The following is a 125,954-nucleotide window of genomic DNA, read 5'->3' as shown; positions in this document are numbered from 1 at the left end:
GACTCGGTTGCCAGGCAACCAAGTGCCTCAGGGCACAGGCGTCCCAGCTCCCTCAAACCCGGAAGTGCCCGAGCAGAGAACGGGAGCAGAGACAGCTGCCAGCTCCTGCTCCATTCCCACCCTTGCCCCTGTTACCTTCCGCAATGCCCGCGGTGGTAACAACAGGGCAGAGTACCACCCATTTCCCCGAGCCACCATCAAAGAGATCTGCAAAGCTCACAGGATATATGGCCGTGATGGACCATATTTCAGAGGGCTTCTCAGAGCAGATCTCTCTGCAGAGGAGGTGGTGCCTGCTGATTTAAAGTACCTGTTTACTTGCTTGCTGAACTCAACAGAGTACATCCTATGGGTCACAGCTTGGAAAAGGCTGCTCCAGGAGGCCTTACCAGGGCTCCTCAACCATGTTAACACCAGAGTTGATGCTCAGGGAAACCCTCTCACTCTCGACCACCTGGCTGGGGAGGGGCAGTGGGCAGAAGCCACTGACCAAGTGGTCATTCCTGTCCAGTGCCTCCACGTAGTGAGAGAGACAGCCCTGACTGCATTCTTCAGCATGCAAACACAAGGTCCTGCGATTTCTTATTCGAAAATCAGGCAGGACCAAAGTGAGTCTTTCACAGATTTTGTGGAAAGGCTGTCCCGAGCTATTGAAGCTCAGGTCAAAAATGAAATGGCTCGGGAACACATTTTATCGGAGATCGCGTTTTCAAATGCAAATGATTTATGTCGTGCTGCAATTTTAAGTTTACCCCTACACCCCAAACCAACCTTACCAGACATGCTTCAGGTATGTCACATAAAGCTGCCTTTTATGAGCTCCTCTACAGGTCCACGGCCCAAACCGCATCAAGTTGCAGCCATAGAAACTGAAGATTCCCGAAAAACACCGAACACCGGGAAGAAGCATTCTGCGCAAAGCTCCCAGAAGTGTTTTTTGTGCGGGAATTTGGGGCATTGGGTTTCCAAATGCCCCCTCAAGAAAGAAGTAGAGGACCTCAAAAACAAAAAAGGGGGAGGGGAAGGGGAAAAAGGGAGAGGGTTTAAACCCTCACAAAAAAAATGGTGAAAGAGCGCAGGTCCGCCCTGCGTGAGGAAAAAAATGGGGTGGACCGGGCAGGAGGGGAGGGGAAAGGGAGCCAAGGGAAAAAGAAGGAGAAGCTGCAATGCCCCATTCAGGGTGGCAGCAAACATAACACACTGGAAATGACTTACACGGACCATGACATGGCACAACCAATTTTGACAACCAATTCTAAATATACCCCCTACAGGTTGCAGCTCACGGAGGGTTTGCACCTGAAAGACGACAACTGGAATTTTGTGTCAGTTGACAACAGTGAGCAGGGTACCTGGCCAAGGGTCAAAGGTAAGCTCATCGTTGTGGGAGACTGCAAACACACCCCAAAAGAGATCGAAATTCTTCCAGGAACACTTGATAACAATCCTGGAAAATTCGTTCTCTGGCTACGCTGCACTCACCCACCAACATTCCTACCTAAAGGGCAGACAGTTGCCCAGATCATACCCACCTGGGAACACCTGGAAGAAGACAACATACCAACAGCTTGTCCCGTGCACAACATCACAGAAGTGAAACCCCAGGTGGGATGTGAGTTACAAGTGGGTGATGAGGCCATTAACATCACAGGCCTGCTCGACACAGGCGCAGACGTGACTGTAATCCCAGCCAAGCACTGGCCGTCATGTTGGGCCTTGGAAAACGTGGCAGGACACGTGCAAGGAATAGGGGGAATGCAATTGGCCAAACAATCAAAGAGTGTGGTGCAAATTAAGGGGCCAAAAGGGCAGTTGGCCAGTTTACGCCCTTTTGTTTTGGATTATAGGGAACCCTTGTTGGGGAGAGACCTGATGGCCCAGTGGGGAGTCACGATTGACATCCCAGACCCCCCACAGGATTTTTTGGGCGGCGGTCGCTGAGGAGTGCCCTACCCACAAGCTGAATTGGAAAACAGATGCACCAGTGTGGGTTGAACAGTGGCCGCTTTCAAAACAGAAATTGAAGGCGCTCGAAGAGCTCGTGGAGGAGCAGTTAGCTAAGGGTCACATTGTAGAGACCACCAGCCCTTGGAATTCGCCGGTTTTTGTTATCCGGAAGCCGGGGAAGGACAAGTGGAGACTCCTCCAAGATCTCAGACAAATTAATAACGTGATAGAAGACATGGGCTCTCTTCAACCTGGGATGCCTACCCCGACCATGCTCCCACAAAATTGGAAATTGGCTGTTATTGATATAAAAGATTGTTTCTTCCATATTCCCCTACACCCTGACGATGCACCACGTTTTGCATTCTCGGTTCCCACTGTTAACCGAGAGGCCCCGAGGAAACGCTACCATTGGAGGGTTCTTCCCCAAGGGATGAAGGTGTCACCTATCATCTGCCAGTGGTATGTGGCTTCCTTGCTGTCCCCGGTCCGCGTAGCCGCAGGGAAAGCAATCATCCATCATTATATGGATGATGTGCTTGTGTGTGCTCCCACCGATGATGTCTTGTCCCACGCACTTGACCTGACAATTAATGCATTGGTTGTTGCAGGGTTCGAGCTGCAGGAAGACAAGGTTCAAAGGATGCCACCTTGGAGGTACCTGGGCCTGGAAATTGGCAAGCGGACCATTGTGCCGCAAAAATTGGAAATCAAGGCCAAAATTCAGACCCTTGCAGATGTCCATCAGCTGTGTGGGGCATTGAATTGGGTGAGACCCTGGCTGGGCCTCACAACTGAGGACCTAGCCCCTCTTTTCAATTTATTGAAAGGGGGAGAGGAGCTGAGTTCTCCCAGGGAACTAACCCCAGAAGCGAAGGAGGCGCTGGAAAGGGTACAGCATCTCATGTCCACTCGGCAGGCTCACAGGTGTGATCCAGACCTGCCTTTCAAATTTATAATAATGGGGAAATTGCCACACCTCCATGGAGTCATTTTCCAATGGAGAAATAACATCAAAAAGGACCAGGGCAGAGAGGACCCACTTCTAATCATAGAATGGGTCTTTCTCAGCCATCAAAGGTCCAAGAGAATGACACGTCCACAGGAACTGGTGGCTGAACTGATCCGAAAAGCCAGAGTTCGGATCAGGGAATTGGCAGGGTGTGATTTTGAATGCATTCACATTCCAATTGGATTAAGATCGGGCCAGATTACAAAGGCAATGTTAGAACACCTGCTTCAGGAAAATGAAGCACTGCAGTTTGCTCTAGATTCCTTCACTGGGCAAATCTCAATTCATCGGCCAGCCCACAAAATTTTTAATCAGGATGCCAAATTCACACTGAATTTGAAAAATGTTCGGAGCAGGAAGCCTTTAGAGGCCCTGACAGTTTTCACGGACGCGTCCGGAAAGTCCCACAAGTCAGTTATGACTTGGAAGGACCCTCAGACTCAGCAGTGGGAGGCAGATGTTGCCGAGGTGGAGGGATCACCTCAGGTTGCTGAGTTGGCCGCTGTTGTCAGGGCTTTCGAAAGGTTCCCCGAACCCTTCAATTTAGTAACGGACTCCGCTTATGTAGCGGGGGTGGCATCGAGGGCAGATCAGGCAATACTGCAGGAAGTGTCTAACACAGCACTGTTTGAGCTGCTTTCTAAGCTTGTCAAGCTTGTCTCCCACAGGGAGCAGCCATTTTTTGTGATGCATACAAGATCACACACCGATTTGACGGGGTTCATAGCTGAGGGGAACAGAAGGGCTGATGCTCTTGCTGCTCCTGCAGCGATGGCCCCATTGCCAAGCATTTTTGAGCAGGCAAAGCTCAGCCATCAGCTTCATCATCAGAACGCGCCTGGCCTTGTTCGCCGGTTTCACATCACCCGGGAACAGGCCAAGGCAATTGTGGCTACGTGTCCCTCATGTAACCAGCATGCACTCCCCACCTTGAGTGCAGGAGTAAACCCCAGAGGTCTGAACAGCTGTGAGCTGTGGCAGACTGACGTGACACATATCCCCCAATTCGGCCGATCTAAATATGTGCACGTGTCTGTGGACACTTTTTCCGGTGCAGTTTTTGCTTCTGCCCACGCAGGGGAGAAGACCTTGGATGCGATTAAACACCTCATCCAGGCTTTCTCCTTCATGGGCATCCCAAAAGAATTAAAAACTGATAATGGCCCAGCGTACCGTTCCAAGGAATTCTGCAGCTTCCTGCAACAATGGGGAGTGGGTCATAAAACCGGCATCCCTCATTCCCCAACAGGCCAAGCTGTAGTGGAGAGGACCCACAGAGAAATCAAAAGGGTCCTTAACCAACAACAACCGGTGTTGAAAACAGAAACACCACAGACCCGATTGGCCAGGGCTCTATTCACTTTGAATTTTTTAAACAGCACATTTGAGTTTTTAAACCCTCCCATTATTCATCATTTCGGGGCAAACCCTCAGCTAAACATCAAAGAGAGGCCGCCAGTCATGGTCCGGGACCCTGACACTGGAAGGACAGAGGGACCTCATGATTTGGTCACGTGGGGCCGTGGGTACGCTTGCGTGTCCACCCCCACGGGGCCAAGATGGTTACCATCAAAATGGGTGAGGCCCTATGTCCCGAAGGTCTCGGGGGAGAAAAAGAAACTGCCACAGGTTACTCAAGCAGCTTTTAGGAGGAAAAGGAGGGAAGATTTTTCCCCGGATGGTTTCGCTTTCCTGAATGACCCCTGCTCGAGTGCTGATTGTTTGTTTTAGTTCTTCTAGTCCTGATGGAACCTGTCCAGCGCCAATCCCCTGTGCTGAGGAAGTTTCACCTGCTCCTTGGTTGGGGACTGGGGAATTTCGGGCTGGGTGGGTTCAATTTTGAAATCAGTTTTGTTATTTTTGTTTGTTATTCTGTTAATTTTAATTGGATTTGGTATCATCAAAAAAATGTTAAGTAGATTAACTTCTAGCACCACACATGCCCCCTCTGTGAACCATGTTGCTGTATCATCCGTGCCTGGATGGGAGGAAGACGTGGAACTGGAAAAAGACCCAGAAGACAGAAGACACCCAGAGGATGAACCTCAGATGGAGTGGCCCACTCAGCCAGAGTGGCTCACCAAGAGTTACCCGGACTTCGAATATCATCCTCCTCCGTTCCAGCCCTCCTCCTGTCATTAAAACAAAAAAGGGGGAGATGTGGTGGTGCAGAACTGTTTTATTAGATTTTTGTAAGAAGTTTATGTTATGGTTCGTTTCACTGTATCCCCAATTCTGTATCCCTTTTGTGTTGTCTGTATAATAAGGTGTTTTGTGTCAATCATCCCATACCTCACATGACATGTAACATCCCCTCTGCCCCAACCCCCCTCTCTGGGGCAGCTTGTCAATCACTCCCGGGGTCCCTCCCGGATTGTGAAATCTCCGTGAGAGAGCTTCAGGTGATAGGTAGCCTGGGGGAAATTCCTTTAGCTCTGGATTTTAGTGGTCTGAAGCTTGGGGGTGGGCACACCTTGTTACCCCCTGAAATCCCTGATTTGTGGTCTTTTTGTATCCTCCCTGGGACCCTCCCCCGCTTATAGGGGGTGGGAGGGAGGAGCAAACTCTCTCAGCCGCGGGGTTCTCAGCCTGGAAGCTCTCAGCCACTGGGTTCTCAGCCGCTCGCCTCGGAGCTTGGAGATCTCTGCTAATAAACATCCTTTAACCTGCTAAGCTGAGAGCCAGCCTTTTCTCTTCTGCTGCTGTTGACTGTCACCTTTGGGTCCAGCTGCCAAGCCGAGAAGCCAAAACAAACTGGAAACTTTGTGTCTGTGTTGACCCGAGCTAGCTGGGGGTCAGCTCCCACCCGGAGCGGGGACTCAACTGGACGTACAGACCAAAGTATTTGTCACTTTGAAACACATCCAGGCAAACAGACAACTTCACTTGTGTATATAGGACAAGGTTGTGTCTGTCTTAGGACAGCATGCCCCATCATAAGGATAGACAACCAAATCGTGAATGAGACTCAATTCAATTTGTGTGTTTGCAATTTTGTTAGAATTAAGGGATGTGATTTTTCCTATCGAGTACCCGTAATATCACATCAATATATAAAGGCCAACCTAGCCACTGTGCAGAAGATACTGCCTGTGCCCATAGGAATGAATTTGACTTTAGTTGCTCAATTGCTGAAGCATCATGAATTGAGAGAAATCTTAAAAGAAATTAGAGATGAAGGGAAAAAGACATTAATTACCATACACCATGATACAGAGACCATCAAAGGGGTTTTTAAAAGGCTTGAGGAACATTTGTCTCATCATTGGTGGGATGTGCTTTTTGGGTGGTCACCAACAGCAACCGGAATATTGAATACCTTAATCCACCCTATAGTTGTGTTGCTTATTTTGGTCAGCATAAGTTTAGTGTTATCCATTGTAATACTTGTTTGGAACTGGAGGATGCTACGACGAGTGGCAGCTTTAACATCACTGTCAAAGGCGTATGGCTTGGTCTTGAGAGACACTAGCTGTACAGCTTGGATAGATGAGGAAGACTCTGTATACTGAGTAAAAGAATTTACTCATTTCAAAGAAGAAGTGGGGAATGAGACGTTAATTTTGAGGAACTAAGGATTTTTTTGGAAAGTTAAGATAATAAGTTGCTGAATTAGCTGAAGTAGATAGGTAATCTTTGTTCGCAGTTAACAGAAGCCGGATCTTAGATAAGCTACCCCGGATCTTGTAACTCATTTCTTGTCAGGTTTATGTTTATGTAGTTGTCCTTGTCATGAAAAACAGAATGTGGTAAATATGACATAAGATAGCTGCAGATTTCCTGCTTAAAGGACCCATTGAACACAGGAAACTGTAAGTTCTACCAAGGAATCATTTGTCACGAATGCATTGAAAAGGTAGAAAGGTCAGGACGAGGAAGACTCATCTTACTTCCTCATTTTAGGTGACCCCTCCCCAAAATAGACCCCCGACTCATTTTAAGAAACAAAGTACGCATGCTTAATAGCCTTTTTGCCAATTAGCATACGAAGCGAGGAATGGGAGGTGACAGGGGTATGAATATGCATTTGTATTTTGGATATTCAACACTTTTGTAAATAAAAGACTTTGTAATTACCTGTGAATTTCGCAGTTCGAATTAGGGAAATATCCCGCTGTGCTGCCCGGCCGTAATAAACATATACTTTCTAACTTTAAACTGTTAGAGAGTTTTTGTCCGTCACAGTTGGGTATCGATACTAGATCAATACCCATATTTCTTTAATAAATCAGGTGGAATTCAGCCCTTCCATCTTTAAGGGAGGCCCATCAAGATTCAGAGGACTCATATGCGTCCCCCTCCCAGGCAATAGAAGGGCAGCTGGTAGATGAAGGGGAGTGGAAATGGGTCCCTGCTCAGGGAGGTAATAATAAAAACTCCTCCTGACCCCCATCCCCTAGCCAGGTGCCACTTCAGAATAGGTATGAGGCCCTGGATCTAGAGAGCCAGCCAGATGATTTAGAGGGAAATTATCTGCCCAGTGAGCCTCCCAATTATGATTCTTCTGTAAGACGAATCTCCACCTCTAACATCAAGAAGAAAAGAAGGGTAATCGTGGTAGGTGACTCCCTTCTGAGAGGAACAGAAGGCCCCATATGTTGCCCGGACCCATCCACAGGGAAGTCTGCTGCCTCCCTGGGGCCTAGGTACAAAATATCACTGAGAGACTTGCTGCGCTGATTCAGCCCTCTGATTATTACCCACTGCTCATACTCCAGGCTGGCAGTGATGACATCGAAAAGAGCATCAAGGTGATTAAAAGAGACTTTAGGGCACTGGGTCAAGTTGTTGATAAGACAGGAGCCCAGGTAGTGTTCTGCTCAGTCCCTTTTGTGGCTGAGAAAAATGATGAAAGAAATAGGAGAACTCACATCATTAACAAGTGGCTTAAGGGTTGGTGTCATCGACAAAATTTTGGATTCTTTGATCATGGGACAACTTTTACAGCACATGCTCTGTTGGAACCAGATGGGATACATCTCTCTGTTAAGGGCAGAAGGTTCTTAGCTCATAAACTGGCAGAACTTGTTGAGAGGGCTTTAAACTAGGTTTGAAGGGGGAAAGGTATGCAGCTAGGCTGCCTAGAAGCAGGCCCAAAAGTGGTAAGCGTGAGTCAGGGGTGAAATCAGTAGCCCAGATGAAGTGCATGTATACCAATGCATGCAGCATGGGTAACAGGAAGAGCTGGAGGCCATGGTGCAAGAGCAAAGCTATGATGTAGTTGCCATCACGGAAATGTGGGGGGATGAGTCACATAGCTCGAGCACTGCACTCGATGGCTACAAGCTCTTCAGAAGAGACAGGAAAGGGAGAAGAGGTGGAGGGGTGGCCCTTTATATTAGGGAGGCTTTTGATGCCATGGGTATTGAAACTAATGAAGATGGAGTTAAATGCCTATGGGTAAGAATTAAGGGGAAAGCCAACAAGGCTGACATCCTACTGGGAGTCTGTTATCCTCAACCCAAATAGGACAAAGAGGTGGACAACTTATTCTATAAGCAGCTGAAGAATGTTTCAGGATCATCAGCCCTTGTTCTTGTAGGTGACTTCAACCTGCCAGACGTCTGCTGGGAACTTAATACAGCAGAAAAGAGGCAGTCCAGGAAATTCTTAGAGTGCATGGAGGACAACTTTTTGTTGCAGCTGGTGGGTGAGCCCACCAGGGGAGAGACTATGTTAGATCTGCTCTTTGCAAATAGAGATGGACTGGTGGGAGATGTGGTGGTTGGAGGTCACTTGGGGCAGAGTGATCATGAAATAATAGAGTTCTCAATATTTGGTGAAATCAGGAGGAACACCAATAAGACTCTTACATTGGATTTCTGGAGGGCAGACTTTGGCCTATTTAGGAGACTTATTCAGAGAGTTCCTTGGGAAGCAGCCCTTAAAAACAAAGGAGTTCAGGAAAGGTAGGAGTGCTTCAAAACAGAGATTTTGAGGGCACAGGAACAGACTGCCCCTGTGTGCCGAAAGACGAGTCAATGAGGTAAACGTCCAGCCTGGATCGGCAAGGAGGTTTTGGGGGAACTTAGGAATAAAAGGAGGATGTATCATTTTTGGAAGGAGGGTCAGGTCTCCCAGGAAGTATTTAAGGGGGCTGCTAGAGCATGTAGGAAAAAAATTAGGGAGGCCAAAGCTCAGTTTGAACTTAAAATGGAGACTTCTGTAAAGGATAATAAAAAATGTTTCTACAAATATATTAATGGTAAAAGGAAAGGTAAGGCCAACCTTTGTTCTCTATTGGATGAGGGAGGGAACTTAGTAACTGCAGATGAGGAGAAGGCAGATATGCTTAATGCTTTCTTTGCCTCAGTTTTCAGTGGGAAGACAACTTGCTTTCAAGAAAACTGTTCTCTTGGGTTGGTTGATGGTGCTAGGGAACAGAATGGTCCCCCCATTGTCCAAGAGGAGGCAGTCAGAGAACTGATGAGATGCTTGGATACCCATAAATATGTGGGCCCAGGTGGGATCCATCCCAGAGTGATGAGAGAGCTGGCAGATGAGTCCTGGCTCACTGGCGAGGTTCCAGATGACAGGCCAATGTGACACGGTTCACAAAAAGGGTAGGAGAATCCTAGTAACTATAGACCAGTCAGCCTGATCTCAGTACCTGGCAAGATAATGGAACAGTTTATACTGAGTGTCATCACACAGAATTTACAGGATGGCCAGGGCCTCAGGCCCAGCCAGCATGGGTTTAGGAGAGGTAGGTCATGTTGGACCAACCTGGTCTCCTTTTATGACCAGGTGACCCGCCTGGTGGATGCAGGAAGGGCTGTGGATGTTGTCTATTTGGACTTCAGCAAGGCTTTTGACACTGTCTCCCACAACATACTCTTGGAAAAGCTGGCAGCCCATGGCTTGGACAAGAGCACTCTTTGCTGGGTTAGGAATTGGCTGGATGGCCGGGCCCAGAGAGTGGTGGTGAACAGTGATGCATCCAGCTGGCGGCCAGTCACCAGTGGTGTCCCTCAGGGGTCTGTGCTGGGGCCAGTTCTGTTCAATATTTTAATTGATGACATGGATGAGGGCATCGAGTCTTTCATTAGTAAATTTGCAGATGACCCTAAGCTGGGAGTGTGTGTCGATCTGTTGGAAGGTAGGATGGCTCTGCAGAGAGATCTGGACCAGTTGGATGGATGGGCAGAGTCCAATAAGATGACATTTAATAAGTCCAAGTGCCGAGTCCTGCATTTTGGCCACAATAACCCCTTGCAATGCTATAGGCTGGGGGTGGTGTGGCTGGACAGCGCTCAGGCAGAAAGGGACCTGGGGGTACTGGTTGACAGCCGACTGAACATGAGCCAGCAGTGTGCCCAGGTGGTCAAGAGAGCCAACAACATCCTGGCCTGTATCAGGAATAGTGTGGCCAGCAGGAGCAGGGAGGTCATTCTTCCACTGTACTCGGCACTGATCAGGCCACACCTTGAATATTGTGTCCAGTTTTGGGCCCCTCAGTTTAGGAAGGACGTTGAGATGCTTGAGCGCATTCAGAGGAGGGCAACAAGGCTTGTGAGGGGCTTGGAACACAAGCCCTATGAGGGATGACTGAGGGAGCTGGGGTTGTTTAGCCTGGAGAAAAGGAGACTCAGAGGTGACCTTATCACTCTCTACAATCTCCTGAAAGAGGTTGTAGTCAGCTGGGGGTTGGTCTCTTTCTCCAGGCAGCAACTGACAGAATGAGAGGACACAGTCTCAGGCTGCATCAAGGGAAATTTAGGTTGGATATTAGGAAAAAGTTTTTCACAGAAAGAGTGATAAGCTACTGGAATAGTCTGCCCGGGGAGGTGGTGGATTCACCATCCCTGGACGTGTTTAAAAAAAGATTGGATGTGGCACTGGGTGCCATGATCTAGTTGAGGTGTTAGGGCATGGGTTGGACTCGATGATCTTGAAGGTCTCTTCCAATCTAGACATTCTGTGATTCTGGAAAGAGTTAACGGCCGGTTGCTTGGCATTCAGCCAAAAGCACCCCTACTATCTGGAGACACTCCTCAAATACCTTTTCTATTACATCAGTCTGTTGCATATTCATAAACCATTATGCATATTCATACTTTACCCCAAACTAGTTTATATGTTCCAGGAACTGTTTCGCATGGCCCCTCCATGGGTCCAACTTTTTTAGAGCATGCGTGTTTCTTGGCTGTGGTTTTAGTCCCGCTTCTTTATCACCTCCAGTTTGGGCCTTGGTCCATACTTTCTGTGATAAACATTAACTATTTTTTGTTCACTGGAGATCAAATAACTCAAGATAACAGGAAGTTACTATGTTACTATCTAAGCTTATAGGCAAACATACCCTTGCCCAATTTCTTTTCTCTCTCTCTCTAGTTGCTTAATCAGTTTTAAGTTTCAGGAATTCCAGCTTAGTTACCATATAAGGAAGAGGACAACTACAGCCTTCATCTCTGCGACCACCGAGGGACAGAAAGAGACCCTCCCAGAAACACGTCACACATACATCATTGGAGGAAAGGAGCAAGATAAAAGCAAGACTGAAAAACCTGCCAATTCACGGCAGTTGGTGGAGCGAGACTCCCCCTGCCGTCCAGCGCTGTATTTGCCTTTGCTTTGCTTGCTGCAATGTAATAAATTCCTATTGGAACTTTTCTTCGTGTTCATAGTCTATTACAATTTGTTGCCGTGACTCGGATCCACCTGCAAGATAGGACTTTTGGTTCTGCCTGGGGGGCGCCCCGCCGATCAGTCGGCGGCCCTGGTAGACCCGATTCCTGTCTCGGTTGGACCAACGAACCTAAATTCAAGGCATTAGGCAAAGGAAGCCGGCAGACCCTATAAACTTTGTGCACAAAGGTCCGGACGAAGACGCAAGACGTGTGAGTATCTGTGTGGAAGAATCCGTTCGGTCTGGGTCGGGTATCCTGGAGTGCTGCGAGTGTGTGTGTGTGTGTGAGAGGAGAACCGGCAGCTCGGATTCTCCAAGCGATTGCGGACCCTCAGTAGTGCGGTTCTCATTGTCCGAGAGGGCGTGAGCCATGAACAAGGGGAAGCGAGTGACTTCTGCACCACACTTGTGTGAGGGCACTCCAGAAGATGGGACAGGGGAAGAGCAGGCCCTCTACTCCCATTAAACTCCCCCCGGTGCCTAGAGATAGCCCACTGGGGTTCATATTAGACAATCGGAAACATTACCCTAACACAGGGGGTAAAGATAAAGCTAAAATGATCCATTATTGTGTGGTAGTATGGGGTGGAAAGGAGATTTCCCGGAATATTTTTTGGCCTATTTTTGGATCATCAGAAGATTGGGTGAGGCAAAAACTCAACTTGTGGGTAAACACTAAAATTCCTTTTAGTCAGGAAGAAAGTGAATATGCTAATGTATGGGTTACAAGACCTGGGGGTGAAGTGCTCCTGTTTCCCCTCAAAGAGGGAGGACGAAAGAAAGACAGGAGTAAAGAGGAAGAAGCCTTACTAATCCCACCTCCTTACATACCCCCTCAGAACCCCCAGATTCCGGATGCACCTCCAATGGAGCCTCAGGAAGCAGGAAGTAATCCCGAGCCCCCCGAGGAAGTGCAGGGACCCATAACCTGAGGTCGGGCTAGACAGCATAACCTATATCCCCTAAGAGAAATGCCTGTGGGGGGGGGGGGGCAGGGACCTCACCCAGCGATAGGGTTTGTTTCAGTACCTTTGAGTTCTGGGGATGTTCGGGAATTTAAGAGGGAGATGGGGAGCCTCCTGGAAGATCCTTTGGGGTGGCCGAGAGACTGGACCAATTTTTGGGACCCAGTATTTATACTTGGGGCAAGTTGCAAGCCATATTGAATATTCTCTTCACGGCCGAGGAAAGAAATATGATTAGACGAGCGGGGATGCGGATATGGGATTCACAACATGCACAAGGACCTTTAGCAGACACCAAGTGGCCTTTGCAGGATCCCAATTGGAATCATCAGCAGCAGGATCACAGAATCAATATGCAGGATCTGAGGAGGATAATAGTACAGGGGATCCGGGAAGCGGTGCCTAGGGGGCAGAACATCAACAAAGCATTTAATGAGAGACAGAAAAAGGAGGAGACACCTACGGATTGGCTAGAACGCTTGAGAAAAAACCTGCAGATGTACTCGGGCTTAGATCCTGAGACACTGTTAGGGCAAGCACTACTAAAAACACAATTTGTGGCTAAATCGTGGGAAGATATCAGAAAGAAGTTAGAAAAATTAGATAATTGGCAAGATAGAGACCTGGATGAGCTATTGAGGGAAGCACAGAAGGTATATGTGAGAAGAGATGAAGAGAGTCACAAGAGACAAGTAAGAATGATGGTGGCAGCAGTAAGGGAAACTAGGAGAATTGATGCCCCTCCCAAAACAAGTCAAGTGACCCAGAGAAATAGGGGAGGGGTTCCCCGGGTAGAGAAAAAGGATGGAGGCGTATGTTTCTACTGTGGAAATAAAGGACACTTTCGGAGAAACTGCAGGAAGCGGCTGAGGGATGAGAGAGTCTTCAAAGAGGACTGAAGGAGTCAGGGGCTTCATTTGCTGGGGACATGGAAACATCAGGAGCCCTTGATAAAATTAAAAATAGGTCCTCAGCAGCAGGAATTTGAGTTTTTAGTAGATACTGGAGCTGAGCGATCGACAGTCCAGGTACTACCGGAGGGATGTAAGATATCAAAGGAAACTGCTCAAGTGGTAGGGGCGAAGGGGGAGCCCTTTGAAGTCCCTGTTATTAAGAATGTACTGGTGGAATCGAGGTTCAAAATGGGAATAGGGAACCTTCTGCTGGTACCAGAAGCAGATTATAATTTGTTAGGGAGAGACTTAATTATAGAAATGGGTATTAATATAGAAGTAGTAAATGAGGAAATCAAAATAAAACTCTGTCCCTTGAGGGTAGAGGATGAGGAAAAAATTAACTCAGAAGTATGGTACACTCCTGATAGTGTAGGAAGGTTGAATATACCCCCCTTCTCGGTAATCATTAAAGATCCAGAGACACCGATAAGGGTTAAACAGTACCCCATCTCCCCAGAGGGAAAGAATGGGTTGAAGCCCGAGATTGAGAGGCTACTAAGCAAAGGACTCTTAGAATCTTGCATGTCTCCTTTTAATACCCCCATTTTGCCAATAAAAAAGGCAGATGGATCATACCGGTTAGTGCATGACCTAAGAGAAATAAACAAAAGGACAGTAGCTCGTTTTCCGGTGGTAGCCAACCCTTACACCCTGCTAAGCAGACTTGGTCCCGAAAAACAATATTATAGTGTAATTGACCTTAAAGATGCATTCTGGGCATGTCCTCTAGACGAGAAGAGTAGGGATTACTTTGCATTTGAATGGGATGACCCAGTCACTCATAGGAGACAGCAGCTAAGGTGGACCGTGCTCCCCCAGGGGTTTACGGAATCTCCTAATTTGTTTGGACAAGCTTTAGAACAGATTTTGCAAGAATATCAGACTGGGGAAGGAGTGACCCTTATCCAATATGTAGATGACCTCCTGATTGCTGGGGAAGCAGAGGACAAAGTACGGGCAGAAAGCATTAGATTACTCAACTTCCTGAGTGCTAAGGGGCTCAAAGTATCTAAGGCAAAACTACAATTCGTGGAAGAAGAAGTAAAGTATCTTGGGCATTACCTAAGGAAGGGGGAGAAGAAAATAGACCCTGAAAGAGTAAAGGGGATACTATCCATACCGCCTCCAAAGAGCAAAAAGCAAATTAGGCAGTTGTTAGGTCTCATGGGGTATTGCCGACAGTGGATTGAGAACTATAGCACCAAGGTTAAGTTTTTATATGAGAAATTGAGCCAAGGAGGGCTAGTGAAATGGGATGAGAAAGATGACAAGCATCTGAAAGCTCTGCGGCATGATTTGGTCAATGCCCCTGTGTTGAGCCTACCCGATCTGAAGAGACCCTTTTATCTATTTGTAAACACAGATAGTGGGACGGCTTATGGAGTACTGACCCAGGAATGGGCTGGGAAAAAGAAACCTGTTGGGTACTTATCTAAGCTGTTAGACCCTGTAAGCAGGGGTTGGCCTACATGTTTGCAAGCTCTAGTAGCCTGCGCCCTGCTTGTGGAGGAGGCTAATAAAATCACTTTCAACGGGGAACTGAGAGTATTATCCCCTCATAATATCCGGGGAATTTTGCAACAAAAGGCAGAAAAATGGATAACGGATGCCCGACTCTTGAAGTATGAGGGAATCCTATTAGACTCCCCAAAATTAACCCTGGAGGTTACAGCCTTACAAAATCCGGCCCAATTCTTATATGGAAGGCCAAGTGAGGATGGATTGGCCCATGAGTGCTTATCTACCATAGAAGAACAAACCAAAATAAGACCAGACTTGGATGAAGAAGAATTAGAAGAGGGGGATAGGTTGTTTGTAGATGGCTCATCGCGAGTAATTAATGGAAAAAGGGTCTCTGGCTATGCAATAGTTGGGGGAGAAGGATTTGCAGTTATCGAATCAGGCCCTCTAAGTGGATCTTGGTCGGCGCAGGCCTGTGAACTTTATGCTGTACTGCGGGCATTGCAGTTGTTGAAGGATAAATCAGGTACCATCTATACTGACTCAAAATATGCCTATGGGATTATACACACTTTTGGGAAAATATGGGAAGAACGGGGGTTGATAAACTCCCAGGGAAAAAACCTGGTTCACCAGGATCTAATCAGGAAACTGCTGAAGGCCTTGAGGGGACCTAGGAAAATTGCTGTTGTTCACCTGAAAGGGCATCAAAAGGGATTGGATTTTAAAAGCAGGGGAAATAATGCAGCAGATCAGGAAGCAAGAAGGGCTGCTTTGCAGACGTCACAATCTACCCCCCAGAAAGATCCAAAGGCTGAAAGAAAAGAGCGTGAGACTAGCAGAGGGAATTTGCAAAAGATATATAGTTTTACTATGCAGGAAAAAGAAAAAATGAAAAGAATGGGGTTGAGAGAAGACCCAGAAGGGGAATGGCGACTTCCAGAGGATAATAGAACTGTACTGCCTAAATCCATAGCTATGGATATTATGAGGAGAATACATAGCAAAACACATTGGGGGGCACAAGCATTGGTAGATCAATTCACCACCAAACATATGTGTATTGGGGCAGATAACTTGGCAAAGCAGGTAGTGAGGGGGTGCGTTACCTGCTTAAAAGTAAATAAGGCCAATTTAAGAAAAACCTTAATAGGGGGGACGACCTACAGCATACCGGCCATTTGCTAACATCCAACTAGACTTTACTGAGTTACCAAAGACTGGGAGGTATAAATATCTATTGGTAATAGTGGATCACCTAACCCATTATGTAGAGGCATTCCCTACGGCAAGGGCAACGGCACAAACAGTGATCAAGACCCTATTAGAGCAGATTATTCCCAGATATGGGGTCACGGAAACCATTGACTCAGACAGAGGCCCCCACTTTACATCCAAAATAATTAAGGAAACCATGGCAATAATGGGAATACTATGGGATTATCACACCCCCTGGCACCCCCAAAGTTCGGGAAGAGTAGAAAGAATGAATGGGGAAATTAAAAAACAATTGACCAAACTCGTGATTGAGACCAAACTGTCATGGGTAAAATGCCTACCATTAGCATTGCTAATATCCGGACACAACCTAGATCGGATATGGGAATATCTCCATTTGAAATGTTGTATGGAATGCCCTACAATATAGAGGAACCGCAAGATCATCCAAAGTTGAGGGATCAAAATATGAATGTATACATTACCAGCCTAATGAAATATAGGGAAAATCTATGGAAAAAGGGAAGGTTAGCTCAGAGACCCCCACTAGATTTGAAACTGCACCAGGTGCAACCAGGAGATTGAGTAATGATAAAGTCCTGGAAAGAAGCAACCTTGGCCCCACAATGGGAGGGCCCTTACCTTGTATTGCTTACTACAGATACTGCAGTCAGAACAGCAGAGAAGGGATGGACCCATGCTAGCAGAATTAAAGGGCCAGTGAGCAAACCGACTCCTGAGTGGCAGGTGACAAGCAATCCCGGAGACCTGAAGTTACGGATCCAGAGGAGAGATCATCAATGAATAGACACCGTGTAGAATATGCACCAGAACCACACTACATGGAGGAAAGATTAATTTGTAACTCTGATGTTAAGATAAGGTTTAGAGACCCAGAGTGCAATTGTTATCCTTTTGTTTGTTATATTTGTAAAATCTGCGGGGACAGGTGGTGGAGTCATTGTAGGCGAGGAACCCCTCCTAGAGGAATTTGCAGCCCCTGTTGGGTACTGCAGCGGAACATAACTGATTGGATTCTAGAATATAAAGTTAAATATGAGGGATTAGTAGAAGAATCAGAAGAGTGGTGGAGGATTTTTGCATTAGGGATTGAACCAAAATATTATTGTTATCACCCTAATGAACCCATCCCCTTCATAGCTGAAATTGTTGACTGCACCTGCCGCACACGCCTAAAGGGAATCCGGTGTGATACACCCCCGGTTAAGTATCGGAACTGGGATTCCTATGTCAAGAGGCAACAGAGTCGCCCCCGGGGACCTCCTGAAGAATATCCCTGCTGCCGAGAAGATGGTACCCCCCGTGGCTCGAGGCAACCGAGTCGACGGGAAAGGCAGAGGGGTAAAAAGCTGTGGAGGAAAGAAACCCCAGGGTGGGACAGCAAAACAATATTTGAGGAATTGCCTCAGGAATGGGAATAAGAGCAAGGACCCTGGGCAGAGAGACAGGTTGCAGTCTATGAAATGGAACAATCCTCAGATATACTCCCATTCCTATGCCCCCAATGATGCTCACCACGTGACCCAGCCAATTACTTTTCTTTTGCTGATGTTATACTTAAGAGGGATTAATGCCTTAGACAATCTACCACACCAACCCTTTAAATGGTCACTATGGCGATGGGATGACAATGAGATTTTGCAAACTGTAACTACTGTAGGAGCACCCAGTTTCAGAGTAGGATTGTATAATCTGACCAACATAAATCATTGTAGAAAAGTACTGAACCTAACGGGATTTTACATGTGCCCAAGCTCAAATCACGGTAAAGGATATTGTAATTATCCTGGGGAATATTTTTGTGGATATTGGGGCTGTGAAACAATCGCCTCTGACTGGACACCCAGGGGAGGGCATGATAAATATTTGCAAGCAGACTTTAGACCATGTATATTTAATAAACTGATTACTATAGTGAAAAGCCGGCTGGAAGCGGCACATCTTATGCTTCTTAGGACTAAGTATGATCAGATACCTGAAGAAGAAAATTTAGAAACTTTAGAGTTAGCTAGACAAGAACTGCAAAGATACAGTGAACAAAAATAAGTAAGAACAAGAGAAATGGGGGAATTGTGATAAACATTAACTATTTTTTGTTCACTGGAGATCAAATAACTCAAGATAACAGGAAGTTACTATGTCACTATCTAAGCTTATAGGCAAACATACCCTTGCCCAATTTCTTTTCTCTCTCTCTACTTGCTTAATCAGCTTTAAGTTTCAGGAATTCCAGCTTAGTTACCATATAAGGAAGAGGAGAACTACAGCCTTCATCTCTGCGACCACCGAGGGACAGAAAGAGACCCTCCCAGCAACACGTCACACATACATCATCGGAGGAAAGAAGCAAGATAAAAGCAAGACTGAAAAACCTGCCAATTCACGGCAGTTGGTGGAGCGAGACTCTCCCTGCCGTCCAGCGCTGTATTTGCCTTTGCTTTGCTTGCTGCAATGTAATAAATTCCTATTGGAACTTTTCTTCGTGTTCATAGTCTATTACACTTTCCACAGACGGTAAGTGTTGATAGTTGGCATGTCAGCAGCAGGGTCCCCATCATATGTTCACTGGATGTTATCCCAACCAAGCAGACAGTTCAAGCATATTATATCAGCTATCACCACTATGCCTAATTTTTCTAATAGCAGAAATAAAAACTATATCCATACAGCAAAGCCATTTTAACATTATACATATAGCATTTATCTTAATACTTGCGAAAAGCCACTGGCGGTCTCCCCGGTCTCCGTCAATTTAAGCATAGGAACAGCCCTGTATTATCAACACCATTTCCAGCTACTGTGTAGCAGATTAAATCTACCCCAGCCCAAACCAACACAGTAATCTTTTACTGAGAGACAGCCTGTGAGCATATTCCTGTAACATGCACAATCTGTAATGAAGTTCCACATCTCTCTTTTGGGAAAATCTGATCACAATGAAAGGAAAGATGTGTGGTAATGTCCTTATAATCAATTCTGTGGGTGAAGGTGTGGGTGTTAACGTCTTTGAAATGGGTCTTAATGTCTCTACTAACTTTGGGCAGCAGGTTCCTAACAGGGCCCAGACAGCTTGGCTCCTGAAGCAGTCAAGTGGAGTTTGCACAAGGCTGAACTTCTGAACTTTGAGGTAAAACAGTAGGTTCAAGGGGGGATATGGGGTAGGCAGATCAGGAAGGCTGTACCTTCCTAGTACCTCAGCCAGCAGGGAAAGGAAGAGGGCAAAATGCAGCCAGGAGTTAGGATAAAAGGAGGCTGCGCCCTCCAAAACCCTGAGAGAGAAAACCCCACAGGTGTATGCCCCAGTGGTCTCTCCCTTTATTTGAATAAAGTTGAAGGACTTCTCTGTCTCCTTTATGGACACTGGCTTTTCATAGCGTGATTTTCCATACAACAAGCATAAAATACCTCCTCCTCCCCTTTCACCACTAGACCAGAGGAAATAATGCCTGGCACTGGCTTCACTTTGCAAAACTTCATCCCAGGTTTCCCTTAAAGAGACCCTTTTAACTAGCTTGGCTTTATCACCTGGCTTCTCTAAGTGAATACAGGAGACCAGTGCACAATAAGGTGCTTAGTCAAATGTTGAGGTACTCTTCTCCACAAGAAACTCCCTTATTATAAGGGAAATAAAGGGCAAATATTTGTATGATTATGCTGCCTTAAAACTGATGTGGATGGATGTGTGCTTTTCCTTATGTTCACATGGCTCACAAACTTTTTCCTATGCTTATAGAGGCAAAAATTAAGAGTAACCAAAACCAAATGATCACCAATGAGTAACAATGTAGAGAAAAGAAAGGGGGGGGGGAAAGGAATGATATACAGGCAGACTGAAAAGAAAGCCAGCTCCTGACCACTTAAAACCCTCTGTGAGACATTAAATTTGAAGAATTAGGGATTTTAGGAAAGTTAAGATAATAAGTTGCTGAATTAGCTGAAGTAGATAGGCAAGCTTTGTTCACAGTTAACAGAAGCCGGATCTTAGATAAGCTATCCCGGATTTAGTAACTCATTGCTTGTCAGGTTTATGTTTATGTAGTTGTCCTTGTAATGAAAAACAAAATGTGGTAAATAGGACATAAGATAGCTGCAGATTTCCTGCTTAAATGACCTGTTGAACACAGGAAACTATAAGTTCTACCAAGGATTCATTTGTCATGAATGCATTGAAAAGGGTAGAAAGGTCAGGATGAGGAAGACTCATCTTACTTCCTCATTTTGGATGACCCCTCCCAGAATAGACCCCCGACTCATTTTAGGAGACAAAGTACGCATGCTTAATAGCCTTTTTGCCAATTAGCATATGAAGCGAGAAATGGGAGGTGACAGGGGTATGAATATGCATTTGTATTTTGAGTATTCAACACTTTTGTAAATAAAAGGCTTTGTAATTACCTGTGAATTTCGCAGTGCAAGTTAGGGAAATATCCCGCTGTGCTGCCCAGCTGTAATAAACATACACTTTCTAACTTTAAACTGTTAGAGAGTTTTTGTCCGTCACAGTTGGGTATCGATACTAGATCAATACCCATATTTCTTCAATAAGTCATCTGGTGTCTCAAGTCACACGAAATCAGTAAACATTCTGTTTTCCTGAAAAATATGGCATTTCTTTTATGCCTTTTTTTTTTTTGGTGTCTTTACCTAACAAACCTCAAAGACAAGAGTGCTGCGAAAAGCCAAATTGAAAAAAACCCAACAAAACAAAACCAAAAAACTAGAAAAGAACCTATCAGGCTTTCCAGCTTCCCCTGAGGATAAAATGCCCAAGGAATAATAGTCTTTAGCTGTTTTCAGTTGTGATTTACCATGATTAATGCTCCTCTCTACATCCTCCTTCACACACATAACTACCACCTCCATTTTGGACAAAACACCTTAATTCTATACCAAGGCCTTCTCAAAAGACTGAAAACCTGCTGCCAAAGCTCCTCTTGGGGGAATGTGCTATGCTCCAGGGCATCAGCAGGAATGCCTCTTCAGCTGTGCTGGGCGGGCATGCAGCCCCTCGTGAGGGGACCAAGGGCAGGTGTTGAGGCAGCCATCTCTCCTAAGGGAAGAGGCTGAGACGTATGGGGCAAAATGCCCCCTTTGGGCCCGGCTCGCCACCTTTATCCATCCCAGAGTCGTCTGTCGCTGTGCCCAGCTACGAGAGAGGCAGAAAGTGCTAGAGAAGCCCCCGGGCAAGACCGGAGCCGGGACAGACAAAGACAGACCCAGACACCTCCACTCCGCTCTGAGCAGAAGGAAATGAAAGTATACTCGCCCCACCCCTCTTCCGCTGAGGTGATGTCACTGTGAGCACCTCCTGATTGGCTCGGCGGGAGTAGGTGACCTCGCGGTGTGACGTCAGCGTGTCGTTGGGAGGCGAGGTGGAGGGTAGGTGGACAACATGGCTTCTCCTGGTTGAGGGTGGTGATACGGTGCGCGTTTCGTACCTGCGGGTGGTGGGCAGTGACCGCGGGGACAGCCGGAACCGCCAGGTGCCGCGCAGGTAACGAGCGGGCCGGTAGGGAATGCAGATGCTGGTCTGGGTGGGGGGCGCAGCTGGTTGCTCCTCGGGCCCTCCGTCCCGCTGCCGGGTTAAACGTCGCTGCCGCTTCTCCTTGTCCGGCGCGAGGGACCATCTGCGCCCTCACCGTGATTCAGCTGATGTGACGTGCCGGCGGGGCGGCTGCAGGGCCGCTGGTCTCTCGGAGCCGGGGTTCGCAGGTTTGGAGGCTGCTCCCCCGGCTGTGGAGGGGAGCGAGCCTGTGAGCACTGCGTTACTTCATGGCCTTGCTCCGCCTTCACGGCCTCTCAGTATTGCTTTTGAAGGTACCCTTTAATGGAGGTGCTGTACTAGCTGTGGGGAAGGGAATGAGACTGAGATGGTATGTATAGTAACAACATATCAAAGTTGGACTGATTTCTTCAAGGCCGTGTGCCAGGATGGCGTTACATTGCAGTACCACAACTGTACTGGCTTCAGGTTTTTATACATGCAGAGCTCTGATTCAAAAGTTTCAGTGATACTTTAGATCACCGTTGCAATTGGGTGATTTAAACTTTTTAGACTATCCTGGTTTCAGCTGGGATAGAGTTAATTTTCTTCTCAGTAGCTGTTACGTGCTGTGTTTTGGATTCAATATGAGAATAACGCTGATAACACACTGATGTTTTGGTTGTTGCTAAGTGGTGCTTACCCTAAGTCAAGGGCTTTTCAGTGTTTCTGGCTCTGCCAGCTGGCAGGTGCACAAGGAGCTGGGAGGGAGCACGGCCAAGACAGCTGATCTGAACTGGCCAAAGGGATATTCCATTCCATAGAATGTCATGCCAAGTATATAAACTGGGGGAGTTGGCTGGGAGCCACCAATCGCTGCTCAGGGACCAGCTGGACATGGGTCAGTGGGTGGTGAGTAATTGAACTGTACAGCACTTGTTTCTCTTGGGTTTTATTCCCCTTTCTCTTTTTTTCCTCATCATTATTATAATACTTGAAACTTCAAAGGGAAAACCAAGGAAATCCTAGGTATAAGATATGTGAATGAATAAATGTTAGTTTCTCTTTAGTGAATTAAGCTTCAATTTTCAGACTATTGTAGGAGTACTCTGATTAGGTGGGAGACTTACTGTATAGTTTATGTTGATGGATAAAAAGAAATTAATGATAAAAAAATCATCAAAACCACATGGAAGAGTTGCATCCCCATTGTTTACATGGTGTTTTGCAGTGCCTAGTACTTATCCTAGAGACAAAAATCTCTAACAGAACAGGAGTCAGGTTTCTGGACCAATCCAGCAGACTACATCTAATTCTGTCACACTGGCAGCCAGAGCTGTTTTGGCTGGTGCTGGTGGCAAAAGTGCTATAATGCCACAAAAGTTATCATCTTAGTCATTCTCCTTTTTAATTGTATAAGCTTATGATTTTGTGTTGTTTCCACAAACTTTAGGGATTGATAATTCAGGACATTGAATATTGTTGTCAATTTCCAGTCTATATCCTAAGTTTTTTGCATTAACCTGTTCACGTGTTTTACACTTGGTGCTGGGTTGAATATTTTGATAAATTCATCTGTGAGAAATTTAGTTTTACTTATTAGACAAAATTGCTATCCAACCTTCTCTGGCATTTTGTTTCTAATATAACTCCCAGTCTTTTCAATCATAAATTCCAAAGCTTCAGCTGTCATTTTACAAGGATGCCTAAAGGCATGACTATCTATTTAAAACTGATCTATGCAATTCAGATCAATGTCAGTGTAAAGAAGGTCTAATGGAGCTGTAATTGAAAAACTCTGAAAGAGGTTTTTAAAAACAGTTATTTGAAGAAAAGGTAAAGAAGGGTGAGCTCACAGTTGTGTGTTAACTACTTAGGTAGGTAATCCTCTCTGGTATGCAAGTGCATTGCTTCATGCTGTTAGGAAAATTAATCCACAAACACCAGAGGTTTATGTCCAAAAAGGAAACAGAGGAGTCCTTTTACTTTATTCGAATAAAGGAAGAGGCCATGGGGCATTTCCCCTGGGGTCTCAAATTTTAGAGGATGCAGCCTCCTATTTATCTTAATTTCCCAGCTGCATTTCCCTCTCTCTTTCCCCATTTGCTGAGGTACTTGAGAGGTACAGACTTCCCAGAATGCCTAATACCTAAAATTCTCATTTAATGTATAACCCCCCCTTTTAATTTTTAATTCTTATGGAATTTATGGGTTTTCCCCATTGTTTCTTTCATCTTTCAAAATCCAATTCCATTTATCAACAAACCTACAGTTTGTTTGTAAAGGCAAATATCTTCTTTTCCATTCATCTATCAGTGGAATCCTTCCCATTGTTTCTTTTATATCTCAGTGCTAGTTTTATTTACCAGCCGACCCACTGCTTCTTTGTAAAGACAAGTCTGTCAATTCCTCTCAATGCTGTGACCCCATGACTTGGTTTGAATAACCTCATGTTCTGTGTTCCTAATGACCTTTTGCAGTCAGTATAGTCTTGTATGAGGTCTCCAAGAGAAACTGAGCCTTGTGATTTTTCCCTCTCTTAATTATCAGATTTATTCCAAATCCCAAATTCCAAATAGGGAAGGCATTTTCTTTAAGGTTAAGAAGTATTGTCTTTCCTGTGGTTGGGAAATTTTGAAAGAACAGCTTCTATGTCTAGACTTGATAATGGGGGGGCGGGGGGTTGTGTTTGTTTTCCCTTCTTTGGGAACTAAAACCAGCATCTAACAAAAGCCACCTAGTTAATTAACACCCAAAATTCCACCAACAAAACAAGCCCTGCCCAATCTAAGTCCCTACATACAGTAAATAAAGATAAGTCCCAGTAGTACATGTAAAAAGTTTGTTAAAAAAGACAGTTTAAATCAATTCTGCTTCAAGTACAGAATATCCCATCCGTAGGATTGTCTTTGCTCAAAGACCAAGCTGCACATAGTAAGTAATGCAGAAAGATAGAACCACACAATGTGTACCCCAAAAAAATTTAATTGTTAAGTAAAAACCGTGTGTAATTATCACTGTGTGCTAAATAGTACTACCACTGTATGTAGCTGTATATTGCATATTATTTTTATATAGATGTATGTGTGTAGAGCTAGAATATATATTAGTTTTAATAAATTAACGATATAAAGATACAAAGAGTAGAATGTCCTAGGGTAACTTTATGATGCCTGTATCCCCAATCGTCTGTTCTGTTTGTGCTGTATATTAAGTCCTGTGCCTTTAAGACTAGTTCTAAAAGCAAAGAAAAGCGCAGAGTTTGTTTTGAGAAAACTGCCTGACTCCTCCACATTCTTCTGTAGACAGAGTGTTCAGCAGAAGCTTAGAGAAACTGCAGGACAAAGATTTTTTTTGCTTTTAGTTAGTTTCAGCTAGCTAAAGCAGAGAAGTTCCCTAGACTGTTTTTTTCCCTTTTTCTTAAAACTGTTTAAACCTGCTCTAAACTAAAAACCCATAAGAGCACTAAAAGCTGCACCTGCAGCCCACCAAAGCCTAAACCTCAGCATTTTCCAGCAGCGCCAGAGAGACTAAAACTGAGAAAACACTGAGAAAGAGCCAAGCTACACCCACAGCAAAAACTTTCTCAATTTGCCATCTCACTTCAGGAAAAGAAGTTTTATTGTTTCATACTATTCATTCTTTATACTTGTATGCACTTCATTTGTTTAGTAAAATAGTTTTTTCCACTTTTCTCCAAAGAAGGTTTTAGTTTTTTTTTCCAGACCAGTTAGAGAGAAGAGCCACGTGAGTTTGCTTCCTTAAAGAGATCCTATACAAGAGTTTTCTCCCAAATTTGTCCCAAACCAAGACATAAGGCTACAAGGTCTTTTTGGAATCCTTTAAGCTTGCAATGTACTTGAAACATGGAAGTATTTAAAAGGGGAAGCAGAATATAATTTCTCTGACTTTGGTTTAAATCTTTTCAGGAAGAGAAAGCAGATTGATTCAAAATGCCAATGTTGCATTAGTAGTGTTACAGTTTTTAACTAACCGAGTTAAAATGGAAAATCTGAGCTTATGTTTTCTCAGCTGCATTTTGTGTTGGAAATTCTTACACCAGAGTAACATTTTAAGCGGGCATATCAGAAGACCATAAGCCCTATACAAGCAGCAGTCAGCTCTTCAGCTGGAAGATGGTCTGAATATACTTAAACTACTTAGCTATTGCTAGATGTTTTCATGGAAGCTGGTAAAGAGTTGAGAGCTCCTGGTTAGTCTGGTTTCTGTTGCTGAAGATCAGCATTCATGATAATTATCTACTAGATAATGTGAAAGATTTATTTTAAGCCATTTTCTAATGTATTTATTTGTGCTTGCACCATTTGGCATCTCTAGGCTAGCAGCAGATGAAGTCATGACTGAAATGACTGGTGAGGTTTGTTCCCTGTGTTTTTGACATTGGATTTCTAAGAGTATGCCTATGACCAGTTATGCTAAGTGTTAGCAGCATGCTTAATCTAGACAGAGTATGTTTTTTTGTTTAACTTGATTTGTTTCATCAGTTCTGAGCTCTAAATTAAAACTAGATTCCTAGTTTATAAGCACTCTAAATTGTTAAAGTATTGTTAAACATTTGACTCATTGTCTTGGTTTCGAAAGACAGTTGTCTGCCAGGGAAAGCTAGAGCCCCCCTTGGAATGGAGAATGTAAACCCCCTTCCCTCCAAATCATTATAATTCTGCAATTAGGGGCTTTCAGGAAAAGATATGGGAATAGGAGTAACAGTTCTTTACTAGGAATATTAAAAAAAAAAAAAAGGAAAGCACAAATGTAGTAGTACAAAAAAAAAAAAACAACCAAAAAAAAACAAAACAAAAAAAAACCGCCAAAAAAACAAGCAAGGAAGCAAACAAAAATCCTGGAAAAAACCCTGACAGAGTCAGGGATATGACCTGGCATCCTGGTGGTCAGGGTGTTGGAAGCAGTCCAAATAAGTCCTCCTGGAGTAACAGATGAGGTTCTGTGGAGTAGAGATGGTCCTGTAGAAAGTCCAGTAGTGGCAAGATGGGTTTGGTTTTCCTCTGGGCATCCAGTGGAAAACCAGGATACCTTGTGTCCTTCAGTCCCAGTTTTTCTCTAGCTAGGAACAGTTGGCTCCCCCCCCCACTGGGTGGAGCATCTCACAATGGGATGATGGAATGTGTCATGCCATTGGTGGGCCCTAATGGCCCATTATCAGAAGATGTCCCCCTGGAGCATGGAGGGGTGGTGAAAGAGATAAGAAACACTGCCCCACCTGGTTTTAATGGCTGGGCCATTATCAGAAGGCATCATTTGGATTCAGTATGGGAATAATGCTAATAATACACATGTTCTGGCTGTTGCTGAGCAGGGCTTACCCTGAGTCAAGGGCTTTTCAGTGTCTCATGCTCTGCCAGGATGGAGCTGCGCAAAGAGCAAAGAGCTGGCAGGGAACACAGCTGGGACAGCTGATCTGAACTGGCAAAAGGGATGTTCCATTCCTTAAAACATCATACCCAGTATATAAACTGGGGAAATGTATTGGGTTTGCATGGCCAAGCTTTGGTAGTGGAGGGGCTGCAGGGGTGGCTTCTGTGAGAAGCTGCCAGAAGCTTCCTCCACATCCAGCAGAGCCAATCCCTGGCGGCTCCAAAGACAGACATGCTGCTGTCCAAGGCTGGGCCAATTAGAAATGGTGGTAAGGACTCTGGGATAACATATTTAAGAACAAAGAAAAAAAAAGTGATTGTGCAGTTGTAATTGCAGACAAAGAAGAGCAGGGTGAGAACATGTGAGAGGAACAACTCTGCAGACACCAAGTCAGTGGAGAAGGAAGGGTGGGAGCTGCTCCAGGTGCCAGAGCTGGGATTCCTGTGCAGCCCATGGTGCAGCCCATGGTCAGGCAGCTGTGCCCCTGTAGCCCATGGAGATCCATGGGGATGCAGAGATCCACCTGCAGCCCATAGAGGAGACCCATGCCAGAGCAGGGGGATGCCTGAGAGGAGCCTGTGACCCTGTGGGAGGCTTGTAGAGAGAGGGGCCCATGATGGAGCAGCCTGTCCTTGAAGGATTGCGACCCATGCCGCAGCAGTTTGGACTGTTGCTTGTGGGATGGACTCATGTTGGAGAAGTTTGCAGAGAACCATCTACCATGGGAGGGACCCCACGGTGGAGCAGAGGAAGGACTCCTCTCCTTGAGCAGTCGGAGAAACAACGGGTGATTAACTGACCATAACTCCCATTCCCTGTCTCCCTCTGCTGCTTGGGGAGGAGGTAGAGCTGAGAAGGAGGGAGGGGTAGAGAGAAGGTGTTTTTAAGAGTTTATTTTGCTTTTTATTATCCTGCTCTGATTCTGTTAGCAATAAATTCAATTAATATTTCTAATTAGGGCCTGTTTTGCCCATGATGGTATTTGGGGACCTCCTGGTCCTTAACTCATGAATCCTTAGTTATATTTTCTCTCCCCTGTCCTAGTGTGGAGGGGAGTGGGAGAGCAGCTTTGGTGGGTGCCTGGCGTCCAGCCAGGGTCAACTCACTACAGGCATTTACCCAAAAGGGGGCCGATTGATGTTTGGGGATGGTCTGTATATCAGTCAGTGGATAAAGAGCAATTGTGCATCCGTCATTTTTCTTGGGGTTTATCTTTCACTTTCCTCCCCCTTTTTATTAATATTATTATAATTTTAAACTTTACTTTGTTTCCATTATTAAACTGTTCTTATCTCAACCCATGAGTTTTATTTTTTTTTTCTAATTCCTCTCCCTTTCCCACTAGGGTGGGGTGGAAGTGAGCAAGCGGCTGTGGTACTCTTGTTCCCAGTTGGGGTTAAACCATGACACCCTTTTCTTGGTGCTGATGTAGCTTCTACATTAGTGAAGGTGATCTCGAGGCCAAAACAAGATGTAAACTCTTTTATCTTTTCCGCTTATCTGTTTAGATGATCTTTAAGTAACTTGGGTAGCAGTCAATAGTAGGGACTACACTAAACCCACATCTGTTCTTGGATTTGACAGAACTGGTGTTATCTCTTTATATGTTGAGTTTGGAAGTCAGGTCAACCTTAGATGTTAGTTGCAGGTGCTTTTTCTCTTGTGACAGGGCTGTCATTTTGGAAAGGGACCATTTTAAAAATGTCACCCATTTGCTGCAACAGTTAAATGGGAATTTAGAATAGGTGCATCTTCTAAACTCTTGTTCGACACATCAGTCTCTGGCCAAAGAAAAGGCTTGCACTGATCTGCCTTGACCACTGGGCTGTCTATAAGTAATTTTTTATTTTCTTATGTTTTTGCCTGTGAAACCTGTAGTTCTAGAGGCTTGTGTGGAAACTTATATGGCTGGTAAATCATTCAGTGATTGAAAAACTGGTGCATTAGTGTACTGTGTTTTCTCACCCTTGTAGTGTTTTCCCTAATTTTTGGATGAAATGTATGGCAAATGAACTTATGTCTCAAATATACCATCAGGATCTTGAAGGAGGAATAGAGCTGTCTATTATCAGTTAAGAGCCTTAAATCTTTAACCAGCCCAAATAGTATGTGCTTTTAGCAAGTGCAGTGTCTTTAATCACAGAATCACAGAATATGCTGAGTTGGAAGGAACCCAAAAAGATCATCAAATCCAACTCCCAGCCCGGCACAGGACCATCCTGAGAGTCACACCCTGTGCCTGAGAGTTGTCCAACCACTTCTTGAAGTCTGTCAGGCTTGGTGCTGTGACCACTTCCCTGGGGAGCCTGTTCTAGTGCCCAGCTACTCTCTCGGTCAAGAACCTTTTTCTTATATCCTACCTAAACCTCCCCAGAAAACTTCAGGCCATTCCCTCAGGTCCTGTCACTGGGCACCAGAGAGAAGAGATCACTGTCTGCCCCTCCTCATCCCCTCACAAGGAAGTTGTAGACTGCAATGTCTCCCCTCAGCCGCTCCTCATACGTCTTCCTCTCAAGGCCCTTCACCATCTTCACAGCCCTCCTTTGGATGCTCTCTAATAGTTTAATACCTTTCTTATATTGTGGTAGCCAAAACTGCTCATGATATTCAAGGTGATGCTTCACCAGTGCAGAGCAGGACAATCACCCCCCTCAACCAGCTGGTGATGCTGTGCCTGATGCACCCCAGGACATAGTTGGCCCTCCTGGCTGCCAGGGCACTGCTGGCTCATATTCAACTTGCCATTGACCAGGACCCCCAGGTCCCTTTCCATGGCACTGTTTTCCAGCATTTCATTCCCCAGTCTGTCCATACATCCAGGGTTGTCTCATCCCAGGTGCAGAATCCAGCACTTTCCATTGTTGATTTTCATATAGTTTGTGATTGCTCAGCCCTCTAATTTGTCATGGTCTCTCTGCAGGGCCTCCCTGCCTTTGAGGGAGCCAACAGCTCCTCCGAGTTTTGTATCGTCTGCAAACTTGCTTAGTATACCTTCCAGTCCTGTGTCCAAGTAATTTTTGAAGATGTTGAAGAGCACAGGGCCTAAAATAGAGCCCTGTGGAACTCCACTAGTGACAGGTCACCAGTCTGATGTCAACCCATTCACTGAAACCCTTTGTGCCTGACCTGTGAGCCAGTTGCTCACTCATCACATTGTGTGTTTATCCAGTTGTGTGCTAGACAGTTTGTCCAGAAAAATCCTGTGAGAGACAGTATGACCAAAGTGGGACATGACATGAAGATAGCTGCATAACCACAGGTGTATAACATTAATGTAATGAATCCATATGGAACAAGAGAGTGAGCGATGCCATGGTTCTCTGAGAGTGTTTGGAAGGGCTGTCTTCTGCTTTAACTTCCTATTGACTGATATGTACTGAAGCAGGTCTAGTTGCCCATTATGTCATGCTAAGCAATGGCACAATTTGAAGAATCAATTTTTCCTAATGTTTGTCACTGCTAGGAAGATGCTATCCAACATCTGCATGTAAAGTCCTATATATGGATGTTATTGCCATTGCTAGTGTTGTCTTGTAATCCAATAATCTGCATGCAGACCTACTCTTCAGTGGCTCTTTTCTCTATGTCTTTCCTACTCATGTATTCTGGAAATGTTTTTAAAACTGCTGTTTTATTGATTCTTGTCCTTCTGCTCCTCAGTCATTGCATTGGAAATAACTGAATTAGTTTGATGTTATGGACTGTCCTTCAAATTTAGATCTCTTGTTACAGTTGCTTGGGTTTTTGATCCATGGAGTGTCTATGCTGCAGAGATCTCATCCCTTCTACCCTCCACTGTTGTCAGTGTAACCCCTACTCTGCATTTGGTTAAATGTAAGGTGACCACTTATATCTCTTAAAATGAAGACATCATTAAATTTGTTTTAACCAGCAAATACTGAAAACGGAATGGAAACTTCCTACCAGCGTTTGCTTCAAGGAAGGTCTAGTTTTTTCTTGTTGATCTTAAAATACACCAAGAACCTTAATGTACTTTATCTCCTGGATTGCAGTAGATGTATTTATGTCTAGGTTTGAAAGACAGGTGTCTGCTAGGGAAGGCAGGATCCTCCCGTGGAATGGAGAATATAAACTCCCTCCCTCCAAATTATTATAATTTTGAAATTAAGGGGCTCTCAGGCAAAAAGATATGAGAATGGGAATAATAGTTCTTTACTAGTATGTATAACAAGGCAAACAAAACAACAACAACCACAGCATTAACAACAAACAGAACCAGAAACCTAGTGACAGCCTTCTCGGCTGCGGGCAATTTCCCCTTTGGTGTAGTGATGGTCAGAGCTGGCAGGGAGCGCTGGCAGGCTCCCGGTGGACATGGCAGGTGCAATGATCCCCAGGTGGCTGCAGGGGGCGCTCCGGCGCGGGCTCGGGGAGCACGTGGCAGTGGCAGCTTTGTCTGAGACGGGAAGGGATGGAAGAGAGCCTTCACTTCACAAACCCCTTGGGGCTGTCGATTCCAGTGCCCTAGCAGGACTCTCGGAAGCAGCAAGCTGGAACGGCAGGTATGATCAGAAATCCCGGGGCGGTGGACGAGATGTGTAAGAAACTCCGTGGCGATAGCTGGAACTGCGGGACGTCCCGGCAGGGCAAGGGGTTGCAGGGCCCAGCAGCAGAAGAAAGGCAGCTCCTGGCTGGGGTATAGCGGTGGTAGCGAAATTCCTTTCCCCAAGCAGCAACTCGCCATCCTCCTCCAAAAGCAAGAGAGCAGCTGCTCCCAACTCCGTCCTTTACCTGCCCCCCAAACTCGCGGTATCTTCCCTCTGGGAGAGAAACTCCCAGAGGGGAAAAAAAAAAAAAAAAATGAAGCCAGATGCTACAGTCCTCTCCCCACCTTAGCCACTTCTTTTGTTTTTCTTAAGTACCCAATAGTTAGTTTCCTAGCAACCTATGGGAAAAAACTGTATAAGTAAAAAAGAAAGAAACCCAACCCCCAACAATTTAAAACTTTTTTTTTTTTCTGTTAAGACTGGTCATAGTGATGTTTGCTTTTTTTTTTTTTTTTTTTTTTTTCTGCAGGAGGTGTAGTTGTAATGTGTCAAATATAGTTGTACAATGACTATCCAAAGAGCTATTATCAGTGGCTCGATATCACTGTGCCTTATGAAAGGGGAGTATCTCCATGCAGATGACTGCGCTTGTTTGCAGAATTGTTAGAAGTACAAAGCAGAAGCAGTTGCTGTAGATTTTGGGGTGATGTCATCCATTTGGAGTTTGCAGTAAATGAAAACAGAATCCATTTTGTACTGTAGCAGACTGATCAGTTTTTTACTGTCAGTCTCAGAGACTTCAATTGTGTAGCAATAATGGAATGCTTATGTTATAAATAGCCAATTTGATTAATATAAAGAATTTATTCCATAGTAAAATACAATCAAGAGAAAAGGAAAAAAAAGAAAAAACCCCACAAGCAAAAATCAGTACTGTGCCAGGTGAACAGTACCGGGTGAGACAGGCTTCACTGTGTTTCACGAAATACAATTATCAGAGTGTTCCTTTTATACTCTCTCAATCCTTTTCGATGGGTCCCTTCTTTTCGGTGGTCTTGTCTTACATGTTGAGACATGTCTCTCCCTTTATCGTAAAGTTTCTTTAGGATGCAGTCCTTCCAGACAAATATTCATGTAGGTTCCAGTAAAAGATTCCCTGGAATACACATCTCTCAGATGGATATTATGCTGGTTCTGGTAAAAATCCCCTGGAATACACATCTCCTAGAATATTTATGCTGGTTCCGGTAAAAATCCTCTGGAATACACATCTCCCAGATGAATATTCAGGCTGGTTTCAACCAGTAATCTTGTGGACAGAGATCTTTGGGATATTCATCTCCCAAACAACTATTCATGCCGGGTTTTTATTAGACAACATTACTTTGTGTGAAAAACACCAATCACTTGTTTTAAAATTTTAAAAGTTTAATAGTAAATAAGATGGTTATAAAAATAGAATTAGAGTATGTGATATATGTCCTAAAGTTAATTCGTGTTAAAAGATATAAGATGTAATTCACCCCCTGTAAATATAAGTTTTACTTCTAATCAGATATACTACGGGTTAACTGAGACGAAAGCTGCATGGAGAGGGGTACAAGGAATTTCTTTTGCCAGAGATTACACAGGAGGGACACGAGAAACTATGCTAAGAATTACACAAAAAGGGACACGAGGATACCTCTGCCGGGAATCGTTAAAAGGAGAACAAAGACAATGGAAAAGGGAGATGGAGAACCCGGAGAACCAAATGATTACATCAGATCGATATCCCATCCGTCTCCTCCCGACATTAACATCTCTACACCGCACCTGGACACAACAATCAAAGACATTGTCTTCCCGGGCAAATCCATTCAAAACATCAGAACCCGAACATGAATATCTAATGAGGCTGCCTCGGAAGAGAGAACCTCGGAGTCCCGATTTTCTCTCAGCGATCCAGTGTATAAAAAGAGACAGCTCCAAACCAGAAATGTGAACTTGGGGGGTGACATACTGACTGAGTGTGTTACCGCGTTCACCCAGTGCCAATCCCGGGCTTGACGCTGTCCTTTTAATTGTGGCTATCAGAGACTGTTATTTTGTCTCTCAATAAAATTCTAAAATTTTGATTTATAGAATTTGGTCTATCGTATTTATTACAGAGTAAAAAATTGAACAATTTTAGAGTTAGGACAATACGAGACAATAAAAACAAAGTTACAGACGTCTGGGTGCCTTCCCGAGCCACAAGCTCTGGAGAAGGACCCCTGTTAACAAATGTAATAAATACGATAGACCAAATTCAGTAAATCAAAATTTAGAATTTTATTTTGAGACAAAATAACAGTCTCTGATAGCCACAATTAAAAGGGACAGCATCGAACCCCGGGGTTTCGGCACCGGGTGAACACGGTAACACACTCTGTCAGTCTGTCACCCCCTCAGTTCACATTTTGGTCTGGGGCTGCTGATTTTTATACATTGGTTCGCTGAGAGAAAATCGGGACCCTAAGACTCCCTCTTCTGAGGCAGCTTCATTAGATATTCATGTTCGGGTTCTGGTGCGGTTGAATGGATTTGCGCTGGAGAACAATGTCGTGATTGCTGTGTCTGGGTACGGTGTAGAGATGTTAATGTCGGGCGGGGATGGATAAGATATCGATCTGATGTAATCGTTTGGTCCTCCGGGTTCTCCATCTCCCTTTTCCATCCTTTTGTGTTCTCCTCTAACGATTCCCAGCAGAAGTTTTCTTGTGTCCCTTTTCGTGTAATTCCTGGCATAGCTTCTTTGTGTCCCTCCGTGTAATCTTCAACAGAGAATTCCCTGTGTCCCCCCGTGCTGTTTTAGTCACAGTTAACCCATTGTATACTCGATTAGAAATAAAACTTGCTCCTTATGGTTATCATTACATTTACAGAGAATGAATTACATATTATAACATTTAACACGAATTAACATTAGGACATATATCACAACAAAGGATTATCTCTTAAAAACAATAGCCTGTTGAATATTCATACAGTTCATACATGATGTATAAATTCCATTCAAACAAAGAATTGTCTCTGGTAATTATAATTTTTTTTTCCTTTAGTCTCTATGGCATCCTCAAGGCTGAGAGAGACAGGAGGAGTTGGTCTCTTCTGATAAGGATGTAGTAAATTCTTTTTTCTCTGAAAGATTTACGTTTTCCTGTGGTTGGTACATAAAAACTACATTTTAACGACAAAACTACATTTACCATACTATCAAACCATTAATACAACACCAACAACCAACACAACACAACACATATAGTAAATATCTTGTGTAGAGCCATATAATATGCACTTTTCACAATCCTCCCTCTTTCTTTTTATAATTAATTTGGCTCGAGCAATATTCATTGTTTTCTAGCCTTCATTATTCGCTCATTTTTTTCACAAATCAATCTCACTTCTTTGAAGGGGTCTTCTATATTATTTTGTTTCTTTAACACCATAATCCTTTGTGGTGTTGTTGTTGTAGGCAACTTTTGGTCAATGTTCACTAATTGCATGCCTTGTACTACACTGGTGATGAGCTGAATGAAACAGGGAATCAGACAAGGAAGAAATATTAGACCAGCTGTCTGACCTGGGTTGTGTTCGGATCCTCAATAAGGCAAAGGTAGGCATTGTACCCATGACATTTGGGTTTCAACTATTAATTTGGTCAAAGTTCTCTTTAAAGTCTGGTTCATCCTTTCTACACAACCAGAACTCTGTGGATGCCATGGGGTATGCAGCTCCCATTTTATCCCTAAAGATTGAATTATTTGTTGTAACACTTTTGACGTAAAATGCGTTCCTCTGTCTGAGTCTGTTCTATTAACCATTCCATATCTGGGAATAATCTGTTCTAAAGGGGTCTTACTTACCGTGTTGGCTGAGGCCTTGGTAGTGGGAACTGCTTCTACCCAATGAGTTAGATGGTCTGTTATTACTAATAAATACTTCCATCTTTGTACTTGAGGAAGTTCAGTAAAATCTACTTCGATACTTTGAAATGGTCGAAGAGCTAACTCACAACCTCCTAATGTTGTTTTTCTCATTACCTTTTTGTTTATCCTTTGGCAAGTTATACATTTTTTAGTTACTTGCTTTGCTACTCCAAAAATCCCGATGCATCCATAGTTCCTTAAAAAATGATCACACAAGGCCTCAGTACCCCAGTGGGTTTTCTGATGCATATCCTCTAATATTTTTCTAGCCAGTATTTTATTAAGTAATTGTCTTCCATCAGGAAGTTTCCATTTCCCCGATTCAGCCTGTTCTCCTCCTATCTTGTTTAATTCTTTTTTCTCTGCTTCACTAAACTTTGGGATTTCCAATTTTTCCTCATTTGGAGTTAATATTAACATGACTCTTTCAGCTCCATTTTCTGCTGCATCCTTAGCTTCCTGATCTGCTAAATCATTTCCTCTTATTTCTGGGGTCACTCCTCTTTGGTGTCCCTTAATGTGTACTATAGCTATTTCTTCAGGTAGTTTTAATGCCTCTAAAATCTCTAAAATGAGTCCTTCATGTACTAATCCTTTTCCTCTTGAGTTAAGTAATCCTCTTTCTTCCCAAATTTTTCCAGAAGTATGTACTACTCCAAAAGCATACCTCGAATCAGTATATATAGTTCCTTTCTTGTGTGCTAAATATTCCAGTGCCTTTTTTAGAGCATATAATTCACAAGTTTGAGCTGACCGGTTTGAAGGTAATTTTTCTTTTTCAATAGTTTGCATGTTTTTTCCATCAACTACTGCATAACCTGACATTCTTTTTCCTTGTAGACATCTGGAGGAACCATCCACATAGATTATTTCCCCTTCTGAAAGGGCTTGTTCTTCAAGATCCCCCCGAACTTTTGTTTGGTATTGGATAATTTCTAAACAATTATGTATTAGGTTATCTGATGGTTCTCCATATAAGAATTGAGCTGGATTTAAACTCCTGTTTACTTCTAATGTCAGATCATCACTGTCTATCAAGATTGCTTCATATTTTAATATTCTAGAGTCTGTCAACCATTTTTCAGCTTTCTGATTTAACACATTTCGAACCGCATGAGGTGTGCACACAATTAGTTTACCTCCAAAAGTAAGTTTACAACTTTCTTCTACCAGGATTGCAGTAGCAGCTATAGCTTGAATACATACTGGCCAGCCATGGCTCACTGGGTCTAACATCTTTGATAAATAAGCTACTGGTCTCTTTACTCCTCCCCACTCCTGGACCAGAACTCCATGAGCTACCCCCTTTTCTACATTCACATACAGATGAAAGGGTTTTTCTAGTGAAGGTAAGCTTAAAGCTGGTATTGAGGCTAGTTTTAACTTCAATTTTTCTAATTTATCATCATCTTCCTTGGTCCATTTTATATTATCTCCCTCTGTCAATTTCTCATAAAAAAATTTTACTGCCTGTGTGTATCCCTCAATCCATAATCTACAATATCCCAATAATCCAAGTAGTTTTCTGATTTCCCTCTTTGAAGAGGGAGGTGGAAGGGATAAAATTCCTGCAATTCTCTCTGGATTGAGCCTTCGACTACCCTTACTTATCAAGTGTCCAAGATATTTTACCTCTGGTTCTACAAATTGCAGTTTCCCTTTTGATACCCTTAATCCTTTTTCTCCAAGAAAATTTAAAAGCTTTATTGTAGCTTCTCTAACTTCAACTTCAACTTCCCCAGATAGTAAAAGATCATCCACATATTGGATAATTTGTATTCTAGGAGGAGTGGAGAAGGCTTGTAGTATTTTTTCTAAAGCTTGCCCAAATAAGTTTGGAGACTCCATGAACCCCTGCGGTAATTTCTTCCATCTTAATTGCTGCTTTCTTCCAGTTTTTGGATCCTCCCATTCAAAGGCAAAGATATCTCGGCTCTCCTTGGCTAGTGGACAGGCCCAAAAAGCATCTTTAAGATCCACTACACTAAACCACTGATGCTGGGGTGGAACTTTACTTAGACGTGTATAGGGATTGGGTACCACTGGATAACGAGACCGAGTTCTTTTGTTAACCTCCCTTAAATCTTGTACTAGTCTATAACTCCCATCGGGCTTCTTTACTGGGAGAATAGGGGTATTATGGGGAGACATGCAAGGTTCTAATGTCCCGTCCTTTATTAGTCCTTCTATTACTGGCTTCAAACCTTCCCGTCCTTCTGAAGATATGGGGTATTGATGTACACGTATGGGACAATCTTCTCTCTCTATTGTAACACTTATAGGGTCACTATTTAATCCTCCCCTATTTCCTTCCCCAGCCCAAACTTCCTTGTTAATTTTTTCTTCATCCTCTCGGCCTAATTTTAAAACTTTAGCTGTCATTTTCCCATCTTCTGGTATAACCTCTATTCCTAATTTCACTTGTAAGTCTCTTCCTAGTAAGTTGCTACCTGCCTTTGGGACCAATAAAACATCTCCCACTCAAATTTTAGTTTCCCCTTCAATTACTACGTCTTTAATGACTGGAACTGTAAAAGTTTCTCCTTTTTCCCCTGTTACTTTTGCAGTATCTTTACTCACACTATAACCTTTGGGTACATTTAGCAGGCAGGTTCTTTCTGCCCCTGTATCTACTACAAATTCCAATTCTTCTCCTTGGGGACCCACTTTTAGAGTTATCACAGGCTCTAGATGGTACTTGTCCCCTAAAAAATAGAGCCTTTGACCTCCCTATTCCTCCTCTGTGCTCATTTCTTTGAAGATTTTCAGATCTATTACCTGCTTAGGACAATTTCTCCTATAATGTCCCTCACCCCCACAGTAAAAGCAGACATTCCTGGAATGCTGCTGAGACTTGGTTTGTATTGGGATTCTATTTTTTTCCTTTCCCCTGTCTCTATTAATTTTATCTCTAGAAGTAGTGTGTTACCCTGGTTTTTCTGAGTTTTTTTATTAGCCTTTTGATTTTCATAAATGGAGTCAGATCTTTTAGTTACTGTAGAATATTAGAGCAGTTCTTCTACCTTTCCCACAGAAGTAATATAAACAAATCCTTTGTTTTTCATTCTTTGTCCTTTGTTTGCATATTTCTAACCTGAAAACAATTGTAACTGACAATTCGTCTGGCCACTGAGGCTGAGGGGTGGAAACCCCAAAAAGCCAATCTTCTGCTAGACCCACAAATGTATAAAAGTAAAAGAATAAACAAAGGGCTCTCTTCTCTCCGCTCTTTCAGCTGGGAGCTGGATCAGAGGAACCTCTGCGAAAATCTCTTGTCTGCGTGTGATTGCTTTGTGTGTCTCGGTGACAGTAGTGCCTGTATGTTTTTGACTTTTTTGGAAATTGTTTTCTCGCATGGTGACTGCCATAAGTTTTGCTTTCAGTTTAGCTTTCTCTTCATCTCTTCAGACATAAACTTTCTGAGCCTCCTTTAATAAGTCATCTAATGATTTATTATGCCAATCCTCAATTTTTTCCAATTTTTTTCTAATATCTTGCCAGGCATTTGTAACAAAGTTAATCCTTAACAAAGCTTTTCCCACATCAGTTTCAGGGTCTATTCTGGAATATTGTTTCATATTTTTCCTAAGTCTGTCCAACCATTCAGTTGGAGATTCTTCTTTTTCTTGCTGTGCCTCAAAAGCTTTTTTAGCATTTTGCCCTCAGGGTGCCGCCTCTTTTATTCCCTTGATTATTAAATTATGATATTCATTCATGTGTTTCCTCCCTTCCTCATTATTTTGACCCCACTCAGGAGGCACAGTTGGCATTTTGTCTTCTCCGGGGGGCCCCTGTGGGTTCTCTTTTTCCCAAACTTTTATTCCAGCTGCTCTGATTAATTGCCTTTCTTCCTGAGAAAATATTATTTTCATTATAGACTGCATCTCTTCCCAAGTATAAATATTCGGACCTAAGAACTGGTCTAGTTGTTCAGCTGTGCCTATGGGATCTTCTAAAATTCCTTTGATTTCTTTTTTAAAATTTCTGACCTCAGAAGAAGTCAAAGGGGCATTTACAAACCCTGTTCCACCCCCTCCCATTGGGACTTCTCTCAGTGGGAATAGACTAATTTCTTTATCCCATTTTTGGTTTTCATCCTCTATAGTCTTTTTCCCGTGTTTTGAGAAAGAATCCAGAGAGGGCTGTCTTTTAAGTGAGCTTCTAGTGATTCGGTAAGGCATTTCTAGGGAGAAGTCGTTTCTCTGAGCAGTAGCTGTGGTTACCGAGGGAACGGAGCTCGGGGCAGGAAGGGGGGGGAGGGGAGGGCAAAGCGCCGAGGCTTGGTCCTCCAAGGGCGGAGCATAGGCGGGGTTTGCTGCCGGGACCGGCAGAGGAGGGGGCAGTTCTGGGGGATACCAGAGGGAAGCGTAGGCAGCCTGCATGGGGCTAATGGCGGCTAAGTCAGCGGCTCCCGGCAGAGACAAAGCAGCAGCGGCAGCACCCAGCGCAGCCGGCTCGGGCAGGGCAGCCGGGGATCAGGCAGTGGGGGAAGCGATTGGAGATAGTACAGCTGGGACCGACGGGACCCCCGGCACGGTCAGGGCGGCGGCCCTAGACCACACGTCAGGAGGGACCCCCGGCATGGCCCCCAGGGTGGCCGCAGACCAGACAGCTGGGGCAGGCGGATTCACCAGTGGGGCTGGGGATGGGATGTATGCGGGGACCGGCGCAGCTGCCGCTGGCTGCGAGCCCGCACTCGGGATGGGAACCGAGGCAGGCGGGGCTGAAGCGGACCCGGGACAGGGGGCTCGGCCGCGGACGGTGGGAGCGCGAGCGGGAATGGAGGGGGCAAAGCCTGCAAAGGATCCCACTCTTTCCTTCTTTTCTTCTTGTTCCCTTCCCATTTTCTTTCCCCTTTTTCTTTTCTTGTTTCGTCTCGGGCGTTTCTGATACGTTAAAGATTTTTATTCTCCTAAAATCTCCTGTCCAACATGTGGCATATTCTCTTTCTTCAGGATTAAACGGTTCTTTTGAATTTACAAATATATTTAGAGCCTGACAAATCCAATTCTCAAAAGAGCCGTATCTGGGCCAATAAACGTGGTCAGATCTTATTTCCTTCTCTGCCCATTCTATCATGCAAACTTGTATCATCTTTACATTTTCCTTTTTTCTGGTACAAGGGTTTTTATCCCAGTTAGCTAACATAATGCCAAGAGGGCTATCTTGAGGTATTTCTGTTGGTAATTTTTTACACCCTTTTTTCTTCCCTGTATCCAACGTACTGTTTTTCTGTCCCATTTTTCAAGATTTTATCTATTTGTCCCCCACCTCTGTTTTTCACTTTCTCTTACAACCTAAAGACCACTTACTTCTATCTATGCACACACACAAAAATCCCTTCTATCCCACACAAATATAATACACCTCCCTCTAAGGAGATATAACAGTCAACATTACATGTGCTTTCATCCATCTACTCTTACTTCATTCCTCCTTCACTTTTACACACTCTTTCACACTCTTAGGACATGAAGCCTGTCGCCAGAGAATTGTGGCTTTGTGTGGCCCCCCTTCGCCTTGCGTTTGGTCTCTGGGTTCCAGTATAGCTGGGCCTCTGAGGAGGGCCCAGAATCTGGTCGCCTCAGGTGCTGATCCACCTATGAGGCTAATTTGCGTGTCACTTACACTTTTACTACGACCCCCCCTCCACACGCCCAGAGGAAAAGGGCTGAATTGCGTGTCACTAACACTTTGACTACAACCCCCCCCTCCACACGCCCAGAGGAAAAAGGGCTGAATTGCGTGTCACACTTTACCACTGCCCCCCCCCTCCACACGCCCGGAGGAAAAGGGCTATTCGCAGGTCACACACACGTTTTGCCACAGCCCCCACCCGCCCGGGGAAACTGAGGCAAATTTTGTGTGTGACTCACTCTCACACAACAAAACAACAATAAGGTACCTTTTACTCTCAAATCACCTATTACAATTTTAGGTGTTACTGGCCAGTCCCGGTGCTCTTGAATATCCCCTCAATCTAGCTGTGTTGTTCAACCCCAGATGCTCTTGGGCATAACCTCAGTCCGGCAGAACCCTGGGTGTTCTTTGGTTATTTAATCCCTCAACCCAGCAGGTTTCAGTCCTGGATGATCTTGGGCAATAACCCCTCAATCCAGCAGACTTTTTTTTGACTTCCTAGGGGTCCCACCCCTTCTCTAAAACTCAGTCCCAGTTTCCCTGGGGGGCCTTCTCTCACTCTTCTTATCACTCGCTTCGTCTCTTTACTGGCCATCTTTCTCGCGAAAGAACGGAAACGCAGCATAGGAGACTCCGCACTCGCTTAGCAGGTCTGGGATAACCAGCTGCCTCTCATTCACACACATTCATCCCCCCCTTAACCGCCCCTCCAAACTAGTACTTACCTGTCCTTTGTCCTTGGGTCTTGGTCTTCGTGTACACTTTAGTCTTAGGGGCTAACTACCGCGATTTTAGGGAATCTTTTCTGTAATAGACTATGAACACAAAGAAAAGTTCCAATAGGAATTTATTACATTACAGCAGGCAAAGCAAAGGCAAATACAGCGCTGGACGGCAGGGGAGTCTCGCTCCACCAACTGCCGTCCTTGGCAGGTTTTTCAGTCTTGCTTTTATCTTGCTTCTTTCCTCCGATGATGTATGTGTGACGTGTTGCTAGGAGGGTCTCTTTCTGTCCCTCGGTGGTCGCAGAGATGAAGGCTGTAGTTGTAAGCTGGAATTCCTGAAACTTAAAGCTGATTAAGCAAGTAGAGAAGGAATGGGCAAGGGTCTGTTTGCCTATAAGCTTAGATAGTGACATAGTAACTTCCTGTTATCTTGAGTTATTTGATCTCCAGTGAACAAAAAATAGTTAATGTTTATCACATTTTCCCTTTTCTTTGTTTTATTGCCTCCTTTTGTCCATTGATCGTAACCTGCATCTGCTGGTCACAGCAGGGGAACACAGAGCGAAGCTGCCGAACTGGGCAGGGCATGCCATCCTCACCCTGATTCCACTGAGGCACCAGCAGTGAGGTGTTCTAACCATCCTCTGCTACCATAATTGTGAAAAACGCCAATCACTTGTTTTAAAATTTTAAAAGTTTCATAGTAAATAAGATGGTTATAAAAATAGAATTAGAGTAAAAAAATTGAACAATTTTAGAGTTAGGACAATACGAGACAATAAAAACAAAGTTACAGACGTCTGGGTGCCTTCCCGAGCCACAAGCTCTGGACAAGGACCCCTGTTAACAAAGGATTATCTCTTAAAAACAATAGCCTGTTGAATATTCATACATTTCATACATGATGCATAAATTCCATTCTAACTAAGAATTGTCTCTGGTTATTATCATTTTTTTTTCCTTTAGTCTCTATGGCATCCTCAAGGCTGAGAGAGACAGGAGGAGTTGGTCTCTTCTGATAAGGATGTAGTAAATTCTTTTTTCTCTGAAAGATTTACGTTTTCCTGTGGTTGGTACATAAAAACTACATTTTAACTACAAAACTACATTTACCATACTATTAAACCATTAATACAACACCAACAACCAACACAACACAACGCATATAGTAAATATCTTGTGTAGAGCCATATAATATGCACTTTTCACACTATGGTTTTAGCATGAATTTTTATATCATGTATTACACTTACATAGGTAGAAGGCTTTGATAGAACCTTGACTTGTTTTATCTTAGCAACAGGCACTGTCTACTTCTGGTTTTCTCGTATATACAGCAAACAGATTTTTTAAGCATTGCACACAGTAACACTAGAACAGGCTGCCAGCCACATTTCATCACCTTCTTTCCAAAAAACTTAATTAAAATAATGTCTTGCAACTGTAATAAATGAACAAGCCCAATTCCATAAATCAAAATTTAGAATTTTATTTTGAGACTTAAATTCAGTCTCTAACAGCCACAATTAAAAGGAACAGCGTCGAACCCCAGGTTTCGGCACTGGGTGAACACAGAAACGGACTCTATCACTCCGTAACTATCCTGTTCACAAAGTGTGTCCCGAGCCACTGGTTTTTATACAGTCTTTCACTGAGAGTGGAGGGCGACCGTAGTGCTCTTGCTTCTTGGTCGCCTCATTAGGTATTCATGTTCAGGTCTCCGGTTGGTTGAATAGGTTCTCGGAGTCAAACAATGTCATGACTGCTGGGTCCGGAGAGGGTTTTTGGAAATGGTAAACTGGGCCGGAACAGATAAGATATCTATCTTCTCTTAATCGCTGGGTCGTTAGCAGGTCCATCTCCGGGGGAGACACAGTCTATTTCATCATCTTCCCCATTCTTTGAGTTATTGGTTATCCTGAGGCTTTTCCCGGCAGGGACCCTCCCTGTCTCTCAACCCCCGTGTCCCCCTCTTACAGTTCAGTTTTTAACCCCAAATACACTTTAGGTTTTACAGAGCTTAATTCCGACCGAGCGATAATTAACTTTATATTACATATCACAACACCTACTACGAATTAACTTTAGGTCACATATCACACAACTAATCAGATTTGATAGGTGTTATGGACGATAAATAGCCAATTTGATATAAAGTAATTTTATTCTGCCATTTTTAAAAACAATCTGAAACAGCCAGAATAAAAGAGACAACCTCGATCCCGGGTTATCGAAGTTGGGTTAATGCAGAGACGGCTACAACTGAACCAGTCCTCCCCGTTCATGATCCCTTTGATTCAGTGAGCAGGTTTTATACAGTTTTTCTTCCCTGAGGCAGTTTTATTGTTAGTTTGTGTCTGCTGTGCATATTCATGTATTTTCTTTCTCTTGGCCGCTTGGCTTCCATGGCATTGGGATGCTGATAGTGACATCTCCAGGTTTTCCACTTCTAGATTTGTATCATGTGTTAATCACCAGAGAAGGCAGTGGACCCTCCCTTGATGGATGGGACATCTCCTGTCTGGCCATTCCCTTTCGGTTGTTAATTTGGACTTTGCCCTGCAATTGTCTGGAATCTCTACAATTGCAAATTAGTTTCAGCCCCACAGTTTTTGGAAACCTCAGCTTGTAATACAGTTTATAGGTTATAACATATAACACACTTAAAACACGAATTTATCTCAAAACATATATCACAATAGGCAATTCAGGGACCACTGTTACAAGCATCTTCTTGTTGCTCTGTCGCACTATATACAGAATGCTGATGTTTGTTTTAGCCTTTCACTTGCACTTGTGAAAAATGAAAGTTCACTCAGAATATTTTTCAAAAGTTTAATAAGGGAATAGAAAAGGACAATGTCCAGTGCTGGGGTGTTCCTGGTTATTGGCCAATGAACCCACCGGTACATTTATATACTGTTACTTTACTAAGGTACATACATATTCATAAGTTTCATGTATTATTCAAACATTCTTGTGAACTGTTTGATGTTAAGGGAATTCTTCTGATTGGTTTCTTCATACTCTGGCTTATCTGCATGACATCCTGTGTTTCAAGTTAATATATTTTATTCCTCCTTGTGTCTCCATCTTGTTGTTTTACATCCTCTGATAAGGATTTAGTACATCTTCTTTAAATTTAACATGGTATTTTCCAATTGTCCTCCAGTGCTCTGGTTTGTGTCACTCATCACTTGGAGATGTCAGCAGATGTGGGAAACAACTTAATTGCTTTATACAGTTCTTTCAGTTACATAGAAGTATTTTATATTTTGCTAAGGCTTACAGTACAATATATTAATCACACTATTATTTCTATGAGCTATAAGGTGTATATATTAGCATTATATATTCATTGCACTATTATTTCTATGGGCTATACCGTGTATACTTAAAATGAAAATTTAGGTTATATTAGTAAGCAACTAAGAGGGGTTATAAATTGCGCTATACTTACAATCAATAACAACATATATAGACTAATACACAAATGCGAAAGCCAATATTATAGGGTCATTTTTAACACACTGAAACAAGTAGTTATAGTAAAAACTTAAACCACTGTCTAAATCTGAAATACCTGTGGTGTATTAGAAATCAATTGCTTGAATCCAACTGCTTTTCACTGTTTTTCAGTGTACAATCAGTAATAGTTAATGAATGTAATATAGGCACCAAAAAATTAATCTCTTTAAAGTTGGGGATTTTGGGGTATTTTTGTAGTTTTCAGAGTGAATGGTACATCCTCAGTTGTGCATTCTTAGGCTACACGATGTGTATTAGAAGGCAAAATGGAAATTGCAAGATTTTTTTCCTCTGAAAATTACAGATGTGATACATTGATTATAGTTGATAACTTGAGGCATTTTGATTTCCTCTGACCCATAATAAATACTTTCCTCAGAAGGTAGGAGAAAATTCATGTGGTCTGGAATGTAGACATACTTGCACCCCAAAATGAAGGATATAGCAACAAAAAACCAATTCTTCTCAACAAATAGTTAAATTGGCTTGAGTTATTACTGAGAAAGCTGTTTCAGGTACCATTAGCAATAGGATGCTTCCAATTTGACCAGTCAGAGCTCTTTCAGAAGGAAAGGAATATAAACTTGAGAGAAAACACCAGTAGAAGTAACATCAAAATAAAATTATAATTGAAAAATACCCCAACTTCCTAGCAGCTTCTCATGGTAGTAATTTTTTTCCTCATCTGTTGGTGAGACTCTCCCTTTGGTATTGCTTGCCTGCACCAAGTCACATTTCCCTATGTTCTCCTTGTCTGGCAGCACAAGTAAATAGTCATTCAGGTTTAAGTGGTGACATGTCAGGTGGGCTGTCTTGGTTACCTATGTTGTCCCTTCAAGCCTTTCCAACTTGTCATCTCTCTCTTTGTGCCAGTTGTTTCTGTAATCAATTTTGTCTTGTCACTTCTCTGTTTCTGCATCTGGTTTTTTTTTGTTGCTGTTTTTGTGGTTGTTTACCTATATGTTTCCCCCTCCTCCCTTTCTATCATCATCACTCTGAGATGCTCTGCTCTGTTCCTCTGACTGTCTTGTTTTAAAAATGTTGCCCTGTTGACTCAGTGTTAAGTGGAAAATGAACATACAGGAAGGGAAGAGGTTGCCTTGGTGGCTGCTGACATTAAAGTTGCTTATAACTTTAGGCACTTGTAGTCCTGATCTCTTCTTCAGAGAATTAGCCAGAACCAAGAATGAGAGAATGAGGCTAAGGATGTCTAAATTTATAGAAGTGAGCTTGTAGGTGGCTGTAAGAAAACCTTGTAGTACTATGCAACTAACTTGTTTCCCTAGACCAGGAAAGGCATTTTATGTTCTTTGTCAACTTAAAGCATGCAGTAAAGCATCAGACCAAAATTTGTTCCTCTATGTGCCATTCCCACAGATGCCTTTCAGCATCCTGTTCTGGACTTTGTTCTCCAAAGGCAACAATGATAGGGCTGCAGTCTTCCATTGACTCGTTTGGAGTAAGGCTTTGGGAGCAAGTCCTTTAAATTTCTAAAAGAGCAGTAACAACTGTAAACAAACCTTTACTGTACAGTGTAGCAGCTTTGACTAAAGCAAATATAGTTCAGACCCAGAAGCATAGTAATATCAGTAACTTTCTAACTGGCTTCAAATCTTTTTTTTTTTTTTCAGTTTTCCCCTCCAAGCCATCAAGACAGAGCAACAGCAAGATGCTTGTAATAGTGATCCCTGAATAGCCTATCAAATCTGATTAGTTGCAAGACACTATTTTAACTAAAAGTTTTTTGGAAAGGTGACGAAATGTGGCTGGCAGCCTGTTCTAGTGTTACTGTGTGCAGCGTTTAACAATTGACAGTGCCTTCTGCAGTAATGGTATCTTAATAAGTGCACAATCACACAGTGTATCATGAAGAGCTAGTGTGATATAAACTCAAATGCTACCTGAATCTACAGTGTGACTGTCTCTCTGGAAATGGTGCATTTCATTAGTTTGCTGTTGATGTTCCTTAGCTAGTTCTGTAGTTAAAATAAGGTATTGCATATGGCAGAGGAATACATTTTCCCACTGTGCCTTAAACCTAATGCAGGTGCCTTGTCTGCACTAGTATTTTACTACAAGATTGCCAACAAAAACAAAATACTTATTGTTTATGTGGGATATTTTGACACTGAGGATGCATCCAAGGCTTTATGCAGTTCCAGATTGATATACTACTGAAAACCTCCCTGGATGCTAGATGTGCACATCTTGAACTTTTCAGGATTTTTATGCATTGCTACTAGTGTCCCTGGAGTAAATTAATTTTGTCATAGTAACTTGATGTTCTGTTGCCCAAGATCAGTGTGTGAGATGGTAAACTTAATATGTCCTTGAAATGGCCTACTGGAGAGGGGTTATAAATTATCATTCTAAAAATTATCTCTTTGCATTTTCTTTTCAATGTCCTTTATGTAGGTACAGTCTGGAGTAAGCTGCTTCTGGTAAATGAGGAAGACAGCATAAACCCTATTGCCTGTAGATAACTGGTTCTCCATTGAAAAACTTCCTTGTCAATTGAGTTGCCAAAGTGAGTAGGTTACTTTCATAAAAAAATTAAATCCTTTAGAAAAGTAGCACTTGCTTTTCAGTCTGAGGTATTAACTAGAAGAAATACAAACTTTGAGAAATTAAAGAAAGTGTGTAGAGGCCTTCTCCCAAGTTCATCTCTGCTATAATAGTAGTGAATGATGGGCAGCCATAGTACATGCTTGCAGACAGTGCCTCACAGTCTCCAATGACATACAGAAGACCAGTGAGGTACATGGAGTCTGTATGATTTCACATATGGCCTGGATTTTTTGATAATAACAAATCAAGTTGACATCTTAATTGCTATTCTCATACAGAGGAACTAGCAATGTAGCAGCTTGTCTGGCAGTGTGATATGTGTCTGAAAGATGCAGCCTATGTCATGTAGGTAGTATTCAAGGTATTCAGGGTGCTGTAGTCTGCAGTCTGATCTTCCCCTCTGTGGCACTGGAACTAATAAAGCCCATTCATCTCTAGTGGTTGACGTGTGTGGTGGTTCTTTAGAACTGTACTGGGTCATCTTGTGGCTTTGCCCTTAACATCGTTCCTGAGGTGGCAGGCTCAGCACTGTTTCACCACCTTTTTCTTCTGCTTTTGAAACTGCAGTGTTTTGTTTGCTTCTAAGAAGCAGTTGCCAGCTAGTGCTAAAACCAGTTCTCTGGCTTTAGTGGACTGGTTTTGGACATAATGCCATTGTTGACAGAGATGGTGAGATGTGCTAAGAGCAACCTGACAAATGTCGAGCAGAATGACACTTTTATGTACAAAGTACACCTGGAGTTGCCCGGCATGACTCACTTGCCCATGGCCCAGCGTCTGCTCACTGTGTTTCACAGTCTGGTTGCACCCAGGTAATCTTCATACAGCTTTGGCTTTAGCTGTGTGTTCAAATGCCATTAGACAATATGATTGGTTCACCTATTGATTTCAGCAAAATGTTGAAAGGGACTTGAGCACAGCAAAAGAGACTTTCCTAAAGTACTTTAAACTGGCTCTTCCTGCCCCCAGATGTGTCAGCAGCCATCAGGAGGAATAGCTAAGATGTCTGTATAATCCTCACCTTATGACACCCTCTAAGGTAACATTTACAGTTAGAATCAGCAATGGAAACAGTGAGGCTAAGAGTAAAATCTTGATAGGGGAATGATGGGTGTGAATGTTAGATCTGCTCCATGTTGTGGTTTGAGTGCTGTCTGCTGCTGGTGGGATGTACCAGATAACTTCATGTGTTGGATTTCTTTAAGAGACTAGACGACCACCGATGGCAAAAGGAAAAGAGTCTGCTCTCTTTCACTGTGTGGGATATGTTATAAATAAAATCGACCAGATTCGATTTATCAGAAATTTAGAATTTTATTGTGAGACAAAATATCAGTCTCAGAAAGCCACAATTAAAAGGACAGCATCGAGCCCGGGATCGCCGCTGGGTGAACACGGATAACAGACTCTGCCAGTCTGTTATCCCCCCAAGTTCACAACTTCGGTCTCCAGCCGCCCCTTTTTATACACTGGATCGTGGAGTGAAGTCCGGGATTCTGATGGTCTTCTCTCCGAGGCGTCTTCATTAATCATGCAAGTCCCGGTATCGGGAGTTTGAATGGACCGGTAGGGTGGAACAATGCAGCTCATGGTTGGGCCCGGGTGTGTCGTGGATATGTTAATTTTCAACGGAGACGAGTAGAGATATCCATCTGAAGTGATTATCTCGGTCTCTGGACTTGTATCTCCATTTTCTGTTGTCCTTTGTATCCTTTCAGGGATTCCCGGCAGCGATAGTTTCTAGGCCCCCTTTCTGGTAATTCCAATCATACTTTCCTCGTGTCCCTCCCGTGCTTCCCGAGTTGAGGAAATTCTTTTATTTTGGTTTTTCCATTTTACTTTTACCCATATTAGTTTGAACAAATCTTTAACACTCATATTTATACAGTGAACATTTACCCTTTATAATTTGATAACACGAATTAACTTTAGCACATATATCACAGGATATAACAGCTTTTTATTCTTGAGTCCTGCCCTGCTTGGCTGGAGCCCTTCCCGATGACTCCCCGGTGCCAGAGAGACCTAGGCCTCTCCCATGTCGGGGCTTTTTCCCCAGGGAGCAGGGCCCAGAGGCAGGGGGACAAGACACTACCCAGTCAGGGATAAAGTGGGAGGGGAACAGAGTTAGGTTACATTTCAGTGTGGGGGATGGGCACTGCTGGGCAAGGACAGACCACATGATACAGAGAAAAAACATAATGCATTACAACATTTCCCCTTTTCTTATTAAATTAAGAAGGAGGAAGGCTCAGTTTGTGGGAGATGCTCAGAGTTCGGACCTTGAGTACCTTTAAAGTTGCAAAAGAAAAATGACCTTTAGTGCAAACAAACTGTCTAGAAAAACACTGTTAAGGAATAATGATAATTAGAAGGAGAAGGTTCGGCGCTTTCTCCTCCTCCAGGCAGCACTGGCCACTTGTGGGGCCTCTGCAGGTGGCTTTGCAGTTTTAGGGATGAAAGGTTTCACCCACTCAGCTGGCACCCACTTGAGACCTGGGGGAGTGCACACATAGGCGTACCCACGACCCCAGGTGACCTGATCATGAGGACTTTTTGTTTCTCTGGTCACTGGATCCTTTACTATCATAACTGGTGACTTTTGCTGAAAGGTAGAACTGGTTAAAGCAGGATTATTTAGTTTAACATTTACATTTTCTATTTTTTTTTTGAAAAATTCCCTTTGGACCTTTGAGACCTCCCGCCCCCATTGTCCTGAAAGTCCAGAAATTGCTTCTTTAAAGGGCATTGAGATACCCAATGTCCAGCCTGATCGCACAGGAGACATGTTGTTCCTCTCTTGGGTGGTGGCCGTGGTACAGGCACAGGAGGCACGGTGTCTGCAGCAGCAGCTTTTTGTGGCGGCTTGACTCTGGAACTGTGGTTTTGATGAGCCTTTATGAAGGGAATCTTCCTGGCACACACCTGGAGCATGTCATGTAAAGGTAAAGCCGGTTCTATAGACAGGCTGAGGACAGCTGCCTTGCAATGTTCGTTTGCATTGGTCAGCGCCATCTCCTCCAGGACCTGTTCTTGGGCTCCTTCATTCTTAACCTGTAACTCGATAGCTCGGGTTAACCGCTCCATAAATGTTACTAAAGGTTCTGATGGAAGCTGCTTTATTTTACTGTAAGGTTGGAAAGACTTATCGGGCTGGGTTGCTAATCAAATTGGCAAATTCTTATTATCAACAGCCATTTCAGGATTTTGCCAAAGCTCCGGAAGTAAATCTTTTTGAAGGTCAAAGGGAACTGTAGTATTCCTTGCTAAATTTGCTTTTAAACAGTTGCAAAAGTATTCTCTTTCATATCCAAATTTGGCCTGAGCTTTGCATAAACCCTGAATTGCTTGTTGGGGGAAGGGGTCCCAATTACTGTGGACAGCACCCCCTCTTTTTGACTGTTGATATGTGAAAGGGGTGGCAGAAAAGCCGGGATCGCTTCCTGCTTCCAGGTTCCCGGCTCCCCCCCTTCCTCCCTCCAGGGCATGGGAACTGGGACTGTGGGTGGGGAAACCATGGGAACCAGGGGCAGGGAGGGGCTGGAGGCTTCAGTCACACAGGGAGGAGTTGGAGGGTGGAGGTTTGAGGGTAGGGGGCAGAGTCAGAGGAGAGGGCAGTGCTGGGGGCAGCACCGAAGGGAAGGAGGGGTCTGGGGAGAAGAAGGGATTGCGGGAAGGAAGGACAAAGGGAGAGACTCCTCGTGGCTCGAGAGCACATGGCTTCGGCCATTTTGGACAAAGGAATCCCCTCCATCTTGTGACCCCCCCCCCACCTGGGGACCCCTAAGATGGGAGGTTTGAGCACTTGGACTGCCTGCAAAGGTACAAGCTGGGGAAAATTCACAAAGAACTGGCTTTTTTCCCTTTTCATTTTGCTTTTGCAATGCAAACTTAATTTTTAAGCTATAAAAAGCAAAATTTGCATCTTCTTTAATATTAGAGGAGCCAGATTCAACTATTTTTTTCGTTATAGCCTCCCAAAATTCTGGGAAGCTTATTTTCTCTAATGATAAATGTGGAAACTGAGAAAACAACCACAGAGTTAATTTTTTCATCTGTTTCTTTGAACAATGGGTCCGCCCATCATCCAAAGCACTTAAAATGTGGTAATAGACTCTTTTTTGAGACACAGACAGCCTAGCACCCATTTTTGGCTCAGATTTTGAGTTTCTGTGTCCCCTTTAACTGTGACTGAGAAACCGAAAGGAAAAAAAACCTCGCTGGAGAGAAAAAAAAAAAAAAAAGCCAAACGGTGAAACAGTTTCCTTTTCCTCCCCCCCCAGGTTGCCGAAAGAAGCGTGCTATTAAAGGTTTACTCTGAAAGCAAAAACCTTCCCCGCAAGAGAAAAAACCCTTTTCCCTGAGGTTCAATGCCTCTTAAAAAGATTTTCCCTTAGAAAACCAAAAGTGGTACTCACCAAAAATTCAGCGTTCCTTTCCTTTCTTTCCCAATCACTCCTTTTGCCTGAGACTGACCCTTTTTGGTGCAAAAAGAGCTTCTAGTCCCAGATCCCAGGGTCATCTTTCCACGAACATGTGGTCACCTTCCCTGGGAGCAGCTTGCCGTTCAGGGGGCTTCTTTGCAGCATTCCGATGGGTTCTTTAAGTCCAAAGGAGAAAACTACAGCCTTGCCTGTGGAATCCTGTGTTTCGGAGACTCCACAGCGAACACCAAGCCTGACGGGTCTGTCTCTGCGTGGGTGGGCTACGTTTTGTGACTCACGTACCTGCGTGAGATTCCTCGGCCACGTGCTCCCTGAGTGGTTCTTCCAGGTTTTGGGAACCTTTTGTGGCTTCGAGCCGCACATAAGGCACCAGATGTTGTATTTCTTTACGAGACTAGATGACCGCTGATGGCAAAAGGAAAAGAGTCTGCTCTCTCTCACCGGGTGGGATATAACAGCTTTTTATTCTTGAGTCCTGCCCTGCTTGGCTGGAGCCCTTCCCGATGACTCCCCGGTGCCAGAGAGACCTAGGCCCCTCCCGTGTCGGGGCTTTTTCCCCAGGGAGCAGGGCCCAAAGGCAGGGGGACAAGACACTACCCAGTCAGGGATAAAGTGGGAGGGGAACAGAGTTAGGTTACATTTCAGTGTGGGGGATGGGCACTGCTGGGCAAGGACAGACCACGTGATACAGAGAAAAAACATAATGCATTACAACATTCATGTTTTTGAAGAATGGCTGTTGGGCATTTCATATCGCTGGAGGGCTTCAGAAACAAAGGGCAACTCTGATTCTTTGTTATTTATAATGCCACAAGGAGGACTTTAACAATAATTTATTTGAAGAATTATGCTGTGGTGTCTTAAGAAAGATATTATGATGTATTTCTAATCTAGCAAAAGAACTGATTATGTTATTAAATACACCATGAGGATCCTGGAGGAGCTCTTTCTCAGGGCAGGCTGGCTCTGTTAAAACCTGGCTAGATGCTTCTGTGTTTAACATTGTAGGAGAGTGTGGGGACGGTGATGAGAGATCTCTGGGGTCCAGGGCAGCTCTTGAAACGTGGTTTATTGCATAGTTCACTGGTGCAAGAGCTTTGCTTAAGCTGCCAGCCACAGCTAAAAGCGTGCCCGAACAAAGAGGCCCAAGTTCTTGTTACAGTACATTATATCTCCTTCTGTGTTGAATATTCTAGTTTGCACTAACCAACCAGTACAAGACACAAATCCTACAGAATTTACATACAGCCTATAGGAACTACTACATTACCATACCATGCCACATTCCAAACCCTAAAAGCTAGTTTCTAGACTCCTTTTCCCTGCTAGCTTGGCAGGGTCTCTCCCCCTTGGACCCTTGGCATCCTTTTGTCTGTTAGGGATATTGCTCAATCAACAGGGATCTTGCCTTCAGCTAACTCAATCACTGTCTTCCGGCTTGGCATCCTGCATCTCAAAGCTTGCTTTCATTTCTATTTCACTTATAGGTTTCATGCTGTTAGAATCTTTTGCCAAGCAATCATATTTGTAAGGCTTTCCTGTTTCATCTTATCCAACAAACATCTTGGCCATGTAGGATTTGCATCCAAATTTTAAGTTGCTAATAAAATTCTGTGGGCAGTAAACGAGGCCTCTTGTTGCCATTGTTTTCTTGTGTGTATCCAAAAAAATCTTCCTAATGGTACCATTTATTGTATACCTGTATTGTGCATTATCCAGTGTGTCTAGACAAGTGCCATGATGGCTGACTGCATGCCTAGTATGATAGTATCCATTTTTAGAGCAGCTAGGATTAAACTGAAGAGGATAAGTGTGGTATTTCCAGTAGGAAGGGCTAGTCTTAATGCTAGTGGAGTCAGGGTGTGCTCTATGGTGCTGGGACAGAGCAGCCTCTTAACACTGTGATCTGCAAAACTGCCTTTCTGATCAACCTGGCTGCTTCTTGGCTCTGTTTTGTCCTCTCTTCTTAAGTTTGCTAGTTAGATTGTCAGAACCTGGGCTAAGTTCTGCTTAATCAATTCTCAGAGCTATAAAATAATTTTTCTTGTCTGTCTTGGGAACAGGATAAACAGCGTCTGCCACATGTCCCTTAATCTAGAGATAAGACAGTGTAGAACTGCATAGGCTTATGCTGTACTACATGTTAAAGATGTTTTAAAATGTTTTTCAGGTTCTAAATGGCTTCTAAGAAGTTGGGATCTGAATCTCATGGTAAGTGAAATTTGGTATCCCTGTCTCTTCAATAGGATGAATCCTACTATTGCTGCTGACTCATGCCCCAGCCTAGACAGTCCATAGAGACTAATCTGTTTAGCCTCCGAGTAAGTTTTTTTTAGAAATTAAGTACCTTGCTTTCCTTCTTGCATAGGTACTTGCTGATGCCATGCCTGTTCTCTGGTTAAACTGAAATTCAGCCTGTGACTGTTTCCTACTTGTTCATGACAGAATAATACCTTCCCCTTCCCCCCACTTCCTTCTTCAAAATCAAAGCTGAACTGCAGTTGTGATACTGATTTGATGTTTGCTGAAGTGGACACTAGATTTGTATCTCCTTTCTATGGAAATCACGTGAACAGCTGGATTGAAAGTGAAGCTTTTAATATATCATAGAACTATGCTTGCTTTTTGCTCAGCAGTGAATTTTTTTCCTAAATTGGACTAATCTGGTTCAGCAGGCAAGTGAAGAGAATATCTTCTTCTACATTTGATATGCATAGTGTCATGTAGGTGATTGGTATAATAAAAATTATTTGCCTGTATATGTGCTTATCTCTTAAGGATTAATATTTCTGTGGAACATTAAAGTCCAGTTTGTTGTATGTCATGCATTATTGTAATGCTTTTTCTCTGTATCACGTGGTCTGTCCTTGCCCAGCAGTGCCCATCCCCCACACTGAAATGTAACCTAACTCTGTTCCACTCCCACTTCTCCCTTACTGGGTAGTGTCATGTCCCTGCCTCTGGGCCCTGCCCCCTGGGGAAAAAGCCCCGACATGGGGGGAGGGGGGCGATCTCTCTCTGGCACTGGGGAGCCATTGGGAAGGGCTCCAGCCAAGCAAGGCAGGACTCAAGAATAAAAGCTGTAATATCCCACCCGGTGAGAGAGAGCAGACTCTTTTCCTTTTGCCATCGGTGGTCGTGTAGTCTCGTGAAGAAATACCACAATGCATCTTCAAATCAGCAATCATTCAGTGCAGTACTGGGCAGTTCATGTGAAATTTCTAACATAATTTTTCATGCTATAGAAACTTCTGCTTTTAGAAACTCAGCATTGTTCTTTCTGGATAATTTTTCTGATAAGAGGGTCCTGGAGAATTCCATTTTTCTTTCAGCTTTTTATTCAGTCTTGCAAGTAAAAAGTTGAGCTACAGAATAAGAAATGCCTCACTTAAATACATGGTTAAGGATTAATAAAAATGACCAATTGTGGTGGTTTCAGGCAGATTTTTGAGAGAAACCCTCCCACAGGGCCCCCCTCCCCTCCTCCAACTGGTTCGGGAAAAAAGATTTCCTCAGAGAGAAGTGGAAAAAACCTGTTTATTAAACAGGCAAAGCACTCCCAGCACAATACCCGATGACAAGAGCTTCGTGCCGCTTACGGAGGGATAACAAACTTAAAGAAAGTCTCCTCAAGGGTCGTCACTGTGCTCCACCACTCCGTATCTGCTGATGCTGGGAGAAAAGGAGATGTGCAGGGCTGATCTTGGTGGGGTGAGTCCCCTGTGGAGGCCCCCGGTGCTTCCCCAGGTCCTTAGTCCGGAGAGGTTGGAACAGTTCCGAGGAGAGGACAGAAAAAGCAAAAAGGAAGGAAAAAAGGACAAAAAAAGAAAAAGAAAAAAAAAGCAAAAAGCTTCAGCTATTCTACAGCGTCTAACTACGCTAGCACTAAACTAACTAACTGCTGGGGCAAAAAAACAACAGAGCTTCTTTTGTCTTGCCGTGTTCCAGCTCCCCCGCTTCAAGGTCACTCCGATGAGCAGGGTTTTCCTGGGGAAAAACAAACCGCGCTTGCCCTCCCCCCTGCACCCAACAGACGATTGGGGATACACAGTCACCCCATGACACCAATCAAAACTTAATTTTTATATGGTCTCCTTTGTGGCCCAGTGATCCTGCTGCAAGATAATGAATTTATTTATTTGCAATCTGCCACCCTTTTACCAGTTGTTCTCTTCTATCTACGAACATTCTGAACTGCTTGTCCTTTGAGTCTATTTTTACTTCTCTCTTTTCCTTCCTAAACCAGACTAGCAAAGACACTGCTCAGAGCTAGAATTCAATCTGTCTTAAATATTTCTCAAAACAGTATGGTGTGGTGGGACATGCTCCTGGCTTCAAAATAACAAAATCAAAACAAATGGTGCTGTAAGCTGGCTGCTTAACTTGTCTACTCTGTGTGCCCTCTGTTCCTAATGATACCAGTGACACCGTCATGGTATTGTTTCTGAGGACTAGTAGAGCAACTTCCTTGGCTTATTATGTCTTAAGAAATTAGCAAGGCAATTTTTTTCAGTTTTCTCCAGGGTTGTTAAGAATTAATTCGACCAAGTGAATTTTGGCTTGCTGTAAAGCATCTAGTCCAATAGCTACCTGGTTTTTATCCGTTCAGTGTCTCTGGCAGGCTGATGAAATCAGTCAATATAGTTGATGTATCACTTGTACTTATTACTGAGCTGCTTATTGGAGGTTAGAAGACTGTTGTTGAATCACAGAATGGTTGAGGTTGGAAGGGACCTCTGGAGATGGTCATGTCCAAAACCCTGCTCAAGTAGAGCCACCTAAAGCACCTACTGAGAACTGTGTTCAGATGGAGATGAAGATGGGAACATAAGGTATGAATGGAGAGGAAGGAACACTTTTCCTGTTCTGGAGGGTGTTCTTGGCATACATCTATACCTATGCCTAAGTGTGTAACTTCAAATGCTCTCGTCATTTGAATAATTGGAAGTTCAAGCTTAAGTTCCAGTAATTAGTACCGTCTAGAAATACAGCTCATACCTATTGCACAAATGGTTTGTTATTCAAGTGCAGTATGTTAATATTACTGTTGAATTATCACTGTCACTATATAACTTGAAAACTTCTAATTCCAGTTTCTGAGAATTATGTGTGTTTTGTGACCACAAAAACTAAGTTCTACTTGGTTTCAAACCTGTTGCCCATTTATAACTAGTAACTGGTTTTATCTGAAATGTTTCCATTTTGCTACTGTAAGACAACGAAATCATTGCTTGATGAGACACTTAAAAGGGCTTACATTTTTTTCATGTACTCTGAGTTGTCTCTGAGCATGGGAGAAATACCAACAAGATATTCTTAAGAGGTCAAAACAAGAAGAAAAACTTTACTGGAAACTTCAGAAAATCAGAGAACCCTAGCAAAAGGTTTAGAGCAGCATTCAATCAACACAAAACACTTCACAAAATATTAACTTAGCCCATTCAACTTAACAAGCTCCAAGCCCATTCAATTTTAAGTTACTCAAAATTCCAAGAAGAGGGAATTAGAAGAAGAAAAAGAGAAAGAAAGAAAAAACCAAACATAGCTACCACTCCTAGTTCCAGTGGTGTTCAGCTAATAGAAATTCCAGGAGGAGGTAGGGTCAAGCAAGATGTGCTTTGCTTGTGTCTCAGGTTAAATACCCTTTGGCTTTCCTGGGCTATTCCCCCATGTGGGACTTCTGGTTATCTGGCCACTCTGGGGCTAGACTTGGGCTCCAGGGGTGGGGTGTGGAGCATTGCCTCTTGTGTGATAGTGGTAAGAAACAACACCCAGTTTTAAAATTTCAAAGGTTTATTGCACCTTAACAAAATACAACAAAAAACTGAATAAGGAGAAAGAGCAGCTCTGGGAGTCTCCGTGATTAGCAGCCATGTGCTCATCTACAAATTCCTTGTGAGGGGAAGGAGAAGGGCAGACACTGATCTCTTATCTCTGGTGCCCAGTAACAGGACCTGAGGGAATGGCCTGAAGTTGTGTCAGGGAAGGTTTAGGTTGGATATTATAAAAAGGTTCTTCCCTCAGATGGTGGTTGGGCATTGGAACAGGCTCCCCAGGGAAGTGCCTGATAGACTTCAAGAAGCGTTTGGACAATACTCTCGGGCACGTGGTAGGATTCTTGGGGCTGTCCTGTGCCAGACCAGGAGTTGGACTTTTATGATCCTTGTGGGTTCCTTCCAACTCAGGGAATTATTCTATGATTCTATGAATTCCAAATTAACAGGATATTCCTCATTTTAACAGCTTCTTATCCTTTTGGAGCCTGTGACTGCCTTGTCAATAGTGAAGGAATCCAAACAGTACCTTAACTGTCATCTGAGTATGAAAATGGGTCAGTGTCCTGAGTGGAGTGGGAGCTTCCGACAAAGTTTATTAAAGAAGCTCTGCCACTGAGTCACGAGGTGCCAAGAAGACCCCCTTGCTTTCAAAACTCCTCAGAGAGAGGAGCCTGAGCAATGCATCTTAGCCTCAGACTATCAACAGTGTGCATTTTGCAACTTTTCCCTGCAAGTTCTAATGATGGCAAATCAGATATATTTGTATAAAAATGAATTATTTATTAAGACAAATGAACAGACAAAAGATAACTGATGGAAGGTCTTAATCAGAATTACTACACAGTATAAAACTAAAAAAACTACTCATAGATTATAGTATAACATAAAACAGTGCACTATATCAAAGTACTTATAGTAAAGCTAGCAAAAGAAATAGTATTGCTTAGGAGTCAAACATAACTTACCACTGAAATGACAATAATGCACATAGATTCCTTCACTTAATCCATTGGAAAGTAACCATGAAATAGATGTCCCCACTCATGGGAGAAACTCCACACATTTCTAGGAAAATGTATAGAACATTTATGCTTTGCTGTAGTTTGGTGTGGCTTTTACAGTTGTAAAGTGTATCTGTCAGAAATTCAGCTTATATTGTCAAATCTTACTTCAAAAGTAAGATGCTTATCGGCAGTTGGGAGATGCTAGACCAGTGTTAACCCCATGGTTCCAAAATAACTCACTACAAGACAGCTTGTCCTGTTCGAGTTATCTGACTGGTTAACAAACAATAGATAAGCTCATGTGGGGAGTGAGATGCCTTGCTACAGTCAGATAAAAATGGCAAGTCAGCTCACTGAACAAGAGGTTAGTCACTGAACACCATCTTAGTGATGTCACTCACATCTCTTTGGATCTGTATCACTCAAGGCAAAGTTACAAATGAGTGTTAGAGGAATGCTTCAGATTGTTATACACAGCTGGAAACCTTGCTTGTAATTCCAAAAGCTTAGACCAGAGATCCAAGAAAGTGACTGCAATTTATATTGTGTGTTTTCTAATACTTCTTCACAACAGCTCAAGGAAAGCAAAGCTATAGTCTGGCTGCTTGGAGGTGGTTGAGCTTTAAGTAATTCTGCCTTATGAGTTTGCAGGATGCCTGAAGAAAGAGTTTAATCCTAAAATATTTTTTAATACCATGTGAGTGACAGATGGAGGACCATGAAATAAGTCTGAGGCTTCTCATTGGAGTGATCACAAAATAAGACAGCTAATTAAGTTATATTGCCTTGTTTCAAAAATCAAAATTGCTATGCTAAATAGTCTTGAGCTATTTCACTGTTTTGGTTCAAGTGGAGTGTCTAGACTTTAGGCCACTTTTCCCTTGTGACCACTTCTGTATAAATGTGACTTCCCACTTGTATGCCAATACTTGGATTTTACTTTAGCTTAGCTGCTCTAAAGCTGGGTTATTTTAAAACCTGTTTTGAATATGATAAAAAGATGAATTTTTTAGAGACAGAATACAGTGTTCAGGAGAGAGCTTCAACTTCCAGTTGTGTAGGGATAGTCTTGTCACAAGGAAAGCTAAAACATTTGGTGTATTGACTTCAAAATCTATTCAGTTGTTGGATTGTTGTGTTGTGTACTGGGGGGGGGGGGTTAGTAGTTATGAGATAAAACATTAAAAACAAGCAAAACAAAACACCTCCAAAAAACCAAAACTGAAACAATGGAGTCCAAACAGATTCATCGTGTTTCTGATTAAGCAACTTTCTTTGTATTGAGTCACCTGGTATAGTTTGGGCATCAGAGATAAATAGCTCTCAGATACAGAAATGTGAGTCTTAATTGAATGCACTAAGCTTGTAAGGTTTTTTAATACAATATCTACTTTTGATCTTAGGTCCTTTCAGTTATCTTGATGATGTCCCATTTAAGATAGGAGACAAATTCAAAATCCCAGCAAAGGTTGGATTACCCACTGGTTTCAGCCTGCCTGATTCTTCTCAGCTTGTCAGAGAAGCCCAGGTAAGTGATGTGTTCTGCCTTTCTGCTCTCTTCCCCGTGGCACTGTAAACTGCAAGTAGTCACAGTTTACACGTGTTCAAATGTTAGTCTTGATGGTCCTGTAGTGTCATTTTGTATGCCAGGCAGTAGTTGCAAAAGATCTATTAGAATGTATAGAAATTAAAAATATGATAGGCTGTGCAAAAACCTTCTACTTTTAAAAAAGTCTAATAATGTTTATTTTAGCATATCTACTTCAAAAAAGTACAACATTTTTGTTGTGGAGTCCTGCTTTAAAAAACAGGTGTTTGCCAAGGAAGACAGAAACCTTCCTGGAATGCAAAATATGACTCCCTTCCCTCCAAATTATTATAACTTTCAAAATTGAGTCACTTTCAGGCAAGGATATGGGAAAAGGAATAACAGCTCTTTAGCAAAATATATTTAACAAGATAAACAAACAACAACAGCAACAACAAACAAAACCAGAAACCAAATAACAGCCTTCTCTCACCTGTCAAGCAATTTCTTCTTTGCTGTGGTTACAACCACAACCAGCAGGAGTGCTGGCGGGCCCTGGCAAGGTGACGATTTCACTGACTCTCTTGCAGCCAGCAGAGGGCACTAGCAGGCCCTAGTGAGGCAGGGCAGGTGCAATAATTCCCCCAAGGCTACATGAGAAACTCCCCAGCCAGAGAGGTCACTCTCCAGCTAAGAGACTGCAACAACTGCACCCCTTCCTCCCTCCTCCCTCAGGACCATTTCAATGTCATTCCAAGATGTCCAGCTAGGTCTTTTGTCTCTTAAATACCATCCATTCATCACCTCTGGTGCAATATCTTCCCCTTTTCTTTTTAAAAGGAAAGAATGCAGTGTAAAGAAGCTTTTCAGAATCCTTCTTAAACTTTCAGGCAGATTTCCTTCTGCCATGGTTGCTCTCTTGAAACTACTACATGGTTCAACACATGAGTGGGAGAAGCTACCTTCTTTAAACCTATCACCATAATTTTTAAGGCTCTGAAAGCAATTAGGATAAGAAATACAACTACTAGAAACCATACAACTGATTTAACAATAGAACCTTCCCATCCCAAAAGTCCCCAATTCTTAAAGATATTGCTCGTCCAGTCTTCAGTTTCTTGTTTGATGTTTCCAATCAGGGTCTTCATTTTTCTGATGGAAGCGTGGATGCTTTCACTATTGGATGACAGGTTGAAACAACAGAGATCCTCGAATTCCTCACACCCATGGCCATATGAGAGAAGGAGGAAGTCAATGGCATCCCTATTTTGTAACATGGCCTTCTTGGTGATTTCCTCATCTTTAAGGAGGTCACTAAGTGCAGTTGATGTTAAATTGGCCTGTTTTGTAACCCAGCATTCTAGGTAGCCCAATTAACCCAGAGCTTTGGCTGCTGATACCCATGGCAAAAACAATGAGACAGCAACCCTTTTGGACTTTGACCAATGGAAATTTTCAGGGTCACAGTTCTCATCTAATTGTTGAACGCTACGTTTTTGGATGGTCAAAGTTTTCTTTTGGTTGCAATTCAAAATTTTTCTCTGGTTAGGTGAAAACAGGGACAGCTGACCTATGGTGCATGGGCCTCCATAAAGATGAGAGGGAATGCCTGCCCATGCTCGGTCCCCACAAATAAAAAAGTTCCCTTTAGGGAGTTTTTTGGGAGCATCAGTAGAGAAGGTGGCAACTTTATCTGCCACAGCACACCACTTGGAAGCCGTGAATTCCCTTTTGTATTGTGCCACTTTGATAAACCGCTGTGGCCCATAACTGGGTGAATAGTCTAAATGCATACAAAAGGCAGCATGAGCAGAGCCAAGGAGTTCAAACTCCTGAGGCTCTTGCTCTGCATCTGGGAGTTCTTTCATCCATGGCATCCACTGGTGAAAGGGGTTGTGTGAGGAAGGACTTATTGCCGGGCGCTCTTGGGGCACTAGAGGGTGGTGTGGGTTAAAATGTAAATTCAACAAACTTTCAGGAAATTGTGTTTGTTTAAAAGGGATCCCCACCAGGCAAGTCAACAAAGGGTTGTGAACTGCTGCCATTGACATACAGAGATGGTCTTGCTTCAATGCACTGGCCAGGGTTACCCATACGTTCTTTCGGGGTTGAGGGACAATCCATGCTTCCGAAGACTGGATGAGGATTGCCAGAAGTGACAGGATGTACATCAGCATTTTTGGGGATGGGGCAACCTCAAAAAGAAAAAAGAATTATACAATAACAACTCAAAAACATCTGATAATGAATCTGGGATCAGGACTCAGGTTCCTCCGCTTTTTCCTGTCGGTGTCTCCTTAATGAAGCCACTGTCACGTCCTTGGGTTGGTTGGCTGGCCCTTTAGATGTTTTGGGGAGATAGGGTTTTACCCATTTTTAAGGGACCCATTTCAGGCTGGAGGGCATGGATACGCACACGTACCCACGTCCCCAGGTTACCAGCTCATATGGGCCCTCTACCTCCCATGTCTCTGGGTTTTTCACCATGATGAGGGTGTTCTCTCAGTCGCAAGGAGACATTCTGACTAAAATGACGGACCACTGGAGGGTTTAGATTTTCAAAAGAGCAGTTTAAAAAATTGACAGTGAAGAGGGCTTTGCAGAACCAAAGTTGTGGTGCTAGCACCCTGCTGTCCCCTCCCTGCTGCTCAAGAACTCTCTTAAGGGACTGATGTATCCTTTCAATCATGGCCTGGCCTGTGGGGGAGTAGGGAATGCCCTTTTTATGCTCTACTCCCCATTGCTGCAGGAACTCATCAAATGCCTTGGAGGCATACGTGGGCCTGTTATCTGTTTTGATGACCTTGGGGATCCCCAGCATGGAGAAGGCCTGCACCAGGTGTTTTTGGGCATCTGTGGCCTTCTCCCCTGTGTGGGTGGAGGCATAGACTGCTCCAGAGAAGGTATCGACAGATACATGCATGTACTTTACCAAATTGGGATATGTGCATGACATTGGTCTGCCAGACCTCACAACTACTAAGTCCTCTGGGATCTACTCCTGAGCCTAAAGATGGGATGGCATAGTTCTGACAATTTGGACATGTTGCCACAATGGCCTTGGCTTGATCTCGCCTTAAATGGAATTGGTGGACTAGACCAGGTACATTTTGATGAAAACTCTGATGACTCAGCTTGGCCTGCTGGAACAGATCAGGTAAACTGGCCCTTTCTACTGGGGTGGCTAGGGCATCAGCCTTTCGATTGCCCTCTGCAATGAAGCCTGGCAGGTCCGTGTGTGACCTCACATGCATCACATAATATGGTTGCTCTCAGTGGGAGATCAGATAGATTAATTTCGAGAGCAAGTCAAAGGGATTTTGATTCAAGATCTCTCTCAAAACTGAATTTTATGCTCTAGCCGCTACCCCTGCTGCATATGCCGAATCCGTGATTAAATTGCATGGTTCGAAAAACCTCTCAAATGCCCTGATGACTGCGGCCGACTCAGCAATTTGAGGAGAACCCTCGACCTCCTCAATGTCTGACTCCCACTGCTGAGTTTGAGGATCCTTCCAGGTTACCACAGACCTGTGGGATGCTCCAGACGCATCGGTGAAAACTGTCAGTGCTTTAAGCGGCTTCCTACTCAATTTCTCTTTTAGAACCAATTTAAATTCCGAATTGAAAGATTTGTGAGCTGGACTGTGAATTGAAATTTGTCCAGGGCAGCTGTCTAAAGCAAACTGCTGAGCCTCGTTTTCTTGGAGCAACTGCTCCAACATCTCTTTTGTAAATTTGCCTGATGGTAATTTGAGTGGTAAGTGAATGTATGAAAAATCACACCCTGCCAGTTCACGCAGCCTTCCTCTCGCTTTTCTAATTAGCTGAGCCACTAGTTCTTGTGGCTTTGTGATACTTTTGGACCGTAGATGACTGAGGAACACCCACTCTATAATCAAGAGGGGGTCCCTCTGGCCCTTGTCCTTGTCCCATTGAAATATAACTCCATAGAGATGTGGCAACCTCCCCAACACAATGAATTTGAATGGCAGGTCTGGCAGGCACCGATGGGCTTGCCTGTTGGGTGTTGCTGACTGTACCTTTTCTGTAGCAAGTCTTGCATTCTGGGTCAGTACCCTAGGTGAATCTAGCTCCTCTCGCCCCCTCAGTAAATTGAAGAGGGGGGCTAGGTCTTTGGTAGTAATGCCTAGCCAAGGTCTGACTCTGTTTAAAGACCCACACAGTCATTGGAGATCCACCAAGGTCCTAGGGTCCTCCTTGATCACCAGCTTCTGGGGTCAAATGGTTCTGCTGGTGATCTCCAAGCCCAGAAACCTCCAAGGGGGCATCCATTGAACTTTCTCTTGCTGGAGTTCAAACCCTGCAGCAATTAGAGCATCAACAGTTAGGTCAAGAGCGTGTTGAAGCACATTGTCATCGGGGCCGCACACAAGCACATCATCCATGTAATGCAGGATGATGGCCTTTCCTGCTTTGGCACATACCGGGGACAGCAACGAAGCCACATACCACTGGCAAATGCCAGGGCTATTTTTCATGCCCTGAGTCAATGTGGTCCAATGGTAGCGTTTCATTGGGGCTTCTCGGTTGATGGAAGGAATCGAGAAGGCAAACCGTGGAGTATCAGCTGGGTCAAGGGGAATTTGGAAAAAACAGTCCTTGATGTCCATGACTGCTAGGTTCCAATTTTGGGGGAGCATCGAAGGGGAAGGCATCCCTGGCTGGAGTGACTCCATGTCCTCAATGGCCTCGTTAATCTTTCTGAGGTCGTGCGGGAGCCACCACTTGTCTTTCCCCGGCTTCCGAATAACAAAAACCAGGGAGTTCCAAGGGCTTGTGGTTGGCATGATGTGACCTTTGGCCAACTGCTCCTCCACAAGCTCATTGAGTGCCTTCAATTCCTTATCCTTAGCTAGCAACCACTGGTCTACCCAGACTGGGCTATCAGTTTTCCAATTTAGTTTCTGAGCAGGGCGCTCCTCAGTGGCTGCCATCAGAAAATCCTGAGGGGTTTTCAGGATCCCAATTTTCACCCCCCACTGGGCCATGGTGTCCCTCCCTCACAAGGGAACTGCATAATCTAAAATGAATGGGCGAACACTTCCCAATTGCCCATCCAGCCCCTCAATTTGCACAACGTTCTTAGATTGTTTTGCAAATTGAGAGCCCCCAATGCCACGTACTTTGCCCTGCACAGGTTGCAATTCCCAATGTGACAGCCATAACCTAAAAGGAATGAGTGTCACATATGCCCTGGTGTCTATCAATCCATCTAAGTGTTGATACTCTCCACCTCAATGGATTCCACACCCTATGATTGGTTTGTCCTCCCCCACCACCTCCACCCAGTAGACATCTGGATATGTGTTGTCTACCAGGAGCTTCGTTGGTATTGGGATGGCTTGGGCGATGACCTGGTCCTTTGGGAGGAAATAGGGTGGGTGGACACAGTGCATCAGGAAAATAAGTCCCCCTGGATCTGATGTCATGATTGCAGGAGAAATCTCGATCTCCGGGGGTGTGTGCTTAGTGTCCCCAACTACAATGTATCTACAGTCCAGTTCAAGAAAAGAGTCCATATCCAGTGAGTCAGTAGCAATCACCTGCCAGCGATGTGAATCAAAATATGTACTTTTTACAATTGTTAGCATGAATGGTTGGTGTGGCTCCTAAACTTTACTACTTTGTTCTCCCTCTGTCCCTTTCTGATTTGCCCCATTTCTATCCTCACATGGGGCAGATCCGCGCTCCTCCTTTAGTTTTTTGGGATATTGATTTGTCCCACCCCACCCTGTTTGTTATTTTGTCCATCCTGCTGGTTGTCCCCATAAGGGCAAACCCTGGCAATGTGTCCCTCCTGTTTGCAAATAAAACAACGGAGCAGTCCATTGTACTGTTTGTAAGGTGTTGCTGCAGCAACCGTCCTTCTCAACCCCTCTCCTCTCTTCTGTGGCTCCATAACGACAGCTCTTTTTGCTCACGCCTCGACCATCATTTCCAGGGTCGGTGGTGGATTCAGTGTAAAGGCCACTATGATTTGTTTATAAGTGTCATTTGCATTGGCCTGTGCTATCTCTGTCATGACTTCTAATTGAACAAACTGACTCTCTACTTGTTGTTCAATCACCATCCGAAGCCTTTCTGCAAAATCTAGAAATGATTTTAGAGGAGACTGTTTAACATTAACATAACTGAATTTGGGGTCCCTGGTAGTCATGGTAACCAAAGCTTTCTCAGCAGCTCTCTTTACATGCTCCAAAACCGGCTGTGGGATTTTCTCAGCCTGTTTTGGGGCCACAATCCAATCCCCTTCACCACACGAATGATCAAGTATAATTTGGTTCCCATCAGCATCAAAGGTGCAGTCAGGAACTCTTAAAAGCTCAGGAAGAAGCTCCTTCAGAGATCGTTTCCATGTTCTCTCCCACAGGAGGTATTCTGTGGGAACTAGGAGACATGAAAACAACTCTGGGAGGTCACCAGGAACCAACACATTCGAAGAGAAGATGGTTTTAAGAAGGCTTTTAAAATATTCGCTCTTACTGCCAAATTTTTTCTGGGTTTTACTGATGATTGATAGAGGGACGAGAAGACTGATTTGGTGATCAGAATTCAATTTTACTTAGGTTTCCCAAAAGCTTATATACCATTTCAGGAAGGTTAATAATTTTCCACTACAATAATCAGGTTAAAAGATCATACAGACAACTCATACATTCACAACATGTTTTGCTTGCAGAGGGTTGATTGAATCTCTTCTTGTGAGCAGGTTTAATCCCATCTCCTGTAATCTTCAAGGCTCTGTTTGTTCCTGCCATGGCATCTTGGTTATCAAACCAGCCATGCTAATTAAGTCTGTTTTACTCTCTGTCTTGTGTATTCCCACAGGGCTTTACAGAGTTCCTTTTTATTTTGGTAGGAAAATGGTTCCCATGTGGGATTTCACCTTGTCCAGCTATAATGTACAGGTTCAGTAAACAGGAGAGGCCCCTGTTCTGAGTTCTGGCTTCCAGGTCCATCACTTCCTGGTTCCGGACCGTGGGAACCAGAAGTAAGAAGGGGAGGGTGGAGCTGCCCAAGACAGGGGAGGTAACAGAGGCGGGACTGAGACCAAGACAGGTGATACTTTAGGATAACCTCATGGGAACAGGGGGTGGAGCCAACAGGGAAAGGGAGATACCAAGGGAGGAGGGGTTTTCAGGTGATGTAATCAAGGGAGGAGCAAAGGATGGAGTCAGGGGAGGGGGCTGAAGTGATTGGCATCAGAGGAGGGGTGGTGCCTGAGGGATAGGAGTGGTCAGGTGACCAAAAAGGGGTGGACAAGGAAAGGATTGTGGGATGAAGTTGAACATGGTCCTGCCTTGTGGCCTTCCCCCCCCCTCCCCCCATGCCCCTTGGGGCCATTTTGGGTAGACAAAGAAACTGGGGGTATTTGAGAACCTTTATGAACCATAACTTGGAGATTCGCAACTGGGGAAAAGGGTTCCAAGAACAGATCTTTGCCGGCTGGTACCTCACCAGGAAAGCTAGGGTGCCGAGGAGCCATCATGTGGGCAGAGCACCGGTGGCTGCTCTGCACTTTGTGGTCTGTCCCAGGCAGTTCTCCCAGCTTAGGGGCCAAGGGTTTAGGACTGGGGGGCAGGGGAACTGGGGAGACATGTTTTGACTGTTCCTGCATCTTCCCTTTTTCACTCAATTCTGTCTGTATTAAAAGAAATAGGTTGAGGAATTTAGCTGCCGATTTATCTCCCTGCCTCACTAGAACGGATAATTCTGTTCCCACTTGATCCCAGAAAGGGACTTTCTTGACCTCTGAGGAGGATACATTTGGAAAATGCACACACAGCCATCACACAAACCTTTTTAACTGACTCCGGGAATATTTTGACTCTTTACCTCCCTCCTCAAGGAGTCCCACAACTTGAAAAAAAATCCCTTTCTGTGCAGCTGACAATTTTGAAGCTTTTGCACCCATAATTGTCTTTTCTGTCAGTTGCACACCCTTCCCTCTCCTGTGCCAAAAATGAGAAACGAAACAATAACTGCCGGAGACCTGTCTGGATAGGGGAACGTGCCGTGTGGCTTCCCACGGCTTCCCTCTCCCTCAGGAAGCAGTGCACCCCCCCCCCCCCCCCCCATTCACTTATTCACTTCTGTATTCCCCTGTCTGGGATACTCACCTTCCGTTGTCCAGAACAAAAATCCACAGGAAAAGGTTCCTCGCCAGAGACAGCCCTTTCGAGTGCTGAAGGGTTATTGCCTCCTCCCCTTGGAACGCTGCCGGACACAAATCGGTGTGTTCTCGGGAGAGTCCTGATGGCCAAATTCTCTCAGAAATTAATTCCACGAATCTTCCGCGGGGTCCCTGCAGAGGGGGACCACGTGTTGAGTCCTAGGTATTGCCGGGGCGGAAATCTCCGTGCTACCTCTAATTTTCTGCATGGGCAATATTGTGTGGTGTTGTAATGAATTAATTGGGTTTATATTGTGTTTTATCGGATTTGTAATCTGTATCATGTGGTTTTTCCTTACTCATCTGTAACCTAACTCTCTTCCACTGCCACTTCTCCCTGATTGGGTGGTGTCTTGTCCCTGCCTCTGGGCCCTGCCCCCTGGGGAAAAAGCCCCCGGATGGGTGGGGCTGAGCTCTCTCTGGCACCGGCAAGCCATCGGGAAGGGCTCCAGCCAAGCAGGGCAGGACTCGAGAATAAAAGCTGTAATATCCCACCTGGTGAAAGAGAGCAGACTCTTTTACTTTTGCCATCAGCGGTCGTCTAGTCTCGTGGGGAAATACAACAGTGTGGGACACCTCCTCCCGAGCTGAGCTACGGGCAGGCGTCTCTGAGCTTTTTCGGCTTAGTGGTTATTACTTTGGCACAGGCAGAGACAAGGATATGAAAGGGAGATCTGTTGCCTTGAATCCAGTGAGTTTATTTCCCGAATTGCTGGTGGCAGACAGACCACGAGTGCCAGGAAAAACAAGCTATATACAGAGGGGTTTGGGCAAGCAGTGACTTCTGGCCAATCGTGGGGAACTGAAGAAGGTAAACGAAGGTTTTCGGGGCTAATAGGGAACCAGTGAAAGGAAACCAAATTATACAAACGAATGAAAATTGTTTTTGGGAAAGATTGGTTTAGAATCTTCAGGAAAAAGGACAGGGTCTTGGTAACGGACAGTTCGGGGGGAGTAAACATCTTTTGAGACAGAACCCCAGACTCAGACCAAACAAAGGGTACAGAACCGTTTAGCAACTTTAGAACTTGAACAAACTGCAACACTCTGGTGTCACCGAGACACACAAAGCAATCACACGCAGACAAGAGATTTTCGCAGAGGTTCCTTTGATCCAGCTCCCAGCTGAAAGAGCGGAGAGAAGAGACCCTTTGTTTATTCTTTTACTTTTATACATTTGTGGGTCTAGCAGAAGATTGGCTTTTTGGGGTTTCCACCCCTCAGCCTCAGTGGCCAGACGAATTGTCAGTTACAATTGTTTTCAGGTTAGAAATATGCAAACAAAGGACAAAGAATGAAAAACAAAGGATTTGTTTATATTACTTCTGTGGGAAAGGTAGAAGAACTGCTCTAATATTCTACAGTAACTAAAAGATTTGACTCCATTTATGAAAATCAAAAGGCTAATAAAAAAACTCAGAAAAACCAGGGTAACACTCTGGGGCAACAAATAGAAAGAAAATTTCCTGAGAGAAAGAAAAGAAAAAAAAAAATAAAAAGCCTAACCCCTAACAGGTGGTTACAGGTCTAATTGTTACCCTGACTAAATCTGAATAGCATTTTTAAGAGGCAAATGCTAAGAACTGATACACCCATGCTATGGTATACTTGTAGAATCTTGTTTGAGGGTAACAAGTGTTTATATAACCGTATCTTATGTATTCTCACAATTGTGGGATGAAGAAATAAATTTTCAGTTCTTGTTTTCTGTGCAGTTCTGAGTGGGAATTCTTTTCCAGCTGTAGGGTAAACAGGTAAACAGGTTACAGCATGGTACACAGATGGCTTCCAGGTCTTTGAGAAGCAGGTCTCTTACCATAAAATCAGTGGCTTTAGCGTAAATGTTGAAAATCTAATCTTCAAATGTAGGTTATGATACAAGAAGTCTAATTGAACTATATTTTCTCATTTGGATCCATGGTTTTCCTTGGCAGTCCAAACTGATGACTGTTTTCATTTCAGTTGTGACAGATAGTTCTGGTTTTTTCTTCCCTTTTTTCTTTTTTTTAAAATTGATTTTTCTGCCCTGCAACTCATCCACTGGAGAGCTATCTCAATTACCCTACATCATGGCTTTTTCATTATAACCATTAAATGATTACCTGATTGTCCTAATACACATATTTCCACCCAGTTAGGGTGGTATGGAAGAGCTAAAGGCAACTAATGTCCTATTGCTGGCTTCATTGTGCTACGTCTCCATTTTCCTGCCATGCTGAGGCTCAAGTATAATATGTCCAATTGAAGTACCCTGCATAATAGGATGCAACTATGTAGAATATGCATCTTGCAGTGCAATATGACTTTTTTTACAGCTGCAGTGAGAGCTGTTAAAAAAAAAAAAAAAAAGTGCAAGGAAGCAAAATTCCCCAAAGCAATTTTTTAATATAAAAATATTTGGTCGGTTTTGGTCTATGAATATAGCCATACACACACACAAACCCCTGATAGCTCTGTTCAGAGAGAAAAGAATGTATAATGAGTAGTGCTCAGCACTTCTGCCAGTGATTTGTTTTTCAAAGTCGCCTTGCTCATAAATTGTGTATCATACCTCTTGGAGAGTTAGAGCTAAGGGAATGGAAAACTGTTATGCAGTTGAGACAACAGGTCTCCAGGATCTCACTGGAGCCTGCTATAGGATAGGATGTGGTACAACACATAGCAAGTCCCAGAAAAGCTTAGTAGAGGCCTAGCAAGCCTTGCTGGTTTGTTGCTCTTTAGAGACAGGAATCTGTATGACCTAGCAGTCCTATGGCAAGAGCACTCCAGTTATGGGCCATTATCCTGGCAAGGGTATCTTATAACTTCCTGTGAGTCACAGGTTATACCCTGGATTTAACTTGTAGGCTGTGTTTTCTGAACATTTTTTTGTTATTTAAAGAGTATTTGAGGTTGTTAATACTTACTAAGATATTAAAGCTTTAAGTAAATATAGTCTATTCAGAATGTTGTCCTTTCAACCAGGCCACTATTATAACCAGTAAATTGATAGTGAGTAGCTTACAAACGCCTTCCTGTGCTAACCTGGCCCTGAAGGAGCTGATGTTAAATGAGAAAAGCTTGTGAGATCCTCTCATGACAGTAACTGCAGCAAAATTTGTTACTGCAGGTAGTTGTCATCATCGGCGTAGCCAGTATATGCCTGTAGTGGTTTCACGTTCACTAAATTCTGGTCTTAGTACTCACTCTTTTTCTGTGGGAGGGAGACTAGGAGAAAAACAAAGCAGGCTTAACCTTTAAAATGAACAAATAGTTTTATTAACACACACTAAAAGAATAGAAAAAAGAAAGTTGGGGAAAAAAGCTAAAACAAAACAGAATGAAACTCTAAAAACACTCTTCCTTCCCCTTACAAACTGTTCACTTTCCTACAAAACAACATAAAGAGACAAAACTTGTAATTTTCAGTCAGTTTCACCATCTCACAATAGTCTTTCATCAATTCTGTAGGGGAAGAGTCTCTCTTAGAGTCATGGATCCCACTGACAACCTAGAACATTTCTCCTGTGGGTTTTTTAACTGTCACAAAAACAGCCGTGTGGGGAAACCTGCCTTTCTGACCCCTCCCATTAGCAGGTTCCCAAGCTGCTTATGGGTCATGGGTCTTAGACTTTTGCATATTGGGGTGTCACCTTTTAAAGATGAATAACTCCAAAAGCAAAGGATTCTTCATCTCAAGGTACAGAGATATCTTCTCACTTCTTCACTGGCGCAGAAGGCTTCTCATCTTTATCTCTGTTCAAGCATCTTATAGGATTAATATTACTTAGTCCATCACAAATACCTTTGCTCAAATCCACACACAAATCAAAACAATCATCTCACCAAATGCTTATCTTTCCCATGATTTAAAGGAATGATCTAAATATAGAGTTCATTTCCATGGCTTAAGTAAGAATAGAACAACCAACTCTTCAACCCTCTGTCCTAATAGTCTTTTCACTCTTGCTCTACTGACTTCATGCTGTTTCTTCTTTATGTTCACTCTGTCCTTTCTTACTCTCTCAGAGAAGGGCTAAGCCCTGGAAGCTTCGTGTTGCCAGGAAAGGGTTAAATCTGCTCAGAGTCTTTGTCTCTCCCTCTGTAGCTCATAGTGTTAGATGTTCAAGGCTGAGCTGGTGAGGGAGGAAGAACTTACACAGAAACATCAGAGATCAGAGCACCCAGGGAGTCCGGAATCACAAAAAAGCCAGGCAGGGTCATAAATACCTTCTCAGCCCACCCCTCGGTGTAAATTTGGCCTCAGCCCAAAAGGTGCCCATAGCTCTTATCAGGGGCCTGGCAGAGATCTCTTCCTGCTCCAGGGAAGTTTGGAGAAAGTAGTTGTTGTAAAGCAGCAACCTCTCCTTCCCCCCCCACCTGGGAGCTGATAGAATCCAGCCAGGCCTCAGGCCAGCTCCCTCCCAAAAGGGGGGAGCAGCAGGCCCAACTCGATGTTACCTGTCTCTCTCTGGCCAAAAGAAAGAAGGAAAAGGCCCACCTGCAGGAAATCAAGGAGTTTTATATGGTACTTCCCAAAGTCGTAGCTGACCATTTTCAGTGGTCAAAACAGATGCCAATATTCCAACTAAACCTCTGATAGGTCCCTGTCCTTTCTAAAGCAATTCCCAGGTCCTGACCCAGAAAATCATTCTACATTCCTCTATGACTAAAAAACTAAACTGTACTAACCCATAACAATGCCCTTTGCTGGTGAGCCACTGGCACTGAAGTAATACCAATACCTCTTAAACTAGTGGGTATAAAACTATAATATCAAGTCCCTTAGAAATATCTTAGGGGAAACTGAGTAATACTGTATTGGTCTTAAGATGAAAAAAAATACTCTGCTGTACTCTTGAATGACTTGTGGAACTTGTGGACAGGGGGTAGTTCAGTGATGCCAAATCTGGGTATGGCTATCTAGTAGGTTTGCTACATCTGTTCTCTTGGGGGCAGGGGGTAGGAGAGCTGTGAAACTGATCTTGGGATGATGTCCTGGTTTTAAAGACAGGTGTTTGCCAAGGAAGGTGGGAACCTTCCTTGGAATGGAAAATGTGACCCCCCCCCTCCCCTCCAAATTATTATAACTTTGAAATTATGGGGCTTTCAGACATAGATATGAGAAAAGGAATAACAGTTCTTTATGTGTGTGTATATATATATATGTGTCTGTATAATAAGGCAAACAAACAACTGCAATGAAAGCAACAACAAATAAAAACAGAACCCCGGTCACAGCCTTCTCTCAGCTGTAGGCACTTCCCCTTCGATGCAGTTACAGTCACAGCCGTGGCTCCTGGCTGGGCAGGGCAGGGCAGGTGTGATGATTCCTCTGCAGCTCCAGGGGTCGCTGTGGTGCGAGCTCGGACACCTCTTTCCACATGGGTAATGGCGGACACGCAGGCAGGAGAGATAGAAAAGGGGCTTCCTTTACAAACTCACAACGGGCCCAGTGTTCCTCCAGATAGTGAAAGGAGCTGTAGCAGGAACCTCAGAGCAGTGGCTGGAATGGCAGAGGCAGGCACACCCCAGGGTGGCAAACAAAATGTACCAGAAAACTCCACAGCCTTAGCAGGAGCTGTGGGGGTCAGGTGGACATGGAGTGCTGGGTTAGAGTGTAGTGAAAAAGTCCGAGGCAGCAGCAGAAAGCAGTGGGGCTTGGCAGCTGCAGCCAGGCTTCTCCGTAGCAGCTGCCGCATGCAGCAGGAAAACACGCCCTCTGTGAAGGGGGAGGGGATCAGGGTCCCGGGTTTTCCCCTGAGGCACCTGAATATATGGTTGTCGCTAGAGGACATGAAAAGAACGACAATCACACAGTCTGTTGTCAGAGCAAAAAGAGAGGCGTTTATTTCTCGACCTCGATTTATATAGATTCTGGACAATGACCAGGGATTGGAGAATGAGGTTGCCACCTCTCCGACCTCACTGGTCAAACTAGAAGTCCATCAATTGTTCCTCCTTTAGAGAGGAATGCGTAAACAATCACTTTGTTTATGTTACAATCCATGAGAAACTCCACTACAAAAATGCAAACAATCAGAAGGCTAAAAAGAATAAGCAACATATGGTGATGGTCCTTTCCAGTCAGATTGGGTGTTACTAAGGTCCCAGTTCACTGTCTGGTCTTATGAGCAGAGACTCACCCACGGAAAAGAAGAAGCAGTGCTGGGCTGGACTCCATGGTGGCAGCAAATTCTTCCTGCGGTAGCAGCAACTTGACCATTCTGCTCCAATCCCAAGAGCAAGAGAGAGAAAGGAGTCGAGCCCAGCCCCTCACCCCCAAGCCAAAATATCCTGATATCTCTGTCCTTCCAAAAGAAAGCCCCTCAGCTAAGGGGCTGCAGCCAGCTGCACCCCTTCCCCCCACCTTGGTCATTATTCTCTTAGGCAACAGATGGGAGAAAATTCCCTGAGAGAAAGGAAAAAACCCCAAACAATTCTAGCCTCCAACAGATGATCAGTAGCTCTATAGCAAAACTAAGTGTAGGAAGGAGGCAAAATATGATACTTTAATCTAGACTATAGACAGGTTTTAGTGCTAGATACAAAATTAGCTATTTCTGAGGTCTTTTAGTTTTGTCAGTCTGTAAACCTACAGACAAGATATGCTAGGAAACAAGAGGTGCTGAGAAAAATTGATGCCTATCCATGGCAATTTATGTAACTCTTATTCTGTTACTTATGTTGCTGTTAGAAGTAGTGGTTATGATCCTTATATAAATTATCTTTTTTCTCCTTTCCTTTCCCCTCCACCCCTGGCCAGTATGACTTCTCACTGGAAAAGAAAACAATTGAATGGGCTGAAGATACCAGAAAAATTGAAGCTTCCCAGAGAGAAGCTGAACACAAGGCAGAAGAAGCACTAGCAAACTCAAAAGCAGCTTCAGAGGACATCACCAAAATGAGGTTCTCGGAGGGACCTTGCCCTCAAGTCATGCCTCCTCCTATTAACCCCATCCTCACTAGCATGCAGCACAATAATATTCTTACTCCCACACCAGCCAACAGCAGTGCTGTGAAGCAAAAGGTTCTCAGTCCACCTCATCCAAAAGCAGACTTCAACCCAGCTGATTTTGAATGTGAAGAAGACCCTTTTGACAAACTGGAATTAAAAACTATCAATGATAAGGAAGAATTAAAAAATATTCTTGAAATTCATGTTGGTACTACTGGGCCTATTGTTGCCCAGCTATTAGATAATACTTTGCCCAAAGTAGAGTCTGAGTCTGTGTTGCAAGATGCAAAAGTTCTGACATCCATAGAAAGGGCTACGTTGGACTTCAAACCCCTTCACAAACCAAATGGCTTTATCACTTTACCACAGTTGGGAAACTGTGAAAAGATGTCCTTGTCTTCCAAGGTGTCCTTGTCCTCTATCACTTCAGTGAGCAACATCAAATCCCTGTCCTTTCCTAAACTTGACTCCGATGAGAGTGATCAAAAATCATCAAAGCTTATGAGCGCTTTCCACAGCCCTACCTGTCTCCACAACAGCACTTTGCTCAGCTCTTTGCAGACCTGTGCTCAGAGTAAAACCAGTGAACTGAATGGACACCATATGGTGGGTCTTTCTGCTCTAAATGAGGACAGTGGCATGGAGACATCAACATTATCCTCTTCATCCAGACTGCCTTCCCCGACTGTGTCAACAGTTTGTACAGAAGAAGAATCACCTCAAAGCACAGCGATTTCACCTCAAAGCACAGCGATTATGGTAAACAGGCAGTGGATTAGAGTTGGGGTTTCTGGGAAGATGTGGAGTTGTGGAGGTGCAGAGACAATATTGCTTCTAAAATGTCCTGTGGTTTTAGGTTCATTTAATGGGAGAGATGTGTAGACCATGTGTGGTAGTTCCTCTTCATTTATGTTGCAAATTGATCAGTTAAACAGGTCTTCATGCTGGCAGTTCTGAGCCTCAGATTATTACTTCACACGTTCCCCTAAATCTGATATTTTTATACCAGTTCTGGTGACTTTTCTTTCAGCTTTTTGGTACTTGTTCATAGTTGCACACCATTGAGCTAAGCATGAGATCTTTGTACAGTCCTGTGTTTTCTTATCCAACTGAGATATATAAGATTCTGAACTGCTCTTAGGTTTTGAATTAAATCTCTAGATTTGTTCCTCGGTTTGCTTATATATTTGCTGGAAATGCCAGCTTTTCAAGGAATAGAAGCAATCACAGATTAAAAAACACATGTGCTTTGTCACTCGGGAGGAAAAGTGAAAATATACTTCCCTCTAGCCACCCCCCGGCTCTCGCTAGCTCAGTTATTCAGGGGTTTTAGGGAAATATATTTCAGAGAGACAGAATAGAGATTTCAAAAGAGTGGCTCTCACCCCCAGCTTCCGTCCAGGCTTTATTCTCGATGTGATGTTCCAGGAGGCCGAGGAGAGAGAGAGCGAACCAGGAAGAAACAGGGGTATATCTAGTTTTGGGCCAAGGAAAGATATTGGCCCTGAGCCAATAGGGTCAGGAGTAGGTATGATAGGGAAAAAGGGTTGAACTACATAGCACAGGTTTCAGGGGGACTCTGAGGGGAAAAACCATTCCTCAGAGGAACACAACAGAAAAGTGCTTGCAGTTAACCTGGAGTGAGAATTGTCTTTTTTTTAAACATTTAATTTTCTTTGTGAGATACTTTTTAAAACCTAACCTTTTAAAAGGATGAAAATTATGGTGGTCTGAAACCTGGTATTTACCCTCTTCCTTGTAAAGGAGGGGGGAAGGATTGCTTTCTGGATACTAAAAGCAGTCCTGCGGATCATCTTGGATCACTAATGTTACAGTTGGTTGCTGTACAGCTCTGAGACAGGAATTTGATGTTTCATTTCTTCAAACTTGTAGCAAGTTCCAAAATTATTTTGGGGACACTTAACTTCATGCCAGTTATTGTCTTTGTGAATAAGAGCAGAAATTTGAGTAAGTGTTGAGGTTAGCTCCAGGCAGCCACTCGATCACTCCCCTGCCAGCAGGACTGAAGAGACAATCAGAAGCAGACAAACAAAAAAGGCCTTGATGCTGTGCAAATGCTACTCAGCAATAACAAAAACATTTCTATGTTATCAATATTGTTTTCTGCACAAATCCAAAACATACTAGTCCATACTAGCTCCTGTGGAGAAAATAAACTCTACCCTAGTCAAAACCAGCACATTCCACCCCTTATTCCACAGTATTTACATCATGTGCAGGTCCTACACTATCCAATACAACCTCATTAACCACCCCACTCCTTCCTATTCTTTGATATAATACACAGATGTCATTCCCTTAGTCTGCAGGTCAGGACACTGCTGCTGCTTTTAAGGCTTCTCTCCTCCATTGGTTCATGTGGTTCCTGTTTGTCCTGTTCATCTGGAGTAGAGTTAATTTCTTCTCAGTAGCTGTTACAGTGCTGTGTTTTGGATTCAGAATGAGAATGATGTTGATAACACACCAATGTTTTAGTTTTTTGCTAAGTCATGTTTATCCTTAGTCAAGGACATCTTTTTTCGTTGTCTCATGCTCTGCCAGTAAGGAGGTTCACAAAAGAAACTGGGAGGGACATAGCTGGGTCAGGTGACTCAAACTGACCAAAGGGATATGCCAAACCTTAGAACGGTCATGCTCAGTATATAAACTGCAGGGAGTTACCCAGAAGGGTGGCCAATAGGGAGTTATCCAGAAGGGTGGCCAATCTGGGTTGGGGGGGGGGGGGGGGTCAGGCATCGGTCAGCAGGCAGTAATTGCATTTTGCATCACTTGTTTTTTCCCTTTTTATTATCATTATCATCATTTACCATTATTGCTGTATTTTACTTTATTTTCAATAACTAAACTGTTCTTTTCTCAACTTACAAGTTTTACTTTGATTCTTGTCTCCATTCCACTGAGGTGGAATGGGAGAGAGGGGGCATTGAGCAAGTGGCTGCATGGTGTTTCATTTCCAGCTGGGCTTAAACCATGACACTATTATAGTAATTCCTGTAGCATACAACTCAAACAATGTCTGGCAACAATTTAAAGGTATATCCATTACAATCTCCACCCCAGTCCTTTTGGGACAGGTTATAGCATTTAACATTGCAATTAACTCCCCTCATTCCCAGCCTGGCTGCAACAAGGGGTTTCCTGCTAATCCACCACTAGTAGTCCCCATCATAGTCCTCCATGGCTGCAGGGGGACAGCTTCCTCACCATGGTCTGCACCACAGACTGCAAGGAATCCTTATTTCCCTTGCTCCACTGTGGGGTTCCCTCTCATGGGACACAGTCCTCCACGAACTTCTCCAATATGGATCCTTCCCATGGGCTGCAGTTCTTCACAAACTGCTCCAGTGTGGGTCCCTCATGGGCTCACAAATCCTGCCAGCAAACCTGCTCCAGTATGGGCTCTTCTCTCCACAGGTCCTGCCAGGAGCCTGCTCCAGTGCTGGCTTCTCGTGGGATCACAGTCTCCTCTGGGTATCCACATGCTCCTGTGTGAGGCTCCTCCACAGGCTGCAGGTGGATCTCTGCTCCTGTGTGGACTCATCCATAGGTCACAGTCCCTTCAACTCGAGTTCACACTGGAGTTCCAGCCTGTCCATTACAGCAGCAGTGCCCTGGCCATCTGCCAGCCCAAGCACATCACCATTGCTGTTATCTAAACATTCCCAGGCACAATACAGTGAGGTGATGAACAGAACAGCACTACAGCAAACAGCGGAAGCAAAAACCAGCCACTAGTGAGCACTAGGCTCTAATACAGTCAGGCAAGTGACCCCATGGCAAGTGCAGGAGCCTGCCAATTAATAAACAGCACTAACAGCTATAAATTTGTCCTAGCACATTCCAATCAAATCTGTTATCTTGAACCCTTTGATCCCCATGTTGAGTGCCAAAAAGGGCTGTTGTGGTTTAACCCCAACCAGCAACCAAGCAACCAGCAACCCCACACAGCTATTTGCTCATTCCCCTGCCAGTGGGATTGTAGAGAGAATTGGAAGGGTAAAAGCTAGAAAACTCATGAGTTGAGATAAAGACAGTTTACTAGGGAAAGCAAAATCCATGTGTACAAGACAAGCAACACAAGGAATTAATTCACTACTTCCCATGGGCGGGCAGGTGTTCAGCTATTTTACAGCTGTGAAATGACACATAACAATTACTTGGGAATATAAATACCATCACTCCAAATGTCTCCCCCTTTTCTCCTTCTTCCCGTCTTTATATACTGAGCATGATGTCATAGGGTATGGAATATCCCTTTTGTCAGTTGGGGTCAGATGTCCTAGCTGTGTCTCCTCACAACTTCTTGTGCATTCCCATCCTCCTCACTGGCAGAGAAGTACAAGAAGCAGAAAAGGCCTTGACACTGTGCAAACCCTGCTCAACAATAATAATAAAAAAACCCTCTATGTTATTAACAGTCTTTCCAGCACACAACCTCATACTAGGTACTGCGAAGAAAGCTATCTACCCCAGCCAAAACCAGCACATCAGTAAGCTTGTTATTTTTTTTCCCCAAAGAACCTAAGATCTGGACACCAGTACTCATGAAGCCTAGTGAAAGCTGTATGGTCAAATCATCTAGCTGGCTCTAAAATAATCTGGCTGCTTCTGTCCAATATAAATGATGCTTCAGTGGTTCTGTGGCCTTACTGACATACTATAGGGTTTTGTGTCACCATGTGCTCTGAAACAAGTGACACTGCTGCTCTCCTGTTCTCTCATCTCTTTTTATACTTAGGTAAATGCATTATTAATTGCTAATTACAGTATTCTGACAACTAGTGTATTTGTCAGCACAGAACAGCTGTTTATTGATCACTAGAACAAATTTAATACAGTAAACTTTGGCAGAAGCAGCAGTATGCTTAGCAACTGCTCACTGTTACAGATCACAGGTTTGAGAGGTGACTATCATCGTATATAGCTCAGAGGTGAAAACTTGAAGTATGACACATCTCTAGGGATTAACATGAAAGATAACTTACAACTAGATGACCACATTTTCACTCTTGACTATTCAAATTGCTATGCCAGATTAAAATTTATTAAAGACTAAGAGGGAAGGTATATTCTCAAGAATGCCATAAGGAAAGATACAAACTGATAAACAAACAAACAAAAAAGTCTTATTAGGAGAAGTAATAAAGATCTTAATTTGAAACTGTTTCTATTTTGGAAGTAGCAAACAAAGAAATAGGTATGCCAACAGAACTAGACTTCAGAATGTACTTGTTTCATAGTTCCACAATATGGTCCCAGTGGCTGGAAAAGGACAGCTGAGTTGCAAGAAATTGAATCACAGAATCATTTAGGTTGGAAAATACCTTTAAGATCATTGAGTCCAACCTTTGACTGATCATCACCTTATCAATTAGACCAGAGCACTGAGTGACACGTCCAGTTCTTCCTTGGACATGATTTGTAAATGTAACAAAATTTTGAAATTGTAATTGAAGTAAATGTAACAAAAGTCCTCAGAATGTGAAAATGATAGAAGGAAGTTACAGTCATCTCTGTGACTGGGAGCAGAAGGGGCATGTCTCCCTTCAAGGTTACACAAGAATAAGTCTGTCCTTTTTAGAAAGCCTCAGATCAATTATATGTCCCAGTGTATTTCACAGTGGTTTTTATATAGAATTTTTTTTTTGCACAAGACTAGAAATTGTAACTTTGGATTTGGAGTTTCCACTGGAGTTTATGCTTTACCAGTGAATTTGATCTAGGGTTCTTTGGATGGAAATAAACTTGTGATTTCTCTGAGACTGCACTGATTCTGTTCTGGGTGGTCTCCTCTCCTCAGTGTGTTTATGGTGGTGTTTTTTTTTGGTTTTTTTTTTTTTTTTGTCTTGATTGGTTGGTTTTGTTTGGGTCACTAGTTTTGCTTTTTGCAGCATTGGCAAAGGGGAGAAATGATTAGTGAAGTCAACAGGTTGAAATTAAAGAAAGCTGATCTGAGACCTGATTAGTATGATGCATTTAAAGAAATCTGGTTGCTGGAGGATGGAGTGCTCCTGGTAGACCATTCAGAATATATAATGCTGTAGTAGTGTGATGTATGCAGGCACACCAGCTGCAGACAGGGCTCCCAGCCTATAAAGTCCCTAAAAGTAGGCACAGTGTACAAGTACATACTGAAAGCAATGTATGTTTCCTTCTTGAAGGGCACTGAAATGCAAGTTTGAGATGTAAGGGGGCATGATGGCTGAATGACCAGTCCTAGCTTTGTCCTCCAAAATTCCTTTAACTGTTTCCCTCCACTGGAAATCACTCATCTCAAACACAGGTTGCCAAGCTCAAGTACATTGAGGAAGAGGAGCTGGTCCTGGACTCTTTAATCTCTAGTCTAAGAAGCAGTTTTGGTTTTCCTGGCTGCAGCATTGATAACAAAGCATCATCCTTCAGTTTGATAACCAGCTGATTTCAGGGCTACTCCAGAACCCCACTTCAGTGTATCCCATATTCTAGTTGTAGTGGTTTCACGTTCGCCAATTTCTGTTTCCCAAATTTAGTATAGTGGTTTGAGTGTCTACCAGAATCATTTACTCTTTTTCTGCTGTGAGATAGGATTAGGAGAAAAGCAAAGCAGGCTTAAACTTAAAAGGTATAAAACAGATTTATTAACACAGCAAGAGAGGGAAAAAATAAGAATCAGAATAAAACCTTCAAAACACTTTTCCTCTCCCCCAACAGCTTCTTTTCTTTCTCACAGACAACATATAAAGACAAAGCTTGGAACTCTAGGTCAGTACCACTTATAAAATAGTCTTTCATCACTCCATTTAGAGTCTCTTTTGGTCTGTTATGGTAACTTTCCACAAGAAAGAAGCAGTCCGCTTGTGGCTTTTAACTCACAAAAGCAGCTGCCCAGGGAAAATCTGCAGTTGTGAACCTCCCGTATCACGTAGCCTTTCCCACAGCTACATATGGGCCATGGACTCATGCACACTCATGGGGTATCATTTTTAAAGATGAACAGCTCCAAAAGCAAAGGGCTTTCTTCACTATCTCTAAAATCATCTTCATCTCAAGAAACAGATGTCTTCTTTTTCCCTGGGGGTAGAGGGCTTCTATCTTTTACTTTATCTTCCTTTGTTCAAAATTCTCCATTAGATCACAGCTATTTCATTATTTATTTAGTCCATCACAAATGCCTTTGCTTATCTCTACAATTTAAATACTCTCATCATCTCCCCAAATGCATGTTTGTTCCATGGTTTAAAGGAATAGTCTAGCATATTACAGTCTGTTACTATGGCTCAGAAAAGACTTTCAGCCCAGAAGCCAAGGCATCTTCTCCATCTCCTCATCTAAGATACCACTTTTCCTCAACTGACCCCAAATCTTCATAGTGTCTCTTTACATGTCTCACTCTGGCTGTTCTCTCACTCAGAGAAAGGTTAGTGCATTGTAAGTTTCATCTGTGTAAGGAAAGAGTTAACATTCTCCCAGGTCTGCAGAGGGCATGCTGGTTCTTCCCCGGGAAATGGCCGAAGGTGGCAGACTCAGGCTGTGCTGGGGCTGAAGCCAGGTCTCTCATGTGACTGGGCTTCCCCCACCCTGTCCGTCAGCCACTGGAGGGGGCCGGGGGGGGGGGGGGGGGGGGGGGGGGGGGGGGGGGCTTGGCCCAGGCCGCAATGGAAGTGCGGCATAGCAGCAGATGTTAGCAGCCACTTGGGCCCAGGTTTGGCTGGGACAGGGCATACTCTTCTCCCCTCCCTCTGCCCAGGAGTCATCGGGCCCACCCCGGCCGAGACGGCTGCAGCGGCAGGGCCCAGCCAGCCCAGTCAGCCCACCAGGCCCCAGGGGGCCATGCAACAGAGCGAGGCCGGCCCTGTTACCTGTTCTGGGGCGGGGAGGAAAAGGAAGTTTCCTTGGGATTCATCAGATTTTTAACTCTGTGTGTTCCCAGAGGTGTGTCATCTTTCTAATTGGTCAATCAAGCTGTCAACTTCAAAGCCAGTCACTAATTGGTTTTTGCTATAACTTTCTTGAAAAAAATCCCTTCCATGCTAAACCAGCACACTAGTGCTTTTTGTTTTGGCAAAAGTGCCTGGAGGAAGGGGGTGTGTGAAGAGCTTTGAACCCCTCTATCACCATGAGGAGAGGTTCTTGCATAAACCAGTCCATCAGACCAAACATGATTTCTTGGGCTTTGTGTCCTAGAAGATAAATTCTTACCCTGGAGATGAAAATAGGTAGAAATGCAGAACAAGGCCTTTTTTCCCCCCTCTCTTTTCTTCCCTCCCCCAATAGATGGAATTTGCCAATTTCCTAACATATATTCTCAAAATTGTTTTTCTTATAATATTTTTTTGTTGTGTTTTTTTGGTTTGTTTGGGTTTTTTGTTTGTTTGCTTTTTTCAGTTTGGGTGCAAAGAAGGCTTTTCTGAAAGATGCAGACAAGCTTTCAAGCAATCTATGTTGGCTTAAAGAGATATTAAGGAAAGGCAATAAACATAGGTCCTTGGTCCAAAGTAATTTCTTGCATTCTTTTTAAATTTGATTTAAAATGCAGGAAGACTTTGAAATGGATGAATTGAAAAGGGCAGAGTTCTGACTTTGCACTTGCGTAAAGTAATATAAAGTGGAGAGTTGGTTCTGCCCTCTGGCAGCCTGGTTCTGCAGAAATGGAGCAGGTGTACAGCAAGGAACATAATCCAGCCTTGTTGGTGTACTGAGAATGGGACCAAGTGTTGGGCACTGGTAGAAAAATCACATGCTCTTTTTAGCCAGTGTGCCATTTTGCTCGTATATGGTGGTGGTGTGGATAAGTGATTTAGGTCACTTAAAGAATCGCCACCAAAAGTATTAGCAAAAGTGGTCTTAATATGAATTTATAAACATGCGATTTAACAAAGTTTGATAGCAAGGTTCACTCTATTACTTACTACATGAATGAAACACACAAAAGAAAATCAACTTAGAATTGATTTAGAATCATTTACACAGAGACTAAAATGCAAAAGGGTAAGAGAGACCCTCCTGTTGAATCACAAGGTTCATAGTGGACCCCCTTGGTTTCTAAACTCCTGACAGAGCTGAGGTGCAACTAGGTCCAACTTTAGTATCAGGCTTGGACAATGGTTTATGTCTAATGGAATCAGCTACATGGATTTCATTAGTATTAATTCAGTGTGCTATCAGTCACTTACCAAGGATCTGTTATGAAATACAGGGTATCTCCACCTCAGGTAAGGAATCTCAAAAACTGAGAGACATCCCAGCTCAAGGGAAGACTCACTAGTGTGCAGTCCAGTTCCAATTTAGAGAGAACTCAAATTGGACTCATCCAAAGATCTGTTGTTGATAAAAAGTGTCTTTGCCTCCAGGAGCAACCTTGAGAGGTGTCCCAACTCAAGAGGAGATGACTGCCTTGCAGCCACGCTGCCTAGCAGGGAGAGCTCAAAGGTGGCTCGCTCAGACTGTCATATTTATGGGATAAAGTGGTTGGCTCGTAGTCAAATTACATATGATGGGAAAGGTATGCATGAGACTCCTTAAACCCACAACTTTCTTTGGTCCTTGATAAATCCATCTTGGAAAAATCACACACTATTCATGTGTTAATTGCACAATCAGATTCCAAGCTCATGCATCGATGCTCTCTGCTCCTTTGTGTTTCACAGAACTACAGCTCAGACCTTTACCTCCTTTGGAGCCTGTATCAAACTACTGCAGGTTTAGTTAAGGGAGTTGAGTGTATGAAATTAAGTGCTTTGAGACTAGAAAAAAGGTATATGTTTCTCTTACTCCTCATGGTCAAAACAATTAAGGGAAGTCTCTAGGCAATGATTTTAAAATTATCACTATCATTCAGCCAGCATGTTACACTGAGCTTTGTGAACATGTAGAAGTCACAGTGACAGAATAAACAAGCTTACAATTATTATGAGAGGGGACAAAACCTTCTTGACATATAATCTGTTTTTATAGAGTGCTGAAAGAAGAAAATATCCTTATGATGTCTATTCTATAACTTCACATAACTGTGTAATGTCTGCATCTTACATGTGGAAGCCTGATCAGACCACAAGTCTCCCTAGTATAGTAGACTTATTCTCAGATCTCTCCCATAAAACCCTTCCTCACCAGCTGTAGCAAATTCTGTTCACCGGTGCATAATGTTTATAGTCATCTTATTTGTGTGTTGTCCAACAGGTGCACCCAGACTACAAGGAAACAAAAATACTTATGGTAAGTTCCCAAATACCTGTGTGCTTGCATTGGATCATGTTCCTGAAAATCTCCAGAAGTAGTGTTCCTTTGAGTACAGAAAATCATAGGTGATGAGTAAACTTGGGGTAAAGGAAGCAATCTGCATGCTTCTGCTGAGGTACGGGGTTTGACTATATCATATGGTTAGGCACTGAAAGGTTTTCATCCACTGGTAGGAGAGGGCATATTGGAAAGACTCTGGGTTGTTGGTTGCTGTTTTGAGGGTTAAAAAAGTATGGTGAGAATCAGACTGAACACTGCTTGGTTTCTTCCTAACAGTGAGTAACTTCCCAAGGGCAGTCTAGAAAGCCTCTTGGAATAATTACATGGGGTATCCTGGTTCTGCACTAGCCAGAAACAGGATGAGGGGATGCAGAAGATGACCATCACCTCAGCCTCTGGATTTTCCCCTTTAGGTAACACACCAAAATTTCCCAGTGTCTAAAGTGCCCAATAATACCAGCTGCACAAAGCAGTCAGGCGACCCTGCTCCTGAACTACAGCAGGCCCTCTCTGCTAGTGAGAAGCAGTGCATAGAGACAGTCGTCAACATGGGATACACACCTGAGGATGTCCTGAAAGCCATGAAGAAGAAGGGACAGAACATAGACCAGGTAAGAGCTTGTGCAGTAGGGAAGAAACCCTTGATTGGATGCTGATTCTGCTGAGAAACAAACCTAGGTCTGCAAAATGTTTAGGGGGAATATATTTATTCTAACAAGGAGCTGCAGCCTGTAACTGCTGTGATGTTAACCACTAGAGAAGTTGTCAGCTGGTAATAAAGACCCCCAAAACCAAAGAAAAGAGCATCCACACTTGTTTCTGATGAGACACTGAGTCAACCACACCTGTGGGTGCTGGGTAAGAGCTGCACTGAGCTTGGGATGGGCCCTTAGCTCTATGTCAAGCTGGGAGACGTACTGGGCCTTCCCAGAAGCCACAAAACCATCCAAAGGAAGCTTAGCATGGCTCTATGCCATGCTTAGTGCCATGTGACAAAAAACCCCAGCTAATTTCCCTTGTTCTGAGTATGGGTTGCAATGCTGATGTCTCTACTTGTAGAGAAGGATTTTGCCCCTGCAGGCTTACAACATCCCTGAAAGCCTCTTGCAAGGCACCACTGACCAACTTTCTTTTGTGCGCTGTGTTGCTTCCTGCCTCATGTCTTACCTCAAACACTTGCTAAAACCCGGTCATTGAACATTAAGCACTGCAGGGTAAAGCATGGCTCTGTGTCTTGGATCCACTTCAAACATTTTAAAGCAGGAAGAGTGTGGCCAAACTTTCTGTGTGGGAAACCCAAGGTGGACTGTGTGCAGAGCATTGCCTGGCAGGACTGTGCCTGTTGCCTGAGGAGGAGGACCATCCCAGTCACTCCTTGTGGAGCTGATCTGCTTTCCCACTACCTACACATCGAGAGTGATTTAAGCTGTGTGCTAGAGTGAACTATAGTATCAAATGAAAAAAATGTCCCTTAGGATGGTGGTTTTAAATCCTGCTGTATTTGCAAGCTGTGTTCTTTTGTGGACCTAGCATTACCTATCAGACATTTCCCCCTACCTCTCAAAACTGAGGACAGATAAGGAATTTGGCAGTGGTTTCTGTTCGTGTGAGCTGGGATTTGCAGCTCACTCACTAGTATGCTAAGTTGATATTTAAAGCCTGAATGTGTTCAGATTGCATTAGCTCTTGTGACTGGCTGAGAAGAAGCTAAAAGCTGAGACATCTTGACTGATGAATCTACAGTTTCATCTTAAAAACTTGTAGTATAAAAAGCAGAGTTAAACTTCTAAAGATTGGCTTGTGAGACTCTTGACTAGAGCAGATGATGTTCAGAGCTGGTGGGAGAAGACAGGAGGACAGAAAGGCTCATCTGCTTTCTCTGAACAAGTTCTTGCATAAAGACCGTCTCAGATCTACTAGGAAGGACTTTATCTGAGTCCCTGGTGAAGCCTGGGGTAAAGTCATGCTGAGCCACTCTGCATGTACAAAGATGGTATTCAGTCATGTGCTGCAAATGCTGCTCTGCAAGCTTAGTTTCTTTTCTTCATTCCACACAGGTTTTGGATTACCTGTTCGTACATGGACAACTTTGTGAGAAGGGCTTTGACCCACTTCTTGTTGAAGCAGCTTTGGAAATGCACCAGTGTTCAGAGGAGAAGGTGAGGGCACAATGTGTGCAGGAATAGAATGTGCAGTTCCTCTGGCTGATGTAATTCTGGCTTTTGTGGTAATGCCACTTTGTTTCCAAAACTGCTGAAGGACATCCCTGTGGTGATAAAGTGAATATGTGTTAAAGCATTAGAAATATACCGTGTACCTTTATCATTCTCACTTGCATGCATTTTTATGGAGACAGGATTTTTTTCAAGACCCTGCTTATTCTGGTTGCAGTGTTTTGAATCCAGAGTTCTCTTGTGTGTGAGGTGCTTGGTACAGAAACAGTTAATTTCAGGAGCAGCAAATTATCTTTCAAAACCTGCCAGTCTCCCCTGGCTGTGAATTTTCTCCCTTGTACAAATGCATCTGCCTGGCTGCTCAGCAAATTGGGTTAGTGCTCTCCATGAAATAAGCTGAAAAATGTTTTTTGGGGTCTGGTTCATTGTTTGGCTGTTTTACAAACACCAAAAGTACAGAGACAGGAGCGAGTAGCCAGCTCAGAAGACAGCAGGATCTTTTAAAATTTGACTGCCTGTTGTGTTCCCAGTCATTATATGAAATCTTTACAGGTGCAACACAACCCCCCAGATGTAGAATAATAGAATGGTTTGGATTGGAAGGGAACATAAAGATTATCTAGTTCAAACCCCTCCCCCTTCCTCCATAAGCTGGGACACCTGGAAGGTGCTCAAAGCCCCAACTTTTCTTGGCAACCTGTTCCAGTGTGTAGTGGTTTTACATTCACTAAATTCTGGTCTTAATACTCACTTTTTTCTGTGGGAGAGAGACTAGGAGAAAAGCAAAGCAGGCTTAACCTTATAAATGAACAAATAGTTTTATTAACACACACTAAAAGAATGGAAAAAGAAAGTTGGGAAAAAAAACTAAAACAAAACAGAATGAAACTCTAAAAACTCTTCCTTCCCCTTACAAACTGTTCACTTTTTTACAAAATAACATAAAGAGACAAAACCTGTGATTTTCAGTGAGTTTCACCATTTGAAAATAATCTTTCATCAATTCTTTAGGAGAAGAGTCTCTCTTAGAGTCATGGATCCCACTGACAATTTAGAACAGTTCTCTTGGGTTTTTTAAACTGTCACAAAAACAGCCACCTGGAGAAACTTGCTTTTGTGACTCCTCCTATTAGCAGGTTCCCAAGCTGCTTATGGGTCATAGGTCTTCAACTTCTGCATATTGGGGTGTCACCTTTTAAAGATGAATAACTCCAAAGGCAAAGGATTCTTCATCTCAAGGTACAGCGATATCTTCTCACTTCTTCACTGGCACAGAAGGCTTCTCATCTCTATCTGTTTAAGTATCTTATAGGATTAATATTACTTAGTCCATCACAAACACCTTTGCTCAAATCTACATACAAATTTAAACAATCATCTCCCCAAATGCATATCTTTCCCATGATTTAAAGGAATAATCTAAATATAGAGTTCATTTTCATGGCTCAAAGAAGAATGGAACAACCAACTCTTCAACCCTCTGTCCCAATAGTCTTTTTACTCTTGCTTTACTGACTTCATGCTGTTTCTTCATATTCACTCTGTCCCTTTCTTTTCTCTCTCAGAGAAGGGCCAAGCTCTGGAAGCTTCATGTTGCCAGGAAAGGGTTAAATCTGCCCAGAGTCTTTTTCTCTCCTGCAGTAGCTCATGGTATTAGATGTTCAAGGCTGCGCTGGTGAGGGAGGAAGAACTTATGCAGAAACATCAGAGATCAGAGCACCCGGGCAGTCTGGAATCACAAAAAAAAAAACCAGGCAGGATCATAAATGCCTTTTTGGCCCACTCCTTGGTGTAAAACAATGTAGCTTCAGCCTAAATGGTGCCCATAGCTCTTATCAGGGGCCTGGCAGAGATCTCTCCCTGCTCCAGGGAAGTTTGGAGAAAGTAGTTGTTGTAAAGCAGCAACCTCTCCTTCCCCCCCCACCCGGGAGCTGATAGAATCCAGCCAGGCCTCAGGCCAGCTCCCTCCCAAAAGGGGGGAGCAGCAGGCCCAACTCGATGTTACCTGTCTCTCTCTGGCCAAAAGAAAGAAGGAAAAGGCCCACCTGCAGGAAATCAAGGAGTTTTATATGGTACTTCCCAAAGTCGCAGCTAACAATTTTCAGTGGTCAAAACAGATGCCAATATTCCAACTAAACCTCTGATAGGTCCCTGTCCTTTCTAAAGCAATTCCCAGGTCCTGACCTGGAGAATCATTCTACATTCCTCTATGACTAAAAAACTAAACTGTACTAACCCATGACACAGTGTCTGACCACCTTCACAGTAAAACATTTCTTCCTAATATCTAACACAAACGTGCCCTCTTTCAGCTTAAAGCCATTCCCCCATGTCCTATCTCTCCATGCCCTTGTAAATAATCATTCTCCAGCTCTCTTGTAGCCTCTTTAGGTACTCGAAGGCTGCTACAAGGTCTCCCCAGAGCCTTGTCTTCTCAAGACTGAGCAATCCCAACTCTCTCAGCCTGTCTTCATAGGAGAGATGCTCCAGCCCTCTGATTATTTTCATGGCCTCCTCTAGACTTGTTCCAACAGGTCCATATCTTTCTTGTGCTTGGGACCCCAGATCTGGATGCAGTACTCCAGATGGAGTCTCAGCAGAGCAGAGGGGGAGAATCACCTCTCTTGACCTGCTGCCCACACTGCTTTTGATGCAACCCAGGATACACTTGGCTTTCTGGGCTGCAAGTGCACATTGCTGGGTCATGTCCAGCCTCTCATATACTAACACCCCCAAGTCCTTCTCAGCACAGCTGCTCTCAATATATTCATCCCCCAGCCTGAATTGATCCCAGTGTTTGCCTTGACCCAGGTGCAGGACCTTGCACTTGGACTTGTTGAACTTCATGAGGTTTGCACAGGCCCACCTGTCAAGGTCCCTCTGGATGACATCCCTTCCCTCCAGTGTGTCAACTGCACTACACAGCTTGGTCTCATCTGCTGAGGGTGCACTCAATCCCCCTGTCCATGCCACCAACAAAGATGTTAAACAGCACCAGTTCCAACACCAACCCCTGAGGAACAGCACTCATCACTGGTCTCCACTTGGACAATGAGCCCTTGACTGCAGCTCTTTGAGTGTGACCATCCAGCCAATTCCTTATGCACCGTGTGCTGCACTCTTTAAATCCATGTCTCTCCAGTTTAGAGACAAGGATGTCGTGTGGGACAGTGTCAAATGCTTTGCACAAGTCCAGGTAGATGATGTCAGCCGCTACTGATGTCATATATATATGCCTTCTTGCCATTCTTGGACTTTGTGATGAGCTTGCAAACAGAGGAACAACAGTGTGAAAATGGTAGCAGTGATGTAGTTCAGTAAATTAATTTACTACTGGCTTAACCCCAAAACTGGAAATGGCCAATCTCCTGATCGTTCATCTCATCCAATTTGATTTTGGTTTGATTTTGTCATCATTTGTGATCCCTCCCCCCAAAGTGGAGCAGAGGGCCTGTAAATCACAGAGGGTTCATAAAATTCTGATCAGTCATTCATTTCTTGTTACTTAATTTTTTTTTTAAATTTGGGGAGGATTTGTGGTTTATGTTGGTCATATTGTACACAGTGTGTCCAATAGGATTTGTGCTAATCCCACAAGTTTGTCCTAGATCTGAAGAGCCATTTGATATCAGGGGCTACTGTGCTGTTCCCAAAGTCAATGTAACTTTAAAAAAATTCAGATGCAACTGTCGCTAGAGGACAGGAATGGATACTCACAGAATCTGACTCCAAGAAGACTGAAGAAAAGACTTTTATTATTTACAAAGACCTCGCTTATATAGATTCTGAACAATGACCAGGGATTGGAGAACAAGGTTACCACCTCTCCATCCCACTGGCCAGGCAAGAAGTCAATCAGTTGTCTCTCATCAGAGAGGAATGTGGAAAACAATGATTGTTTATAGTACAGATGTGGGAATCTCAGCTATAGAACTGAAAACATCACAAAAAGCTCACATAATATGGCAACATCTCACTCTTTTTCCGTTACAAAAAAGAAAAAGAAAAAAGAAAATGAACAATGTTCAGTTTTTGTTTCTGGAGTGACCATCGGAATGATCACTCACGTCGTCTGCATCTGAGTCATCACTCGATGGTTCATCCACTTGATGACTTTCATTCTGGTCGCGGTCTCCAGCTTGCCTATCAGCCGGATTTTCCCTTTGCGGTCGCAGGTCAGGACGAACACACTTTGCAGGTACCCAGTGTAGCCCATTATCTGTGGATACACACGCATACCCATGCCCCGAAGCGATAAGGTCATAGGGACCTTCCCACTGTTTGGTGACTAAATTCCGCACCCGAACCTTCGCTCGAGGTTGATGCGTCTCGTCCAAAGCCTGTAACGAAAGATGATGGTTCAAAATGACAGGATTATTTGAATTCTGCAGGACTGTAAGGTGATTAATGGTATACAAAGCTTTTGCCAACTGACTGTGTGGGGTTTCACCCTGCACTCCCCGTTTTTGTTTTTGAAGAACCCACTTTAGAGTACCATGGGCGCGTTCTACAATAGCTTGACCAGACGGAGAACAAGGGATACCAAACTTGTGAGACACACCCCGCATCTGCAGGAACTGCCACACCTTCTGCGAGGCGTAAGCAGGACCATTGTCGGTCTTCACAGCAGAAGGTATGCCTAAAACGGCAAAGGCCTGCCTCCAGTGGGCAATGACATTGTGGGTCTTTTGTCCAGTGTGAGCAGAAGCCCACATCGCAGAGGAGAAAGTGTTGATAGTGACATGCACATACTTGAGCCGGCCAAACTCAGCAACTTGAATGACATCAGTCTGCCAAATCTCCAAGGTCCTAAGGCCTCTGGGGTTTACCCCTGCCGGCAAAGGCGCAGCAAGCACGTGACAGTTGTCACGCTACTCAACAATGTCACGGGCCTCAGTTGGCGTCAATTGAAACTGCTTCTGCAAGGTATGTGCGTTCTGATGGAAAAACCCATGCGATGCCTTTGCCTGCACAAGTGTATCAGGTTGAGGTGCATACCCACGCTGTGTTAGCCAACTTGTCAGCCCTCACGTTACCTTCTGCTACAAACCCTGCCCAATTGGTATGACTCCTTACATGCAGAATGTATTATGGATGAACTCGGGCCTGAATGGCACACCACAGGGTCTTCAGCAAATGGAACAAAGCAGCATTGCTGACTTCCTTCAAAAGTGAATGACCCAAACGCTGTGCTATGTCAGCCACATAGGCGGAATCCGTGACCAAATTGAAAGGTTGCTGGGAAAATCTTTAAAATGCCATGACAGCAGCCCTCAATTTGACCAATTGGGCTGACCCATCCTCATGACCTTCCAGAACCTGCCACTCAGATTCAGCCCTCCAAGTAACAATGGCCTTGCCTGTCCTTCCTCAATCGTCAGTAAAGACAGTGGGTCCTTGGACAGGTTCCTGACTAATTTTTGGCCTCAAAGAAATTTCAGCGAATTTTGCCACGTGCAATAGCTTGTGGCTGGGCAGATGATAAGCGATCTGTCCAGAAAGTTTTCCAGAGCACTTTGCAGAGAAATATTGTTTGCAAAGCTCCAGTCAAAGTCCTCCTGCTGTGCCGGGAGTACGATCTTTGCGGAATCCGCACCCATCAATTGCAAACACCGTTGTCGGCATTTGATTATCAAACGAGTGATCAGCTCAAACAATGCAGTTGCCGTCTTCTGCGGCTGATGGGGCAGGAGGACCCATTCTAAAACATGCAAGAAATCTGACCATTTTTCATTCCACTGGCCAATGATGCCTGTGGGATGTAAATCTGGAGTGGTAATGAAAACAGTGACATCAACAGAGGGGTCAATGCGATAAACTTGGCGAGCAGAAACAGCTTGCTGAACCTCCTCCAGCACTTGACATGCCTCAGGGGTCAATGAGTGAGGTGACTTCAAATCAGAGTCTCCCTTTAACAAATCAAACAAAGGAGGCAGTTGTGTCGTGGTCAGTCCCAGATACAGACGCAGCCAATTGATGACACCCACCAATTTCTGGGCATCATTCAGTGTCTTCACCGAATGTACAAATTGCACCTCTTGGTGTTGGACCGTTCGTTCCAAACTTTTGACTCCCAAATATTTCCAAGAAGTCTGTTGTTGAACCTTTTCTGGAGCCACCTGCAGCCCATGAGAATGCAAAGCATTGATCAGCTGAGGCTGTACCCTCAGCATTTTATCTTGGGTGGACGCAGCCACCAATACGTCATCCACATAGTGATAAAATTGAGCATCAGGAAACTGCTTGCAAACTCCAGACAAGCCTCGGGTCACATACCATTGGCATATAGCCGGTGAGTTGTGACAACCCTGTGGAAGAACCCTCCATTGATATCGCTGTGCGGGCTCAGCATTGTTGATAGCTGGCACCAAGAAGGCAAATTTTGGTCTGTCATTGTGTCTTGGTTTGAAAAGACAGGTGTCTGCTAAGGAGAGGCAGGCCTCTCTAGGAATGAGGAATTAAATCCTTCCCTCCGTGTTATTATAATTTGGAAGATTAAAAAAAAACTTTTCAGTCAGAGCTATGGGGAAAAGGAATAACAGTCCTTTACTAGTAAATATAACAGGACAGACAAACAACAACAGCAATTATATTAATAGTAAAACAGAACCAAGAACCCCGAGGGGCAAACGGTGGAAACTCCGGTGCTGATGGCTGGAAGCGGTGGATTGTCCTCGGCAGGCAGGGGGGTGCCCTGGCAGGCAAAGTTGGCAGTGCCGGAGAACCCGCAGCGGCTGGACCCGGGCTGACCCAAAATCCAGCAGGGCAGCGAAGAAACTCCGAATTCCTGGGCGCTCCAACAGATGATAGAATTCCCAGGACCAGACTCCTCCGTTAACCGTGGACTCCAGGCAGCTACCAGTAGCCCGACTGTCCTCCCCGGAAAAACCGAGAGCAGTAAGCCCCACCACCCTCAGCTCCCGGGATCCTTTTCCGTCCCCCAAAACTAGGTGATCAACTTCCTTTGTTCGAGTTGAGCACCCTTTAACTACCAGTATTTAGTCTCCTAGCAACTTATGGGGGGGGGAAAACTCTACAGGAAACTTAACCCTCAACACATTGGGATGCAAAGGAATTGTAAAGAAGCAATCCTTCAGATCCACAATGAGGACTGGCCATTCTGCAGGAAGCATGGTGGACGACAGCATACCAGCCTGCAATGTCCCCATGCTTTCCATCACAGCATTAACTTTCCGGAGGTCTTGTAACAACCTCCATTTTCCATATTTCTTTTTGATGCAGAAGACAGGAGTGTTCCAGAGACTGGTAGAAGACTCCAGATGACCCTGGTCCAACTGCTCCTGAACTAAATCACAAAGGGCTACTAGTTTGTCTTGAGGAAGGGGCCACTGGTTCTCCCAAACAGGTTTGTCCACCAGCCACCATATAGGAGGCGTGGGACACTCTGCACCTTTCATTGCAGTGACCCTCATCGGGATGGCCCGATGCGCAATCCCCACACGGCCAGAACATCCCTCCCCCAGAGACTGACATGAGTTTCGGCTGTGACATGAGGCCAAACCATGGCTGTCTGTCCCTCTGGGTTCGTGATCATCACAGGCCTCTGGCTCACGTAGCATTGTGCCGTTCCTGCCAATCCCACACTAGAGGTCTGCACCGGATCCAAGGTCCACTCCGGGGGCCAAGCGGAAAGGGAGAGACTCGTGATGTCCGCACCGGTTTCGAGGAGCCTGCGAAGGCGGATCTCTGATGGTGTCGCACCAGGGATGGACAGGGTACACACTTTCTCAGGATGGTCTTTGGTCAGGACAGCAGTCCAGTGAACCTGAGGCGGTCCAGTGGATCCAAAGCCGCCGTTTCCCTGCAACCGGTTCTCTGCTCTGTGAATAGAAGAGTTAAAAGGCACAAGATGAGCAATTCTGGTCTTTTTGGGGATAGTGATGGGGGGGTGGGTGTGGAAACCATGGCATAAATTTGTCCCGTAAAGTCTGCATCGATGAGTCCTAGATGCACCAGGATACACTGGGAGCTGGCACTAGACCTCCCCATGGGGAAAGCACTCATGCCTCCACCCACAGGACCAAAAGCATCCAGGGGAACTTTGTGCACTTTGCAAGAGTCTAAGACGACTGTTGCTGCTGTGCAGACATCGAGACCTGCTGAGCCGCAGGTGCTGGCTGTAAGCCAGCCAAGCAGACCTCCATCGGCTCCGGGCCCAGGAAAGAGTTTTGTATCTGAGCACGTCTCCCCTTCGCGCTTCGCCTCCCATTTCCCGAGCTCGACAAAGGCTGACCATTAGCATGGACTATCACCTTACAGGCATTTGAGGTATGATTTGGTCCACCACACTGACTGCATAAAAAGAAGACAGTTGTCCCCCTCTGTACTTTCTTTCCCTGTTTCTTGCTAGCCTGAGCATTCCCCTGCTTTCACTGTCCACCCTGTGGCCTGGTTCAGGCCGGCCATAGAGCAGTAGCCACGGTAGCCACCTTATAACCTTTGGCGCCTACCTTTGCACAGGCCTGTACCATTTGCGGTACAGAAGGGTCATCAGGAAGGGCCTCAATGATCCTCCTACACTCGGCATTACAGTTAGTTCTCTCAAGGTGTTTGAGCACAAGCATCCTTGCATTCAAATCCTCCACCTGCCTCTCAAGAGAGGCAGTCAACCTCTCTGAGAATTCCAGAAAGGGTACGTGTGTTCCCTGGACAACAACTGCAAAGGACTCATTTGGAGCAGCCATTTCTATGGTTTGAACCAACGCTGCCATGCCCGTTCTGTGGCACTTGTTGAGCACCAGAGGGTCAAGGGCAACCTGCCTTTGAAGATCAGCAAAATTACCCATACCCAGCAGCACATCAGTTCCAATCACATGCTTGGGATCCTGCTAATTCAAAGCAGTATTCTGTGCTACAACTCTGCCTGCCAACTGATTCCATTTGTATTCAAAGATCTCGAAAAGAACACAAGCCAAACACCGGATATCATAGGGTGGCAATGCATCAGCATCAAGAGATTGAAGCACCTGCATGACTTCAGCAGACCCCAGCCCATATTTTCCAACCTTATCCCGGAGCTCGCTCATGGCTTTCCATGATAAAGGTTGATGGGTGTTATGATTTGTTCCACAAAATACAGGGAAAGCCTGATGACCTCCTGGGGAGGCTGCTGCATCTGCTAAATCTCGTCCCGTGGACTCCACAGGAACAGGGCCAGATGCCTGACTGGGGGGCACCTCAACACCACCTGATATCACAGTGGTCTCTGTAGCAGCAACAGGGCTAGAGAATTCATCTCCACCCTCCAGGGGGCGATGTCCCGAGTCACAATAAACCATCTCCTCGACCTTGTTTTTTACATCATCTCAAAATCGCGTGTGATCTCTAGGATGTACTGTCACCTGACACGGGGGTAAAGTCCACGAGCCAGCTGAGGAAGACCCACCAGTTGGGCACCCTCTGCTTCGGGAAGACACCTGCCTCATAACGGCCGTGTCTCCACCTATGCCAAAGGTGAACACCGCTGGGCTTGCACTTTCCGGTGCCGCCCTCCTCACCAGGGGGGCGTGCGACTGCGACGTGGGGCGGAGCCGGCCCGGCTCGGGGCCTCCCTCCCCCAGGATGAGGGAGGGAGCGGGATGCAGGGAGGGGCGTGGTCTGTGAAGCTGCGGCTCTGTCCTTTGCTGCCGCCGAAGGCTCGGGCGACGGAGAGGGGGACGAGGGAGTGGAGGGAGCCTCGGGGGTGACATGACGCAGCACAGAGGGGGGCGCGGCCAGCAGACCTGCGGCATCGCCCTGCGCTGCCGTCAAAGGCTTCGCCGCTGGCAAGGAGGGCCGCGCGGGCAGCTCGGCGGGGTAGAAGCTGCGGGAGGGGCGGGACTCAGCGCCGGGCCGGCACAGGGAAGGGAGCGGATGGGACCACTCCCAATAGAGTCCCGCCTGTGGCAGGGAAACCCATAGCGGGCGCCGCCCGCTCCAGATGGAGCGAGACGGGCACCCCGCCTACTGGGACCGGGTCCAACAGGTCTATTAAAAAGCCAGTTTTCTCCTCCGGAGAAACAAGGCAATATTTCCTGGGAACGCCACAGCTCAGACATTGCACCGTCATTGAATCCGCATCTAGCAGAGCCATGGACAGTGGCCACAATCCCCTGCCTCCTCCCAGCGCCGGGAAGGCGCAGGGAGAGAGAGGCTGCCCCCCGCTCTCCCGCCTCGCGGAGTCGGTGCAGCCGTCTCCATGGGACCGTCAGAGACCCGCAGGTCTCCGCCCATCTGCCAGTCGGCCGAGACCAGCTGGCTGGGGGCATTATCCACCCCCAGGGAACCGATCCAATGATCAGGGAAGGGAACCTTCCCCCTCTCAGCAGCCTGGTGGGGAAGGGAGAGCTCCATCTCAGCTTCCGAGAGAGGCTGTTCCTCCCCCTCAGCTTCACTGTCCAAGCCAGACAGATTCCCTGCTGAGCTAGAAGAGGATGATGCACAACCTACTATTAGAGAATAGCAGCGTTTCCAAAACAGCATCAGTTCGGCCACAAATGCATTGAATCCTGCAGACAAAGTCAGGATAATATATTTACCCAATTCGCTCCAACTCTCTGTAGAGAATGCTTTCTCAGGGCTAACGAAAAAACCTTGATCCTTTCCATACAGATATAATCTCTGAAATTCGTCCTCAGTAACGAAAACTTGCTTCCTTTCCAGCAAGTTTAGCCAAAAATCGAAAACCAACGTATCTCCTGCAAAAGACGCAGGAACTACCATCTTTGCAGCTGTACGGGGGGGGGGGGGGGGGGGGGGTTGGGTTGGGTTACCATAGCTGCACGAAACACAGACTGCAGTTCCTCACGCGAGGTCACCAGATGTCGCTAGAGGACAGGAATGGATACTCACAGAATCTGACTCCAAGAAGACTGAAGAAAAGACCTTTATTGTTTACAAAGACCTTGCTTATATAGATTCTGAACAATGACCAGGGATTGGAGAACAAGGTTACCACCTCTCCATCCCACTGACCAGGCTAGAAGTCAATCAGTTGTCTCTCATCAGAGAGGAATGTGGAAAGCAACGATTGTTTATAGTACAGATGTGGGAATCTCAGCTACAGAACTGTAAACATCACAAAAAGCTCACATAATATGGCAACATGCAACAGTAGTTGGTAGATGTGGGGAAGCAGGGTGACATTAATCAGAGTCTGTTAGGCCAGGCTGATAAATTTCCTACTGGGAGAGACACCCCCACAGACCGAGCTTTGGTGCCCTTGCTGAAGAGGATTTTGGAAATGCAGGCCTGCAAACACAGGGGACTGAAGGTAAGGCTCCATGGGCTACTGCACCCAGAGCTCTGCCGACTGGGGTGTGAGCAGACTTTCTCCAACCATTGGAATGGGCTGTACTTGGGGTGTAGAAATCCACCCTATAGGGTGCCCAATCGCTGAAGACTGGCTATGTGCTAAACCTCCACTGAGCACTGATCCTCTTTTCTCTTGTAAATAATGGACTGTCTGTGTCTTTCAGATGGCAGAGCTTCTCCAACTAATGAGTCAATTTAAAGAAATGGGCTTTGAACTAAAAGACATTAAGGAGGTCTTATTACTACATGACAATGACCAACAGAAGGCTTTGGAAGATCTGATGGCCCGTGCAGGAGCCAGCTGAAAACACATTCCTGGATTCTCATCATGCAACAGAGCAAGACCAGGGTGACTTAATCTCAGCAAGGAGTTTGGCTTTTTGCATATAAGGGAGAGTAACTGAACAAGCCTGCCCATGTGCATCACTCCAGCATTTCTCTTTCCACTGGGAGACAACTTTTTCTTAAATTAAATTTGTGTCCTTTCCTAAGTTTCCTTTTTTCCAGTTTGGCCACAGAGAGCCACTGTCCAGCCTCTACTGGAATTGTACATAGGTAGAGATGGGATGGTTTCTCCCACTCACCTTTGCACTGGAGTTGAACAGAAGAACACTCTTGGTTCTGAAACTAGGATGCTTTGGTTTTTTGAAGCTGCTTTCATGGTGTCTGCTTGTACTGAATTACTTGATTGTGTCATAGTCCAGATTAACTGGTTAAATTTGACATTTAGTGCAATGGAGTTTTAGTTTTTTGGGGGGAAAGTTAGTCTTCAACTTAGTAAAACACTCTTTCAGAAACTGTTGCTATGCAGAGAGCCTATTCCTCTTGGGTTTTTTTACCCATGCATCCAGCACTTCTGCCAGACATGAGTGTTCAATGCTGAGTGGTCTGTAAATTCCCTTGAAACAGGTAAGCTGTGAATTCTATCTGGACCTGCAACTTATGTTGGTTTTTGAACCTGAAGGCAGAGAGCTGGAGCTTAGTATTCTTAACCCCCCAGATTTGTAGGATATTTAAGGCAATGCTCTGCTAGGAAATTAGTTCTCTTTTTGTTTTAAATAATACTCAAGTGTGATGCAGTAGGTTCCTTTTAAACACTTTCTTTAAAAGAGATATACTCACTGCATTAGTTCAATTTCTCACACTGCTATAGAATTGCATAATAACATCTAGTACTAGAAATCAGCTTTTGGGTTAGTTTTGATAGTGAAAGTTCTAAGTACTTAAAATATCAACTGTCTTGAGGAATCTTTAAAGTAATTCACTAAATATTTTGATTCTGCTGAAGAAAAACTAACAAAATCCTCAGTATAACTCCCAGTGTCATGGTTCCCATCTCTCATGCTCTTTGGCTTCAACAAATTAACAGCTTGTTGGCTCCTGCCTGCCCAGGTGCTGCCTGCTCCTGTAGGCACACATGCACACTGTGTGCTGGGCAGAACAACCAGAGGTCTCAAGGCAGACAGCTGCAGTGGTACAAAAACCAAGCCTAGGGATCCAAACTCATGTTACAGCATGGAGCTGGGAGCATTGAGAACTTAGGAAAGGAAAAACAACTTGGCTCATTTCCTCAATTTAAGTCTTTCAGTAGGAGGTTTTAGCTCATCAGGACCCTGAAGGAGATGACATTTGTCTCTATTATGTTGTTAACTTTATATGACCAAAACGTGTAATTTGGGTCCAGTGTTAACTCCTGGAGTTGTCTGTGAGGTTCTCAACTACATTAATTACCTTTACTTAAAACAAAATTATGCTGAGAAAATATGTACCTGGGAAGTATCTAGGAGGTGTAGAGATGAATGATGAATAGGACAAGGACAGATTTCCTTGCACGTATCCTATAGTACTGAGCTTCACCAGCTTCTAATAGTGGGACTGAAATTAAAACTTTTCTAAGAAAGACATTCAGCAGCTGGTGGATCAGCAGCTGGTGCCTCTGTGGGTGCAGGTAAAGCAGTTGTCCGGCTTTCCTTCCCAGATGAGAAATGTGACAGTTTGAAATGAAGAAATGGGGTTCCTGATTAATCAGAAAAGCTAGAAAACAAAACTTGAACTGCTTTACTGTCACTGCTGAGAGCATTTGGTTGTGTTGCTTGTTTCAGTTTTCTCACAATTAATATCCAAACAAATCTGTCTGGTACTAGACAATCTTGAAAGGGCAAGAAGTCTTGCCAGCAAAGAAACAGCTATTTAGACCAAACTTCTGAATAAAATCATCTCTTCAGTTGTGTTAATGTGTGTGGCTTTTCTGGTCTCCCCACTACAGTAACCACTCTGCTTATGGAGACTGTTGTAGAGATTAGAGCAGAGAGGTGAAGATGGAAAGTGATACCTGTAATGCTAGTGGTCTCCTTCCAAGAAGATGTACCCCTCTGTGTCTTCCCTGGTGACACTGCTCTTGCTTTGTCAGTGAAATTTCTGGATTTACATCTGTATTAGGTTTGCATGGCCAGGTTTTGGTAGAAGAGGGGCTACGGATGTGGCTTCTGTGAGAAGATGCCAGAATCTTACCTCATGTCTCATAAAGCCAATGCCAGTGAGTCGTTGAAAACCGATATAATCACAAAGACCCTCTAACTAATTAAAGTTAGAAAGTGGTATGTTTATTCACCAGCGGGCGGCACAGGAGTCATCTCTGAAAGATGTGGCCACCCCGAACAAGGTTCTTTACCCTATATTTATTTTCTAAGATCTTACATACAATACATATGCATAACCCCAGCACCTCCCATCCCTGCTCTGTATTAAAATGAGGCTATTAGTCCTTCACGCGTGCGCAGTTCTTCTCTTGAATTGGGTCAGTGGTCTTGAATTGGATCAATGGTCTCAAAGGATGAAGTCAGGAGAGTCCTCATCAGGTCTCTGTGACCCTCTGGCACTGTCCAAGGTCCCCTGCTTCGTGATTGATTGATATGAAGTCCAGGTGCTGGCAATTGTTCTTACTGGTTTCAATCTATTCTTATGACGGTTCACTTACTCCACTTTTTCTATAAACATACTCAAAATATAACAGTTAGCTCTAGCTTGGGCATCTAATAATCATTAACCTACCATTTACTGATCTAACTTACATCTTGATCAATATAAATTGTTTCTAACCCTTAGCTAGAATCTTAACTCTTTAAAATCATGATTCACCAGCTGGTTCCAAGATGTGCCCATTGCTGTCCAAAGCTGAGTCAATTGGGAATGGTGTTAACTTCTGTGATAACATATTTGGAAAGGGGAAAAAACTGGAACAGCAGCCAAAAAACAGTTGAGAATATGTGAGAAAACTGCAAACACCAAGGTCAGTAAAGAAGGAGGGGGAGGAGGCCCACTAGGGACTGGAGCAGATTCTGCTGCAGCCTGTGGTGAAGACCATGGTGAAGCAGGTTGTCCCCCTGCAGCCACAGTGGAGATATCCACCCCGCAGTCTGTAAAAGACCCCATGCCAGAGCAGGTGAATGCCCCAAGGAGGCTGTGACCCTGTGGGAAGCCCACACTGGAGCTGGCTCCTGGCAGGACTTGTAGCCCTGTGGAGTTCACACTGGAGCAGGTTTTATGGCAGGATTTTGACCCAATGGGTGACCCAGGCTGGAGCAGCCTATTCCTGAAGGACTGCACCCCATGGGAAGGACCCATGCTGGAGAAGTTTGTGGAGGACTGTCTCCCATGAGTCAGACCCCATGCTGGAATAGGGGAAGAGTGAGGAGAAAGGAGCAGCAGAGATGACATGATGAACCCCCATCATCCCTGAGCTGATTGCAGGGGAGGACGTAGAGAATTTGAAAATGAAGTTGAGCCTGAGAAGAAGGGTAGGGTGTTTTAAGAGTTGCTTTTTGTTTCTCACAAGTCTACTCTGATTTGATTGGCAATAAATTAAATAATCTCTTCAAGTCAAGTCTGTTTTGCCTGTGTGTAATAGTTTTAATTTCAAAAACGTGCTGAAACACCAATTAATGTAGTGGTTTCACGTTCACTAAATTCTGGTCTTAGTACTTACTCTTTCTGTGGGAGAGAGACTAGGAGAAAAACAAAGCAGGCTCAACTTTAAAAATTAACAAATAGTTTTATTAACACACACTAAAAGAATAGAAAAAAGAAAGTTGGAAAAAACCTAAAACAGAATGAAACTTCAAAAACACTCTTCCCTCCCCTTACAAACTGTTCACTTTCTTACAAAACAACATAAAGAGACAAAACTTGTACTTTTCAGTCAGTTTCACTATCTGACAATAGTCTTTCATCAATTCTTTAGGGGAAGAGTCTCTCTTAGAGTCATGGATCCCACTGACAACTTAGAACAGTTCTCTTGTGGGTTTTAAACTGTCACAAAAACAACCGCCTGGAGAAATCTGCCTTTGTGACTCTCCCAGGAGCAGTTTCCCAAGCTGCTTATGGGTCATGGGTCTTAGACTTCTGCATACTGGGGTGTCACCTTTTAAAGATGAATAACTCTAAAGCAAAGGATTCTTCACCTCAAGGTACAGAGATATCTTCTCACTTCTTTACTGGTGCAGAGGGCCTCTTACCTTTATCTCTGTTCAAGCATCTTATAGGATTAATATTACTTAGCCCATCACAAACACCTTTGCTCAAATCCACACACAAATTAAAACAATCATCTCACCAAATGCATATCTTTCCCATGATTTAAAGGAATAATCTAAATATACAGTTCATTTCCATGGCTCAAGTAAGAATGGAACAACCAACTCTTCAACTCTCTGTCCCAATAGTCTTTTCACTCTTGCTCTACTGACTTCATGCCGTTTCTTCTTTATGTTCACTCTGTCCTTTTTTACTCTCTCAGAGAAGGGCTAAGCTCTGGAAGCTTCATGTTGCTAGGAAAGGGTTAAATCTGCTCAGAGTCTTTGTCTCTCCCTCTGTAGCTCATAGTGTTAGATGTTCAAGGCTGAGCTGGTGAGGGAGGAAGAACTCACAGAAACATCAGAGATCAGAGCACCCAGGGAGTCCGGAATCACAAAAAAACCTCAGGCAGGGTCATAAATGCCTTCTCAGCTCACCCCTTGGTGTAAATTGGGGTGGCCTCAGCCCAAAAGGTGCCCATAGCTCTTATCAGGGGCCCGGCAGAGATCTCTCCTTGCTCCAGGGAAGGTTAGGGAAAGTAGCTGTTGCAAAACAGCAACCTCTCCTTCCCCCCCTCCTACCCGGGAGCTGATAGAATTTGGCCAGGCCTCAGGCCAGCTCCCTCCCAAAAGGGGGGAAGCAGCAGGCCCAACTCGATGTTACCTGTCTCTCTCTGGCCAAAGAAAGGAAGAAAAAGGACCCACCTACAGGAAATCAAGGGGTTTCATATGGTACTTCCCAAAGTTGTAGCCAACAATTTTCAATAGTCAGAACAGATGCCAATATTCTAGCTAACCCTGTGATAGGTCCCTGTCCTTTCTAAAGCAATTCCCAGGTCCTGACCTGGAGAATCATTCTACATTCTTTTATAACTAAAAAACTAAACTGTGCTAACCCATGACACTGTGACAGTAATTGCTGAGTGATCTCACTGTCCTTATCTCTTCCCTTGAGACTTTTGTTGTATTTTCTCCTGCCCTGTTCCGTTGAAGAAGGGGAATGATAGAGCAGCTTGGGGGTGATTAACCTGGTGGCTTAGGGGAGAGGCAGTTCTGAAGAAACATAACAAATGACACAATGTTGTCAACTACTTGAATGTTGTTTTGGGCACTGTGCATTGTTAGTTACTCTGGTACTGTTGTTCTCTCCTGTCAAGTTATGAACAAAATTCAGCCTGGATGTGGGGAGGTCCTGCTGATAACTGGTGTGAGGCTGGCCTCTGCCCTGCTGCTAGCTCATGAGATCACAGAATCACAGATGATGACTGCATCCCCAGTGACACTTGAGGCCTTTGGGCTTTTCCTTAGGTTCTTGGATCAGATTGATCTATGTACCTGATTTATGTACCTGGCACTACTTATGTTTTTCAGTTGCAATTTTTTACTACAAAATATGAATGATTCAATAAGTATTGTAATTTTCTCTATTCCAATTTCATTTTATGAATTTAAGCTTCTCTAGTAAGTTTAGAAGTTCAAGTTGAAGGCTAATAACTTTCCAGATTTCTAGTGATTTTTAAGAAATGAGCTGATGCAGAAATTTCACACCATACTGTTCAAATTCCAGAAGTCAATATGAAACCTGCATATGAGGATCGGGAGACATTAAGATTCTGCAAAAGAGTAGATGTTAATTATATTCATAGAATATCCTGAGCTTGAAGGGACCCACAGGGATCATTGAAGTCCAAGTCCTGGCCCTGCACAGCACCATCCCCAAGAATCACACCACGTGCCGGAGAGTATTGTCCAAACGCTTCTTGAACTCTGTCAGGCTTGGTGCTGTGACCACTTCCCTGGGGAGCCTGATCCAGTGCCCAACCACCTTTGGGGTGAAGAACTTTTTTCTAATCATAGAATCATAATAGTTTGGGTTGGAAGGGACCTTGAAGACCATCTAGTTCCAGCTCCGCTGCCATGGGCAGGGACGCCTTCCACTAGACCAGGTTGCTCAAAGCCCTGTCCAACCTGGTCTTCAACACTTCCAGGGATCTGGCAGCCACAGCTTCTCTAGTCAACCCGTGCCAGTATCTCATCATCCTCACAGTAAAGAATTTCTTCCTAACATCTAATCTAAACCTACTCTCTTTCAGTTTGAAACCATCCTCCCTTGTCCTGCTGTTGCCTACAATCAAAAGAGAAAAAACCCTTGCAACAGTGTTAGAATAGTGAAGTAAAAAGACGACCTTTATTTGGAAGCTTCCAGGTTTCCTGGTGGTGATGGGCACACCTGGTGCCGGATTTCAACAATTTTATACGGTTAATTAATTAGGATATCTAACAGGTACATGCAATAGGAGATTGAGTTGCTCCAGTAACCCATCCCTGGGTCAACCCCTTAGAATTGGTCCAAGGGCTTCTTTGCCCCACTTCTTGTTATGTCTTATTGTAGGTCACAGAATCACAGAATCACAGAATAATGAGGTTGGAAGAGACCTCTAAGATCATCAAGTTCAACCTATGCCTTAACACCTCAATTAGACTATAGCACTAAGTGCCATGTCCAGTCTTTTTTTAAACACATCCAGAGATGGTGACTCTACCACCTCCCTGGGAAGACAATTCCAGTGCTTTATTATTCTTTCAGTGAAAATTTTTTTCCTAATATCTAACCTGTACCTTCCCTGACGTAGCTTGAGACTGTGTCCCCTTGTTCTGTCAGTTGCTGCCCGGTGGAAGAGACCGACCCCCACCTGTCTACAACCTCCCTTCAGGAAGTTGTAGAGAGTAATAAGGTCACCTCTAAGCCTCCTCTTCTCCAGGCTAAACAACCCCAGCTCCTTCAAACGTTCCTCATAGGGCTTGTGTCCCAAGCCCCTCACCAGCCTCGTTGCCCTCCTCTGGACACGCTCAAGCATCTCAATATCCTTCCTAAACTGAGGGGCCCAGAACTGGACACAGTTCTCAAGATGTGGTCTCACCAGTGCCGAGTACAGGGGAAGAATGACCTCCCTACTCCTGCTGGTCACACAATTCCTAATGCAGGCCAGGATGCCATTGGCCTTCTTGGCCACCAAGGCACATTGCTGGCTCATATCCAACCGGTTGTCGACCAGCACCCCCAGGTCCCTTTCCGCCTGAACACTGTCCAGCCACACTGTCCCCAGCCTGTAACGCTGTAGGGGATTTTTGTGGCCAAAATCCTCTACTTGGAATAAGACTAAATTATATTTCAGGAATTTATTACAAGGTTAGCTTATTGTTCTAAAATCTAGGAGAAAAGGGTAGGGAAAGTCCTGGAGCTACGGCCATGAGTTAGCAATCTAAAAAGCTACAAATATATGAAAAATTTATAAAATCTTAGGCATCACTGTCACTACAGTTCTTGATGAAGAGTCCCTCAGATACTAGAAGGTTGTTCTGAGGTCTTCACACAACCTTCTCTTCTCCAGTCTGAACAGCCCTAACTTTCTCAGCCTGTCTTCATAGGGAAGGTGCTCCAGTCCCCTTATCAATTTCATAGCCCTCGTCTGGACTTGCTCCAACAGTTCCATGTCCTTCTTATGTTGGGAGCACCAGAACTGTATGCGATATTCCAGATGGGGTGTCACAAGAGCAGAGTAGAGGGAGAGAATCACCTCCCTCGACCTACTGGCCACACTACTTTTGATACAGCCCAGGATAGGGATGGGTTTCCTCCCCTGATACAGCTTCATGTCGTTATCTTATGGTAAGAGGCAAAATTGCTAAGCGCTACATTCTAGTGCCCCCTGCTGGTTAGTGTGATATATGACCTAAAGTTAATTCGTGTTAAGAAATGCAATATGTAATTAATCCACGATAAAATGTAATAATATGCAATATAAAATTGATCTGCATTCAGTCTAAGTTAAGATCAGTAAACCTAAAAGTATGTTTAGGGTTAACTAAGACGAAAACTGCACGGGGGACACACAAGGGTTGGGAGATAGAAGGAATTCCTGCCGGGAACCGCTTCAGGACAACCCTACAGAAAGGAACAAAGAACGGAAAATGGGAGATGGGCGCACTAACGATCGAATAATTATATCAGATCGATATCTTATCTGTTCCGGCCTGATTTAACATTTCCAAACCTCCTCCGGACACGGCAATCATGGCATTGTTCCACTTTGAGAATCCATTCAACAGACCTTGGACCTGAACATGAATATCTAATGAAGCTACCACGGAGGGGGAGTCCTACGGTCTCGGTCCACTCTCAGTGAAAGATTGTATAAAAACCAGCAGTATTGGACCCAATTTGTGAACAGAGGGGGTGACAGACTGACAGAGTCTGTTACTGCGTTCACCCAGTGCCGAAACCCCGGGGTTCGACACTGTTCCTTTTAATTGTGGCTGTGGGAGACTAAATTTAAGTCTTGAAATAAAATTCTAAATTTTGATTTACTGAATTTGGCTTACTGATTTATTATAGTTTGTAAAAAGGAGTAGCATTTGGTTTCACAGTGAATGGCATATTGTCATAGTTTTAATTTCAAACCAGGCAGAAACACTAATTAATGTAGTGGTTTCACGTTTACTAAATTTTGGTCTTGGCACTTACTCTTTTTGTGGGAGAGAGACTAGGAGAAAAACAAAGCAGGCTCAACTTTAAAATTAACAAATAGTTTATTAACATACACTAAAAGAATAGAAAAGAAGAAAGTTGGAAAAAAATGAAAATTGAATGAAACTTCAAAAACACTCTTCCCTCCCCTTACAAACTGTTTACTTTCTTACAAAACAACATAAAGAGACAAAACTTGTAATTTTCAGTCAGTTTCACTATCTGATAATAGTCTTTAATCAATTCTTTAGGGGAGGAGTATCTTTTTGAGTCATGGATCCCACTGACAACTTAGAACAGTTCTCTTGTGGGTTTTAAACTGTCACAAAAACAACCGCCTGGAGAAACTTGCTTTTGTGACCTTCCCAAGAGCAGTTTCCCAAGCTGCTTATGGGTCATAGGTCTTAGACTTTTGCATACTGGGGTGTCACCTTTTAAAGATGAATAACTCTAAAGCAAAGGATTTTTCACTTCAAAGTACAGAGATATCTTCTCACTTCTTCACTGGCACAGGGGGCTTCTCATCTTTATCTCTGTTCAAGCATCTTATAGGATATTATTTAGTTCATTACAAACACCTTTGCTTAAATCTACACACAAATTAAAACAATCATATCTTCAAATGCATATCTTTCCCATTATTTAAAGGAATGACCTAAATATAGAGTTCATTTCCATGGCTCAAGTAAGAATAGAACAACCAACCCTTCAACTCTCTGTCCCAATAGTCTTTTCACTCTTGCTCTACTGACTTCATGCTGTTTCTTCTTTATGTTCACTCTGTCCTTTTTTACTCTCTCAGAGAAGGGCTGAGCTCTGGAAGCTTCATGCTGTTAAGAAAGAGTTAAATCTGCTTGGAGTCTTTGTTTCTCCCTCTGTGGCTTGTGGTGTTAGATGTTCAAGGCTGAGCTGATGAGGGAGGAAGAACTCACAGAAACATCAGAGATCGGAGCACTCGGGCAGTCTAGAATCACAAAAAAACCAGGCAGGATCATCAATGCCTTCTCAGCCCACCCCTCGGTGTAAATTGGGGTGGCTTCAGCCTGAATGGTGCCCATAGCTCTTATCAGGGCCTAGCAGAGATCTCTCCCTGTTCTAAAGAAGTCTGAAGAAAGTAGCTGTTGCAAAACAGAAACTTCTCCTTCCCATCCCCCTTCACCCGGGAGCCGATAGAATCCGGCCAGGCCTCAGGCCAGCTCTCCCCCCCAAAAAGGCCCAACTCGATGTTACCTGTCTCTCTCTGGCCAAAGGAAGAAGAAAAAGGACCCACCTACAGGAAATCAAGGGGTTTTATATGGTACTTCCCAACGTCGCAGCCAACAATTTCAGTGGTCAGAATAGATGTCAGTATTCTAAGTCTCTGATAAGTCTCTGTCTCTTCTAAAGCAATTCCCAGGTCTTGACCTGGAGAATTATTTTACATTCTTTTATAACTAAAAAACTAAACTGTACTAACCCATAACACATATGTATCCTGGTTAATTAAAATGAAAATAAAACTAAAAGACTTTAATGTTGTTATCAGTATTTAACAAAATATTTCTAAGCTTCTATGTGAAGTGAATTCCAAAGAGAGTTGTGACTGAATTTCAACCATCTCCTAAACTTCAGGAAATTATAGCATCTTGTTCACACTACCATGGTCCCTACTATTAGTGTCTTCTTTCAACAGGTGTACTGTCTTTGAGGAGATATGCATCATTTGATGGCATCAAAGTACATTGTGCATTAATATTTACTAGAGTGCTATACTCCTGTGGGTCTGACATGGCAAGCCATTGGATCCATACAGTCCAGTAAACCCGGTTGTCCCTCTCCTCCACCTGGCTGGAGGAGTCAGGGCCCCTCTAATATTGATCACAGGATTCTCCACTTCTCCACTTACTTCTTGTAGAAATTAATTAAATGGATTAGAACTTATTTCCACAGGATTGGGAGTAAAATCAGCCCTTCCATTCTGCCTAGAAAAAGGCCCACTGGAAACTGGATCATCAGCAACTTTCCTGGAAGAATCCCCATTGGTGATTGATTTACCCTGCAATTCCTGTATCTGTTCCCCTAGGGTTTTCCATCCCACTTCATCATGCCCTATCCATGATCCCACAGGTAAAAGACCACAGGGTACCCCATGATGTGTATCTTGTATATCTCCTCTCTTGAGTGAAAGGATGCCTGCTGTCAGTTGCTGAAATGCGGGCCCATACAGGTGGGGAGTAGGACATATCCTCTCTGAGTTGGTGAAACTCCCAGGTCAGTTTATTGGGCATTTTCTCCATGGCTGAGATGACTGAAGAAGGGGTACTGTCTTTATATTCCTGGAGTTGACAAACCATGACATCTACTGCTGGTGACTCATCATCTTTCCGGAAGGCTGTTGCCAGGGAGCAAAGTCAAGATGGGGGAGAAACTCCCTTCTCCTGACCACGTGGTGGAGAGAGACAACAAAGGAAAAAAAGACAACACAGCAGCTGAACCTCCACGATTACAAAACTTCCCTCAAACAACAACCAACAGGGAACAAAGACAAAACAAAAGAAACCCAGAGTACAAAACCAGTCAAATGTCTCTCAAGCCATTTCTTCCACACCACCCGACAAGGTTTTTCCTAGCGGCAGCAGCTCCGTTGACAATGGCAGCTTGAACTGGATCAGCAGCTGGAACTTGTGGAGAGAGAAGAGGGGTCCCCCTTTTCCTGGCATTGTTGGAAATGATACAGCGTTGAGAATTTTTTTATGTAACTTTAGTCAGGGGTTTATTCACCTTTGTCCAGGGGGAGGGGAATTGAAGTTTCTCTTCAAAAGACCCTGTTTCCCTGAGCAAGGCCTAATGAATTTAAGGTCCACATATTGGGAATAGCCAGAAGATACACAGTAGATAAGGGACCATTAATGAACATTACAAACATCAACCCCTGGTGCAGTCAAGAGAGACTTGGTCTGGGAAAAGATTGATAAGGGAGCCAAAGAATGAGGACTAAATTAACATCGAAGGTGAAGGGATCAATAACCAATAGGAGATTGAATACTAAGAATTGTGTAATTTAAGACCGATTGTTATAAATGCATATTATAAAGTTGGCTTCTTGCAAATATTAAAATGAATGCTATATGTACAATGTTGGAAAACTTTGCTGTATTAATATAGTTTCTTTTATTTCTGCTATTACTGTATATATTTCTTGGGCTATAGCATAATGTTAAAATGGAAACTGTGTGATGTAGGGTGCTTTTTTTTAGTAAAGATAATCAGCAATTTCTTCACATTATCCTGTCTGGATGAAGATAACTGCGACAGACACCAAAGGAAAAATTTATTGCCTCTGTTATCAGGGAGTGGGATGACAGAATGGACCCACAAGGAGATACGGGATGGGGGCAGGTTGGGGGGGGCTGAAGCAAAGCAAAAGAATGTTTGAATAATGCATGAAGGTCTATGAATATGCAACATGCTGGTGCATTTAAAGAAGTGTTTCTGAGATGGTAAGGCATGCTCTTGGCTGAATGCCAATCACCTGGCTGCCAATCACCTGGCCATTATCTATTTTGCTTTTCTGTCTCCTAATTGTTCTTTTTTTATTAAACTTTTTAAATTTTACCAAGAAAGTGAACCTCATTTTGAGACGTTAATTTTGAGGAACTAAGGATTTTTAGGAAAGTTAAGATAAGTTGCTGAATTAGCTGAAGTAGATAAGTAATCTTTGTTCACAGTTAACAGAAGCCGGATCTTAGATAAGCTACCCCGGATTTAGTAACTCATTGCTTGTCAACTTTATGTTTATGTAGCTGTGCCTGTAACGAAAAACAAGATGTGGTAAATAAGATATAAGATAACTGCGGACTTCCTGCTTAAAGGACCCATTCAATGCAGGAAACTATAAGTTTTACCAAGGATTCTTCGTCATGAATGCATTGAAAAGGTAGAAAGGTCAGGACGAGGAAGACTCATCTTACTTCCTCATTTTGGGTGACCCCTCCCCAGAAGAGACCCCCGACTCATTTTAAGAAACAAAGTACACATGCTTAATAGCCCTGTTGCCAATTAGCATATGAAGCGAGGAATGGGAGGTGACAGGGGTATGAATATGCATTTGTATTTTGGATATTCAACACTTTTGTAAATAAAAGGCTTTGTAATTACCTGTGATTTTCGCAGTGCGAATTAGGGAAATATCCCACATACTGGCCGTAATAAACATACACTTTCTAACTTTAAACTGTTAGAGAGTTTTTGTCCATCACAGTTGGGTATCGATACTAGATCAATATCCATATTTCTTTAATAAGTCAATTTTTCACAATTAGAAAGTGAACCTCGTTTTTCACACAATGAATGAGAATTTCTTTGGGTTTTGTCTGTATAAATATGTGAAAAGTCTGGTAAAGAATTGTTTGATGGAATGATTTTCACTTCACCACCCGGGCATGTGTGGATGAAATTACTTCTATTGCACATTTTGGCCAGAATAAAGTAATGCCTTGATTCACTAACACTGAAAAGATGTTGGAGAGCTTCTGATTCTCCTGCAGTTTCAGTGACAGCATGGCTGTTCTGAGTGGCAGCAGTAGGGAAAAAAGGTCCAAAGAAAAAGTCCTCCCTGGCTTCAGAAATAAACCAGTAGTTACCACATCAACAGCAGCCAAGAATATATTGCCAACTGCTCCAAAAGTCTGGGAGAAACAAAAGAAAACAAAGGGGAGCTTCTGCCCTGTGCTGGCTCAGCTTCCTGGTGAGAACGAAAGAGAAAGAGGGCTCTCTATGAGTGTTCTTTGACTCTTAAAGGGACCCCAGAACTCCCACACCCCCCTCCCCCCATGACACCCTGATTCTGCTTCTGGCACCCAGTTCTTAAAGGGACAGTAACAATCTTGGTCAGATTGATGTAACACAAGTATGGAATACTATACACAGTTTTTTGATTACCTAGGATCTATTTTTGTTTCTCTTAGCTTGTGCATGCACAAACATTCACTTTTGCTTTAGTAAATTGCCCTATCTCAACTTACAAGTTGTTCTCCATCTTATTTTCTCTCCCCTGTCCAACTGGGGAGTGATAGAGTGTCTTGGTGGGCACCTGGTGTCCAGCCAAGGTCAACCTACCACAACTACATAGCAACAGCCAAAACATCAGTGTATCAACAACATTATTCTCACACTAAATCCAAACAAACACAGCACTGTACCAGGTACTAAGAAGAAAACGAACTCTGTTCCAGCTGAAACCAGGACACTGTCCCAGGTGAAGCAAAAGCAAATGCAAACTTCTAAGTTTCATGAAAGGGAGCATGCCACAAAGCAAGGGAACAAATGAGTGTTGAGAAAAAACAAGTCAACATCACAACTAGCAACAGCAAGTAACAACTTGTCACATAACAGCTAAACAGATATTGAAACTATAAATTCAGTCTAGCACACTTTGAATCAAATCTGTCATCTTGAACCTCTTGGGCCCTACATTGGGCACCAAAAAGGCCTGTGATATGTTGACCCCAGCCAGCAAGAAAGCACCCAGTAGCCACTCTATCACTCCACCAATCAGAAGAATGGGGCACATATGCTTTTCTATAGGATGTAGAATCTGACCTCATAACACAGGACACTGTCTATGCAAAATATCTGCTCACCCTATCTGTGCTAGAATGAAATCCATTCAAGGTTCAAGTGATGCCCAAAAAAAAAAAAATACCATCCTTTGTGCTGAAGCAATAGTCACTTGAGCTGAATTTCAGTATATCTGTTTGTCAAAGACATGTTCTGAACACCCCACTCTTTTGTCTGGATTCTCTTTTTCCTGAGATCAGATTACACACACTATAAGACCAGAGAGACAAAAAACATACCTTTTGAAATTATGGAGCTATAGAAATGCTACATTTTAAGAGAATCAAATTAGGTTGTTTTAAAGTGAAGTATCTTTACATTTACATCACAGATTACTGCATTGTGTGAACTGCAATGCAAGTTTAACTTAAAATCTAAAATTTCCTTAGGAGTTCATTTGTTTTTAATAAAAATGCATTTACAATTTCAGCATTTAAACCCCAAACTGCATAAAAGAAATATGTTTACATCAAATTCTAGCTTCAGAATAGTTAATTTCAATTATTGTAATTTCATCACTGAAGTATTTTCAAATATAGAAAGCTAAAACAGAGTGAAGAGTAATTATTTCTTGAATTGATTAAAAGTGAAACAGGTTACTTCACTTGCAGTATACTTTAAAAATATTTTTGAACAATAGCACAATCTAAACACTAGCAATTTTATTTTCTAACTATATGAGGCCATAATTCCAAAGTTAGGCAAGCATTGCTGCCACAAAAACATAATACATAGATACTGTATGCAAATACACATATCTAAGTAACCTTTATGTAGCATTAGCAATTAGGTTTGTATAGAGCTCTTTCTTACATTGTGAAGTTCTTTATGCCAAGAGGAAATTAAAATTTCTTTTGTTATTCACATACAAATGATGGCTTATGCTTAAAGCACCCTAGTGAATATTACACAGAGAAATGTAACATCATATTTGTACTTTGCCATTAACTCTTAAGTTTGCAAAGTACAGATGTATGAGATGCATAGATCTATGCATCAATTAAATCAGTAGGTGTATTCAAAACAATTACTTGCCATAGCAATTTGCCAAACTGAAGCTTTAAAGTGCAAAAATAAATAACATTTCATGTCCTCCTTTGCCTGATAGCACAATGGCTCTTGTTTAAATAATACTGACAGTCTGCTTCAAAATGAGAACTTCAAAGATCAGAAATAAAAGTCTTCAAATAGATAATTGTGCTGATTTTACAATAATTAATTTTTAGTGAAGAGGGAAAAAGTTAGCCACAGAAGTGATTCTCTGTGAGGAGTTGCTAGCAGCTTCCTCTGTACCTGACAAAACCCATCACTGGCTGTGGGAATACAGCTTGGAAGCAGGACTCAAAGTACTGCTGAACTCATTACAGAAGTAGATGTGCTAAAGGGCTACAAGCCCTGGCAAGTCGAGGCAAGACCCTGAAGGAGGAAAAGATCAGGGTGTTTGTATGTATGCAAGACAGTACAGGCCTGTACAAGTCTGTACTAGCCCATAGCTAAGCAATGTTATGAAGAAACATAGATGTTGTTATGCTTGTAAGGTATATAAACCAGCAGTGTGTTCAATAAAATCGGCTTCATGATGCAAACCATGGGGACTCCGTCTCTTCAATCGCTCAACAATTGGTGCCCTCTGTGAGGTTAGCGGTCCACCTAGCTGAGCGGCTGTCGGCGAGCCCTGCAGGACTAAAGTGCCCCTGAAAGGAAGCGGGAAGTTGGCCAGTGACAATGAAATCTCTCTGGAAAGGAGGTGAGCTGCAGGGGGTGATGGGGCAGGGGATGTTTGCTCAGGAAAGAGATGTTTTTGAACTTACGACAAAGCTGTTAGAACAGCATGCCAAATCCTTGCCTTCAGATGACTTGAAAGCTCTATTGAGATGGACAGCAGTTAAGCTACTAGGAGTTACTAAGTCCACAGTCTTTACAACAGATTTGTAGGACAAGGTGGGAGTAAAACTGTGGGACTGTGCAATGGAGACGAGCAAAACAGTTGCAGAAATGGTCCCCTCCTGGTGGGTGATTTTTGAGGTCCTGAAAGCCCAAGAAAGCCCCCATACAAAAGGGGAGGCCTCCTGCCTTCCCTTTGCGGCAGAGCCTCAGAGTTCTTTACGAACTGGAAGGACTGTGTCCCTCTCTACACGGCCCACGGCCCCCTCTCTGACGAGTGCAAGGGAGAGGGGCTCCTCGTGATCCGTAGGGACATTCGCTGCTGGCTACTGCCTGAACGACAGCGACTGTGACAGAGAGTGCCCCTTTGACCCTGGACCTGTTGACCCTGAAAAAGAACCAGATCTTTGCCTCCCGCATGGTGCCTGCCAGGAGCTGTGGCTGTCGCTGCTGCTGCTGCAGGGGGAGCGACCCTCCCTGCCTGGTGCCCGCCAGCATGGCCATAGCCTGCACAGCACGCTGAAGTGATAGCACATCAAAATACCAACAGACGCTACGGACTGGCTGAGACTTTGTTAAAATGTGACCTGTGATTTATGATTTTTGACAGGATTGTCACTGGAAAAATTCAAAGATGTTTGTTGGATGTGGTGTTTTCCTACATATTGGTAACATAGCAAGACTGCATGATTCACTAGGAGTAATTGACTAAGTCACAAATATAACATTCTTTTGCTCACATTCAAGACAAACTTTAAATCTTATTTGTTGTAGTTATATGAGACTTTAATTAGTACATGAAACTCCACTGAGCTTTACCATTTTTTTGCTTTTTACTCCATAGTTTTAACAAAGTAATTTTATTGTGAATTTTTTAGTCTAACTATTTAGTATTTGAAGTATAATTATTTTTTCCTTACCACATTTAAATTAAAATTAGACTTGATATTAAAACAGTTTAAGTATATTGATAGATGACAAATGCAATAAATAATGGTTTATTTTTAAAATAATTTGAACCCCCAACTTCGTAACTGTTTATATGCAAGTGTCAGTTTTCCAAACCCACTAACCTAACCAACTTTTACTCGTGTAAAACTTATAGCACTATTATATAACTAAATTCTTATTGTTTTAGCCTTCAATATTTATATCCCATTACTTTTATTAGGTCAAATCAATTTTATTGTACAGATATTTAAAAAAAAAAAAAAAGCTGCAGCAGTGAAATCCCTCCGACATGTTTATGTTAGTGTTATTTTGTTTACAATTTTTTACCTACATTTTTTACCTTGATGTTTAACTGTTGTATAACAAATTTTTAGTAATTTTTTTGTAATGATAGATTCTAAAAAAGTTAATTTCTGTTAGGATAAATTTTTGCTTAGTCTTAGTAATGTTAACTTTAAGGTTTTTTAAGCATATTTTCTGTTATGGTTTAGTGACACTAAGTTTTAGTAAAGTTGATTTTAAGTTTTGTTGAAATATATTTGTTTAAATTATAAGATATAATTCTTTTGCTATACAAATGAATAACATAAAGCCTAAATGATTTTTTGTTAAAATTTGCCTATATAAATTATGAGATAACTATTTTGTTATAGACATAAGAATAATTTTTACTGTTTTATTTTTCATAAGTAGCACTGAGAAATAAGTAACAATTCCATATTATGATTGTTATTAGTTGTCAGCTGTTTAATGCCCTTTTTTGCTTTATTACTACTTAGCTAAAGATAAATGACAAAGCTGACTGCTTTACAAACCTTCACATACTGTTGTATAGCTATTTACAAGACATGTATTATTTTAAGAAACTTTCCCAACTACTATTACTAAAAGGCTTTTAGAATATATTAGGGAAACTCTTCCAGTTAAGGTCTGGGCCATGGCCAAGTCCTAGCCTTACCTAGTGAAGAAGTCTGCCAATAAACTGAGGTGTTTTCTGTACCAAAACTGTACTCAAATTGTTTTGACTTGCCAAATTTAGACCCATAATAGCTATGGCTCACTCCTTTTGAAGTGAACTTCGAAACCTCTACCCAAGAATAGTTCTCCAAGCCCTCACTCTAAAATGAAACTTACTAACTATTGCAAACTTTAGGTAATGGTATAATATTTAGAGAATTGATAATGCATTGTTTCAAATCACCATTTTATTTTTCATGTACTACTAATTGCATATATTATTTGATTTATTTCGAATTAGTGTAAGTTTGTTTTGTCACATATTGTTTTACTTTTTATGTTGCCTTCACGTTCATAACAAGAGACATACATACTGTTAAAAACAAAAAAAATAGGGAGTATAACCCTTTAAGAACATTTACATTAATATTTACACTAAAATTTTTGATAGCAAATTGAATTAAATTAAATTTGAACCCTAGCAGAGTGATACTGCTTTAAAGATTTTCATGTGCAGAGGCAATTTTTAAAAGTTCTAAGATCTTTACTTAAATGTACAATGATAGGGCCTAGCTAATTTATTAACCTAGGGAGAAGGTATGCATGTGTTCTATCACCAACAGGTCCAAAGTAGTTACCTACTCATTTAGACAAACACCAATTGCCTCCAAGAAAATGAGGCCCAGAGGAAAAATAAATTACCTAATTGTCAATCAGCCTTCGTGACCATGACAAGAACAGAAGTAGGACTGCCAAGACATGGCTGTAAAAATTTTAAGAGCTTGTGTTGCATGAATCTGTCTGACCACTCTCAGTCTCTTCATGCTAGCATACAGGCCCTCTGAGAAAGTGTTACCAAACTAAGGGTTATAAATGATAGTGATTGGCTTAGACACATACTTGGGAAATAGGGCTTACTGGCTGACTTAAGCATTTAGTTAAAACAAGAATTTATGTTTTAACCATATTGTTACTTATGATTATTTGTTTGCCATGTGTTTTACAATGTGTTTGGAGACTGATTGATAAGTCCATGAAAAAGATCTTAATGGTTGTAAGAGAAGGGGCAAATGTGGGAATACAGCTTGGAAGCAGGACTCAAAGTACTGCTGAACTCATTACAGAAGTAGATGTGCTAAAGGGCTACAAGCCCTGGCAAGTCGAGGCAAGACCCTGAAGGAGGAAAAGATCAGGGTGTTTGTATGTATGCAAGACAGTACAGGCCTGTACAAGTCTGTACTAGCCCATAGCTAAGCAATGTTACAAAGAAACATAGATGTTGTTATGCTTGTAAGGTATATAAACCAGCAGTGTGTTCAATAAAATCGGCTTCATGATGCAAACCATGGGGACCCCGTCTCTTCAATCGCCCAACAGCTGGCTAGATTTAAGAATTGGCACACTGCTAAGCCAATTAGAAAAGCTGTAAATGCCTCCATGATAACATATTTCAGAATGAAAAAAACACAGCAAGCTCTCTTGCTCCCTGCTCTCCACAGATGAGTGGTGGCCGGCCAGGCCCCCTGTCCTAGGCTACAATGTAAGGTGTGCCCAAAGTATGTATTCTATCACCATCTACATGAGATGTTGAAACTAGGTTGGGCAGTGTTTCCCTTGCCTCCTCCCTCCAGACTATCTTCTGTTAATGGCCCATCAATGCCCTGCTGCATGACTCATAGATAACTCCCTCTGGGAGCTATCTCTGTTTAATGGGCAATCAAGGACTCATTACAAGACTGATAAAATTATATCAGCCCATTGTGAGATGCTCCACCCAGGGGGAGGAGCCAAGCATTCCCACCTGGATATAATCAGGCATCTGGGACAGCACAGGCAGCCTTACCCACTGGATTCCCAGAGGACAAGAGTTACCAGACCTTTCTGCGGGATCACTGCTTCAACAAGACCACTTCATCTGGACTGCTACCACCACGGTTTCAGGTTGTATTCTGACTTTGTCAGTGATCTTTTGTACTATTGCATGTGTTTTATTTTATTTTATTTTACCTTTTTTTTTCTCTCCTATTAAATTGTTTTTTCTGACTTGGAGTCTCTCCCTGGTTTTGCCTTCAAGCCAGCACATATATTTTGGTGCCTAACGTGGGGCAGGAGGTACTGAGAAAAGTCTGAATTACAATTTTGTAGTGAGAAAAAAAACCAGCTGTTTGCTATGATGCTCAACATGCTTTCATATATCTTATACCTATCTCTGCATTTTCCCGCACATGGGGCAGTATTTGCCGGTCTTAATGCTCATGTGTAGACCAGGGTATGGTACCAAAATTGCTTTATTGGTCTATTATGTTTATTGTATGATAACCTCTGAGGCAATGAGCATCATTCAGAATATATACTCTATTTTGTTTGCTTGTCCTGGTCCAGAATGCTACATCTGGGCTCTCAACAATTGCACCCAGCCCCTGTGGGGAGGGGTAAAGAATGATTTTTTCCAGTCTTTTAGGTCTGGCACAGCAGTTTTTGAAAGTATTGAGTTCTCTCTAGGTGCCAAGGACAGCGTAATATTGTTGTTAGTTCTGCTTTGTCTTCTCTGCACGGCCTGCATCATGCTTAGAAATCAAACACTACATGGGGTGGTGCAGTGTCTCCTTGAGGAAGAGGGAAAAAGAAACAAATGCAAAACAACGACATCTGTGTCTACACAAACAGTCACAGAGGAAGCAGGAACCGCATCTACACAGAGGAGAAAGGAACTAAAAACAAAGCAACAGTGTCAGTGTCTACACAAGCTGTCACAGAGGAGAAAGAAACCAAAGGTGCCATCAGCATCTCCACACAAACTGTCACTGAAGCAGAACAACCTAAACCAGTAACAGTTGCCCCTGTTCAGAAGAAGAAATCAAAGAGCAAATCAGTCTGCATAGTGACTGATGACGATGTGCCAGGACCTTTGCACCCAGCAGAAGAGACAGAGCCAGAGATCATCACCCGCTCTTTATCCCTGGGTGAACTGTGTGACCTGCGGAGGGAATTCACCCGCCAGACAAACGAGTCCATCCTGACCTGGTTGCTCTGCATCTGGGACGCCACAGCCAATGACATCATTCTGGATGGAAGTGAGGCCAGGCAACTGGGATCGCTGTCTCGGGATGTGGTCATTGACCAGGGGATCAGGAGAACCCAACAAACTCTCAGCCTCTGGCGGCGACTGCTAACAAGTGTGAGGGACAGATACCTTTGTAAAGAAGACCTCCAGGTGCACCAAGGAAAATGGAGCACAATGGAACAAGGTATACGAGGCCTGAGGGAACTGGCTGTGCTGGAGATCATTTTCTCAGAAGACAAGAGATTTCCTAAAAGCCCAGATGATGTCCAGTGCACATCGCAGATGTGTTTGAGATTTGCACGGCTTGGACCAGAGATGTACTCCTGTTACCTGGCAACACTGCAGTGGAGGGAAGGTGAGGACAAGGAGGGCGTCTTGGTCAATAAACTAAGAATTTACGAGGACACTGTCACTGCCCCATTTCATACCCATGTCTCATCCATGGAAACAAGGCTGGCTGAGCAAGTCTGGAGTTTGATTGAAGAGGGCCATCAGAAACTGAAAAAGGAACTTAAGGAAGAAATTTACCACATCTCGCCAGAACCAACAAGAGTCTCTGCCATTAGGAGCAGGTATCCGCCAGCCAGGGAGAGAGGATACACTCCACAGGGTAACCTCTGGTCTTTTCTTCGGGAGCATGGAGAAGACATGAGGAATTGGGATGTAAAACCCACCTCCTCCTTAGCAGCCCGGGTACGTGAACTGAAGAGAGAGACACCTACCACAAAGAGCTCATCTAGAGTCAACACTGCTCCAGTCTCTAAGGCACAGAACTCCAGATGGTATAGGAAGAATGATATGACTAATCCTCTTGAAGGGACCTCAGGAACATATTTACAGGAAGAGAGCAACGTGTACCATGACCAGGAATAGGGGGGCCCTGCCTCTAGCCAGGTAGAGGAAAGGGACAATCGGATCTATTGGACTGCGTGGATTTGATGGCCTGGCATATCTGACCCACAAAAATATACAGCTTTAGTTGACACTGGTGCCCAATGTACCCTGATGCCATCAAGGTATGTAGGAACAGAATCCATTTCTATTTCTGGAGTGACAGGAGGGTCCCAGCAGCTGACTGTATTGGAGGCCGAAGTGACTTTAACCGGGAATGGGTGGCAAAAACACCCCATTGTGACTGACCCAGAGACCCCATGCATCCTCGGCATAGACTATCTCAGAAATGGATATTTCAAAGACCCAAAAGGATATCGTTGGGCTTTTGGGATAGCTGCTGTAGAGACAGAAGACATCAGACAACTGAATACCTTGCCTGGTCTCTCAGATGACTCCTGTGCTGTGGGACTACTGAGAGTTGAAGAACAACAGGTACCAATCGCCACAACAACAGTACACCGTCGGCAATACCGCACAGACAGAGACTCTGATTCCTATCCATGAGATGATTTGTAAACTGGAGAGCCAAGGGGGGGTCAGCAAGGCTCATTCACCTTTCAACAGCCCTATATGGCCAGTGCGTAAGTCCAGTGGAGAATGGAGACTGACGGTGGATTACTGTGCTCTGAATGAAGTCACCCCACCACTAAGCGCTGCTGTGCCAGACATGTTGGAGCTTCAGGACGAGCTGGAGTCCAAGGCAGCAAAGTGGTATGCGACCATTGATATTGCTAATGCCTTCTTCTCCATTCCTTTGGCAGCAGAGTGCAAGCCTCAGTTTGCCTTCACCTGGAAGGGCGTACAGTACACCTGGAACCGACTGCCCCAGGGGTGGAAACACAGCCCCACCATCTGTCATGGACTGATCCAGACTGCACTGGAAAAGGATGAGGCTCCTGAACATCTACAGTACACTGATGGCATCATTGTACGGGGGAACACAGCAGGGGAAGTCTTTGAGAAAGGAGAGAAGATCATCCAGATTCTGCTGAAAGCTGGTTTTGCCATTAAGGGAAGTAAGGTTAAGGGACTGGCTCAAGAAATCCAGTTTCTGGGAGTCAAGTGGCAAGATGGATGTCACCAGATCCCCACAGAAGTAATCAACAAGATCACCACAATGTCTCCACCTACCAACAAGAAGGAGACACAAGCTTTCCTAGGTGCCATAGGTTTCTGGAGGATGCACATTCCTGAGTACAGCCAGACTGTGAGCTCTCTCTACCTGGTCACCCGCAAGAAGAATGATTTCCACTGGGGCCCTGAACAGCAATAAGCCTTTGCCCAGATCAAGCAGGAGATCACTCATGCGGTAGCTCTTGGCCCAGTCAGGACAGGACCAGATGTGAAGAATGTGCTCTATTCTGCAGCTGGGAACAATGGCCTGTCCTGGAATCTTTGGCATAAGGTGCCTGGGGAGACTCGGGGCCGACCACTGGGATTCTGGAGCCGAAGCTACAGAGGATCCGAAGCCAACTACACTCCCACAGAGAAGGAAATCTTAGCTGCCTATGAAGGACTTCAAGCTGCCGTGGAAGTAATTGGCACCAAAACGCAGCTGCTTTTGGCACCCCGACTACCGGTGCTGGGGTGGATGTTCAAGGGAAAGGTTCCTTCCACACATCACGCCACTGACACCACATGGAGCAAATGGATTGCCCTCATCACACAGTGCGTCCATATTGGAAACCCAAATTGCCCTGGGATTCTGGAAATTATAACTAACTGGCCTGAAGGTGAGACTTTTAGATTATCTTCTGAAGAAGAACAGGTGACACGTGCCGAGGAAGCCCCACCGTATAACGAGCTACCGGAGACTGAAAGACAATATGCCCTCTTCACTGATGGTTCCTGCCGAATTGTAGGCGCTAACCAGAAATGGAAAGCTGCAGTGTGGAGCCCCACACGAAAAGTTGCACAAACCACCGAGGGACAAGGTGGATCAAGTCAGGTTGCAGAGCTTAAAGCCATCCAGCTGGCTTTGGATATTGCCGAACGAGAGAAGTGGCCAAGACTCTATCTCTACACCGACTTGTGGATGGTAGCTAATACTCTGTGGGGATGGCTGAATGGCTGGAAAAAGGCCAACTGGCAGCGCAGAGGGAAACCCATCTGGGCTGCTGAGATTTGGCAGGACATCGCCGCCTGAGTAGAGAAGCTGACCGTGAAGGTCTGACACCTGGATGTACATGTGTCCAAGAGTCGGGCTAATGAAGAGCATCACAACAACAAGCAGGTGGACAAAGCTGCCAAAGTGAAAGTATCACAGGTAGATCTAGACTGGCAGCACAAAGAAGTATCCCTAGCCCGTTGGGCCCATGATGCATCTGGTCATCAAGGGAGAGATGCAACATACTGATGGGCCTGTGACTGAGGGGTGGACCTTACTATGGACAACATCTCACAGGTCATCCACAATTGTGAGACCTGCACTGCAATCAAACAGGCCAAGCGGGTAAAGCCTCTGTGGTACGGTGGACGATGGTTGAAATACAGGTATGGGGAAGCCTGGCAGACTGACTACATCACCCTTCCGGAAACCCGCCAAGGCAAGCGCTATGTGCTGACCATGGTGGAAGCCGCCACTGGATGGTTGGAGACCTACCCTGTGCCTCACGCTACTGCTCGGAATACTATCTTAGGCCTTGAAAAGCAGGTCCTGTGGAGACATGGCACCCCTGAGAGAATCGAGTCAGACAATGAGACATGACTTTAAAGAGTTAAGATTTTAGCTAAGGGTTAGAAACAATTTATATTGATCAAGATGTAAGTTAGATCAGTAAATGGTAGGTTAATGATTATTAGATGCCCAAGCTAGAGCTAGCTGTTATATTATGAGCTTGTTTATAGGAAAAGTGGAGTAAGTGAACAGTCATAAGAACAGATTGAAACCAGTAAGAACAATGGCCAGCACCTGGACTTAGTATCAATCAATCACGAAGCAGGGGACCTTGGACAGTGCCAGAGGGTCACAGAGACCTGATGAAGACTCTCCTGACTTCTTCCTTTGAGACCACTGACCCAATTCGAGACCACCGACCCAATTCAAGAGAAGAACTGCGCACGCGTGAAGGACTAATAGCCTCATTTTAATACAGAGCAGGGATGGGAGGTGCTGGGGTTATGCATATGTATTGTATGTAAGACCTTGGAAAATAAATAGAGAGCAAAGAGCCTTGTTCGGAGCGGTCACGCCTTTCGGAGATGACTCCCGTGCCGCCCGCCGGTGAATAAACATACCACTTTCTAACTTTAATTATTTAGAGGGTCTTTGTCCATGACTATATCAGTTTTCAATGACTCAATTTGGTGAGCCAGGCAGGAGAAGGTTCTGCTCGGCTGTGAGACCAGCTCGGGTGGAGGACCCCCTCAGGGCGCCCCCGGGATATTCCTGGAAGAGTGGGCTCCACTGCCTGACCTGTTCATCCAGCAGCAGACAAGAAGTCCTGACTACTAAAACTCCGGACAAAAAGGTATGTTTATACTTGTAAAATAGGTACCTTTTTGGTATAGGCGGTTGGTAAGACACTGAGAGATGTCTCATGCACAACGCATGCCTAAGTTGTGACAGCTCTGCAGAGCCTGGTTTGGCTTGGTTTGGTTTGGTAACCTGTGTCCCATGGTGGGGAGCGGCAACCGGTTTTTGTTGTGCCTTGATAATCTGTGCCCCGTGGTGGGGGCGACAGCGGCAGTAGGATAACCGGTTTTGTTGTCAGTTTGTGGTTTAAAGGTACCTTGGTCATCTATAATTCGAGCGGCTAGCCTGAGTTTTAAGGTGCAAAGGGTCCCATCATGGGTCACAGAAAATCCTGATTGCAGCTCCGCGTGCGCCGGGTGTGTGTGTAGTGTGCACAGATTTGTGTTTTGTGGGTTTGCGTGTCTAGGCTGTGGA

At 43.9% G+C, this 125,954-nt stretch overlaps 1 protein-coding gene across 4 annotated transcripts; it reads left to right on the top strand.

The window, feature by feature from the left end:
- Window positions 1-21,560: 21,560 nt before the first annotated feature.
- LOC120764898 (ubiquitin-associated protein 1-like) lies at window positions 21,561-101,852 on the top strand. 4 transcript variants are annotated; one of them, XM_040089022.1, is made up of 8 exons: window positions 21,561-21,703; window positions 54,620-54,660; window positions 60,634-60,758; window positions 75,701-76,651; window positions 86,072-86,107; window positions 86,545-86,742; window positions 88,189-88,290; window positions 99,783-101,852. In XM_040089022.1, the coding sequence occupies exons 2-8, from the start codon at window positions 54,627-54,629 to the stop codon at window positions 99,921-99,923; spliced, it is 1,587 nt and encodes a 528-aa protein (XP_039944956.1). In that variant the 5' UTR covers window positions 21,561-21,703; window positions 54,620-54,626; the 3' UTR covers window positions 99,924-101,852. The 4 variants fall into 4 exon arrangements, with proteins under 4 accessions (XP_039944956.1, XP_039944957.1, XP_058279878.1 ...); XM_040089023.2 differs by having other exon boundaries at window positions 21,564-21,588; XM_058423895.1 differs by lacking the exon at window positions 21,561-21,703 and adding an exon at window positions 35,090-35,230.
- Window positions 101,853-125,954: the final 24,102 nt, after the last annotated feature.

Source organism: Hirundo rustica, chromosome W (genome assembly GCF_015227805.2).
Source record: "Hirundo rustica isolate bHirRus1 chromosome W, bHirRus1.pri.v3, whole genome shotgun sequence".
NCBI classification, from domain to species: domain Eukaryota; kingdom Metazoa; phylum Chordata; class Aves; order Passeriformes; family Hirundinidae; genus Hirundo; species Hirundo rustica.
This window is presented reverse-complemented; position numbering and strand designations above follow the sequence as displayed.

Bases quoted from the DNA above. Each gene is read 5' to 3' on its own strand.
- LOC120764898 (XM_040089022.1), top strand. From the start codon at position 54,627: ATGGCTTCTAAGAAGTTGGGATCTGAATCTCATG. The intron at 60,759-75,700 runs GTAAGTGATGTG...ACCCCTGGCCAG, and splicing joins AGCTTGTCAGAGAAGCCCAG to TATGACTTCTCACTGGAAAA. The intron at 86,108-86,544 runs GTAAGTTCCCAA...TTTCCCCTTTAG, and splicing joins AGGAAACAAAAATACTTATG to GTAACACACCAAAATTTCCC.